At 46.0% G+C, this 144,179-nt stretch overlaps 1 long non-coding RNA gene across 2 annotated transcripts; it reads right to left on the bottom strand.

Moving 5' to 3' along the window:
- Window positions 1-39,720: 39,720 nt before the first annotated feature.
- On the bottom strand, window positions 39,721-103,011 carry LOC144893641 (uncharacterized). 2 transcript variants are annotated; one of them, XR_013624563.1, is made up of 3 exons: window positions 102,964-103,011; window positions 56,731-56,983; window positions 39,721-41,519 (listed from the first exon to the last, which is right to left on the bottom strand). It is a non-coding gene; the product is annotated as an uncharacterized LOC144893641 (long non-coding RNA). The 2 variants fall into 2 exon arrangements; XR_013624565.1 differs by lacking the exon at window positions 102,964-103,011 and adding an exon at window positions 90,379-90,441.
- Window positions 103,012-144,179: the final 41,168 nt, after the last annotated feature.

Here is a 144,179-nt window from a genome sequence, read left to right as displayed (position 1 = left end):
TCGGACAAGTACTTACCGAGCTATGGCGATTTCTTTACCAAACACTGCAAGCCGTTCGCTTTGGACCAAACCATTGCATGTAAATAGAGGGGGGGGGGTTCTGTGGTCGTTGCGAATGGACCAAACCATTCATGTAAATAGAGGGGGGGGGGTTCTGTGGTCGTTACTGCCACGTGGTTTCAAAGTTTTTTTTTGTTGTTGTTGTTTGCACGCATGTTTTTTTGCACCCACGTACGGGCACGCCCTAGGATGTTTACACACACACACCCCTACACAAATTTTTTTTTTTTTTTTTTTTGGCAAGGAACGGGCACCCACGTACGGGCACGTCCTAGCTTATATATAGTACGGGCATGCCCTAGTATATACAATACTAGGAAACAAACATTTTAATTGATGCATTTGTATATTTGTAAAAATATATATATTTTTGCCTTCAATGGTATAATGCCCCCTTAAAGAAGCTTCCAACAGTGGTTAATACATGGAATGGTCACACCGGAAAGGTAGTGGCAGTGGAGGGGGTGGATAGGTTTAAATTGGAATTACATAGGTACCTGGATGAATTGGAAACAGATGGGTATGGCGACATTGGCAGGACTTTTAGGTAGCTTTTGTGTGGATGGGCGATGGATGCTGTGGTTGGTGCAGCGCAGGCACGATGGAGCGAATGTCCTCCTCCTGCGCCAAAGGTCCTTGTGTGTGTATCCTTGTGTGCAACTCTAAACATCCCAGCATGAAATAATACATTGTTATAGTTTACTTATTCCATTTTTTAAAATGCTCTTAAACATGAGAAAATAACAAATCTATAATCTCACCCAATATATGAAGGGTATTCAGAAAGGTTTCGGAACGAGACACGAACAAGAGTCCAAGCCATAACATCTTTATAAAATTAATTTTCAAAAGTCTCCCTGGACCTAATGCATTTGCTCCATTTGCAATTTTAAACTAAGAATCAAGTCAAATATAAGTTTCCTACTCTCTAAACCTTTCCTCTTATCCTGCATGTTCATTCCATCGATGCTTGTTCCACTGTCACTCATACCTTACTCTTTCATGAGCTTGGCCTCCTCAAAGAAAAAACAAGAAGTTTTCAGATTGTTCTTTGAGCTACACATTGGTTGCTTCAGTTAGTCCCTCATTGTTGGTGCATTGGCAGCCATGCAGGTGAAATTTGAAAACACCAAGCATATACTACTCACTGGGGACCACATCCGGAATATATGGATGGTGAGTAAGCTGATCGGAACCACAATCACAAATGGCGGTCTGTGCAACACAAGGCTTGTCTACAGGCAAGTTGCTGCAGAAGGAGTATAGTAAACCGTTGGTCAACATCCATCGGAATTTGTCCTTGATGGTCTGGCAAAATTTTCACAGGAAGCTGATGTAATATTGCTCTGTGGATGTAGCTTTTTGAGGCATTTTGTAAATGAGTAGTAGTGCATTGGCATTATTGAAAATAGACGCTGTAATTTTGTTGGCTGGGGTTTGAGTGTGAAACTTCCTGGCCAGCAGTGATCCATTATGCTTCCATCACTTTGATTCCATTTTGGTTTCAATAACCCCAGTGTTGAAGCCATGTTTCATCATCAGTTACTAGATGAATATTAAACTCAGCTGGATTTGTGATAGCATTTCAAGAAGGTCACGGCATGATGCCAGCAGTTGCTGATAACCATGAGTGCTGAAATTTTGGAAGAGCCATCTTTCTGAGACCTTGGACATCCACCAAGTGTTTTTTGTTTTGTTTGTTTTTTTGCATACAAGATCGAGGCTCGTGTAAGAGCTAACATTGATCAATAAAAAAGACAAACTGAAACAATAAAACATATGATAAAGGGAGCGGGAGACAAGATGGAGAGCAGGGACATCGGGAGATCTGTGGGAGGGAGAGGGCTTGGGGGGAAGAGGCATGGGAAGGGGGGAGGGGTATGAGAGGTAAAAAAAAAAAACACGTGGACACTACTAGGACTTCCAGGAAAGAAGTCAGTATTTCAAAAAAGTGGATCTGGGGTGAATTAACGGGGGTAGAAAAGATCAAGGTTTTGGATGGGGGAATATAAAAAATGGTGGTGGACAGCTGTTTTAAAGACCTGGAGGGAGGAGTGTGATTGAAGAGAGTGAGTGAGTTTGTTCCAGAGGTGGGAGAAAAGATGAATGAAAGAGTGAAGATGAATAGAGTCTTGATTTTGGCAGTTTAACCATAAGAGGGTTGCTGGCAGATCTTGTGCGACCTGCAGGAATAGTTCGGGGACAGAGCACAGAGAGAGCTGGGGGAGCAAGGCCAGAGAAGAGTCAGTAGAAGACAGAAAGACAACCAACCTGCCTGCGGTGAGCCTCAAAAAATTGGGGATAATGGTGTAAAGGATGCCTCAAAAAAAAATCCAACTTACGCAGACATTAACGTTGCACTCCTCCACGATTAATCCCTTTACCTCGGCAACAGTTTGTGGGTTGGTTACATCTGCCAATCGGCCTGATCTGGAGAAATCCATCGGCAACTCACATCTCCAAAAAAAAAAAAAAAACCCACCCCATTGCTAAAAAAAACAACATTGCAAAAAACCCCATTGTTCAATTTTCTATGAAGATCCTTAATTGTATGATGTAGCAAACTTCTGAATAACACGTTGAAACAACAATATCAAATTAATGAAAACAATGGCATCTAACAAGGATACAAGCAAGTTGGTTATGAAAAAAGAGACCGACTCTAGGATGCCAACAAATACATCTTTATCTTCACACTTTTGAACAACCTTCGTACCACAGGATGATAGCATGAATAATAATTGCACACTTTAAGGGTGAATACACCGGTATATGTTTTAGAGAAATAGCAGAAATTGGAGCTCAAGTCACATTCCTAAAACTGCTCAGGTACACAAATTAACAAAGTAAGATAACACAAATCACCCACAGAATATAATATCAGGAATGTGATACATTATCCACTGCAAGACCAAGATGGTTATTTTTTAATGGCTTCAGGCCTCGAAGCGAAAGAACCAACACCAATCACCCTCTTTTTGTTCTGAGTACTTTTGTTGAGAGACTTGAGCAATCTCATGCAAGAATTGTTGCTGCCAAATTGGCCATTCCTAAGCAAGCAGGGAACGTAAAGTCATGCGCGAGTGGAAACAACTTCACTTCTCTTTTGCTGTGAAATACAGGAAGACATTTTGTTGACAACTGAAAATCTACTTTCAAACTATTGTTATGTCGATGTGGTAGTGATATGTAGAGCAGATAGATCTGAGTAGGTAACATTCTTCGTCTGTCGCGGTAAGGAATCTGACCTTGTAATAAGTTCATGTGTAGGCGTTTTGTCGGTAAGATGTATACTTGTGAACCTACCAGGAACAACCTACCAGGTTCGTGTGTTAAGTAGAGTTAGGGATTAAAGAGTAGCGCCCCTGTGTGTCCTCACCTGGTTAGCTAAACCTTTGTCCCTTTTAGCACCGCAACCACATAGACATTCCGACAGGTCCTTAGCGCAACACTAAGTAACGCCCTTCCCTGACATGACTGTGAAAGAGAACCGGCAAAAGTAAACCAGGCAGGGACACCGCCGATAATGGCTGCCGCCACCTACACCTCCCGCGGGCCTATCCACCTCAAATAGCATGCGCTATGACCACGGAGTAGGGAGCGAGGTTGGGAGGCGCGGGGGGGGGGGGGGGGCAGGGGGGGGCGTGGGCCTGAGCGAAGCTGGAGGTTCGGTGGAAGGGACTGATTGGGTGGCAGCGCGCCAAGGCTGACGTCACCGGCCAGCAGAAATCAGCGAGTGCCGAACGCCAGTCTGGCGGTGGAGTGAGGAGTTGCGTGGCAGTTGGTTCAGAGCAGTTGCGCGGCAGTGGGTCTTGCGCCGAGTGAGTCTTGAGACGCAGTGGAGTGAGAGGAGTTGGCCAGCAGCGGAGTTCGGACAGGGAGAGAATTGTGAGAGTTGCTTCGTTGGCTTGGACTTGGCTCGAAGCGGCACTTGGCGTGCAGTGGACTTGCGCTCTCTTCCCCTTTTTGCCGTTCTTCGTCGTTCTGTGTTCGTGCTCGAGTTGAGGGTCGACCTTGTGTGAAGCTCGCGGGCCTGCGTTGGACGCGTGGTGCCTGGTGCACGGACCTCGTGGGCGGCGAGAGGATCGGAGCTTGGAACGGGGCCTACCACATGTGCAAACGATCGGAGCGTGGAGCAGGTCCTGGTGGCATTCGAGCGGGGCCGTATTACACGCAAGACTACAGACAGATAAGACTGCACACTACATTACCTTTCCCAATTACATGACGAACGTGTTCTTTTTATTAATTCATATTCCCTCGTCTCGTTTCTGAAATCTGTCATGTGGGGACGTCCCGATTAGGATATTTGTTACCGGCACGTGCTTTTTCCTGTCCTTGCCTTTTTCCTTTAATAAACCCTTGTATTATTTTGCATCCCCTGTTAAACCTGTGCCCGCTTGAGTTAATCCCCTTACAGGACCGGAGCTACGTCGGTGCGCTGGAGGTAAGCTTTTGCCGCAGCCTTCCATTTTCCTTCTTCCTCCCATGCGATACATAGCCGAATCCATGTTTGGGTAGTTGCCTCCGATTAAGACCGTTTAGGCCATCCGCGACTCTGATGTTAACCGGAGTTGCGCGACACTATTTATTAACATTATTGGAAGCGCAAATTAACTTGCATTGAAATATCTAAAACTATGACACTCAGTAGAGCACATATCTCCACCATGCTGAACAGTTTTTTTTTTTTTTTTTTTTTTTTTTGTATACAAGATCGAGGCTCGTGAAAGAGCTAAGACGTTTACGTTTTGTATCCACTGATAGGCCGTATATGGATCCGGAACTGAACCAAAATCGAAATGGCTTCTTCTTGTCACCTCACCAACTTATACACCTACTTTTGCCATAATCTGTCCACAACATTTTGAGATATCGTGCTATATATTGTTTTGGGCCCCCATCTCTCAATAAAGAAGAATCACTTCAACAAATTTATAAAAAAAACTCAAGTACAGTCGTGGCCAAAAATATTGGCACCCTTGCACTTTTTAAAAAATAATGCACCATTTCTTCCAGAAAATTGTTGAAATTAAATATATTTTGGTATCCACATATGTATTTCTTTGGTTTGCAGTAGAACAAAACAAAAAAACATGAAACAATTACTAAATCTTAGCTTATTCCACACAGATATCCCAAAATGGCCCGATCAATATTATTGGCATCTTTTAGAAGTTGTTAGAAATAATTAGATTTCAAGCAGGTGATTCTCATTTACTTTGGAATTGAACTCACATGTGATGAGTTGCAGGTGTATGCAATATAAAAATCACTCATTCAACCAGTTTGAATAGAGAAAAGGAATCATTCTGCTGTTTTATGTCACTGTGTGTACCGTAATGAGCACGGAGAAAAGAAAGAAAACCAGAGAATTGTCTGAGGAGGTCAGACACAAGATTGTAGCCAAGTATGGACAATCTCAAGGCTACAAGTTCATCTCGAGAGACCTTGATGTTCCTGTGTCCACCATACGCAATGTTATCAGGAAGTTTAAGGCCCATATCACTGTAGCCAACCTCCCTGGATGTGGCCGCAAGAGAAAACGTGATCGAAGATTGCAGCGAAGGATTGTTTGAATGGTGGAGAAAGCACTTCGATCAACTGCCAAACAGATTCAAGCTGACCTTCAGACACAAGGTACGACAGTTTCAACTCGAATCATCCTTCGCCAACTTAATGACAGGGGGTAATATTGTAGGAGACCAAGGAGGACCCTACTGTTGAGAGAGAGAGACATAATAAAGCCTGACTGGGGTTTTCCAAAACACACCTGAACAAGCCAAAATCCTTCTGGGAGAATGTCCTGTGGACAGATGAGACAAAATTAGAGCTTTTTGGTAAAGCACCTCATCTCTATGTTTACAGAACACAAAATGAAGCCTTCAAAAAAAAGAACACCTTCCCTTCAGTCAAACATGAAGGAGGTTCAATGATGTTTTGGGGTTGCTGTGCTGCCTTTGGCACTGGGTGCCTTGAATGTGTGCATGGCATCATGAAAATCAGGAGATTACCAAGGCATTTTGGAGTGCAATGTTCAACCCAGTGTCAGAAAGCTGGGTCTCCGTCGAAGGTCATGGGTCTTGCAGCAGGACAATGACCCCAAACACACTTCAAAAAGCACCCAGGAATGCTTCAAGACAAAACTCTGGACTGTTCTGAAGTGGCCAGCAATGAGTCCAGATCTAAATCCCATTGAACACCTGTGGGAAGATCTGAAAACAGCAGTTGGGAGAAGGCACCATTCAAATCTGGGAGAACTGGAGCAGTTTGCACAAGAAGAGTGGGCCAAACTGCCAGTAGAGAGGTGTAGGAAGCTCATTCATGGCTATAGGAAGCACTTGACTGCAATAATTTTGTCCAAAGGTTGTGCTACCAAATATTAAGTCCAGGGTGTCAGTAATTTTGTCAATGCCATATATTTTTATTTTCTGATTTGAAAGGATATATTAAGTTCCGAATCAAAAACAAAGGTTCTGTAATATTAACAGTGAAATAAAGAATTTAGACCAAATACTTTCGTCAATTCAAACTTTTTTTTTCGAGAAAATTGTGAGTTATTTGAAAAAAGTGCAAGGGTGCCAATATTTTTGGCCACGACTGTATCTGTATCCGAGTCTTCATTTCTCTAATCAAAATCGAATCATTTCTTCCTTGTCACATACCCAACCTCTCCACCAAATTTTGTTGGAATCCGTCCACAACTTTTCAAGACATCCTCCCCACAAACAAACATACAAACCTTTCTGTCATAGAGGTAATAAATATACGAGCCCTTTAAATGTCATAATTATCATAAAAATGCACGCAATCAAAATGTTTAAAACAATTAATCACTTTGAACACCCAAGGAAAATATTGTGGTAGCAGGTGAACATATTTGATTTGATGTCCCATACTCTTTATCGAGAGTCGGTGCTGCTAAAGCAGTTTCTTGGCAAGGGTTACACTGGCTGGTTTGCCTTTGCCATCCCATTGTTGTTCATCTGTGCTCTATCCTCTTAAACGCTGAATGTCAAGCATGGGAGCAGAACATACCATTTGTTAAGTCTTTGTATGACTCACTCGGTGAACTACTGACCTAGTTTGAACTAGTTTGAACCACTGACCCCCCCATACTCAGAGCAGACATTGTAACTATTACGCCCTCTGGTTAGGTGAACTTAAGTGAATTTAATTATGTTGGAGTTTGGTGAATATTGTAGCAGGCTTGGAAAAGAGTGGTAACCTCCCTTGTATGTTTGTGGTAATGTACATACTGCCACAATATGCACATACTTTGTGAATGGGCAAACGTGGGGCAAGTATAGACGAATATAGAGTAGCTGGCCTGTAACAGGGATACAGTCCATTTTCCCTCATGTCTCGTTGATAATCGACGTACACTACATGGCCAAAAGTATGTGGACACCCGAACATCACACCCGTATGTGCTCGTCGAGCATCTCATTCCAAAATCATGCGCATTAATATGGAGTTGATCACCCCTTTGCTGCTAGAAAAGCCTCCACTCTTGTGGGAAAGCTTTCCACGAGATGTTGGAACACTGCTGCGGGGATTTGCTTCCATTCAGCCACAAGAGCATTAATGAGGTTGGGCACTGATGTTGGGCGATTAGGCCTGATTCGCAGTCGTCGTTCCAATTCATCCCAAAGGTGTTCGATGGGGTTGAGGTTAGGGCTCTGTGTATGCCAGTCAAGTTCTTCCACACCGATCTCGACAAACCATTTCTCTATGGACTTCGCTTTGTGCATGGGGACATTGTCATGCTGAAACAGGAAAGGGCCTTTCCTAAACTGTTGCCACAAAGTTGGAAGCATACAATCATCTAGAATGTCATTGTATGCTACAGCATTAAAATTTCCCTTAATTAAAACTAAGGGGCCAAGCCCGAACCATGAAAAACAGCCCCAGACCATTATTCCTCCAACACCAAACTTTACAGTTGGCACCATGCATTCGGGCAGGTAGCGTTCTCCTGGCGTCCGCCAAACCCAGCTTCATCCGTCGGACTTCCAGATGGTGAAGCGTGATTCATCACTCCAGAGAAAGTGTTTCCACTGCTCCAGAGTCCAATGGCAGCGAGCTTTACACCACTATAGCTGACGCTTGGCATTGTGCATGGTGATCTTCGGCTTGTGTGCGGCTGCTCGGCCATGGAAACCCATTTCATGAAGCTCCCGACGAACAGTTTTTGTGCTGACGTTGCTTCCAGAGGCAGTTTGGAACTCGGTTGTGAGTGTTTCCCCCGAGGACAGACGATTTTTACGTGCTACGCGCTTCAGCACTCAGCGGCCCCGTTCTGTGAGCCTGTGTGACCTACCACTTCGTGACTGAGCTGTTGTTGCTACTCGACGTTTTGACTTCACAATAACAGCAGTTACAGTTGACTGGGGCAGCTCTAGCAGGGCAGAAATTTGACGAACTGACTTGTTGGAAAAGTGGCATCCTACACACACAAGCACACACACACACACACACACACACACACACACACACACACACACACACACACACACACACACACACACAAACACGCATACACACATACACACATACACACAAACACACATACACAAACACACACATTCCCATACACACACACACACACACACACACACACACATATCGGGGGTGGGAGAGGTACGTTCATCTCGGTGAGGCATGCTTCCGGCCTGCTCCATTAATAAGGTGAGTGTGGGGGCAAAGAACCCAGTTGGACTTGGGAAAACAGAGAAGGGCGAAGTGTGCATCAAGTCAACGCTGGAGTGCCAAATAGGTCAGAAGATGCAGCATCTTGAAGCGAGAAACTGACTGGGCACGAGTCATTAGCCCAGAGCGAGCGAGGATATGCCCGTGGAAATGACCATTTACCGGCCCTCAGTATCTGGAGACAATTTTCCCCATTGTTGCTGTGAAGGCACTTTCCCTTCCCTCCCATTATCTCCCTATAATTTGTTCTTGCTCTCAGTTCCTTTCTTCCTTTGCTTCCCCAACGTTCCAAGCCTTACTATGGTTGTGGGATCCAGGGCTGGGCTTGTGTAGGTTCTCTACACAATTGAGTGTGCATGCATCAATGCATCATCGTCATCATCATCAATGCACGAGATAGGAGGATGATGTCCTGTGGTGAATCCTGATCTACACTTCTGTATTGTTTTTTTTTTTTTGCGTTGGTTGTTACATGGTGGTTTCAAACCAAGAAGACACACCTGCTCATAGTCAATCAGGGTGAAGATTTTTACTGGCAGTATTTGTCCAAGTTATTTTGAATGTTGTTACAGATGTGGATTCCACCATGGAAGTTGGAGGCTGTTTAAATCCTCAATCACTCTTTGAGAGAAGAAACTGTTTCTGAGAAGTTGCCTGCACCTGAGTTTGAACACCTTCATGGGATTACCTCTGGTAGAATTGGTAAGTGCAGGAGTGAAGAAGTGGTGGAGGTTGATGCGGTCTCGTTCTTTGATGATCCAGAGAACCTGTATCATGTCATCTCGCCTGAATCTGTAACTTAGAGAGTACATGTTCAGGTGTCTCAGTCTCTCTTGGTAGGGAAGATGATATATGGTTTGGGCCGGATTTCCGCATAGGGCATAGGCCAATGAGGCCTTGCCCTAGGCCTGCAACTGACGAAAGTTTGGCAAAGACAGTGAATCGGCCGTATCTGTGATTTCATAACTTGTGAAAATTGCCTGTGTTCACACAAAATTGGATTTCTTCAAAAAGCATTTCCAAAACATGGTGGATAAAAGCCTTACTGTGTTTTTTCACATAACCAGCTTTAATTTTAAGAACCCATTTTGTGCCGTCCCACACGTATGCACAAACATGACAGGGGGTAATATTGTAGGAGACCCAGGAGGACCCTACTGTTGAGAGAGAGACATAATAAAGCCCGACTGGGGTTTTCCAAAACACACCTGAACAAGCCAAAATCCTTCTGGGAGAATGTCCTTTGGACAGATGAGACAAAATTAGAGCTTTTTGGTAAAGCACATCATCTCTAAGTTTACAGAACACAAAATGAAGCCTTCAAAGAAAAGAACACCTTCCCTTCAGTCAAACATGGAGGAGGTTCAGTGATGTTTTTGTGCTGACGTCACCATCTCACCGAACTTTAGCAGGCAGATTTAGCCTTGATAAATTAACGATTGCTGGAGGACAAAAATTCAAGTAATTGACATCTAAACTGAGCGCTACATTTAAGCGAAAGAAATTGAAGGCAGAGATTCAAAGGGTAGTTCTGACATGCAGATATAGCATAACAATGCATGACCTCATACAAGCAGGTGCAGAGGTGGCGTTAGAGGTGTGCATCCCGTGCAATTGCACGGGGCCCCCAGATAACAAGCGGCCCCACACGACCGATCATGATTCACAATCTTTCGAGATAAGACCGAGGGTGGGGTTTCACTTCGCTGACTAAGCATATCAACTTGTGAGTGGTGATAAACACAGTGCAAAGGGAAAGTTCCATCTCAATGAAAGAAAGTACTGTCACGTGATGAACGCTTAATAAATGTTTTCCTCCACTGAACTTTAACTTTTTTCGTTACACAAGCGACATATAAGAACCAGAAAAGGGTCCTCAGTCCAGCACATGTGCTGGGATATGGTCCATTATCAAGCAGCTTGGAGAGCGCTCACTACATGGCCTAAGCACTCAAACAAGCACTGCAACAAGATGGTTGATAAGGAACGACTGGCTTGGTAAGCGATAGCAAGCAGATCGGTAATGGAACACACCTGGATTAATTTTTTTGCGGGAAATTGTGTTTACAATTGGCGGCATCGAGTGAGATTAGGGGGTTACTGTTATTCTAATTTCAAAAAATAATTTATAATTTATCTCCGGGAATGGTCATGGGGATGAAATTGGAATTATGCTTTACTAGTGGGGTCACCCGTGGGAATCCCACGGGCATGGAGGTGTATCGTTGCGATTGGTGCAGCCGTTTGTGCTGTACCTGGGACAATAACATTAGGCGGAATCCAAACCTGAAAATGCTGGAGCCTATTTTACTCCAGGAGGTCCCAGGATTACCCACCCAAATTTTGTTGCGATCGGTTCAGCTGTTTTTGCGGTACCTGGGAACGGACGGACGGACAGACAGACGGACGGACATTTGGTGAATTATAGTAAGATTACTGACAATTATTGTACCATTATTATTGTTAATATTATTATTTATATTATTGCCAGTATTCGTGTATACTATTACTCGTACTTTTGACATTAGAAGTGCCTTGGAAAAACGCCATGATAAGGTGGAACAACGCTCAAGCTGTTATATATGCACCTTTCCAAGGGGGTTAAAAGAGCAATAAAACATGGGAATTCCTCCCGATTTTTGCAGGCAAGTGAAGTTCAAAGCAACGTAGACAAAGCGAGTGTAAAAATAATACGGATTCCTCTTGCTCCTGATACAATTGAGGGTTCTGATGCATTATTCGTAATACCCTTTCCCACCACCACCTGGAGTGGCGCGTTTACAAAGAAAATTTGCATCATCCCACCTTCCGAACTCCTTGTGAGGAGGAGAAATGAAGTCGCTACAACCATAGTTGCTATATGACCCGTGGTCCTCTTGGTAAGTTTAGTTGATTGAAATTGCATAAGTAACGGCCGAATACATCGACGACGTCAGACAGACAGTCCACACCAAATTGTGTATTTTAGTGTGATGAGAGATAAGCCAGGCTCACAGGAGCCCCACTGGGCCATTATTGCGTTTTGCATGATAGAAGAAAGAACCACCTTTCGAGGCCATTTTTCCCTACAGAGCAGGGGTTGGCCTTTTTTGGGCATCATGATCCCCTTTCTGAAGCAATGTTTTATGGCCAGATGTCCTTCCTGCCACCAACCCTGTTAGTCACCTCTTGTGACACACAGGGAATTAAATTACCTGTAAACTGGTACTCAATTTGCCGACCTCAGAACGATGACAGGCTGAGTCAACCCCCCTGGTGTTAATTCAGCGATCGACCGGGATTCGAACCCAGGATCGTTAGGATCCCAAGCCGGCACCCTAACCGCTAAGCCAACACAAGGCTTAAGGGGCTACCAAATGACTAATACCACCCCTGAGTGCACAAACAACTGAAGCAATTTGTTGCCTCAGTTTTACCGCCTTACAGGACCCACCTTACAGCCTGCCAGCCCTGACTTGGCTCTGTCAGATTTTCAACTCTTCTCCAAAGATGATGTCAAGGTCACTATGAAGCACCCACCAGTTCTGTCAGCTGAATGCACAGTTCTATAGTGATGGCATCACAAACTACTTGAAAATTGGCAGAAATGTATCTATTGCAGTGGTGATTTTGTTGAGAAGTAAATATGCCTTATAGTAGAATAAACATTGATGTAAGTATGTGTCTTTGTTTCATTCAAATATCTTTACCTGTTTTTCAGTTAAAAAGTACAAATAATTACTTTTCAGCATCGCCTCTTACGAATGAACCTGAATAGCTGGAAAAATAAACCCCACAGCATCAGCACACAAAACACTGGATCTGATTTCGTTTGTAAGGAAGAGTGCGGGTATGGGTGGGGTGGTTTTGAAAATTGGTCTATGGCAGCAGAGAAGGTAAATCAAGCACTGTGTTTGGTAGGGGTTAATTTTGTTGCCCTTCACTGTACCTTCTCCAATTTATTGCTGTCTGCGACGTTTCTGGGATACCATGCCAATTTCCCAAAAGATGTGGCGGACTAGAAGGTTGAACAGCAGTGGTAGGTAATGTCACCCAAGGTATGTCTGTCCTGTGTTGAAGTTCTGTCAGTTTATTACCTCCTCTGCTTTGGTAATAACGTATTAAGCGAGCTGAAGCAAGGTTTTCTTATTATAATAAACTAGAAAAAGCCCGTCAAAATTACAGGTTGGAATAGTTTATTACGGTACAGCCTCGTGAGCATGCCAAAGTCTGATGCCTCGGCCTTGTGTCAGGTGTGCTTATATCTTCATTTATTATACATGCTACATGTGCTTATATCTTTACTCTGCACGTGTTGCACATCACGTGCAGCTAATTTCACCCCCCTTAGCCTTGCCTTTATTGTTAGTTTTTAAAAAAAACGCTTCTGTACACCGCCCTTGAGGCTTGGTTTGCAAGCCACCGTGTACAATTCCAATAGAAGAGACATAATTACTCTTTTATGGAAAATGTTTTTCGAGTTTGTTTTATCCTCAAAATAGACCGTAGTGAACACACATTCGTGTTAAAAGATTGGTCTTTAAAACCTACCCTTATGAAGGGGGACAGACGTCTGTACAAATCTGTACAAACACACAAACTGACATTGTGTTTTATACGGTAGATTGTTTAGCATGCTCGTGAGTCTGCCCTCTTGTTCTGTCATCTTGGTGGGAAAAGATCCACCGATATTAAAGGTGGAGTGCTCCAGCAGTAAGGAAACAGCCCCCAGGCAATTTTAAGCACCTCCACGTTTCAGCCCGTTCACGATACAGCTCAGCTGAGGTGGGCCAGCAGCGTTGAAGCTGCTTCGTGGATATACACCCCATCTGCTCCGCTCCAGGCAACAGGTACATGTACATGCCTCAACATAACTTTTAACCACATTCACCAGTACTTGTGAATTACTGCACAGCTCTTAAACACCTGAAATAGAAGACCACTCATTCCTGGACCTGGTCCAGCCAATGCCTTCTTCAAAAACACCTCCATCTCAGACAACCTTGGCTTCGCTATACCAAACAGAATGCTTGGCTCTGTAGGCATCATCAACCCTTCAATTTCCTCCATCATTTCATCTTTCCTCGCATCTGAGTAACATCTATTTGAATGTCCGTCCCTGCCAAGACAAATTATCACGAAAAGCCAAGTGAGTAGGCCTATTTCATATAACGCGTACTGAAGGCTGGAATCATTTCATTTTCTCATACGCCTGTGATTACACCTTTTGTGGCTTGTACATAAAACGCACAAAGTACACTTTATATGGGGTGGAGTATTAGCTAAGTACCCAAAACGTGGAAAGCTTTTAGTGTTCTAAAGACAGACCGACATTAAGACGAGACTGTTGCAAACAAGTTCAGATAATAACACTTTAATATTGGTTTCATCCTTTGCGCCACACATTGCATTCAAAGAGCCCCATTTCATGGTTACAGCTGGGAGGGGGGAGGGGGGGGGGATTGAGGGATTGTAGATTTATAAGCAGCTACATTTCCACCCCACCAGATGAAAGGAAGACGCCTTGCCGTTGGCTATTCAATTTTTGAAGTCTCTCTCAGCCATGGAGAGGGATAAAACAGCAAGAGGATGCCTATTAAATAGGGCGGCATGTTATAATGTGCATGCGGAATCATCGCGGCCCATCAGAACACACCTTAAGCCCCGTGCCAGCCTATTCTGGCCATTTGTGGCCTGACAGTTTCAATGTGCAGAGGCTTGTGCAGCAGCCTTTGATGTGCCGAGAGATGTAGCTAAAATGGGATCCTTGCCAGCAAGACTGTTTATGATGCAGCGGCTGCAAACAGTGCTATTTGATTGTCAATTCGACTCCAGAAACTTTCTTGAGAGTCGCATTTCACAATGACGTGGGAACAACTTGCAATAATGAATCAAAAAGTTGGTTTGACACAGCCACTGTTTTCCATTTTCAAAATAATCGGCTGACACCATTCAATACTGCAATATATATGTGTATGTATATATATATATATATGATTACTGTACCATACTTTGTGTTACAAAGCATTCGTGGCAAGGATCATGCTGGGTGGTTCGCTATTCTTCTCTCAGTAGTAGTTAGTGCACGCTTTTTGAATTTAACCATGGTGTCCGCGACAGCTCGCCTACCCTTCACGAAGAACACCGTGGGAACTTTAACTTCCACCAACGAATGCCAGCAGACGGGACGCTCAGTTTGAAGTCTATTCGAGGGACAGCAGACACAATGATGAATCACGCTGCCTGTGAAACACCAGGATGACAGTTTCTAGCTGGGTCAGGATTCAAACAGAGGCTACACGGCTGAGTTTGCATATGGCCACCTTTACGGTTCATATATATATATATATATATATATATATATATATATATACTAGTGGGGTATGCTTAGATATTGTGTAAGCAATAACAAACCATGCTTCATACATAGGTACATAATAAATAGAGGGTTTATGATTATAGGCGTCACCAACCTGCTGCTAGATATCAATTTAGGTTTATTATTTATTTTACGGACGCATTTACTGTATTTATGTAAATGTTCATTAAGATTTTTATTTCACAGTTTACAGTTATTGAAATTACAGTTTTCAAATGCCCGATATTGATTGAGGTTTTTTTTCTTTGTATGCGTTTACAGTTTTTTTTAACGTAAATTTTCATTTACTGACGCTTCCAACGGTTCTATATAGGATTTTGCCCAGTGCACCGACTTCGATGTCCATTGGCATGCCAAATTTCAGCTTTTCATGACACCCGGAAGGTCCCAAACATTAATATCAGTCAGTGGTTAAAAAAAGCTATATATATATATATATATATATATATATATATATATATATATATATATATATATATATATATATATATATATATATATATATATATACATACATACATTACAACAGTCCATAATCAGTAAGTTCCTGACCTGATATAAAAGTTAATCAGTGCCATTCAATTGAACCCATTGCCTGTCTACAAAATGCTTTTACTAAACTTTAACCAAAAGCCTTAAAATAGCTTTTGAAAAACGATGTCAACGTTTTTACTAAATAAAGTCACATTATAATTATATTTGAAGCTACGCATCGAGTTGGGCCATGCACCTCCCAATCAATCCTATTATTTATTATTTAATTTATTTGACCGTGCATTAAAAAAGTATAACGTCACACTCACGTAAAGGTATGGCCATTTGATTCCACCAAAATTCGTGTTATATCATTTTAACCTCTTGTAAAACTTTTTGTGTTGAATGTCACATTCAGCATCACTTCTGCTACCATTGTTTCCATTTTGTCAAGGCACAGACTTACGGATCAATCAATCTCTTTCTCTTAATTCATAATCACAATTTACAATGTTTTTTAAGGGCGCGTAACTTTGTACAGAATCTATCTTGTTCTAACTCGTCATGATGTACAAGTATGTGTATTGAAGACAGAGAATACATCAAATATGAAGAACTATATGAACAAGTTTTGACTTAAATTCCATGCGATTTTACCCAAACTGTTACATCAGTTATACTAGAAATATTGTTTTTTAAAAGTCATCAGAGAAAAGATTAGTTATAAAGAAAGGTTTGAAAAAAAACATTTTTTTCAAAAAATTTAAAAAGCAAATGTCTTCATCATCTGGATTTGCAGAAGCACATCCACAGAAATGATTTTAAATTATTTTGTTCTGCAGAAAGGAAAATATATTGTTTTATTTCGTAACTGTTAATTACAGTAAATGATAAAAACTATTTTGGGACATTACAAAACTAAAGTTTAACTTATGTCCAAATATGTGCTATCAACATTACAAGGTTATTCCAAAGACATTTGAAACCGTGAGCGTCGTGGGGCGGCCATGTTAAAATTTGTTGCTTGGACGTTGTGAAATCATTTTGCACATCTGTTTCCCATTACATCCCCTTGAAGTACCTCTGTAGCCTAGTCACTAACCACATGCATGTTGGTGTCTTTCACAAGCTCCCGGGGTGAGAGGGACAGCTTTATTATGTTTTTGAACCTCAAAATAAGAATAACATGGGGTCTTGGTTCGACGTGTCAAGGGGTATCGTTGCGCCGACTCTCTCCCGGCAGCGTGTGCAACAACATGGGTTCGGGCCAAATAATGAACTCGGGTACAATGAACCATTATGTTGACCGTATTGAAACGTTTACTACAAATATTATTTTGTTGCATTCAGATGCAATAATGTTTGGACTGCTCAGACGGACCTTTACTTTGAGGTCAAAACCTGTGATCTCACAAAATCGGAACCAATATAGCTCAACGGTTCCTACTGTAGAACGCTCTGCCTGTCCACGTCTATTTGCCTCTCTCTGAAAAATTCCAAAATTATTCACACATTAAATGCTCAGTTATCATGGGCTTTTTCGAGTTAGAATTACTGCATGCCAGGTATAAAGTTGTCAGCAAGTTGTGAGATGCTGGATTGTATACCAAAGTGAAAGAAACTGCATTGCACAGTCTCATCGAATCAATACAAACAATATAAAGGAAACCGGTTGGGAAATCTAAACACAGACTAGATGTAAGAAAATTATACGAATGATATAATAATTGGAAAGCTGATTTTTGTTTAGAACAAGCAGACAAGACAAGTGCAAAGAGTTGCAGACAACCAGAAAAAAATAAAATAAACTTAGGCAAGTAAACTTAGGGAGCTCATCAAAAGGATATAGAAAAAGGGATGGATGTGTTTAGGAGACTCGAGGTTGGAATGCGGGTACAACAAAAAGGTTAATGTGTAGACAGCTGTCTGCACATTTGAAGCATCAAAACAAGCAGACTTATTATGGTATGCTTTGGAAAGTTAAAAACAGTCAAAATGACGCTAAATTATATAGAAGAGCGTACCTCAATCATTTTTCTATTTCTGAGTTTCAAAAGTTTTCCTGGTCTCACAGATGTTTATAAATGGAAAAAGAAAAATATTATCAATCTGTTTTGAAGTGCTTTCATGACATTAAACATTTTGAAACATTCCAATGAACGTCTTTTTCCGATATAAGCTTACATACGTTTCCTCCTAATGAGGGTAAAAAAAACTTAAACTTTGGAACCAACCAACCAGCTTGCTTAACTTTTGTGAACATAGAGTTATTTACTGTCAAATTATGGCCGAATGAAGAATAAACCTGAATTGATATTTTTCTAAAAGTTTAAAGCCTTTGTACAATCATAAACATTGGCATCATTGGATTTATTTCCAGGAAGTTGAGGCTCAGGACTTGGTCTTCTCTTCTAACAGATAGGTTAATGACCTTTCAATCCTCTTCCATCTACATTTGAGCCTTACACCATTTCCACCCATGTACCCAAACACATCCCAAGCAAGCTCCATGCATTGTTGCTCTAATCCATTGTTTGTTGACATCTCCAAGGCCAAATCTTCCGTTGAACTCTCTTCTTTTGTTTCTGTTTATAATGCTTTAGTGGCCATCTACACAGTTTAGGACAGCTTAGGGATTTAAAATGAGTGCGAGAGTAGGAGAGTTGGGGAGGATGGGATCAAATGAAAACAGGAATTGCTAGAGGAACGATTTTCGCAGTTAGAACTGGATGCATGTCGACCTACAAAGCACTTGTCTGACCACCACTGCGTTGGCTGTGTACATGTCCAGGCATCTGCTTGCTTTTTTGCACCTGCATGCTTTTTAAAATTTAATAATACAAGCTCTTCCATTTGTCTTGGAAGTTTAAATCTACTTTGGGTTATCATCAGATTCATATTTTTGATGTAAACTTCTGTAAAAAGAGAAGAATATTGATTTGATTAAAAAATATTGTTACGTTTGTAGGGGTAGATGGTGGTGGGTGGTTCGTGTGCAGCTGCTGGTTGCGTCATTTTTCTGTGGGCGCGTCTGCCGCTGATGAAATGCCTCTCTATAACCAGTTATCTGGTACTCATTTGTTCCGACCTCGGAAGGATGACAGGCTGAGTCAACCCCACCTGGCGTTAGTTCCACGGGATTCGAACTCAGGACCTTAGGATCCCAAGCCCGCCACACTAACCATGAGGCCAACACCAGGTGATTGGGGGTATATGATGAAATACCATAGTACAGATAGGATCGTATAGGTATAGCATGGACCTTGGACGAGTAGGAGACATCTCGATGTATTAAGTATGGAAATTGGAGCTTAAGTTGTTTATGTATCTTCACAGGGGGGTGGGGTGGGGGGGGGTGGAGGGGTCTTATCTAGATAGGGGTTAAGTTAGTTCTCCCCAGTATGTGATTGACTCCTGTGGTTTTCCCCTATGCTTTTACAATTACAACAAGGCCGGCAATGCAAAACGTCCATTAAATCACCACCACTGCCGACAGTGCCGATTGGAGAGTAAGCCACACCTTAATGACACTCACGCCAAGCAAAGCCAGCAGGCTACCCCCCAAAGTCTGTCATTGGTCGTGGAGATGGGGTAATCCAATAGCGCTCGGTGATTGGTCGGTGTGACGTCATGCTGAAGGTGCTGTTTAAAAACGACTGTTGGAAAAATAATCTCTCTCTCGGTCTGGCTTTCGTCTGGGGCGGTTGCTTTTGTCTCGGGTGCACTCGTGAGGAGAACTTTTCGGTGCTTTGTGAACTTTTGTAACGTTGGAGGAGGGGGTGTTGTTGGACTGTGTTGCTTTTCGGGGCAGGTGGAGCCATGCTGCGTTTGGCGGTGGAACTGAGGAAGGGCCTTTGACTGTTTGCTTCGTGGCTGGGCATTTTCGACGTGGGGTTTCCACACCATTGTCGGAGCACTTCCCGCGCGAGTGGCTACACCGGCTGCAACGACTACCAAGCCCCCAAAATCATTTTGGATCAGAGCTGAGTACCGGCCGACTAAAAGAAAACCTTTTATTTTTATTATCTTTCCCCCGTGTGTTGTGTTTGTGACTGAGTGGAGACGTATCAAATTAGAATTTTAATTTTTACTTCATCCTTCATTTCACCATTTTCATTTTGCATTTATTTTTAGTTAAATCATTATTGTGTTGCATTTTATTTGTCGTGTGTGTTTATTTGTCTGTGGGTCCGATAATAAACCCATGTGGCTTCCATCCAGGTAAGCGCTTTGGTTCTTTCACCCGCACACGATGGACCAACCGCCAATTTCGGCTACACGGCTCGGAATTAAGGACCGTTACGGCCTCCGTCATCCAGCGGTGTTAATCGCTGGGAGACGCGACAATATTATTGAAAGGTTTTCTTTTGAGATTGATCAGTCATGTTTTCACTTAGGTTTTTGTCAATCAATCAATCAACATCAGAGTTAGAGATATTGGTGAGATTTATTTATTATACTTACTTTATAAACTTCAATCGACATATTCCAATAAAGGAATATCTTTTTTTTAAATCACAGATATCTTACTATAATTCACCAAATGTCCGTCTGTCCATTCGAAGGTACCGAAAAACGGCTCAACCAATCGCAACGATATTTTGGGTGGGTATTCCTGGGACCGCTGGGAGTAAAATAGGCTATATTGTTTTTCCAATTTTTTCAAGTTTTCCAATTTTCCAGTTTTTCCAAACATGATGGAATAATATTTACCGATATGAACAGTGATGTGGCTTTTATTGAAATTCTACAAATACTGTTTAGATTTTGATGACAATTATGAACCTGCCGTGAATGTGGAAGTGGACAGATGACGGCAATGCGTGGGTTTGATAATATCCAAATACAACCGTCATTCAATTGTAATGTTAAATCGTTAAACGTTAATCGTGTTAATCGTTTTGTTAAAGTATCAATTGATGATTGGAATTGAGTGAATACAATTATGATTTTGAATTCGTAATTGTATTCACCCAACCGTACGGAACTTCACACCAGGATTTAAATATTTGTTTATGTCACGAATGTTGTTAAAAATTTAGTTTTTATATTAATGTCATTTCATTTGTGACTGGAGTTATGCTGTTTGGAATGAAAAAAGAGATATCGAGTTCAAGTGAATGACGAAATGCCATGACGGTTTCTACTTTATAAACGTGAATTCGTGGATCGTCATATGCAGATTCGCTATTGACTGGGTATGGAACAAACGTACCCGTTTGTATGCCAACAGGTACGTTTTTCGTGGAAGTCCTTCACGAACTTGCTGTCCATGTCTGACATGCGACTAAATGTGCTACAGGAATGTGGAATTTATTGGTTTCATGCTTTAGCATTCGCCATATCTGCATTGCCTGTTTGCTTCTGGCCTCCCACCCATGCGTAGCATGGGTACCTCACTAGTCGTATAAAATGTGACATTTATACAAACTAGCACACCCACTCCATACAGGAGTGGCAGGAAGAAGGGTCATGTTATCATCTTCTCTGGGGTATATAGATTACAGTAGATCTAGACTCTGGTTCACTAGTCTGTGGAGGACGCAATAGGCATACAACGCCTGATTTTGTCACTTGTTTTAAATACTAAATGCGCTTGTTTGTTTTTAAAAAGTACCATAGGCAGCAATGCGTTGAGTGCCATGGAGGAATTAACATCTCTATTGTCCTGACAGAATGTAAGTCGTGCTAACTCTTGTCGTTGATATAGTTTAATCTTATATTCCAAATCAACTTGTCTATGAATGGAGGAAAAATAGGAAAATTAGTCAATTCGACTTGTACTCCACATCGACTTATCGGCCGAGAAATATGACAAGTATAACGTACAGTGCCTTCCATAAGTATTGGAACAGTGAAGTCAAATTTGTTATTATAGCTATATACTCAAGAAATTTGCATTTGAGATCAAAATATGAATATGAGGCAAGAGTACAGAAGGTTAGCTTTTATATTTTAGGTATTTCTTCAGATTCATGTTTTATCATTGCAGAATAATAGCATTTTATATGTTCATTCCCCCCCATTTTAGGTAAGCATACTTGACTACTCTCCACGAAGGGTAGCATTGGAACTTTAACATCCATCGACTAATACTAGAAGATGGTATGCCCAGTTAATATCCATCTGAGAAACAGCACACACATAGATGCCTCGTAATACCTGTGAAACATAAGGATGATAGTTCATAGCTGAGTTGAGAACCTAGGCTAGACTGCTCAGAAGCAAGGTTGCAAACCTCTAGGTCTCGGCTATTCTTCCAGCAATACTACCAGCATTAATATCATCTAAAAAGTGTTGTTGAAATTTTATTATTAGTAATGTTATTATTGTAATAAGTAAAAAGTATTCAGTTGAACAGGATATTTTAGCACTAGAAACAAAATCAAAATTATATTTGCAGAAAACATTTTGAGAAAAGTCAGTACCAGTATATCCTTTCAAAATTTGCATTTATCAATGTTAGATTAATATAAAAGTTACAATACATTCAACAAAAGAGGCAGAATGTAAGAACTGTTGATACATATACTTTCACTTTATTATGTTCACTTTACTTCCACTAAGACATCTCTCAAAGACATCTGTAAGATATTCCCAACAGACAACTCTCAAACCCCTCCAATAATCTTCAATTTGAAGCATTCCATTGTGTGATGTTATGAGATCATGAATGAACATTTCAGTCGTCCTCTGTTTTCAGAATGAGTAGATTTGTATAATATTATGCAGAATGAAGGAAATGGATTTCAAGGTTTTATCAATTGCAGAGTGTAGGAAAGAGTTGACTCCCTAATGCTACCTACATTTGAAACATGGAGGAAGAGGATAGGGGTGATATCCAAGTTTTACCATGTAGGATTGATGCTTTTGAAGATGTATGAGGGGCCAAGAATGAGCATTCAAATCTTTACAATATTGAATTAAAGAAAATTTATGGATATCCGTATTTGAATTTCAGAAAGACAGGAAATCAGATTTGCACAAGACAGCAGCTCATCAGGTTCAAGGGGCAGGTTTATTACAAAACCCTAATGTTCTTCACTCAATCAATATCCAAACCAGCAGGTGAGTGAACTCCAAACTTGAATTGATTTCAGCATAAAGGCAAAAGCAGTAAACTTCAGCACTCCAATTTCACTGCATGGTATGCAACCAAAAAAAGGAAATGATAGCTGGCTCTTCTTCTTCTCACCCAATTCCCTCTAATCTGCCTTCCCATTTAGTCACTCTTATAAAGAGGGCATTCATGAAAGAGGCTCCTTCTATAAAGGGTTGAGATTTCCTGGACGAGCTTATATCCGGAAGTAATCAGAAATCTCTTACATCCTTTTGATATTTTACTGTACTTGTGGAATCAATATCATGCCTCAAATAACATTACACAATCATGTAAAACAAACAATATGTTTGTATTGAATCTTAGGCATACAGCCGTGACATTGCACTGTACCGATACACCACCTAACAAGCATTCAGGGGTTAAAGCAATTGTAACATGACCTAGGCATCAGTGTAACAGTGAAAGGTTGATATTTAAATCATGTAAAATTGTTTTAATTTGATGCAGATAAGGAGAGAACAAGAGTGGGCTTGGAATAGATGCCTGGGGACACCAACAGATAGATGAAGTATATCTGATCAATAGGCAGGAATGTTGATGTACAGTCACGTGAAAAAGTAAGTACACCCCATGTAAAGTTTTGACTTTTTCAACATATTTCAACATACAGCTATTTGATCTTCATTTCAACAATATTGATAGATAAAGGTGATATAATATAACAAATATCATGAAACATTTACATGTTGTAGTCCATTGTATAATTTAAATAAACATAAATGCTAATTTCACATTTGGAAAAAGTAAGTATACCCTTGGCTCTAATAGGTGGTATTGCCCCCTTTGGCTGAAACAACCTCAAGTAGGCATTCCTTATAACTGTCTACCAGTCTCTGACATCGACTGGGAGAAATTTTTGCCCATTCCTCCACTCAGAATTCTTTCAGCTGTGCGATGTTTGAGGGGTTTCTTGCATGCACAGCTCATTCCAAATCCCCCCCCCCCCCCCACAACATCTCGATGGGATTTAGATCCGGGCTTTGACTTGGCCATTCCAGAACCCTCCATTTCTTTCTTTTCAGCCATTTCTTGGTGGATTTACTGGTATGTTTAGGGTCATTGTCATGTTGCAAGGTCTACCTTCGGTTGAGCTTCAACTTTCCGACAGATGGCATCACATTATCCTCAAGCACCCTCTGGTACAATGAAGAATTCATAGTGGATTATATGATGGTGAGCTGCCCAGGCCCTGATGCAGCAAAGCTGCACCAAACCATAATATTTCCACCACCATGCTTTACAGTTGGTATCAGGTTCTTGATCAAATTTGTGCAGCCTCTTTCTGATGGTAGACTCGTGCACTTTGACATCAACAGTGGCAAAAACTACCTGTAGGTCCCGTGATGACATTCTGGGGTTCTTAGAGACTTCTTTCAGCATCTTGCGGTCTGCTCTTTGGCTGAAATTGCTGGGGCGGCCTGGCCTGAACAAGTTGGCAGTTGTTTGGAATCTTCTCCACTTGTCGATGATCTTCCGGACAGTCGAATGATTGATTTCAAATTGTTTGGAGATCTTTTTAAATCCCTTCCCAGACTCGTAGGCATCTATAACCTTCTTGCTGAAGGCCTCAGAGAGCTCTTTTGATCTCTGCATGGTGACACCGCACACTTCAACAACAAAGAGCAAACCAAACTAAATGTCTGAGGTTTAAATAAGACAGATTCCTCCAAGATCCTCTCTGACGATGTTCTAATCATTTGCACCTGAACTGGTGCACCTGATTCTAATTTTAGGTATTTGAAGTGGTGATAAATTTAGGGGTGTGCTTACTTTTTCCACATGCGAAATTTGCATTTATGTTCATATAAATTATACAATGGACTACAAAATGTAAATGTTTCATGATATTTGTTATATTATATCACCTTTATCTATCAATATTGTTGAAATGAAGATCAAATAGCTGTATGTTGAAATATGTTGAAAAAGTCAATACTTTACATGGAGTGTACTTACTTTTTCACGTGACTGTACAGTGTACATGGTCTATGTACGATCCATAAGATAATATCAAAACTATTGAAGAGAAAGACTAGATATATACCAAAGCAGGATTGACGATAGTTAAGTCACATAATCCCCTCAACTGTGTCAAAAAGAGCTGATAGGTCCAGGATTCTTAAACCACTTGGTGCAAAATATCATTTACGACCCTTAAGAAGACAGTCTCATGATGTCCATTTTAAATCAGACTGAAAGGGTTTTCAAATGGATTACTTTTGTCGGTAATCGAGAAGCTGATAGGCAATAACATGTTTTAGATTCTTGGAAACAAACAGGTTTGTAATTTTGAAGATCACTTGTGTCCAGTGAAGGTTTCTTCAAGATGGGAATTGCTATGGCTTATTTGAATGGGGATGCAATTCTCGAGGATGTATTGGACAAATTGATTATGAAGTGAAAAGAGAACTGAAAGTAAGCAAATGATCAGAGGATGGAACTGGACCAAGTATAGATGTCGTTTTCTTCGAATTATCCATGATTGCCTGGAATGCATCTTGACCGATAGGTAATAAGTAGTGTTCCATACAGAAGAAAGTATTAGTTGGTGAGGAAGAAAGCATAGGATCCAGATCAATTTGGCAAAGTGCACTACGAATACATGACATCCTATTCTGAAAGGCAAGAGTGAAATGCTCGGCTAGTGATAGAGACTGAGTCAGTGCAAAGGGAGTTTTAACCATATTTACATTTTTATCAACGACAGATAACAAACCCTTGCTGTTGGACGAGTTGCTTTAAATCAAAGTATGGCAATAAAAGGCTTTTGCTTTAGCAAGTAATTTATTGGAATGGAGCATGGCTCTTTTTGAAGTCTGGAAGTTAATCAAATTTGTTTATTGAGATTTATAGACTGAGATTTATTGTATTTACTTTTGAATTTGCGACACGATATTTTGAGAGAATGCAAATCAGCAGTATACCAGGGAGAGCACTTGCCAGCTTTAGGGAATCAAGTGATGAGTGGAGAAAATTGATTGAGGGTATTTGAAAGTCTCTGCTTATTAAATGAGACCCATTCTTCAGGATAATCAGGGAGATGAGAGATGAGGATTGAATGAGAAAAATTATTGCCGAAGTGTGGAATATCAAAGGAGTCAATGATATGGTGGATGGATGTCATCTGCTTCAATATATGCGACATTTTCAGCAAAGGAAAGCAAAATGTGATAAATGAATGGTCGGAAAATGCCAGTCACAGGATCAACATCATGGGAAAATAAAAAACAAAATCCAGAATGTGACAATGAACATGGATGTGACAGAGAAAGTGTGTTCTCGCAGATTAAAAATATCCACCAGTTGGATAAGTTTTTTAAATTAATGTGGATCATGGAGGTCACCAATATGGGACTTACATGCAGGTTGTTTCGGGGCCAGATAAATAATTGCTAATTTTATAGGTAAACCGCCAATTATAAAAAATGGCCTGAGAGATGAGTGGCAACCAAGAGATTGAATATGAGTTGAAAGCATCCACTTGGATATTGCAGAACTGCAGTTACAACCATCTGTTACTAAAAGGAGAGGTGTCTTCTAAACTAAAGGGTTCCTGCTGTCGTGGAATAATAAAAATAGTACCGTTGGAAAGCTAATTAATCGATCTACTTGGAACAAAATTAGTGTCCATTTAATCATAAAGATGCATGTTATTAAAGCCTGTCTTTTTAGCATGGGAAATGCACGATTGGGAGCTTATATACAAAATCAATGCAACATGAAAGACATCTTCGATTATATACCAGTTACTATGCGATTTCATACCATCAGTGGTGAACTGCCATCAAGGTATCCCATCCAGCTATGCTGTACCTTAATGGGAGCGATAAGTACCGTCTGCCACATGGCACATTATCTCTGGTATCCACTCATTATATGGAATTGCCTGGATGCAGCCGGGAGCAACCAATCCAAATATAATTTGTTCTCCAGCTTTTAATGAGCGCACGTAATGACGTCACTGCCATGTACGTACGCTCTGCCTATCAAGCTCTCAAGAGAACCCTCCGACAGAGCATAATTTTTGATCTTAGTTCAGATACTGTCATAAGTTTATGAAAAACTCACAGTTACCGACCTGGTTTCGCCATTTTGGGGCTCATCAGGGCAACGCAGTGAATAACAAGGAATAAAACCCTTGTATTATTTTGCATCCCCTGTTAAAACTGTGCCCGCTTGAGTTGATTGCCCCATACAGGACCGGAGCTATGCCGGCGCGCTGCAGTTAAGTGCTTTTGCCGCAGCCTCCATTTTCCTTCTTCCTCCCGCGTGCCCATAGCCGAACCCGTGTTTGGGTAGTTGCCTCCGAATAAGACCGTTTCGGCCATCCGCGACTCTGGTGTTAACTGGAGTTGCGCGACAATATATATATTGACGTACATGTCGAAAGATTTGCAGCTCAGGATTCATAATGTGAAGGATAGCACACCAAGCAGTAAAATAATTTAAAATTCTTTATTAATAGCCTGACGTTTCGAGAACAAACTAGTTCTCTTCCTCAAAGGTGTTGAGTGTTGTATTAACCATTAAGTTCCGTTGGGGACGGTTCACGTCATGGATTGGTCCAAGTCCTTGCCAATCACAGGGCTTCCCTGCATTCAAATGACTGCCGTTTTTGACGTTGTAATTGATTGTCTCGTGCTTTGTATGTGGGATGTAAGTTGATGTGTCGGTATGTATGGTTTCTGGGTATGTATGGTTTTGCATTAAGGTGGAAAAGCCACTTAGCCAGATTGTAGGTGGGTGTGCCACGGAGGGCCATGATGGGTCGTAGTGGGACATCGATCTTGTGAATCTTTGGTAACCCGTAGAAGCGTGGAATGACGGAGTCGTTTGGTCTCATCGCGTCCCATTCTTGTTTTGTGAGGAGGCTTACATCTCGTAGTTTCTGTAAGGTGGTAGTTATCTGCTTGTCAATGGTCTTTGTAGGGTCACAAGGCTTTGTGTGGTAGATGTTGTTGTCACCCAATCGAGCTTTGGCTTTGTGGTTGTAGTTCATGCGGTTCATCAATGACCGTGGCACGGCCTTTGTTGGCGGGGACTATGATGATCGATTTGTCCTGGCGGAGACTTTGTAACGTTTTTGACTCGTCGGCTGTTATGGACAACTTGTGTTTCGGGTTGACGAATGTTGTGGTGAGTTGTCCACGTAGTTGTTCTTTGTCTCCTTGTTCGAGGGTAGATTGTAGATCACTGGTCAACAAAATTTTAAAAGTGTTATGGTTCTAGTATATTTTGAGGTGATTCTAACCAACATGAACCTGTAGATTTCGATTATGATAACCAATTTTCACTAGCACATCCAGTTTTTGAGAACCAGTATACCATAGGAATATCAGCCACAGCCGAAATTCGTCTAGTACTCACTAATCAGGACTTTGTAACGAGACTATCTGAGCTGGAAAGCGTTGCTTGGGATAGCTTTGTGGCTCTTGCTAACAATTACCTTGGAAACTTTCGAGCACCAAATTATGAAGAGCTTGTGGACAAGCTGTTGAAGAGTTACCAGGCGCTCGGTGCTCGAATGTCACTCAAGATATATTTCTTCCATTCTCATCTGGACTTCTTTCCACAAAATCTTGGCGATGTCAGTGATGAACATGGAGAAAGGTTTCACCAGGAAATTGCCATCATGGAGACTTGATATCAAGGCCGATTCAATCCAAACATGATGGGCGACGACTGTTGGACTTTACAGCGTGAAAGTGATTGCTCCTACAAACGCAAAAGTAAAGTTCAGAAGCACTTTTAATGTGATGTAAATAAAAACTTAAAGTTCATATTATTTTTGGAGATTTACATTTTTTATGTGATGTAAATAAAAACTTAAAGTTCATATTATTTTTTGTGATATTTTATAAAGTTCATATTATTTTTGGAGATTTACATTTTTTTATGTGATGTAAATAAAAAGTTAAAGTTCATATTATTTTTTGTGATATTTTATAAAGTTCATATTATTTCTGGAGATTTACATTTTTTTATGATGTAAATAAAAACTTGAAGTTCATATTATTTTTTGTGACAATAAATAGACTTATTGAGTATTAATCAAGAAATTCGCATGCTCTAAATATTTTTTCCACACTTATGATGTACTACGTCAAGGTTACGTGATAGCGAAATTTTAAGGTCAGATTCGGATTCGTGGGCACCAAATTAGTTAGAAACAGTTGAAAATAAGTCAGAACCAATTTGGCTGTTGACCAGTGTTATAGGTTCGAGAGCAGCGATGAAGTCAACAACAGCAGCATCGCTTGCATTAAAGTTGAGGCCGCGTTCGAGTAGATGGACTTCTGTTGTCGTTAAATGTTTGTCAGAAAGGTTGTGTAGCCAGCGTTTTTCTGTTGTTGTTGTTGTTGATCTTGTGTGCAATTTTTAAAATGACTCAAACACTTAACATCACATTCAGCACACAATGTAAAGAATGCTAAAGAATTTATCAGCCGAATCAGAAATGTCCGCATCGAGAGTGATGAAATAATGATTTCATTTGACGTGGTTTCATTATTTACATCCATACTCGTCGAATTAGCAACGCACACCTTAGAACAATACATCAACAACTACCAAGAACTAGCGAGCAACAGCCGCCTAAGCTCTGGTCATCTCATGACACTCATTCAACTCTTCCTCAAATCAACATACTTTGTATTCGACAGCACCATTTATAATTATGTTGATTATAATCATGTTGATTATAATCATGATTATAATCAACATGAAGGAACCCCGATGGGCTCACCCATCTCAGGGCTCATCGCCGAATTGGTGATGCAACGCTTTGAAGATCTAACACTACATGGTGAGCCTTCTCTGAGGTTGTGGCTGAGGTACGTTGACGACACATTCGTGATCATAAAGAAGGCAGATGTTGACCATTTCCACACAAATATAAATTCAACTTGGCCAACAACACAATTCACATGTGAAGTAGAACAAGCTGGGTCTCTCCCATTCCTGGGTGTACATCTTTACAGGGACGGAAACGGCAAGCTACACACGCTGGTGAACCGTAAACCTACTAACACAGACAAAGTATTGGATTACCGTAGTGGCCATCCCACCTGCCACAAAAAAGTTGTGTTTGCAGCTTAGTAGATCGTGCAAAAACACACGGCAGTGACCATGAACAATGCCGGATGGAAATGCTGCACGTCACTCAACTACTGCGAGAAAACCACTACCCAAATACATTTATCAAATCTTGTCGCCGGAAATCCAACTACAGCAACAACAATCCAACCACACCTCCACACACAGTGGCACTTCCATGCATACAACAGGCTCCTGAAACCACAAGCCACATTCTACGTGAGTACAACATCAACATCACCCACAAACCACAAACATCCTTATGAGCACAGCTGTCTAAGCCAAAATACCAGGTGAACAAATATGACAGAAAGAATGTCATTTACAACATACAATGTGAAGATTGTGAAGCCAATTATGTGGGCCAAACATCCAAATGCTTAACCACAAGGCTAACTGAACACCAACGTGCTGTAAGTCGACAAGACAGGTTGTCATTGGTTGCGACACACATACACACACACCAACACACATTCTCATGGAATCAGACCACGATCATTGGCACAGGATCTTTTAGAGTGAACCACGAGATTATCGAGACCTGGTACTCTGATGAAAACTCCATCAACCGACACATCAACTAACATCCCACATGCAAATCACTACGCAATCAATTACAACGTCAAAAACGGCAGAGCCATTTGAATGCAGGGAAGCCCTGTGATTGGCGAGGACTTGGACCGATCCCCAACGGAACTTCACGGTTAACACAACACTCAACGCCTCTGAGGAAGAGAACTAGTTTGTTCTCGAAACGTCAGGCTATTAATGAAGAATTTAATATTCTTTTACTGCTCAGTGTGCTATCCTTTAAAATATATATATATATATATATATATATATATATATATATATATATAAAACACAGTTTGTGTGTGTGTGTGTGTGTGTGTGTGTGTGTGTGTGTGTGTAATATTACCGATAGACTCCGAAACGGAGAGGCTCACGTGCTTGATATTTGGCATAGACATGGCCATTGAGCCTGGGACGAACATGGCTGAGACCATATTTGACGAGATCCATATTTTTTATTCATATTTACCTCAGCGCATTTCAGCGAAGTACCCGCTAATCTCAGCCAGTGACAGAGCAGCTCGCTGATTCGCTCAGAGCGATCACGTGATGTTCCATCCCGTCACACGTCACACGTTTGCACGTAATTCAGAGCGAAAAGCGATTGCGTTTTTTCACCTTTATGCGATCGTGTTTTGTGTCGATTTTGTGCGATATGAATTAAATTTTAATTCATATTTCGTGTTTACGAATTCGAATACGAAGGATTTCCTCTTTCCCCTTTTCGATTTCGAATACGAATCGAATACGAGCTTGAGTCGAGAGGGCGAATGTACGGGTTGGGAATGTACGGGTATCCCTTCCCCCGCCCGGCAACGCCGGTACTGGAGGGCGTGGGTCACAGGATCGGTGAGTCTCCAAAATCCACTTCGTGCTCTTGCGAAGATGCAGGACGATGTCGCGATTGTTGTGCTGCTCTCCGACCATGAGAACTGCAACGTCATTGTTGACTGGCCCTCCCCTTCCCTCCCCCATCCCCCTCCCCCGTCCCTCCCCCCTCCACCCTACCCCTTCTCCCCTCCCCCTCCCTTTTCCTTCCCCCGCCCCGCGGGATGGATGCTGCCCAACGAGGTCGATTTGGAGGGTGGAGGCAAAATGAACGGGGCCTACTCTTATTTCTTTTACACAACGCAGGTATCACTAATGGAAATGACCTTATCCTACACACATACTATGACATAACTAATGTTCTAAGGTGGCCTACGTGTTGCATGTGGACTAACTATGGGGGCAAACCTTTAACCTTTAATGATCAATATTTACATTCTCAGAACCGCAACACTGCAACCCTCCTTCGCCAGGCTCGTCCCCGAGCCGAAACCACACACGTGAGCCCGACCGGTTCTGATGCAAGGGTCAGGACTACTTTTTAATTAGTATGACACTTAGGTGTAGTTTCCCTCTGCATTTACTCTAACACCCTGTGTGCGACAGTTTTAAACACTAGATATGTCCCACCTACTGCGTTGTGTACTAACTATCAGACTCACGCCCACAATTAACCGAATTACGGAAAGAATTCGCAAACTATACATAAAGCCGGTGGGGACCATGTTATTTACAAGACTACTAATTATTTACAATACTACAACCCAGGACCTGTTCTTTTGTAGGAAAGAAGAGAAATTTTGAAAAGGAGAAACACAGAATGCACTGCACCAATACACCATACACCAATATGCACAGTCATCACAATCATCAAAAACAAATGCACAATCATCACATTTCAATAATTAATCAATGATGTCTTGTGCTTGGCTGCTGGGCTGCGGCGTCTTCTTGCTTCGTCTTCGGTGTGCCATCGTTAACTTACAGTCTTCTTTCCTGACACACCAAAGGAAATTAATAAAAAGGCACAAACCGTGTCCGTTTTTATTTTTATTTTGGCCAGCAGGCCCAACTTAGGTGGTCCGACTGCATGGCATCGATGACACTTAAAAACAGTGGTCCACAGGAGCAAGATAACCCTCGCAGCAATTGTCTGCCCCAGCAAAGGTGCCAGGCGACATAACGTGTGGCCCATCAGGTGTACCGGTGCAGGCAACAGGTAGCAGGGTGCAGTGCAAAGGTGCAGCCGCACAGCTCAGGGTACCTGCACACTCCCCTCAACAAAAGATAATGGGTCCATGGGTGGGGAAGAAAGACAAAGCAGAGAGTTTTAGCGGGGGCAAGGGCGCAAGGGTACACGTCAATACAAGGCAATGCAACATGAGGGGCGCGGGTGAGCGAGCGGAGAAAGCTCGTCCCTCGCCGTACGTAACCCCCCATGTCAGCCTACTCTACCCTTGCCCTTCCCCATATTTACACTTTACAAATTCCGTCTCTACCATCTTGTCTCCCATATCTCCCTAATTCCAAATTCGTTTCCAATCCCTCCCAAGAAGGAAGGGATGGAAAACACACAATGTGTCACCCACGTCATGATGCGTCTTTCATTCCAAACATTTGCAAAACCCGGTGTGGAGTCCTGTCACCTCGGTGAGTGGATGTGGATGGTGCGAAGAGATTTTGATCCTCGCTATCCTCTAATTGACATTAACTCACTTACACTACCCAGGGTCTTGCCCTGCCAATACAATTGGCCTCTTTACACTATGTGCTTCTAAAAACCAATTCCCATTGACCATCCTGTGGTGCCTCCCAAATTTGGGGTCTCACTCCCCCAATTTTTCAATACTGTGCCCTCGCACAATTTCGGGGCTGGGTCGTGTGGCTCTACCAGCAGGTCCAACTACCTGCGCACCTCCGCCACTGAAGTCGCCACCCGAGCTTGCCTAGCTCCTGCGACTACCCTAACTCGGGGAAGGCCCCCCTGGCTCTCTCACCCCTCTGATGCCCTCTCTGGCATTGGGCTACCCGGGTAATCTCTTAGGATCCTCGGGCCCCACTGAACTCTACACTGAACTCTAACTGGCTCCCAGAGCCTACCTGCGGCCTCACCTGGCCGACAGACTACCAGTGGCGGAGTGCTCATTTAACCATACACACCAACAGGCTCACACGCCCAGCCATTCCACTCACTCATGCACCTCAAAGCAACAACTTGCTACTCCCTGCACCACAGATGTCAATATCTAAACAATTTACCTACTCCCTCTACCTAACTTTAAACTACCCTCCCCGGGTATTCGTGAAGGGGTCCATCTTCCCCCATCCACTCCTTCGCACCATGCACTCCACACCACTCATTCCACACACCATTTACTCCACACCATTTATTCCACACAACTCAGTATTCTCACTTGCATGCCATGCAAGTCAATCACTCAACACACTTACACACATCCTCAATACTCCACTCGTACACTTTCTCCGGTCATCCCCGACCAATGCCTCATTTCACCAAGTTCATCCACAAACCAGATCCTCACACACATCCATTCACGACCAATGCCTCATTTCACCAAGTTCCTCCACAAACAATCTCATTCAATTCCTTATTTGTGCCTAAAGCGCATCCTCATACTCACACACACAGCATCATCTAACTATCTCCTTCCCTCTAATACTTGTGCTTCCCATCTTCCCTTACACTACGCACTTCCCTCGTCATTATCATCCACCTAATCTGGCTACGTCCCCTCTACTTGTATCAATGTCTCTACTTAAATCTTGGTCTCCTATGGTCATCTCTAAATCCCTAACAATTATCCTAGCCCGCCCTCGGCTAGTTCACACTGCCAAACCCCATAAATCTACTGCTCCTTTGCCCCAATAGAATGTGAGGTGAATGGTAAAGCTACCATTCGCCATCACTACTGCCATTATTAATCGTCCACTACTCTCGAGCCTCTTCGGGTGGGAATACATTCTCGCAGCTCGGCTTCGCAAAGCCGAGCAATGTATGCGGGTGGTCAGTCTCCTGTTGGTTGGGTCCGTCCGGCATTTTCGATTCTGGGGAGGAGGCATGCTCGGGCCGAGGTTCCAGGCACCATCCCTGTGCGGAGCCTTCCGATCTCCGGCACGATGACCCAACCTCCCCCGGCCGGAGCACCACGCCTGCCAGGGGGCGAAGGTCCGACATGGCCTTCCTCCCCCGGAATCGTGCCGTTTTCCCCTTGTGCCACGGCACAGCACCGACCATACAGGGCGGGGCCCGGCACGAATCGTGCACGGCGCTCCTTGCGAGACCGCTGCGGCAACGATCCCCGCCGGCCCCCGCAGCACACAAAGACCACCACGCCCCGAGAGCTCGCGTCGGCTATCCGTCGGCCTAAGTGCTGCCCCGGTCTGCGTCGATGCTCGAATCGCATTCTCACACCACGCGACCCGTTCTCCACTCGCAAAACGCGGCGCTGCAGCGCCTCCCATACATTCCACACATTTCATCACTGCACTCGCTCGTGCATACTCTTCCGTTCCAAAACTCAGGTGCACACCACTCAGGCGCACTCACGCCGCTCGCACACTCCATTACACACTTCTCTCGCGCACATCCTGGCGCACTCTCTTTTGTTACGTACTCCGTAACACTCACGGGTGTGCAGCCTGTTGCACACCCAATCACCCGCTCCGGTGTGCACTCCCGCACACTCTCCACAACCATTGCACACTCTGTATCACACTCTTCACACATACACTCCATTGTGCACTCACTCTCACTCTCATACTCGCGCTCCAGCGCCGTTCGCACACGCGCGCCATTCACCTTCACACAGCGCACCACGGACCTTCCACGAGCGCCCGGGTGACGTTCCACGCCCGGTTCCACGGTGCCAAACACTTTCGCGCCAAACCTTTTCACGCCATATACAGCCCTACTCACCTTCGGGATTATCTTCTCCTTCCGCAGCAGCGCCTGCAAATTCTCATTGGGGTTAGACAGCACGACATCACAATGCGAATGCAGACTTTGAGTACATTCCATTTCTTTCTTCAATTAATGTACTAACTCTGCTGTCTCCTCAACCCCAATTTCAACTATAATTTCTTTTTCCTTATTAAGCTCGACGACCGCTGGCGCACATAAAATAAAATTTTCCAATTCGGCGGCCGTCGGCTTTTCTATACCCCGTGTCGCGATTTCTACCCCAGTCCACCCGGCTGTGCTTGGCTCAACCTCGTTTTCCCCGCGTTCCACAAGTCGCGCTACCCCGTCGCGTACCAATGCAACCTTGCCGCCTGACCTGTGATCCATGTCTTTCCCCATCTTTTTTATTTGGCCACCTATTCTGTTACCACACCCTTTTAACCCATCCTTCATTCCTACCATTTGATTCTCTTGGGTGGCCATCCTGTTTTCCAACCCCACTAACCCCTCGTTCATTTCCTTCATTTTGCCACCCACGTCCTTCAATTGGCCCCCCATTTTTTCCATTTGGCCCCCCATTTTGCTTTCTAATCCCTCAATTTGATTTCCCAATTGCTCTCCAATTTTGTTTTCCAATTCTTTCATTTCTGCCCTTGATTTGTCCCCCTATACTTTCAATTGGTTACTTTGCGCATCCATCTTTTCTCTTGGACGTCCATCCTCCCATTAATTTTATTGATGTTATCACTTAGTCCCCAAATTTCGTTCTTCTGGGCACCCATCATTTCTTTCGTTTCCCAGGTTTTGTTTTTTATTTCCCTTCTTTCTTTGGTGGTTTTGTCACCCATGTTTTTTTTAGTTCTGCCATGAATTGCACAATGAAGGCTTGCATGTCTACCACCCCCACTTGCGCAGCAGGCGCAGCCCTCGTCGCCATGTGAGAGGCGCCGCCATTTTCTTCCCCTGCTACCTCTACTGCTTCCTCCTCTACTTCTCCCAATTCTTCCCGGGGGTCCTGGGTTATTACCTCTTCTCCCTCTACCTCATCATTTACCCCCACCGGCATCCGACCGTCTTGGCTATCCATGGCACGATCTTAATTTGGATGATAATACAATTTCGGCCACTCGTAATTTTGAGTGCGTTAAGCGCACTTCGGGTCCAATCCCACTTCCCTGACACCAAATGTTGCGGATCTCAACGTCGGCCTTTCCCCTTACCAAGGGGTGATTAATCCCCTTGTCTTTTTCTAGCCGACGTGATCCGGGGCTATGACGTTCCTTCCGGTCAGCGATGGGTAGGGTCATAGGCCGAGTTCCTAATACCTAATTACCAACGCCTCCCAGGAAGCAAGGAAATAACCCCGCCCGAACCACGGTTGTAGTGGAAACGCCGAGCGATAGCGAGCCGTGATCCGAGCTGTTAACAGAACTAAACCCGATTTGAGCGGTGCCGAATCGTGCCACGCTTACCCAATGGAGGAAAAGACTGATACGGTCGAATTAGGAAGAAACAAGGAAGAACAATTGGTTTATTAATAATTTGTACAGGAAGGAGGAGAAGAACACACAGTGAAGCGTATACAGTCTTAACTTATCCCTGGACAAACGAGCCCGTCACACACAGACACACTCACACGGGGATGTAGGTGGTCGGGTTGATGGTCCCGGGATGATGGCGTCTAGGCAGCTCACTCTGGTCCCCGACTCGTACCGTGAAGCAGATGGTCAGGCGGCAGCGGCCAGGAACTCTCCTCGTGTCGTGTGGTGCGCACGGGATTATTAGAGGGCAATGGTAGGATGGCTCGGCGGTTACACTCGCGACTCAGCCGCGTACGTAATAATCGACAGCTCGAACGCGCTTCTTAATGCGTTTCTCCTCACGAGTCCTTTGCAAGCTCTCATACAACGATTCCTTCAGGCCCGTCCTGTTTATACAGTTCTCTCATAAGGGCAGTCCTCTGCTCATAAGGGCAGTCCTCTGCTCATAAGTCCTCTCACATGCGCGAATCGTGCCAGTCCTGTTGCTTCGACCAGTCCTTCAAACAACGATTCAGTCCTGTGGAAGGGCTCTGTACGCGCGTTTATATAGCGCCGCCCAGCGAACCCTCTGGAACTTGCCAGCCACGCCCTTACCACGCCCTTTCACCCGAGCCCTGGTTGGTTGTTGGCCCTTACCGGCTCCGCCTTTGACGTGCTGCTTGACGTGGCCACACCCCGACCTCGCGCTCCTCCCCCTTTCCAGGCCTACCTTGTGGCATTTGGCTGGTTTCAAGCGAACGCTGCTGGCAAAGGAGGTGGATTAGCCGAATCAGGGCGCGGGATGGATGCTGCCCAACGAGGTCGATTTGGAGGGTGGAGGCAAAATGAACGGGGCCTACTCTTATTTATTTTACACAACGCAGGTATCACTAATGGAAATGACCTTATCCTACACACATACTATGACATAACTAATGTTCTAAGGTGGCCTACGTGTTGCATGTGGACTAACTATGGGGGCAAACCCTTAACCTTTAATGATCAATATTTACATTCTCAGAACCGCAACAATATCTATATATTTATATATATATATATATATATATATATATATATATATATATATATATGCAGTATATCGGTGCATGTAAGCAGCAAATAAATAACAACAGCAGCCACAACAGTGGCAAGAAAGAACAAGAACTATGTGTTATAAAAGACCCTTTTTTCTTTTTCCATTTAATTTTACATCCGAATTGAAATTCACAGATTGACATGTAATGTGTTTGTGACGTACAACATGCTGTCTTCGATTCAACCTGTCAGCAAAGTGGTGGGTAGGCACACCTAGTAATGATAATAACAAACAATTGTCTATTCTTCAAAATCAAACAACTGTTTGGTACTTCTTAGTACATTTTGTTCATTTTGTTTTTAAAACGTGCAACAAACAGAAATAAATATGGAAATAATTTTCAGAGTTATGAGATGGGTGTGGGCAATGGTTACGTGGAGAGGGAAACTATGATAAAATTTTGAACAAAAAATGGTCTAAATAATTATATTCTTATCCTGGGTTACAACATTATAATCAGTGCTGTTACATAAGGTAGGTATGTGAAGCCATTTTCTCAGCAATCTATTCATTATGTTGTCTCATTTGAGTCACAAATAATACATCATAAAATGCAGGCCAAGTTGAGAGAGTTTGAAGCAGGTCGGCAGGAGTGGTTGGGTGGTGATGGAAGGTGTAACAGGGGGCTAGGTTGGAGTATTCTTTTGTTTTCCATTACCTTACGCGAAAATAAATTTCCGAGGGGGTCTTAAAAGACAGTTGTCTAATAATTGCAAACGCAGAAAATAGCCATAATGAATGTATCAAGGCATGATGGATACAGAATAAACCATGGAATAGCATGGTGGGTTATTTAAACAATAGTTCCAATGTGAGATATTTTGGAACTTTGCCATGAAAGCAAATACCACTTCAAAGATGCAGTCACAAAATTACAAACAGGACTCTTTTGTTGTTGTTGCTGGTTATATGTCGGTGAGGAAGTCAGGAGTGGAGCTCAGTGGTGAGACAAAAGAGGGGAGGAAGTTAAAAAAAAAGAGTTTGAACTTGAAGTTCTGTAAAAGATTCCTTAGAAAACTTTCTGACAAACTGAAACTTGAAGATACTTTGTATAATTATTCAATTAACACATGCAATGTACGTAAAAGTAAAATTGACACTTTTTATATCTTGACTGCCCAGAATTCTTGTCATTTAAGTAATTTCTGCTGCAAAAACATTTCAGTAATAATAAAAACACCACCAACTAGTTAGCTGCTCAGGATAAGATTATTTTTCTTACTCGTGATATATACCGTCACATGCTCGGGGGGGGGGGGGGGGTCGTGCCACAGCCCCCAGGGAACTGACGTTTTGGTCATTTACCCTTCATCAGAGCAATAGAGTTAACCCCTTGATGAAGTTATAATGGCTGAAAAGTCAACTTCTCCTTGCTTTCCACCTTATGTCATCATTAAAGGGAGGGTAACATGTGGGATGGGACCATGGGGGCAGGAGAATGAGTTATGATATTAATGTGATGCCGGTGGCACTGATTTTTCTGCTGATTCGTTTTAGGGTGACGGGCAGCACTCTCCAGAGGGAGAAAAATATAACTGTGGTGTTTTTTATTTTACAATTGTGCAAAGCCATGTTAAGATCTTCTGTCCTTCACATAGCACATGTGTGGTCTACTTCAAAAATGGATGCGGATAACTTATGTGTAATGTAGATACAAAATCTGGGGAGGGCAATCAATCAACACTCAAGTCTTATTTGCAAGAGTTCACTGCTGATCTGGTTCATGATGATTGGAGTCTCTATCTTGTCATTTAGACTTCACTTTGCTGGTCTCGACATGTGAGTGGGTGAGGAGAGCCTGCATGACCTGCAGCAACTCCTAGAAAAAAAAAAACCTCAAGATTTTGTCTCTCGAGATACTTCGACTCATGACTGTGGCCCCATGTGCTCGTCATCCCATAATCCTGAAAATAAGTCACAAACAAAGCTCTGAAAATAAATCACAAACAAAGCTTGATCAACTGGCTTGAATTTAAGACAATTTTATTATTTCAAAGCACCTTTTCATGCGAATTACCTTTGTCGAATTCATTTTGTTATGATATATGTGACGTATTGAACTTTCGACTTGAGCAATGAACTGAGCACTGGACATTTGTGCCATTAGATAAGTTTATCTCAATGCTGCAGCAAAACTGGAAACTGTACATTGGAAAATATTCCAGGTGCCTGGAAGATAAAAGCTGGCAACTTAGCTTGACACAGCTTTATTCAATAATCAAGAATCTCTTATAACTACAACTTGCCTTTGGCTCGAATGCGTATCATAAATAAAGGCAATGAATTTCCTCGACCAAACTTTCAGAGAAGTATGGTAACTGCCGTGGGAAAGACGGTGCAGAAGTGGTTAGCGTATCCATCTCAACATTCAGCTGTGGAGATTCATCGTCTCCATTTTCCATCGATGCTGACCGACTCGAGTCTTATAAAGACTCGCTTTCCATTGCGTCGTAAATAAAGTTTCATAATGAGTCTTTCTTTTCACATGCGATACTCACATCATGCTTCACTGCTGAACCTTTCCCTACGAAGTAAGCATCCTGCATTTTCTACGGTAGCCTCTTGGGCACACTCAGCTGACAACTCGAGGCAATTCAAATGTAGAAGTATCCTAATGAGGCTGGGTGGTCAAACCTGTGCTTGACACACATACAGGAATTTTGCCATAAATTGCATAAAAACGCATGTTAAAACAAGTGCGACTGCTTGGCTTTCAGAGCACTTGCCTCATGGTGCAGAAAGCAAAGTTTAGAATCTGATATGCCACCACATAAGGTAATTCATTCATGCCTCCTTCATGTAATTCATTCCGCATGTGCTATAGCACACGTACAAGTTCTTCCATGGATAATAAACTGTATAAAAGCCACACAATGTTTAATATCCACAAGAACGCGCAGGATATGGGGAAAGCGAGCTGAAGTGGGGAAAAAAAATCATTTTCCATCATGCAATTTCCTGTTTGAAAAGCACCAAGATGACAGCTTGTAATCAGATCACATTTCCTCAGGAATGAAAGCCAGACTAGACAACCCATGTCTCGTCTTCACCATCACGTCTTACCATGGTCTTATACTTATGGCGACAGAAGAATGGAGATCGACAACCGACACTACATTTCCACATGCTTGTATTTTGAAATAAAGATGTTTTATGAAAGAATTCTTCCAATATCTCCTTCCATGTTCTGTTACAAGTTCCTTAAATAATTTAAGTTGCTGTAAGATGTTGCTGTAAGATGAATGCAAGAGTGAATGGAGGACTTGCAGTCTGGTTGAATAGGCATGCCAATGACACACCACTGTTTTTTAATACGTGGACAACATAACGTGACGTCAAACTACTGAATAGTTCTCATATTCACTTGTTAATGAAGACAGATATGATACAACCAAGGTTACATCCAATGTATATTAACTAGCAACGGCACCCACCCTACGGGCGGTGCTTCAATTGGGAGGCCCAAATGAAAAGGCAAAATATCAGAAATTGAAGGCTTTTTTTAATTTTAAACGATTTAGATAAACATGCGTTAAATCATATCACACACAAATCATCAAAATCTAAACAGTATTTGTAGAATTTCAATAAAAGCCACATCGCTGTTCATATCGGTAAATATTATTCCATCGTGTTTGGAAAAACTGGAAAATTGGAAAAAAAATTGGAAAAACAATATAGCCTATTTTACTCCAGGGGTGTCCCAGGATTACCCACCCACAATTTCATTGCGATCGGTTCAGCCATTTTTGCGGTACCTGGGAACAGACAGACAGACATTTGGTGAATTATAGTAAGATTTTTATATGTATTATCAACATCAGATATATTAATGGGAAATGTCATTTTATTTCAGATTTTAATTTTCATTGTCCGAAGCAGTGATACGACGCCAAACTACATTTCAGGTAATTTTTAGTTCTTAAGTGCGATTCAAATTGTTGGCCACTATAACTACCTTGACATGGATGGGATAAGAAAACGGTTAAATTGAAGCTTTAATGTTTTTTCCTCTATTCATTTTTTTGAGTTTGAGTTGCTGCACACCCATTTTCATGTAAGAAGTTCATGTGGGATGAAATATTATCTCAAGGTTTGTTTGATTGCATAATGAGCAAAAATCTATCTACAAGCATCTTCTTTCAGACATGAGCCCTCAACTTCATCCAAAACAGTATGGTGCATGGCCTGGACAATCCCACCACTCATTGCCCTGTCGACGTCATTCATGGATTAGACGAGCAGAAATGCAGAAAATGAGGCCAACATTACAACGATCATGTCTACTGATTTTAATAGAGCTTTTGATAGAGTCGATCACATGATGATCATAAAAAAAGTGTTGATTTTGAAGTAAAACCATCTATTTATCCATTGGATTTTTCTTACCCAGAGGAAGAACAACATCTGGGCAACCATCGGGGATGCCTCTTCGCATTGGTTGTACCATATAACACAGGTCTGGAGCCAAATCTTTCCCATTCTTCCCTGCTGCCCCGATTCATCAGGGCAGCGCGGTCAAGGTCAGCATGCTGGATCGGTCCACATGGACCGGCCCTTTCCCTCGTCTTTGTCTCACACACACACACACACACACACACTCTCTCTCTCTCAAACACACACACACACACTCTCACACACACACACACACACACACACACACACACACACACACACACACACACACACACACACACACACACACACACACACACACACACACTCTCTCTCTCTCTCTCTCTCTCTCTCTCTCTCTCTCGGCCCTGACCTAGTGAAGGTGTGGTACACCATCCTCGATGTGGGGAATCTCTGGGTCGTTCTTGGGATATTGATCGACTGTCTCTGTGCAGCCGGATTGTTCGAGAGAACTGTCCAGGGCTATACAACAACAACAACAACAACAACAACACCCACAGCATCCGTTATGAAAAAGTGCTGTTTCCATGGAAATCAATGCAAGCAGGTGTACCACAAGACATGTTGTTAGGGCCTTTGTGTTTCTTGCTCTGGTAAATTAAGTTGCGAGGCCGGTAAAACATTGGAAATATGTAAATGACATGTCATTTGCTCTTTCTTAGGACTGGAACAGTATCAGACATGGCTGGATACAGAATACATTGTCATCACTTGATGTTTGGTGTGAAGACAACCATGTTTGGTTAAATCCCGATAAATACAGTGATGATGTCTTTCGGTAAACGACCCCAACCCCATGTCCATCGTACAATGGGAAACAAGGGTATGAATGAAGTTACCTCTGTAGAAGTTCTGAGGTGTTCAGATTCAAAACAATCTGAAAAAATGGGAAGTGCACATTCACAATATTATTACCTCCGACACCGAAAGTGCATGGAGGTTATGTTTTCACTCCTGTCTGTTTGTTCGTCTGTTTGTTTGTGAACAGGATATCTTAAAAAGTTGTGGACAGATTCGGATCAAATTTAGTGAAGAGGTTCGGTATGTGACAAGAACGAATTTATTAGATTTTGGTGAATCCGGATCTCGATCCGATAATTAATTACCCTGAGCTCGCGAAGCGTAAAGCGGGGTTAAGGGATCGCAGTTGTGAATGTACGTGTCTGCATTTTAAAATTCATATTCTCGGCAACCGTTGGTCTGATTGACACGAAATTTTCACCATAGTATACGTCTGCCCATGTAGAAATGTTTTACTAATTATGACGTCATAGGTCATGTGGTGCGGGCACCACCTTGGAAAATCCGAAAAACTTTGGACCTCCTTATCTCCAAAGCCACTCTATGGAAAAAATTGAAATGTGGCTCATTGTAAAGAACTCTGCATGGGGAACTAGAACGGCACTCAGTAGAGAGCATACCTCCACCTGGTGAACAGTTTACGTTTTGTATCCCACTGATAGGCTGGATCTGGATTTGGACCTGAACCAAAATCTAATCAGCTTGCTCTTTTCACTAAACCAACTCATCCACCAAGTTGCGTCCACCAAGTTGCGTCCGTCCACCAACTCATCCACCAAGTCCAATCTTGTGTCCCAAACCCATCCATCGTCAGTCACATGGTATGGTGGCCATCTTGGATTCAAGGAAAAATAATTGAAAATCTATATCTCTAGAACCACTTAACCGATCCAAACCAAAATTTACAGATATGATCAACTACCCATGATCAAATATTATTGAAAATGATGATGTCATCAGTCATGTGGTATAGCTGCCATTTTGCCTGGAAGCCTATCATCACTGCTCGCAGTTCGAGTTGTCCTTATTAGTATTACTGTGAATTATTATTACTATTGTTATTATTTTGTAATAACGATAATATTATTATGGAATAATTAATGTTGTTATTACTTTTGTTTTTGGAAGGAGCCTTGTATAAAATGCCATGATTATGTTTGTAGTTTACAATAAGTTTTACTTCCGGCAGGTGTTCCCTCGGAAATACCACGATAAACAATTTGTACATGTTAACACGGCGTTTATCCAAGGAGGAAAAAGCCCTTTGGGAGGGGGGATATTATTAGTATTAAATTGTTTTGAAATAACATTGATATTTTGCTATTATCAGTGGCGTTGTTATTACTTTTATCAGAAGCGGCCTTGGAAAAACACTACGAAAAGCTATCTTAACATGGATATACACCTTAACACGGATTTTGCCCAAGGTGGAATTGGGGCGGGGAGCAAATAAAATCGCTGCAAACCCCGTTGTGTGATCCTTAGTCTTCCTGTCAAGTGTGGTTGAGATTGGATAGGTAACAACCTGATGTATCGTGGTCAGACAGACACCAAATTACATATTTTAGTTAGACTGGAAGCACCACTCTCTACGGGAGCGGTGCGTGTGTATGAAGCCTTTTCTTTGAATTCTAAACAATTCCATATCCCTTGGCGAATCTCCACCAAATTTAGCATACATGCTGGGTGTACTCAAGGTCAGGTCATGGGCACAACTCCCCCACTCCTCCCTCGGCAAGACAATAATTGTCTATGTATGCGAATGTGTACGTCTGAAAGTCACAGGGGAAAAAACGACAACATGAGACTGCTTGACAACATTAGGCTGAGGATAAAGTGACCTCAACCAAGGAAATTAGGTCGTTTGGCCCAACATTGCCATGGTGCACTCCTGGATTAATTCTTGCTTCAGCTTTAAACATCATTCTTCTTGATGATTTACTAAGTTCTACACAACCAATCTTGATCGGGTGACCCAACGTGTATGTATGTATGTATGTATGTATGTATGTATGTATGTATGTATGTATGTATGTATGTATGTATGTATATATATATATATATATATATATATATATATATATATATATAGTTGCGGTTTTGAGTTTGTACAGTGAGTATAATAAAGGTTAAAATTTCCCCCTCATAGCTAGTCACACAAGCAACATGTAGCCTCGCGATAGTGTAGTTATGTCTTAGTATTTGTGAGCTTAGTCCTTTTCCATTGTTAGTTCTGCATTGCGTAGAGTCAGGAGAATAGGCCCTACTTCTACCGACTTTCCAGCTTCCCTAGCCTCATGCCCTTTTGCGCTAACTTTGGTTCATTTTGGGCGAATTAACACGAGGCAGGCTAGGAGGGTCGGGGCAGAGCCGAAGGGGCGGAGCGGCAGAAGCGCTGACGGTAAGCACGAGCCGCCAATCAGTAATCTGAGGTGGTGGCGGCGGCATTGCGTCACAGGGTGTGGTAAGAAGGTTCGAGAGGGTTCCAGAAGGTTCAGGGGCATACCTATATAACCCATCACGCAAAGCTCTCGAAGGACTAGCGCGGAAAGGACTGATGAGAAAGGGACGTGCACCAAGGGACTCGTTGAACAGGACTGCTGCCTGAAAGGACCCTCGCTGATGGGCAAAGGACGTGCCCAGGGGAGAACTCGCGTGCACTAACCAACTTAGAGGATCGAGGAAGAGGAGTTGTGAGCGTCAGAGAACTGTGCAAGATACGCGGGTGAAGCCAGACGGGCATGAACCGAAAGATGCGCTATTAATAAGTGATGCTCGGTTGAGTTTGTGGCCGATCTATATACGGTGCATTAAGCCGCGCGAGTAAGAATGGCTGTGTACTCACCAGCCGCGCTGAGAGTCCTGCATTTGCCGTTCCACCTTATCATCTGCTTTGTTCGGGAGACGCGCTACGAGGTTCCTGCCATCGCCTGCTGCCATCTTCGCGGGATGTGCGGGGACCGTGGAGAGCCGGACGGGGCCGTCCCTGGACGACCACGTCGACGCGTTGGCTGAACATCAACCGATCTGCAATTCCCTGTGTGAGTGAGACGGGCCCGAGTCTGGGGAATAAGACAAGATTGATTAAGTGCTGCCCTGTGTCTCTGCGTCCCCGATCATTGTACATACGTGTGGGAATAATTAAACCTGTGTTCTTCCTTTCTTCCATTCAATCGTTCCTGTGGTTTCTTCATTGGCTAAGCGTGGTACGAATAGAACCGCTCCAATTGGGTTCCACTAACTAAGACTGCACGGTCCACGTGGTACTCAATCCGCTCGACGTACTCAAACCACACGTGGCCCATGCGAGGCTTGCTTCCTCGCTTCCGTGGCGACGCAGGGAATTAGGTACGAGCGAGAATTGGTCCTGAGACCCTACTCTGCGTTTGCCCAGAAGGGACGTGTCAAGCCTCGGTTCCGCCAAGCCCAGAAAGAACAAGGGGATTAATTCCCCTCCTTGGTAAGGGGAAGAAGGGCGGCAAAGAACCGTAACATTTGGTGTCAGGAGTGGGATTGGACCTGGAGTGCGCTTCACGCACTTGAAATTGCGAGTGGACGAAATTTAGTTTTTAAAATCAAAATTTTAAATTAGTGCCATGGCTAGCCAAGATGGTCGAATGCCGGTGGGGGTAGAAGATGAGGTAGATGAGGAGGAATTAATGACCCAGGACCCACGGGAAGAATTGGGAGAAGAGGAGGACATTGATGAGGGGCCGGCAGTAGGGGTAGAAAATGGCGGCGCCTCACACGTGGCGGCGGAAGCCGAGCCCGCGGTGCCAGCAAGTTTGGACATGCCGCTACTCGTGGTGCAAATGATGGCATACATGGACAAAATGGGTGGGCAAATGGCTAATCAAATGAAAGTAGAGGGGGACAAATCAAGAAGGGAAATTAAAGAAATGAGGGACGAAGCAAGGTGTAACATGGAGGCCTTGGAGGGGTTGGAAAACAATATGGGTGGTCAATTGAAAGAAATGGGGGACAAATACATCCGGGGAATAAAATAAAAGGGGGAGGACATTGGGCGCAGGTCGAGCGAGGAGGTCGCATTGGGACGCAACGAGGTAACGCGGTGTGAGGAACATGTGGAGAGCGGGGTAGAGCAGAGCGCGGCTAAATTGACCGAGGGAATAGAAATCGCGACTCGGGGTGTAAAAGAGCTGACGGCCGTCAAATTGGAAAAATAAATTTTATGCGTGCCGGCGGTCGTCGAAGAAATAGAAGAAATGATTATAGTTGAAATTGTGGCCGAAGAGACGGCAGAGAAAGTAAATAAATCGCGGGAGGAAGAGATGGGATTTGCACAAAGTCTGCATTTGCACCGTGATGACGTGCTTGCTAACCCCAATAAAAGTTTGCAGGTGCTGGTGCCGGAGAAGAAGGTCCCTAAGGTGAGTGGGAGTGTGTTTGGCGGGAAAAGGGGTTTTGGCGCGCTTGGGATCGAGACGAAACCCGGGCGGTAGTGGAAGGTCCATGGTGTGGTGTGCGAGGGCGAATGGCGCGTGTGTAAGAGAAAAGTGTGCACCGGGGCGCGAGTATGAGCGAGAGTGCACACCCGAGAGTGTGGGAAAAGAGTGTGCGATGGCCGAGGAGAGTGAGAGAGAAGAAGGGCGGCGAAGAACCGTAACTATATATGTATATATATATGTATGTATATATATATATATATATATATATATATATATATATATATATATATATATATATATATATATATATTGTAACGATTTTGAGAAATGTAACGGGTTTTGAGGAGTGTAACAATTTTGGAGGAAGGGTAACGGATGTGAAGAGTATGGTTTTGGTATGGTAACATCCTGGTAATGTAAATAATGGTCGCAGCCGTCCTCCTAATTAATTTCATAGAACATACACGCAGGTCACGATATATCTTTTAAATAGTGTATTTCCTTATTCCATGTAGGCTAAGTATGTGTTTTCCACTAGATTGACTTTGCATTGTATCAAACAAAATAAGCATAGGCCCTTCCAATTTCCCCAAAACCTCCCTTCCATTTGCCTTCCGCATTTTGGTCGGTTTTTCTCTTCAACCACCATTGGCCATGAAACAGGGTCGGAGAAGAAAGGCGTGTCTCCACCTCGTCAGAAGAGGGCAGGAGTGAACCGGCCCTAACAGCCAATCAACACCGCGGTGAGTGACCCGGTAGGCGTGCCCTCGGAGCCGGCGGCTTAATTCCGCCGGAGGTGATAAAAGCGAATGTAAGGAACTGCTTGAAAGAGATGACTGGAGATGAGCTGGAGAGGAGCAACGAGGCTGCACCAAGGAGAGGCCTTGAGAGATACGCTGGGGGATGACCTGGAAGAGGAGCGCAATCCACCGCAAGCCCTACATGCCTGCAATATCCCCTGTCGTTGGAGAGACGCGCTGAACGGAGGGAGACGGCTCCACCCCAGGAAGAGGAGCAGGTGTGCCGAGCCAGCGCGTGACGGCCGCGGATACGCGACGGAGGTTTTCCCGCCAAAACCGCGAGGGGTTGAAAGCTGCTGCCTCCGACCTTGCCTTCCTCTCAAGCAATCAACCTCGAGCCATTACCTGCCTGCAATATCCACCGTGTGAGTGTGAACGTCCTGTCCTACTCGTTTGTCTTGGGGATTAAGTAAATGAAATAGAATAAGTTAACAATGCACTGTGTGACTGCTCTTTTCCATCTATTGCTGTAAATAATATTGGTCGCTCTAAAATATTGCTTGTGTGTGTATAATAAATCTGTTCTTCCTCCAAACTCTGTCTTTCTTCTCTCTTCTTCTCTTTCGGTCGCTTTAGAGGTTTCCCAATTGAATATCTGTAGCGCGATTAGTCAACGTTCGGGTGGAATCGGGTTCTAATCGGGGAGTAACTGTTCGGACGCGGTTAAATACACCACCGCTCGGTAAAATAACATCCAAAAACCGTGTCCGTAACAATTGGTAGTCAGGAGGTGGGATTCGAACCTGGGACTAAATTTATTTAGCCCAAATTTTGGACACCAATTGTGTTAGTACCGTAACAATTGGTGTCGAGGAGTTGGATTCGAACCTGGGACTAAATTTGTTAGGCCCAAATTTTGGAACACCAATTGTACTATTAGAGTAACAATTGGTGTCGGGGAGTGAGATCGACCCGGAGCGCGCTGCACGCGCTCAAAATTATAAAGCGGACGAAATTGTGTTGTTTTATAAAACCCGAATTTTTAGATCGCGCCATGGACAATCAAGGCGATCGGATGTCGGTGGGGGAGATAGACGGGTTAGGGGTAACCCAGGAACCAGGGGAAATGTATGTGGAAGAAAGGGAGGAGGAAAATGGCAATGTGGTTGCGGGAATTTCAGGTGCACAAAATGGCGCTCTAGCGCACGTGATTACAGCGGCGCCACATTTAGCCACGCCCATGGTCGCGGTAGTCGAACCGGAGATGCCAATGGATTTGAACCTTTTTTTTATACAAATGAAGGCCCTTATGGCCCAGAATAGTGAGCGATTGGAGGGCCGGATGGATGCTCAGAGTGAGCAATTGGGGGTAATGGGGAACCAAATGGGGGTAATGGGAAACGAAATGGGGGTAATGAGGGACGAAGCGAGGGGTACCGGTGAGGGATTAGAAAAGAAATTTGAGGGATTAGACAAGAAATTTGAGGGGTTAGACAATGGGATAGAAGGGGTGAAACATGGGTTAACGGGGGTGGAAAACAGAATGGCTGCCCAGGAGAATCAGTTAGAGGGGGTGAAAAATGGGTTAATGGGGTTAGAAAATAGGATGGAGGACAAATTGCGGGAAATAGGGGAACAATCCGCCCGGGAAATCGAACAGATGGGGAACCAGATGGAGGAAATACGACGAGGGGTGAGTGAGGAGGTCTCGGGGCTGCGCGAGGAGGTAAAGCGAGGCGAAAAGCGTATAGAGAAAGAGGTGAGAAATAATACGGCAAAGTTACAGGGGGGAATAGAAGATCTGACGAAAGGAGTAGAACAGCTGACAGTGGGACAAAAGGAACTAACGGACCAAGTGGAAAAGAACACAGCAATCATCGGGGGTTTAAAAGCAACACAAAAGGACATAAAAAATGAATTAATAGCAACACAAAAGGAATGTCAAATGGTACATGAGGGATTGACGAAGAGGTTGGAAGAGGTGACAGAAGCAATGGAGACGAAGGACCGGGAGGTAAGGACGCACGTAGAAACGGTTAAGGTGGCGTTAGAGGAAGAAATAGAGGGGGCGCACCGGGAGATGAAGGAGGTAAAGGAAAAATTAGAGGAGGTGGAAGAAGGGGTGAGTGAAATTAAAAAGAGACGGAGGGAAACTAAGAGGGAGATAAAGGAGGAAGTCATGGAATATGTACAAGGTCTGTGTTCAAATCATGATGCGGTGCTCACTAACCAAATAAAAAGTTTGCAGGTGGCGGAGGAGGTGCGACGAGGTACGGAGGTGAGTGGCAATGTACATGATGTGAGGGGAGATTCAGTCGGCTTGGGGATTGGTTTGGATCCGGGTGTTCGTGAAAGGCCGTTGGTGAAGTGTGTGACAGGTCAGGTGTGCGAAAAAAGAGGTGTGCGAGAATGTCCGACCATGGGGTGTGTGAGGAAAAAGTGCACGCCGAGGAGTGAGTGTGCCGTCAGGAGTGAGCCGGTCGGAGCGCGTGTACGAGGGGGTACATGGAAGCGCGGTGTGGTGAGTGTTACGGAGGAAGTAACGAAAGAGTGTACACCTGTGGTGAGTGTTACGGAGGAAGTAACGAGAGAGTGTACACCTGTGGTGAGTGTTACAGAGGATGTAACGAGAAAGTGTACGTCTGTGGTGAGTGTTACAGAGGATGTAACGGGAGGGTGTGCGCGAGAAAGGTGTGTAACGGACGGGTGCATGAGGAAAGAGTGTGCCGTCGAAAGTAAGGGTGAGTGCGCTGTCAAGAATGGAGGTGAGAGTATTGAGAGTGACAAGGAGAGTGAGTTGGTTGTGACAGGTGAGCAAGGATGTACACCTGGGATGGAAGGATGCACACCTGGAATGGTAGAGCGTGAGTGGGAATGCACGCTGGAGTTGGTGGTGAGGCACGTGGTTAGGTGTGCGAATGAGGGCACACCTGTGATTGTCACAGAGGAGGTGACCGAGGAGGGGGCGCGAAGCGGTGTATTGGTGAGGTGTGCGAGCAACGAATGTGTGCCAAAGTGTTCAGTGGTCAGGTGTGTGACCAAGGCTGTGAGTGGAATGGGTGTACCGAGGTGTGTCAGGAAAGGTACGAGGAGAATGGGAACAGCTGCATGTATGAGCAAGAAAGGGGTAGCGTATGCTTGTAGGAATCCAGGTGAAGCGTCGACGATAACTGGGTTAAAGGTTAGAACGACTTATAGCCGACTCGGGCCCTCGGTGCGTGCCGGGCTTCGCGTGCCGCGAGAACCAGCGGGGATCCGAACCACGGCGGTTTCGAAAGAACCGCCGTGCGCGATCCACGCTGGGCCTCGCTTTGAACGGCCGCGGCCGGGCTCCACTAGGCGGAGCGGGCGGCTGGATAGGAAGGGTCGCTATGGCGACCACGTTTTGTTGAGACGTGCCGGCAGGTCGAGATCGGGACATTGGATGGCTCCACGCCGAGGTGATGCGTGGGATCTCGGCCCGGGTAAGCCCCCGCCCCGGCCCCGAATGCGGGACGCATCCAGCCGCCAGCACAAAAGAATCCGCGTTCAGTGCTCGGCTGTACGAAGCCGGGCTGTAGATGTGAATTGGCGCACCGAGAGGATGTAATAAGTAGACGGGTGATGGTGATAGTGATAGTGATTTAAAACGAAATTTAGAAAAGTGAATAGAATTGGCGGTAAATGGAAAATTTTTGAATTGTTGGATTTGGACGAGCGAAATTGGTAGTGAGAGACCCCCGATGTGGTGGGATGGCAAATCCACCATCCCTCACAGGTGGGGGCAAATGCGCAATAGTTTATGGGGTGGCTATGACAACCGAGCCAGGGAGGGCTTGGATAATTGTAGGGATCTAGCGAAGATGACATTAGGTAACGTTAAGGTTAGTTAGTGACTGATACCTGTAGTGGGGACGCAGGTAGATTAGTGTGGATTATAATGACGTGGGAGCGCAATAGTTTAAAGGGACGACTGGGAAGCGCAAGTTTCAGAGGGGAGTAGTTAGCTGAGATGATGCCGTGTGTGTGAGGATTGAACAGGTGAGAATGGAACAGGTGTGATTGCACAGGTGTGCAACTGACAGGTGAATGGAGCAGTGTATGAGGGAGTAGTGGTGATTGCGTGTTGTGTTGACCAAATGGTCCAGGAAGAAAGGAGGGTGCAGGTGGCACCAGGTATGATTGCACAGGTGTGCAACGACAGGTGAATGAAGAACAGGTGTATGTGGCAGTGTGGAATAAATGGTAGTGTGGGATATCTGGAGTATTGGAATGGATGGTCGTGGAGTGAGAATGGTGGAAATTGTGGAGTGGAGTGGATGGTGCGAAGGTGTGAATGGGGGAAGAGTGGACCCCCATCACGGATACCCGGGGCGGGTAGTGTAAGTATTAGGTAGAGGGTACAGGTAAATTGTGGTTGGATATTGGCATCTGTGGTGCGGGTGACAGAATGGTATGTGGATGGGTGCATTGGTGTTGTGGAAATGGCTGGGCGTGTAGCCTGTTAGTGTGTGTAGTTGGTTTGGGCACTCCACCACTGTGAGGATGTCGGCCAGGTGAGGCCGCAGGTGGGCTCTGGGAGCCAGTAGTAGTTGTTGTGAATGGGGCCCGAGGATCCGGAGGACGGACCCGGGTAGCCCAGTGCCAGAGGGCACCATGGGGTGACAGAGCCAGGAGAGGGGCTGTCCCCAGGTAGTTAGGTTAGGGTGAGGAGCTAGGTAAGCTCGGGTGGCAACTACAGTGGTGGAGGTGTGCAGGTGGGTAGACCTGTTGGGAGAGGTACACGTCGCAGCCCAGAAATTGTGCTAGAGCACCGGGAGATGAATCGGGGGAGTGAGACCCCAAATTGAGAAGCACCACAGTTAGTCAATGGGAATTGGTTATTAGAACCACATAGAGTAAGATTGCCAATGGATTGGCAGGGAAAGACCCCGGGTAGTGTAAAGTGTGTTAAAATCATTTAGAGGATAGTTAGGATGAAGGATCTCCTCACACCATCTGCATCCACTCACCTGAGGTGACAGGTACTCCACACCATGCCATGTTTGATTATTTTTTACTGTGCAAATGTTTGGGTTGTGAGACGCATCATGACGTGGGTGTGACATTGTGCGTAATTCCATCTCTCCCTCCTTTTGAGGATTGATGATGAATTGATGATGGCAAATTTTGAAGTAGAGGGATTGTGGTGACGAATTTGGTATAAGGGAAACATGGGGAAGACGTGACAGTAGTGACGAATTTGTAAATGGGTAGATTTTGTAAATATGGGGTAAGAGCAAGGGTAGTGTAGGTGACAGGGGGGTGACGTACGGTAGGGACGAGCTTTCTCACTTCGCCCTCCGTACGCATTTCACCTTGCATTGCCTTGTTTGACGTGTACCCTTGTGACCTTACCCCTCGCTCAATTGTCTTTCTTTTGTCTCCCACATGACCTGTGCGCCATTGGGTGCCGAGGGGAGCGTGCGTGAGGTGGCCATTGTGCGCCCGAGATTCCCAGAACCAGCACGCATTGCGTTGATGTACCACTTTATGGACCGCTGTTCTGCGGCCAAGTACCACTTGATGGACCCCAGGTTCTGGGGCAGGGCACCTCTGTTGGAAACCGGCCATAGTGGCCAGGGAATCTTGCTTGCGGACCTCGGTAAGGTGGCACCTATGCCAAACAGGTGGACCACCCTTAGTTGGCCCCTGAGGCCCTAAATAAAAATGGACACAAGTTGTGCCTTTTATTATGTCCAAATAGGCCGCATGAAGCCAGAAGACGTCGGGAAGAACATCGGCCCAGCAGACAAGGAGAAGACCACCACCAGTTGTTTTGTTGTGTTTATTATGAACCATGGTGACTGCGCACCGAGTGGTGCTTTGTGGTGCTTTTGGGTGCTTTTGGGTGCTTTGGTGGTATTGGTACTGGTGCATCGATGCAATGCGTGCTGTCTCCTCCCTCCCAACAGGAATTTCTTTCTCTTGTTCCCTAAAAAGAAAAGAAAAAAACACACAGGTCCTGGGTTGCGTTGTAAATAAGAAATCACGTCATTGTAAATAATGCTCCCCACCGTAAATGTATAGTTTCAGAATAATTCCGTAATTCGGTTAGCTGTGGGCTTGAGTCTGTTAGACAGGATGCAATGCAATAGGGGGACATACTTATTTGTGTTTTAAAATTGTCACACTCAGGGTCAGGTTAATTGTAGAGGGAATTACACCTACATGTCACACTCAGTTAAGTCTAGTAGGCCCGAGGACGTGCCTGAAGAAAGGAGGGTGCAGTGTAACGATTTTGAGAAATGTAACGGGTTTTGAGGAGTGTAACAATTTTGGAGGAAGGGTAACGGATGTGAAGAGTATGGTTTTGGTATGGTAACATCCTGGTAATGTAAATAATGGTCGCAGCCGTCCTCCTAATTAATTTCATAGAACATACACGCAGGTCACGATATATCTTTTAAATAGTGTATTTCCTTATTCCATGTAGGCTAAGTATGTGTTTTCCACTAGATTGACTTTGCATTGTATCAAACAAAATAAGCATAGGCCCTTCCAATTTCCCCAAAACCTCCCTTCCATTTGCCTTCCGCATTTTGGTCGGTTTTTCTCTTCAACCACCATTGGCCATGAAACAGGGTCGGAGAAGAAAGGCGTGTCTCCACCTCGTCAGAAGAGGGCAGGAGTGAACCGGCCCTAACAGCCAATCAACACCGCGGTGAGTGACCCGGTAGGCGTGCCCTCGGAGCCGGCGGCTTAATTCCGCCGGAGGTGATAAAAGCGAATGTAAGGAACTGCTTGAAAGAGATGACTGGAGATGAGCTGGAGAGGAGCAACGAGGCTGCACCAAGGAGAGGCCTTGAGAGATACGCTGGGGGATGACCTGGAAGAGGAGCGCAATCCACCGCAAGCCCTACATGCCTGCAATATCCCCTGTCGTTGGAGAGACGCGCTGAACGGAGGGAGACGGCTCCACCCCAGGAAGAGGAGCAGGTGTGCCGAGCCAGCGCGTGACGGCCGCGGATACGCGACGGAGGTTTTCCCGCCAAAACCGCGAGGGGTTGAAAGCTGCTGCCTCCGACCTTGCCTTCCTCTCAAGCAATCAACCTCGAGCCATTACCTGCCTGCAATATCCACCGTGTGAGTGTGAACGTCCTGTCCTACTCGTTTGTCTTGGGGATTAAGTAAATGAAATAGAATAAGTTAACAATGCACTGTGTGACTGCTCTTTTCCATCTATTGCTGTAAATAATATTGGTCGCTCTAAAATATTGCTTGTGTGTGTATAATAAATCTGTTCTTCCTCCAAACTCTGTCTTTCTTCTCTCTTCTTCTCTTTCGGTCGCTTTAGAGGTTTCCCAATTGAATATCTGTAGCGCGATTAGTCAACGTTCGGGTGGAATCGGGTTCTAATCGGGGAGTAACTGTTCGGACGCGGTTAAATACACCACCGCTCAGTAAAATAACATCCAAAAACCGTGTCCGTAACAATATATTATATATATATATTATTATATATATATATATATATATATATTATAATATATATATATATATATATATATTATTTTATATATATATATATATATATATATATATATTATTATATTATTATATATTATTATATATTATTATATATATATATATATTATATTATATATATATCACATTATATGTGTTGCTATTTTGGGAGATGACTCCATAGCTTGAGCAGCTTGGTGGAAGAGTGGGTAAAGCCTTGTTTCATCATCCTCAATGGTGTGGGTTCCATTTTCACAATTATTCAGCAGAAAAATTTCCAAACCTACGGTGGAGTGGCAACTTGACAAGAATTCGTTTTTAGCCACAAAAAACTTTCAGAACTTGTCATGTGTGCTCTGATGCTCACTTAAGGGTGTGGGCCTCCAACACCACAGGTTGTTGAGAATATTCCTCTTTATATAAATCAAGTACAAAGAGCAGATGGAAATTTGCTGTTCTGATATAAAATGGTCAATTAACTAATTTAAGATTTATATAACTCTCTTCCACAATAATTTCAAATGTGTTTTTCCTACTATGTCAGGCCGGAAACTTTCCACAAGACCCTCATCGAGCTTTCATTGTACGGCTTTACTTCCCCAGTGCTTGGGAAAATGATTGACACTGGCAAAAGTGAAAACCTTCTCCAATCAGTCATTTTGCCAAATTTATAATTCACTGAATGCATCGTCAATATATTTCTTATAAAAACATAGATTGTAAAGTATATGAAGTTCTGCACAATTATACATCCCTAAACTAAGTTTCTGTCAGTCACATCTACTATATTCTCTTATAATACACAAGTTTGTAACTCCACATATGAGCTTTGCACATCAAAGTTAAGCCCAAATGTATTTGATGAGTTCCTGAAATGTTTTAATGTCATTCTATATATATACTCTCACACACTTTTTCTGATCAAAGCACTACAATCTGAAAAAGAAACGTTTTCAATTTTTTGAATGCTTTAGGTTTGACATAGATGACAAAATTGTGAGGCTTGCAACAGTCTCTGACATATCTGGTTACATAGAGAAACCAAACTATGTTGTACTATGACATACAAAGCAATTTGATGAAATGTGATTAAAGTCATACAGCTTTACAACATGTACCTTGTCAAAGTATCTTGCATGGCCCCGAGTGACATGCTGCCTTCAAAACAATCGCCTTTTTGAGAATAATGGCCGAATTTGATGATCTTGATGTCCATCTGTGTTGGTTGCCCTGGTTGGGGAGTTACTGAAGAAGAGAAGGGTGAAGAGGAAGGTGGGATTGGTGTAGGCCCACTCCAAAAGAGCCCTTGATCCAAGTTTGCTTGTTGCAGGACACCCAAATGGAAGACCCCAGGGATTGTCGCAATTTCCTCTGGATGGAAGAGAGAGAGTTTTTGAAAAGTTGGTTACCCAAGTGAAACCCTTCATCTGACCAGAAGGCATCACCATGTGGCAATCCACTCCTTTGGAGAAATTTGCAATTGCCCTGAGGTTCTTTGTTATTGGCAAGCACAAAATGTTTTTTCTTTTGTGTCATGGCTGTGAAATGTGAATTTGTACTTTGATACTGGATTTTTGTTCCTTTGTAACTGCAGGAACACCTACCGGAGTCTCAAGACCAGTCTTGCTTGTGTGGTGTGGCATGATCAAGACATCACATAGGCTAAGAGGTTGCCGCCAAAATGAATGCACCCAATTATTGTGTGACAGACGTGCCCAAAATACATTTTCCATTGCTCGATTTAATAGTCAGTACTTTTGCAAGCAAGAATGCATTGCGCACTTCAAAAATCATCGATGTAAGCCTATGGTATTTGACTGAAAGTGGGAAGTTTGCATGGAGGGGGAAGGGGCTATAATCTCACAATATTAGATATGTCTTGTCATAAAGTTTGTGCTTATTGTAGAAAGATCAGCCCTTATTTTTTTTAAATCTCCGCCACCGGAAGTGACGGAGGTTATGTTTTCACCCCTGTCTGTTTGTTTGTGTGCAGAATATCTCAAAATGTTTTGGACCGATTTGGATGAAATCTGGACAAATTGGGTGTGTGACACTGACTAATTGATTGGCTTATGGTGAAGATCCGGATCGGGATCTCGCTGCTATAATTTTTAAAATGATTTCTCACCAATGGCCAAAAACGATATATACAACAATATCTCAAAAAGTTGTGGACGAATTATGACAAAACGATGTGGTTGAGTTGTTTAGGTGACAAGAACAAGCCGATTAGATTTTGGTTCATGTCCAAATCCAAATCCGGTCTATCAGTGGGATACAAAACATAAACTGTTCAGCCTGGCGGAGGTATGCGCTCTATTGAGTGCCGTTCTAGTTTGAGCTGTGAATATGATTTCAGTATAAGAAAGCTCTATATTGTGTTTAATGAGTCATGGGATGCACTTGCATCATGTACAGACAAAACTTTCCAAATGAAACACCTTTTTTTTTCCTCCTTCTGTATTGTCCACGATGAAGAATATTGGCGGGTAAGATGAAATGGTAGGCATGCAACCCAATATCATTGGCATAGTATTCAGCTGCTCACGGGTCATGAATGCTTCCATGGATGAGAAGAACTCTGGACGGTGAACCACTCAATCACAGAATGCTGTAGGTTTTTGTAGGAATTTCAAAAATTTGGCCAAAGTGCCGGCACATCATGTCCTTCTCTTATGAAACACACCGTGGGGTCCTCAACATTCACCAGCAAATGCTCATGGATGGGATATCCAGCTTAACGTCACTCCGAAGGACAGCACAGCTCTCTACATGTGAAACATCAGGGTGACAGCCTGGAGTGGAAATCAAACCAGGCTTCACAGCTCAAAGGTGAGTACGCTACCTAGGAGATATTCTGCATGCCAAACCCAAGACCTAATGCGTAATAAAAATTGCAAAACAAAGCATAACGCGCAAAGAAAATTGAGTAAAATTTATTATCCCTTCAGAGCTCCACGCACAAGCCAAAACATCTCAAAGAGAGAGCGCGCTACACCACCAGGGAATTACAGTGCAGCAAAGGCGAGTTCGATAACTATCACAGCATATTAATACCACATGGCTTCTGGAATGCGAGCACTTAACTCCTTAAGTTTTTGCAAATAAACTGGCCTTTTTCAAACGCTCCACGATTTGTGAGACCCACGTAATGGATCCCCGCGGGTCCATTCATATCTTTTCAAGGCTGTTTTTCAGGGGCATCGTATTTAGCTGGTCATAAAAAGGTACCTCTCGCTTCCTTTTTGACCAAGGTCTAAGGTATCCAACAAAGTTAATCTCTTCTTTCAAGTGTAGTTCCATTGGGGAAAGTGAAGGCAATGGTGACGTATCACCTTTCGGAATATGAATAGAAATATATAATCATGGTTGCTATTTGTAGCTGAAGACGACCGTACACATATGACATGCAAATAACCTGGGTTTGTGAATTTGCTGCCTAGATAACAAACACATTCTAGGATAACAAGCAGTGTTATCTGCCATCAAGGGATAACCTATACAATACCAGGTCAATATCTAGTGGGGTCGATATTTGTATGCAGGTGAGACAACTCAAAGGCAAGTGCACAAACCTTTATGCTATTCTTTAAGTGTACACACACACATATATGTGTATATATACATATATATTTAGATTTAAGATGTATTTTCATGTTTTCTTCCAATTGAATTCATATTATTTAGTGGCATACCCAAACACAATAGCGCACAGAATACATCACGTTTTCACCAAACTTCAAGATTAATTCATGGTGTGCTGTATATTCTGTGCGAGTGATTAAAGGATGTGGTGTTTCGCATATAAACTTTCAAGTAGAAAAGGTTATCACATCTGTTAAACGTTGGTGAGAGCACCGAGCCGCGAATTCTCCACTCGGCGCCTGACCGCAGGTAACACGAGAAAGTAAGACAACCTAGGTCGCTGCTACAACAGACGCCCGTTCGCCCTTTGTCTGCTTGAGACGGATGAGTTGTACACAAGACAGAGGACTTGCAAAGGCATATTGTCGTGAGTACAAGTTGTCACGACGAGCAGAACATGCGCGTGTCCGGAGGTGATTAATGAAATGAGACGTTGCAGGACATCCTCGTATCGCGCAGGGGACAATCACTTGAACTCCTGACGACATGCCATGCGGTGTGATCACATTTCGGGCTGAAATTGTGACAACGGGAGCTGGAGAGGCACACAATAGGCATCAATATTTTATGGTAAGGCTATAGCCATGCCGCAATAGACAGGAGAACACGAGATATCCGAGACAACCGCTGAAAATGCCATGCGGCTGGCGCTCCTGCAGTCAGACTAATGTGCACAGGGCGTCTCCGATTGAGCGACACTTGTTCTTTGGTACCGAACGCACTTTGACAGATGTTTATCGCACGACTCGTCCTACTGCGCGCTCCGGTCCTGTCATGGAACAAAATGAGCCTTTAGCAAGAAGTTCAATGAATGTAGAGAGTTCAGTCTTCAAATTCTATCAAACTATAATTACACCTTTTTATTTTATTTTTTAGTTTATTCAAAGGAGAGTTGTTTTGCTTTTCATGCTTTGCTTTAAATGTCGGTGTGTTTTTTGTGCTAACGTATTGTCGCGTGACTACCCTTGGTGAACACCGCAGGGTATTACAGATGACCAAAACGAGATTACGGGGGGGGGGGGGGGGGTGGGGGGGGGAGGATGCCAAAGAGCTTACCTTCACAGATCCCCCCCGGTAGGCTTCACCCTGTAATAATTAATGCGAGCCGACTCAAGATTTACTGTACAAAAATAAATACCGGCTTTATTGAAAGAAATGCCAGGAATACAAAATAACGCACGGTAAATAAAACTAAAATCCTAAACTGAGGGACCCTTCACACAGACAAAGGGAAATATAAAAGAACGAAAATAAATGTGTGTAATTTTAGTGGGGGACTTAGCTCAGAGCGTCTCCGAAATCACGTCAGGGATCGTCCAAGGCTTTGGCGGGCAAATGCACATTCGTTGGGGCACAGCATGCGGGTGGGAAGCCAGGCCTCGCTGTGCGTCTTTTTACTCCGGGCCTCGTCACGCTGCAGCAAGCAAGCAGCGCTCGTCCACCCGTCGTTCTTGCTTGGAAAGCCGCGGCTCTTCCTCCTCATGACCACCAGCAAGATCTCTCAACATGGCCGCTCACGATGGGGTCCAAAGTCAGAAAGGGTGAGACGATGTCGGCACACAATCGTCCGCTGTGGCATCCAGTACGAGAAAGCCCAAGAGGAGCCGAAAATGTCTGCCAGAGCGTTCTTTTATGGACAGGCTCTGATGTCATCTGTCCTGCTTCGCCAATCAGCGTATTCCTTCTTACCAGTCCTTCCCGTCAATCAAAACCCTGACCAATGACTGCTTCTCGGGGCGTGGCTCTCATACTGCCTGTCCAGTGTCCTCTTACCAAGTCGGGGTAATCAGGGGTAGTGCTTCATGCCTGGTTTCCGGTGGTTTTTATGAACTACTGTGTTTAAATGCGGGATTCTGGCTAGGTGTCTAGTGCGGTGTCATAAGGAATGAAGGAATAGATTACAGAGGTAACGACACACAGGGGATGAATTACCCATAATCCCTCGCTAATTAACACAAGAGCCACCTCCGTATGGCCACACGTAACACTTAATCCGAACACCCGGAGCTGAGTTATTTACATCAAGATGGCTACACGACATTCGGAGCATATTACCGACACATTCTACCTGTACTAAAGTAATCACTGCCTACCTCCTACAAACGTAACAGTATTATTTTCATTGTATAGCATTGTTGCCAAAATATAATACGAACAAGTGTTTAACAGGTTCGGCAAATTGCTGGACTTCTAACCACCCGTTGTTACTCTGAATAATGCAGTTTGTAGCTATTATATGATTATTGCTGATCACTGCTATACAATTTTTGACCTGGATTAGCTATAAATTTACGCCCTGCACGAGGACTTGAGGATTTAAGTGGGAAATAAAATTGACCTATGTTTAAAATTGCCTTTAGAATTCAAAAAAGAAGAACACATTTTGTTCATGTGGTCATTGTAGATTTTCCTGTCATACTGTGAGACACCTCTCCTATATAATATATGCATAGCATAGATGTGTCATGGCATTCTATCCCCTACACTCTCTCGGAACAAGAGATTCATATCAGTGCAAGACACAATTGGAAGTGTATTAATGAATTAACAAGCAGAAAACCGGTTGCACCGGGCTGTCTGCAAGTAATTAGTTCCCATTGGAGTGTGGAATATTTAGGGAGTTTGCTGGGAATGTCCTTTGACAGCATAATAGTCAATAACTGTTAAAACTGCTCGGGTTTCTTGGTGAAGTAAATTGACAAAAAGGTAATTATAATTGACTGAATAGTTTGTGGATAAATATTTTTTTCACTTCTGTTAGGTGTGCGAACCAGCGACTCTGATCCTATACACCACCCTTATGCGCAACCTAGGCAGAAATGCCCATAACTCGACCCCTATATGCAATGTCTGAACCCAATAACTCTTAAATGAGGTATAATTTAGCATTACACATGCTGTGGTTACGTTTACCGCCGTTCAGACACAATCGTACGACTTGCATTTATATAGGTATATAGATATAGATAATAATCTTCCTACAATGGAGCAAACGTGAATGTCACCAAAACTCCAAAATTGACATGTGGCAGAAATAGCACCACCTTTGGTGGTAACCGGTTTTACAAATAAACTTCCTTTATCTCATGATATGGAGTATGATATGTTGTCATTAATAAAAAATTATTCTTTCAAAGATAACAAAAATTACAAAGTGCATTTCCAAGACTGTGCCAAAGGTGGGCCGAGAATGGTACCCCCGCCTGTTGGATACTGCAAAACTCCTTGGTATTATGCATGTTGTATTGTGTAACAATTTCAATGTCCGGAAAGGTGGTGTCAGTGTGCGCGGGGTTAGCCTAGTGCCCATATGTTTGGTCATCGTGCTGTTTGAATAAACGTATACGTTTATTTCTCACTTCCTGGACCTTTAACACCACCCAGAAGGAAATAACAACAACTAGCAGGGACACGTGGAAATACCACGTAATCTATATCTATCTATAAATTCCAGTAATCTCTGTGTGTGTGTGTGTGTGTGTGTGTGTGTGTGTGTGTGTGTGTGTGTATGCGACCGCTGTTTCTCGACAACTACCGGTCCGATATACTTGAAACTTGCCAGGTATATTGCTGGGGACCCGAGGATGTGCCTTTTCAAGGTTTCATATTAATCGGACAAGTAGTTACCGAGCTATGGCGATTTCTTTACCAAACTCCGCAAGCCGTTCGCTTTGGACCAAACCATTGCATGTAAATAGAGGGGGGGGATTGTCACCGTACTCGCAAGCCGTTCGCTTTGGACCAAACCATTTCATGTAAATAGAGGGGGGGGGGGGGGGATTGTCACCGTACTCGCAAGCTGTTCGCTTTGGACCAAACCATTTCATGTAAATAGAGGGGGGGGGGGGGGGGGATTGTCACCGTACTCGCAAGCCGTCCGCTTTGGCTTTGCGAATGGACCAAACCATTTCATGTAAATAGAGGGGGGGGGGATATAATTTTGTACGGGCATGCCCTAGTATATAAAACAGTGTGTGTGTGTGTGTGTGTGTGTGTGTGTAATGTTACCGATAGACTCCGAAACGGAGAGGCTCACGTGCTTGATATTTGGCATAGACATGGCCATTGAGCCTGGGACGAACATGGCCGAGACCATATTTGACGAGATCCATATTTTTTATTCATATTTACCTCAGCGCATTTCAGCGAAGTACCCGCTAATCTCAGCCAGTGCCAGAACAGCTCGCTGATTCGCTCAGAGCGATCACGTGATGTTCCATCCCGTCACACGTCACACGTTTGCACGTAATTCAGGGCGAAAAGCAATTGCGCTTTTTCACCTTTATGCGATCGTGTTTTGTGTCGATTTTGTGCGATATGGATTAAATTTTAATTCATATTTCGTGTTTACGAATTCGAATACGAAGGATTTCCCCTTTCCCCTTTCGATTTAGAATATGAATCGAACACGAGCTTGAGTCGAGAGGGCGAATGTACGGGTTGGGAATGTACGGGTCTCCCTTCCCCCGCCCGGCAACGCCGGTACTGGAGGGCGTGGGTCACAGGATCGGTGAGTCTCCAAAATCTGCTTCGTGCTCTTGCGAAGATGCAGGACGATGTCGCGATTGTTGTGTTGCTCTCCGACCATGAGAACTGCAACGTCATTGTTAATTGGCCCTCCCCTTCCCTCCCCCTTCACCCCTCCCCACCCCCTCCCTCGCCCTCCCCTCCTCTCCCCCTCCCCTCCCCTCTCCCCTCCTCCCCTCCCCCCCTCCCCTCCCCCGCCCGGCAATGCCGGGTACTTCTGCTAGTATACAATACAAGTCCAAACCTCAACTCTCCTAAACCTATCTCCATCCACCCTCCCCCCCCCACCCCCCACTCTCCCACCATAACCTCTCAGAAACCCTAAGTCCTCAACCTCTGCCTCCCAAATCCAAGTCGTCACCCTCCCAACCCAAAGGCATCAATCCTCTCCATAATCCAAGGCTTCAAACCCCCTCCCCACCGGGGGGAAATATATATACACAAAGAATTAAGTTAAGCACCCCCCCCGTTTTTTTACAACCTCGCACATTACAAGTTTGTTGTCGTCAAAACAGTGTAATATACCCATGATATTGCTATATTTTCTGGAGAAGTGATATTATGGTCACATAAAAACATAACAATCATGCCGTTTTCAATATTTTATTCTGAATAATTTAAGGTGAAATTTTTTGGGAATTTTAGGCATATTTTCACCTCAATTTAAGTATGGAGCTATAGGTCCATCACGGACAGTGTGGATGACGTTTATGTTTTCGAACGTACAGTCATTGTTCTGAGAAGACGTCTAGCGATCTTTGCGTCAATAACGTGTGTAGGACCCACGTGATCGGATCACTGACTCAACCAATCACTTTTTTTCACTTTGATCACTCAATTTCATCAATGGATAATTGCTAATGTCATACCAATCATTATTTGATCTCACATACCTTAGAATATATGCCAATGTATACATATACACAAAGAATATATATTAGGGGGTGCTTACCTTAATTCGTTGTGTAGGGGTGCTTAACTTAATTCTTTGTGTATATATATATATATATATATATATATATATATATATATAGTCGTGCGATCCCTTCGGTTAACACCAGGGCTCGCGGATGACCAAACGGCTTTAATGGAGGCAACGATCAAATACGGATTCGGCTATAAGAGCACGGGAGGAAGAATGAAAGGGGAGGAAGCGGGAGCGCGTACCTGTAGAGAGAATGAACTCAAATGGGAATCCGGGTTTAAAAGGAAATGGAAAATAATACAAGGATTTATTTACAAGGAATTACGGGACAGGAAAATACGCGCCGGTAATAACATGTCCCAATCGGGACGTCCCCACACCTCACTTCGGATACAAGACAAAGGAAAATGAATTAATAAAATAACTGTCCCGTCGTGTACTTATGAAATGTGGTGCGTCTTATCTTTGTCTGTAGTCGTGTCCACCGTCCAACGCGGCTCCGAGCTCCGGCGTGAAGAAACCCTCCGCCCGCTTCGCCCACGCGCTCCACCAGGCCCTGAGCGACCCGCCCCACTCCTGGCTCTTCGTCGACCGCCCACGAGGTACCGCCCGCTCACAGCACCGAGCCCCGCTCCCGCACCACAAACACCATGAAGGACCGAGCACCGCTCCAAGCTCCGAGCACCTAAAGATTCAGGGACGACGCCAACGACCACCAGGACCTCTCAATACGAAGAGCCAAGAACGAAGAACGAAAGGACCAGCAAGACTGACTAGCACAAACTGACCAGAACGAAGACAGAATACCCAGAGCGAAGAGGGAGAATGCCCGCGAACGAGACGTTTTGTCACTCGCCCTCTGACGTCAGTTCTGGCGCGTTACCAATCAGAGCCTCGATTCTTTGTGGTCTCTCGAACCTTCTGCCACCACCGGCCCTTCTCCCTCCAATGAACAACCTCCTTCTGAGTCGTGGTTTGGCGCCTTCCGTGCTGATTGGCTGAAGGTTCGCGCCTTCCGCGCCAACCAATCACACGTTCCCTGGGCGTGGTTATTGCTTGCCACGATGCTCGTCGCCCACGAGGTCATCGTACGCGGCTGCTGCCTGCTTGTCTTTCCGGTTAGTCATTGTAAGGGGAGGGAATTATTTAATGTGTGCACTAAGGGATCTATCTAAGTGTCTTTCTGAATGCTTTGCCATAAGGGACACAGGTGTGGCGAAAGGGGGAACGACAAACAAAGGAATATTACCCATAATCCCTGTACTAATTAGCATGCCCCACCCCCCTCGCGGCGGGGACACCAATCCAGCTTATACCGACAAACCGGCTAAACATAGAACTTATTACAGGTAGATTCCCTTTCATGACAGTCGGATACCTACCTATACAGATCTACCTGGCTCTATATATTCCTTTACCCCCCGACATAACAATATGTATATATGTATAGGTATATATATGTATATATATATATATATATATATATATATATATATATATATATATATATATATATATATATATATATATATACATATATATACATATATATACATATATATATATATATATATATATATATATATATATATATATATATATATATATATATATATATGTATTGTTACAGACGCGGTTTAGATGTTATGATGGGCCGAGCGGTTGGTATTACCGCGTCCGAACAGTTACTCCCCGATTAGAACCCGATTCCACCCGACGTTGACCAGATCGCACCGCAGATATTCAATCGGGAAACCTCTAAAGCGACCGAAAGAGAAGGAAAAGAGAAGAAGACAGAGTACGGAGGAAGAACAGATTTATTATACACACACAAGCAAAAAGAAAGAGCGACCAAAATTATTTACAAGCAATGGATGGAAAAAAGCAGTCACACAGTGCATCGTTAGCTTATACTATTCAATTTACTTAACCCCAAGACAACGAGTAGGACAGACGCCGTTCACACTTACACGGGGGATATTGCAGGCAGGTAGGGCTTGAGGTGGATTGCTGGAGAGGGAGGCAGGGTCGGAGGCAGCAGCTCTCAATTCCTCGCGGTTTTTGGCGGGAAAACCCTCCGTCACGTATCCGCTGCCGATGCTCTAGACGTCACACGCTGGCTCGGGCACACCTGCTCCTCTCCTTCTGGTGGAGCCGTCTCCCGCCTTTCAGCGCGTCTCTCCTTAGCTGGTTTCCTTTCCGAGTACCTCTCCTCTTTGGCTTGGAGCGTTTCGCATCTCACCGCTCCTCTTGGTGTCGCCTCTTCGCTCATCTCCCAGGTCATCTGTTGAAGCAGTCCCTTCCCGTCGCTTTTATTACCCCGGGCGGAATCAAGCCGCCGGCTGCGAGGGCACGCCTACCGGGTTGCTCACCGCGGTGCTGATTGGCCAAGTGGGGTTGGCTCACTCCTCCCCTCTATGACGAGGTGGAGACACGCCTTTCTTCTCCGAGATTAGCACATGGGCAATGGCGGCTTGCGGGATTTAACACAACTCGCACCCCTTTTGAAAGGAACTTTGGAGAGCGGAGATGTTTGGGGAAATTGAAAAGGGCCTACACTTATTTTGTTTGATACAATGCAAAGTCAATCTAGTGGGAAACACATATTTAGCCTACATAGAATAAGGAAATACACTATTTAAAAAGATATATCGTGGCCTGCGTGTAAGTGTCATGGAATTAACTAGGAGGACGGCTGCGACCATTATTTACATTACGAGGGTGTTACACATAACAAAACCATACTTTTTTACATTCGTTACACTTCCTCCAAAATTGTTACACTTCTCAAAAACCGTTACACTTCTCAAATTCGTTACACTTCTCAAAACCGTTACACTGCACCCTCCTTTCTTCAGGCCCGTCTCGGGCCTACAAAACTTTAACTTAGTGTGACACGTAGGTGTAATTCCCTCTACAATTAACCTGACCCTGAGTGTGACAATCTTAAAACACAAATAAGTATGTCCCCCTATTGCATTGCACCCTGTCTAACAGACTCAAGCCCACAGCTAACCGAATTACGGATTTATTCTGAAACTATACATTTACGGTGGGGAGCATTATTTACAGTAACGTTATTTCTTATTTACAACGCAACCCAGGACCTGTGTTTTTTTTTCTTTTTAGGGAACAAGAAAAAGAAATTCCTGTTGGGAGGGAGGAGACAGCACGCATTGCATCGATGCACCAGTAGCAATACCACCAAAGCACCCAAAAGCACCAAAAGCACCAAAAGCACCACAACGCACCAAAAGCACCACTCGGTGCACAGTCACCATGGTTCATAATAAACACAACAAAACAACTGGTGGTGGTCTTCTCTTTCTCTGCTGGGCCGATGTTCTTCCCGACGTCTTCTGGCTTCATGCGGCCTACTTGGAAATATAAAAAGCACAACTTGTGTCCATTTTTATTTAGGGCCTCAGGGGCCAACTAAGGGTGGTCCACCTGTTTGGCATAGGTGCCACCTTACCGAGGTCCGCAAGCAAGATTCCCTGGCCACTATGGCCGGTCTCCAACAGAGGTGCCCTGCCCCAGAACCTGGGGTCCATCAAGTGGTACTTGGCCGCAGAACAGCGGTCCATAAAGTGGTACATCAACGCAATGCATGCTGGTTCTGGGAATCTCGTGCGCACAATGGCCACCTCACGCACGCTCCCCTCGGCACCCAATGGCGCACAGGACCTCAAGTGGGAGACAAAAGGGGGGAAGACAATTGAGCGAGGGGTAAGGTCACAAGGGTACACGTCAATAAGGCAATGCAAGGCGAAATGCGTACGGAGGGCGAAGTGAGAAAGCTCGTCCCTACCGTACCTCACCCCCCTGTCACCTACACTACCCTTGCCCTTACCCCATATTTACAAAATCTACCCATTTACAAATTCGTCACTACTGTCACGTCTTCCCCATATTTCTCCTATACCAAATTCGTCTCCACAATCCCTCGACTTCAAAATTTGCCATCACCCAATTCGTCATCAATCCTCATAAGGAGGGAGAGATGGAATTACGCACAATGTCACACCCACGTCATGATGCGTCTCACAATCCAAAACATTTGCATCAAAAATAATTAAACATGGCATGGTGCGGAGTTCCTGTCACCTCAGGTGAGTGGATGCAGATGGTGCGAGGAGACTTCATCCTAACTACTTTCTAAATGACATTAACACACTTTACACTACCCGGGGTGTCTCCCTGCCAATCCATTGGCCAACTTACACTATGGGTTCTAAAAACCAATTCCCATTGACCAAAATGTGGTGCTTCTCAATTTGGGGTCTCATTCCCCCGATTCATCTCCCGGTGCCCTCGCACAATTTCTGGGCTGCGACGTGTAGCTCTCCCAGCAGGTCTACCCACCTGCACACCTCCACCACTGCAATTGCCACCCGAGCTTACCTAGCTCCTCACCCTAACCTAACTAACTGGGGAAGGCCCTCTCCTGGCTCTGTCACCCCTTGGTGCCCTCTGGCACTGGGCTACCCGGGTCCGTCCTCCGGATCCTCGGGCCCCATCCACAACTACCGGCTCCCAGAGCCCACCTGCGGCCTCACCTGGCCGACATCCTCACAGTGGTGGAGTGCCCAAACCAACTACACACACTAACAGGCTACACGCCCAGCCATTTCCACAACACTAATGCACCCATCCAAAGACCATTCTTTCACCCGCACCACAGATGCCAATATCCAACCACAATTTACCTGTACCCTCTACCTAACACTTACACTACCCGCCCCGGGTATCCGTGATGGGGGTCCACTCTTCCCCCATTCACACCTTCGCACCATCCACTCCACTCCACAATTTCCACCATACTCACTCCACGACCATCCATTCCAATACTCCATACCTACTGTTGCACACCTGTGCCCTCACACCTGGTGCCACCTGCACCCTCCTTTCTTCCTGGACCATTTGGTCATCACAATACACATCATCATCACTCACTCATACACTGCTCCATTCACCTGTTCAGTTGCACACCTGTGCAATCACACCTGTTCAATCCTCAAACACACGGCATCATCTCAGCTAACTACTCCCCTCTGAAACTTGCGCTTCCCAGTCATCCCTTTAAACTATTGCGCTCCCACGTCATTATCATCCACGCTAATCTACCTGCGTCCCCACTACAGGTATCCTTGTCACTAACTAACCTTAACGTTACCTAATGTCATCTTCGCTAGATCCCTACACACGATATAACCTAACCCACCCGGGCTAGTTTTCACTGCCATACACCCCATAAACTATTGCGCATTTGCCCCACCCCTTCTGTGAGGGATGGTGGATTTGCCATCCCACCACATCGGGAAGGTCCTACTATCAATTTCGCTCGTCCAAATCCAACAAATCAACAATTTGCCATTTACTGCTAATCACCATACCATCATCAAATTTTGTTTTTTTCTAATTTCGGGGCCAAAACACTATCCTCATCACCCGTCTACTTATTACATCCTCTCGGTGCGCCAATTCCCTTCCAAAGCTCGGCTTCGTACAGCCGAGCAATGAACGTGGGTTCTTTGGTGCCGGCGGCTGGATGCGTCCGGCACTCGGTGCAGGGACAGGGGCTTACCCGTGCCGAGATCCCACGCACCACCTCGGTGTGGAGCCATCCAATGTCCCGATCTCGACCTGCCGGCACGTCTCAATAGAAAGTGGTCGCCATGACGACCCTTCCTATCGGGCTGCCCGCTCCGCCTAGTGGAGCCCGGACGCGGCCGTTCCAAGCGAGGCACAGCGTGGATCGCGTACGGCGGTTCTTTCGAAACCGCCGTGGTTCGGATCCCCGCTGGTTCTCGCGGCACGCGAAGCTGCCCGACGCGCACCGAGGGCCCGATTCGGCTATAAGTCGTTCTAACCTCTAACCCGGTTACCGTCGATGCTTCACCTGCATGCTTACATGCATACGCTACCCCTTTCTTGCTCATACCTCCAGCTGTTCCCATGCTCCTCGTACCTTTCCTTACACACCTCGGTACACTCATTCCGCTCCCAGACTTGGTCACACACCTGACCACCGAACACCTTGGCACACATTCGTCGCTCGCACACCTCACCAACACACCTCTTCGCGCCCCCTCCTCGGTCACCTCCTCTGTGACAACCACAGGTGTGCTCTCACCCGCACACCCAACCACGTGCCTCACGACCAACTCAAGTGTGCATTCCCATGCACGCTCTACCATTCCAGGTGTGCATCCTTCCATTCCAGGTGTACATCCTCGCTCACCTGTCACAACCAACTCACGCTCCGTGCCACTCTCACCACTCTCACCACCATTCTTGACAACGCACTCACTCTTACTCTCGACAGCGCACTCTTTCCTCATGCACCTGTCCGTTACACACCTTTCTCGCGCATCCTCTCGCGCACACTCTTTCGTTACATCCTCTGTAACACTTACCACACCGCGCTTCCATGTGCTCCCTCGCACACGCGCTACGACCGACTCACTCTTGACAGCACACTCACTCCTCGGCGTGCACTTTTTCCTCACACACCCCATGGTCGGACATTCTCGAACACCTCTTTTTTCGCACACCTGACCTGTCACACACTTCACCAACGGCCTCTCACGAATACCCGGATCCAAACCAATCCCCAAGCCGACTGAAGCTTTCCTCACATCATATACATTGCCACTCACCTCCGTACCTCGTCTCCGCACCTCCTTTGCCACCTGCAAACTCTTTATTTGGTTAGTGAGCATCACATTATGAGTTGAGCACCGACCTTGCACATATTCCATCACCTCCTCTTGGATTTCTCTTTTAGTTTCTGTCCGTCCCTTCTTAATTTCACTCACCTCTTCTTCCACTTCCTCTAATTTTCGCTTCACCTCTTTTATTCCCCGGTGCGTCTCCTCAAGTTCGTCCTCTAAGGCTACCGTGACCGTCTCTATGTGCATCCTCACCTGCCGGTCCTTCATCTCCATTATCTCTGTCACCTCGTCCACCCTCATTGTCAGTTCCTCACGTACCATCTGACATTGCCTCTGTGTCGCTATTAATTCGTTTTTAATTTCTTTTTGTGTTGCCTTTAACCCTCCTAGTACCGCAGTGTTCTTTTGAACCTGCTCCACTAGTTCTTTTTGTCCCTCCGTCAGCTGTTCCACCTCCTCCGTCAGATCTTCTATTCCCCCCTGTAACCTAGCCGTATTATTTCTCACCTCTTTCTCCATACGCTTCTCACCTCGCTTTACCTCCTCGCGTAGCCCCGAAACCTCCTCACTCACACCTTGTCGTATCTCCTCTTTCATCTCCTCCCTTTCTTTTGTAGATGCCGCCCTCATCTGTCCCAATTCATCCCTCTGAGCATCCAATTTGGTTTCTACCCCTATTTTTACCTCCTCTATCTGCTCTCCCATTTGTTTAATTTCTCGGGCGGATTGCTCCCCTATCTCCCGCAATTTGTCCTCCATCCTATTTTCTAACCCCATTAACCCATTTTTTACCCCCTCTAACTGATTCTCCTGGGCAGCCATTCTATTTTCCACCCCCGTTAACCCATTCTTTACCTCTTTTATCCCGTTGTCTAACCCCTCAAAATTATTGTCTAACTTCCCAAATTTCTTGTCTAACTCCTCAAAATTATTGTCTAACTTCCCAAATTTCTTGTCTAACTCCTCAAAATTATTGTCTAACTTCCCAAATTTCTTGTCTAACCCCTCAAATTTAGCTTCTAGCCGTTCCCCCATTTCTCCCATTCTGCCCCCCATTTCGCCCCCCACTTGCTCACTCTGAGCCTTCATTTGCTCACTCTGAGCATCCATAAGGGCCTTCATTTGGATCATAAAAAGGCCCCAATCCATCGGCGGCGCTGCTACGGTCACGGGCGTGGCTAAATTTGGCGCCACAATAACCATGTGCGCGAGGCCGCCATTTTGTGCACCTGATACACCCTCAACCACCTCATTGCTCTCCTCTTCCCTTTCTTCCCCGAAGTCCTGGGTTACCCTTAACCCGTCTATCTCCCCCACGGACATCCGATCGCCTTGATTGTCCATGGCGCGATCTCAAAATTCGGGTTTTATAAAACAACAAAATTTCGGCAGCTCGTAATTTTGACCAAATTTTTTCTAGACGTTTAAAAAAAATTTGGTTCGGGCCTCGAATCCCACTCCCAGACACCAATTGTTACAGCCAATAGTACAATTGGTGTCCAAAATTTGGGCTAAATAAATTTAGTCCCAGGTTCGAATCCAACTCTTGACAACCAATTGTTACAGACGCAGTTTAGATGTTATGATGGGCCGAGCGGTTGGTATTACCGCGTCCGAACAGTTACTCCCCGATCAGAACCCGATTCCACCCGACGTTGACCAGATCGCACCGCAGATATTCAATCGGGAAACCTCTAAAGCGACCGAAAGAGAAGGAAAAGAGAAGAAGACAGAGTACGGAGGAAGAACAGATTTATTATACACACACAAGCAAAAAGAAAGAGCGACCAAAATTATTTACAAGCAATGGATGGAAAAAAGCAGTCACACAGTGCATCGTTAGCTTATTCTATTCAATTTACTTAACCCCAAGACAACGAGTAGGACAGACGACGTTCACACTTACACGGGGGATATTGCAGGCAGGTAGGGCTTGAGGTGGATTGCTGGAGAGGGAGGCAGGGTCGGAGGCAGCAGCTCTCAATTCCTCGCGGTTTTTGGCGGGAAAACCCTCCGTCGCGTATCCGCTGCCGATGCTCTAGACGTCACACGCTGGCTCGGGCACACCTGCTCCTCTCCTTCTGGTGGAGCCGTCTCCCGCCTTTCAGCGCGTCTCTCCTTAGCTGGTTTCCTTTCCGAGTACCTCTCCTCTTTGGCTTGGAGCGTTTCGCATCTCACCGCTCACCGCTCCTCTTGGTGTCGCCTCTTCGCTCATCTTCCAGGTCATCTGTTGAAGCAGTCCCTTCCCGTCGCTTTTATTACCCCGGGCGGAATCAAGCCGCCGGCTGCGAGGGCACGCCTACCGGGTCGCTCACCGCGGTGCTGATTGGCCAAGTGGGGTTGGCTCACTCCTCCCCTCTATGACGAGGTGGATACACGCCTTTCTTCTCCGAGATTAGCACATGGGCAATGGCGGCTTGCGGGATTGAACACCACTCGCACCCCTTTTGAAAGGAACTTTGGAGAGTGGAGATGTTTGGGGAAATTGAAAAGGGCCTACGCTTATTTTGTTTGATACAATGCAAAGTCAATCTAGTGGGAAACACATATTTAGCCTACATAGAATAAGGAAATACACTATTTAAAAAGATATATCGTGGCCTGCGTGTAAGTGTCATGGAATTAACTAGGAGGACGGCTGCGACCATTATTTACATTACGAGGGTGTTACACATAACAAAACCATACTTTTTTACATTCGTTACACTTCCTCCAAAATTGTTACACTTCTCAAAAACCGTTACACTTCTCAAATTCGTTACACTTCTCAAAACCGTTACAATATATATATATATATATATATATAGATATATATACATATATACATATATATATATATATACATATACATATATACATATATATATATATATATACATATATATATATATATATACATATATATATACATATATACATGTATATATATATATATATATATATATATATATATATACATATATATACATATATATATATACATATATATATATACATATATATACATATATATATATACATATATATATATACATATATATATATATACATATATATACATATATATATATACATATATATATATATACATATATATACATATATATATATATATATATATATATATATATATATATATATATATATATATATATATATATATATATATATATATATATATATATATATATATATATTGTTGCGGATATGAGATTGGCCTCCATCCATATCCGCTTGTAAATATTCCCCTATTTCCCCAATACTTCCCAACTATCCCCAATCCCCCATTCCCTAGTCCCATTTTCTGTAAACAACACTCTGTAGACCCGACCTCCCCCTATTTCCCCCATTAAATGTCGCATCCAGGTCCACCGCATCTCACGTAGACAACTATAGGACATCTTGCTAGTTATTCTTAGTCTATGTCAGTTAAGGACTCGTTTCCATTAATTCTGACTCTTCGTTGCACCAGAATGTGATTGTATGCACCGTTAGGAAGTTTAGGACCTCCCAATACCTCCCCGCAGCTCTTCCTCATGGTACAACAACAACAACAACAACAACAGCGGCGGCGGCGCGGGGAGTGTGCGTCCTCACTCCGGCTTGGTTGGTAGGGGGTGTTGAAAGGGCACCAAGCCTTTCCAACGAGCCGCCATCGAGCATGTGCTCGACGGGGTTACCACGTAGGGGCTCGCTGTCAGCTCCTCGTCAAGGGCGGAGCCCGGTAACCCCCCGCACCCAATAGAAGCGGCGGACCGATTCCATCTGGGGCGGAGCCAACGAGCCGAGGGCGTGTCACTCCCCGCTGAGCATGCGCAGGAAGAGGGAGGTGACGTCAGATGCGCCCTCAGCTTGGACAGAGAAGGACGCCACCTCCGAGCGCTGTGACACCGCCCCGCATCTCTGGACTGGACTGAGCTGTATCCTGTCCCTGAGCCAAGGTGCACCTTGCGCTATCGACTGCCTGTCCTTCCCTGCCATCAATCCCTGTGTAAGTCAGTCTTGTTCCGTTTGTCTGTGGTCTGTCTGGGGTAGATAAGATTGTGTCTAAGTGCCTATCTCTTCTGTGGTTTACCTCATACCTTGTAATCTACCCCTTTTGTCCCCCACCAATTATATCCTCCTCCGGAGGTCTTGAGAACTGTACCCCTTGCGTCGTTTCATTTATCCCAGTCGTTGTGTCCTTTCCTTCATTGATTTAGCATAGCGCGATTTGGTCAACGTCGGGTGGAATCGGGTAAACTGTGCGAACACGGCGGCCATTCCGCTCAGCCCATCACAACATCTTAAGCCGTGTCCATAACAATTGGTGTCGGGAAGTGGGATTGGACCCGAAGCGCGCTTAACGCGCTCAAAATTACAAGCAGTGTGAAATTTGTTTTGTTTTAAAATAAAAACCCGAATTTTGAAAGTCGCGCTATGGCAGATCAAGACGGCTGGGTTCCGGTAGAGGAGAGTGAGGCAGGGTCGATCCAGGACCAAATTGAGGGACAAGAGGAGAGCGAAGCAGTGAGGGTGGCAGGTTCGCAAAATGGCGTCCTCGCGCACGAGGTTACGGGCGCGCAAATGGTGCCTCGCACATGGCCACGGCGACCGCGACCGTAGTAGCGCCACCGGTGGATTTGAACCTTTTTTTTATACAAATGAAGGCCCTTATGGACAAGAATAATGAAGAAATGGAAAACAGAATGATGGGGGCCCTTTTGGGACAAATGGGAGACCAAATTGGAGGTTAGAAAAACAGTATGGGGGCAATGAGGGACGAATTGGGGGGCAAAATGGGGGTAATGAGGGACGAAGCGAGGGGTACCGGTGAGGGATTAGACAAGAAATTAGAGGGGTTAGACAATGGGATAGAAGGGGTGAAACATGGGTTAATGGGGGTAGAAAACAGAATGGCCGCTCAAGAGAATCAAATGGAAGGGATGAAAAAGGGGTTAGAGGGGTTAGAAAACAGTATGGAAGGCAAATTGAGGGACATAAGGGACCAAGCGGAAAGGGAAGTTTAAAAAATGGGGCAGCAGATAGAGGGGGTCAGAATGGGGGTAGAAACTAAATTGGATGCTCACAGGGAGGAAATGGAGCAGATGAGGGTGGCATCTGGGCAGGAGATGCAAGTGATGGGAGAAGAGATCAGAAGAGGGGTGAGTGAGGAGGTCGGAGGAGTGCGCGAGGAGGTGAGGCACTGTAAGGAGCGCATGGAGAAGGAGGTGAGAAAGGGGACTGTAAAATTGCAAGGTGGTATAGAGGAGTTGACGCTGGGAGTAGAACAGCTGACGGAGGGACAAAAAGAACTAACGGACCAGGTAAAGAAGAACACAGCGGTAATAGGAGGGTTAAAAGCGACACAAAATGACCTAAAAAATGACTTGATAGCGACACAGAGGCAATGTCAGATGGTACGTGAGGGACTGACAATGAGGTTGGACGAGGTGACAGAGGTAATGGAGACGAAGGACCGGCAGGTGAGGACGCACATGGAAACGGTCAAGGTGGCCTTAGAGGACGAACTTGAGGAGACGTACCGGGAAATAAAAGAGGTAAAGCAGAAATTAGAAGAAGTGGAAGCAGGGGTGAGCGAAATTAAGAAGCGACGGAGAGGGGATAAGAAAGAGATAAAAGAGGAAGTAAAAGAATTGGTCCAAAGTCTGTGTTCGGATCGTGATGATGTGCTCATTAACCGGATGAGGGATTCGCAGGTGATGGAGGAGAAACGAAGAGAAAGAGGACCCGGTGTAAGTGGTGACCAATATGGTCGTGCGTATGATGCGCCAGGTGATTTAAGAAGCTTGGGGGTCGAGATGGACCCGGGTGTTCGTGAGAGGCCGTTGGTGAAGTGTGCGACAGGGCTGGTGTGCGAAAAAGGAGGTGTGCGAGAAAGTCCGACTCTGGGGTGTGTGAGGAAAAAGTGCGTGCCAAGGAGTGAGGGTGCTGTCGAGAGTGAGTCGGTCGTAGCGCGTGTGCGAGGGAGCACATGGAAGCGCGTAATGAGGAGTGTTACGGAGGGTGTAAAGGGAGAATGCACGCCTGTGGTGAGTGTTACAGAGGATGTAACGGGAGAGGGTGTGCGAGAAAGATGTGTGACGGACAGGTGCATGAGGAAAGAGTGCGCTGTCAAAAGTAAGGAAGAGTGTACACCTGTGGTGAGTGTTCCAGAGGGTGTAACGGGAGAGTGTGCGCGAGAAAGGTGTGTAACGGACGGGTGCATGAGGAAAGAGTGCGCTGTCGAGAGTAAGGGTGAGTGCGCTGTCAAGAGTGGAGGTGAGAGTAGTAAGAGTGACACGGAGCGTGAGTTGGTTGTGACAGGTGAGAAAGGAAGCACACCTGGAATGGTAGAGCGTGTGTGGGAATGCACACTTGAGTTGGTCGTGAGGCACGTGGTTGGGTGTGCGAGTGAAAGCACACCTGTGATTGTCACAGAGGAGGTGACCGAGGAAGGGGCGTGAAGAGGTGTGTTGGTGAGGTGTGCGACCAACGAATGTGTGCCAAAGTGTTCGGTGGTCAGGTGTGTGACCAAGTCTGTGAGTGGAATGAGTGTACCTGGGTGTGTAAGGAAAGGTACGAGGAGCATGGGAACGGCTGGAGGTATGAGCAAGCAAGGGGTAGCGTATGCATGTGAGCATGCAGGTGAGGCATCGACAGTAACCGGGTTAGCGGTTAGAGCGACTTATAGCCGAATCGGGCCCTCGGTGCGTGCCGGGCTTCGCGTGCCGCGAGAACCAGCGGGGATCCGAGCCACGGCGGGTTCGAAAGGACCGCCGTACGCGATCCACGCTGGGCCTCGCTTTGAACGGCCGCGTCCGTGCTCCACTAGGCGGAGCGGGCAGCCTGAAAGGAAGGGTCGTCATGGCGACCACTGTTTGTTGAGGCATTCCGGCAGGTCGAGATCGGGCCATGGGATGGCTCCGTGCCGAGATGGTGCGTGGGATCTCGGCCCGGGTAAACCTCCTTCCCTGCACCGAATGCGGGACGTATCCAGCCGCTGGCACCAAACAACCCGCATTCATGGCTTGGCTGTACGAAGCCGAGCTTTAGAAGTGAATTGGCGCACCGAGAGGATCTATTAACTAGACTGTAATGACGAGGATAGTGTTTTGGCCCCGAAATTAGAAAAACAAAATTTGATGATTGGCAAAGGATTGGCAGTGATGATTGGCAGATGATGAGTAGTGATTGGCAAATTTTTGATTTGTTGAAATTTGATGTGCAAAATTGGTAGTGGGAGATGCCCGAGGTGGTGGGATGGCAACTCTGTCATCCCTCACAAAAGTGGGGCAAATGCGCTATAGCTTATGGGGTGTATGGCAGTGAAAACTAGCCCGGGTGGGTTAGGATATTGTGTGTAGGGATCTAGCGAAGATGACATTAGGTAACGTTAAGGTTAGTTAGTGACAAGGATACCTGTAGGGGGGACGCAGGTAGATTAGAGTGGATGATAATGACGAGGGAGCGCAATAGTTTAAAGGGACGACTGGGAAGCGCAAGTTTCAGAGGGGAGTAGTTAGATGAGATGATGCCGTGTGTTTGAGGATTGAACAGGTGTGATTGCACAGGTGTGCAACTGAACAGGTGTGTGGAGCAGTGTATGAGTAGTGAGTGTTGTGGATCAGCGCAAATGCGCTTGGGGGAGAGAAGGGTGCAGGCGGCACCAAGTATGAGTGCACAGGTGTGCAACAACAGGTATGGAGAATGGTTGTGTGAAATACATGGAGTGTGGAGTACATGGAGTAAGTGGTACGGAGTGGTGTGCATGGTGCGAAGGTGTGGATGGGGGAAGAGTGGACCCCTTTCACGAGTACCCGGGGCGGGTAGTGTAAGTGTTAGGTAGAGGGTATAGGTAAATTGTGGTTGGATATTGGCATCTGTGGTGCGGGTGGAAGAATGGTATTGTGGATGGGTGCATTAGTGTTGTGGAAATGGCTGGGCGTGTAGCCTGTTAGTGTGTGTAGTTGGTTTGGGCACTCCACCACTGTGAGGATGTCGGCCAGGTGAGGCCGCAGGTGGGCTCTGGGAGCCGTTAGTGTCAGTGGGTGCCTGAGGATCCCGGGTGTGGATCGGGCAGCCCGTGCCAGAGAGGGCACTGAGGGGGTGAGAGTGCGAGAGGGCCTTCCCCAGTTAGTTAGGTTAGGGTGAGGAGCAGGTAAGCTCGGGTGGCAACTACAGTGGTGGAGGTGTGCAGGTGGGTAGACCTGCTGGGAGAGCTACACGTCACAGCCCAGAAATTGTGCGAGGGCACCGGGAGATGAATCGGGGGGGGGGGGGGGGGGGGTGAGACCCCAAATTGAGAAGCACCACAGTTTGGTCAATGGGAATTGGATTTTAGAACCCATAGTGTAAGTTGGCCAATGGATTGGCAGGGAAAGACCCCGGGTAATGTAAAGTTGTTAAAGTCATTTAGGAGATAGTTAGGATTGATGACCCTGTCGCACCATACGCAGCCACTTACCTGAGGTGATGATGATGACTCCACACCTGTGTTCCTTTGTTCTGTGTTGCAGGAAATGAGAATTGCTGTGTGGATTTGTGAGACGCATCACGACGTGGATGAGACATTGGGGTGATTCCATCTCTCCCTCCTTAGGAGGGACTGATGATGAATTGGTGATGGCAAATTTTGATGTTGAGTTGGAGATGGCAAATTTTGATGAGAGTTGGAAATGGCAAATTTGATTGGTTAGGAGGGAGAGAAGACGAATTTGGTTTATGGGAGGAACAGGGAAGACAGTAGGGACGTTTGTTGATGTGTAAAGTAGATGTTTATGGGTAGTGTTGTGTTTTGTGGATACCGTAAGGGGTAAGGGAGGGGCAATGTAGGTTACCTGGTGGGGTGGGGGGGGCGTACGGTAGGAACGTACCTGTCTCACCTGGTTCCCATGTGCCCCCAGTGTGCATTACCTTATACTGCATGCACTTTTGCGCCCTTACCACCTTACTCACTTGTCTTCTTTTTGTCTCCCACCTCCGAGGATCTGGCTTTGGGGCAGAGAGAGAGGAGAGAGAGGTGCTGGCTCCGCAGTTGTGGGCCTGCACTTCCGCTGCTTGCTGCCTGGATCGATACACCATATGGACCGCAATTTTGGTGGCCGCCCACAATGTACCGCAGTTCTTTTGCGGGCAAGCACCACCCGTTGATGGACCTCTGGGTCAACGTGGCACCTATGCCATACAGGTGAACCACTTGTAGTTGGCCCCCTGACGGCCACAATTTAGAAATGGACGCGGTTGGCGCCTTTCTTTATTCCTAAAGAAGCCAGAAGGCCAAGTGCACTCCAAGAAGGCAAGACCAGCGGCAGAACATCGGCCGGCTGCGACACCACCGGTGATTAATGAACACTTTATTGGTGCACCGGATGGTGCTGACTGTACATAATGGGGTGGTGCTTTTGGTGCTTGGATGGGGTGCTCTGCACATTATTAAAGGCCGTAGGGCCACAGGGCACTCGTGGGTTGGTGTATCGATGCTGGCATGCGTGCTCTCTCTATGCATAACATCTGCATGTGTTCCTCAAAGAACAGATCCTGGATCGTAGTGTAAATATCAGTGTAGTCTTGTATCAATGATGCTCCCTACCGGCTGTATGTTTAGTTTGAGGATTCTTTCCGCGATTTGGTTATCCTGTGGGTGTGTTTCTGTGAGGAGAAGGGTGCAACGTCGCAGGGGGACATATTTACTCATTTGTGAACATCTGTAAAACTGTCGCACTCAGGGTTGAGTTAATAGTAGAGGGAACTACATCTGAGTGCCACACTAAAGTAAGTAAAAATTTATCAGGTCGGGACGCCCCGAGGTAGAGAAGGGTGCAATGTTGCGGATATGAGATTGGCCTCCATCCATATCCGCTTGTAAATATTCCCCTATTTCCCCAATACTTCCCAACTATCCCCAATCCCCCATTCCCTAGTCCCATTTTCTGTAAACAACACTCTGTAGACCCGACCTCCCCCTATTTCCCCCATTAAATGTCGCATCCAGGTCCACCGCATCTCACGTAGACAACTATAGGACATCTTGCTAGTTATTCTTAGTCTATGTCAGTTAAGGACTCGTTTCCATTAATTCTGACTCTTCGTTGCACCAGAATGTGATTGTATGGCACCGTTAGGAAGTTTAGGACCTCCCAATACCTCCCCGCAGCTCTTCCTCATGGTACAACAACAACAACAACAACAACAGCGGCGGCGGCGCGGGGAGTGTGCATCCTCACTCCGGCTTGGTTGGTAGGGGGTGTTGAAAGGGCACCAAGCCTTTCCAACGAGCCGCCATCGAGCATGTGCTCGACGGGGTTACCACGTAGGGGCTCGCTGTCAGCTCGTCAAGGGCGGAGCCCGGTAACCCCCCGCACCCAATAGAAGCGGCGGACCGATTCCATCTGGGGCGGAGCCAACGAGCCGAGGGCGTGTCACTCCCCGCTGAGCATGCGCAGGAAGAGGGAGGTGACGTCAGATGCGCCCTCAGCTTGGACAGAGAAGGACGCCACCTCCGAGCGTTGTGACACCGCCCCGCATCTCTGGACTGGACTGAGCTGTATCCTGTCCCTGAGCCAAGGTGCACCTTGCGCTATCGACTGCCTGTCCTTCCCTGCCATCAATCCCTGTGTAAGTCAGTCTTGTTCCGTTTGTCTGTGGTCTGTCTGGGATAGATAAGATTGTGTCTAAGTGCCTATCTCTTCTGTGCTTTACCTCATACCTTGTAATCTACCCCTTTTCTCCCCCACCAATTATATCCTCCTCCGGAGGTCTTGAGAACTGTACCCCTTGCGTCGTTTCATTTATCCCAGTCGTTGTGTCCTTTCCTTCATTGATTTAGCATAGCGCGATTTGGTCAACGTCGGGTGGAATCGGGTAAACTGTGCGAACACGGCGGCCATTCCGCTCGGCCCATCACAACATCTTAAGTCGTGTCCGTAACAATATATATATATATATATATATATATATATATATATATATATTTATATATATATATCTATCTATCTATATATATATATATATCTATCTATATCTATATATATATTATATATATATATATATATATATATATATATATATATATATATATATATATATATATATATATATATATATATACAGTCACGTGAAAAAGTAAGTACACCCCATGTAAAGTTTTGACTTTTTCAATATATTTCAACATACAGCTATTTGATCTTCATTTCAACAATATTGATAGATAAAGGTGATATAATATCACAAATATCATGAAACATTTGCATTTTGTTGTCCATTGTATAATTTAAATAAACATAAATGCAAATTTCGCATGTGGAAAAACTAAGTACACCTTTGGCTCTAATAGGTGGTATTGCGCCCTTTGGCAGAAACAACCTCAAGTAGGCGTTTCTTATAACTGTCTACCAGTCTCTGACATCGACTGGGAGAAATTTTTGCCCACTCCTCCATATAGAATTCTTTCAGCTGTGCGATGTTTGAAGGGTTTCTTGCATGCACAGCTCGTTTTAAATCCCCCCACAACATCTTGATGGGATTTAGATCCGGGCTTTGACTTGGCCATTCCAGAACCCTCCATTTCTTTCTTTTCAGCCATTCCTTGGTGGATTTACTGGTATGTTTAGGGTCATTGTCATGTTGCAAGGTCCACCTTCGGTTGAGCTTCAACTTTCTGACAGATGGCCTCACATTATCCTCAAGCACCCTCTGGTACAATGAAGAATTCATAGTGGATTCTATGATGGTGAGCTGCCCAGGCCCTGATGCAGCAAAGCTGCCCCAAACGATAATATTTCCACCACCATGCTTTACAGTTGGTATCAGGTTCTTGTGGTCATATGCTGTCTTTGGTTTTCGCCAAACATGTCTTCTGGTACTGTGGCCAAATAGCTCTATAGTTAGCGAATTTTAGCAAATTGTATTGACCATCTGTGAAAAAATTGCTTACCAAAAAATTTCTTCACTAACGTATTCATCTAGGTGTCTACTAACACCTATCAATTAGTGCAAACCCAAATCCTTGTGGAAAATTCTGGGGAGCCAATCAAAGTTCGGGTGCTGTTCGGGTGCGCGAAAAAATCGGAAAATTAACTTTTGCCAATATTGACTTGTGGGATGTCTAACTAGGGGTTTTTTGGGGTGCTGAATTGATTCCAACCATTAGATTTGAGGAATAATGAATCCCTGGCCTTAAAATATTGATATGATACAATTTTTAGATATCTCAGACTGTGTTTTGCGGTAATTTGGCTCAATTGATTCAGATTGTTCAAATTGTGCTGAAACCAGCATACAACGCTGCCCCACTCCCCCCACATGCTGCCCTCACCCGTCCCCCACTCCCCCACATGCTGCCCTCCCCCGTCCCCCGCTGTACCACTCCCCCACATGCGCCCAGTTCACTTGCAGTGTGTGTCTAGACGCGGTGGCGGGAAGGTGTGTGTGTGTTGCTGCCGCTATGGGTTGCTGCCAACGCGGGGTAGTGTTGTGGTGCTGCGACATACCTTGATAAATGAACAAATAGTGAAGACACAAGTTTTGCACATGATTTGTGACTTACCTTATTAGTTTTAACTGATAATAATGTGTATTGTTTAGTCAAAATTTCATGTCCTGTCTGTTGTTTACAAAAAAATGTCTTATTTTTTAGGACAGTATGGACAAGGATGTGACTGAACCTGGCTCGAGGTGTTTCATCTGTGGTGGTTCCGTGACAGGGGAGTCCCATGTTCCAGGAAACTCTATCCAAGTTCACTTTGTACGGCAACCATGTAGTCAGGTTCTCAGACCATGAATGGTCAGGCACATGGACCGACATCACGATAGAAACCACACTCATGCGTGAGGCCACACTCATGCGTGAGGCAAAATCCTCCGGTGGTCTAAACAGAGGCCGCTTTCGGAATGAGTCTTCTCATAGTCTTGGGTTCAGACTCTGAACCACTCTCGTTCATTCACCAAGAGCTAGAAAGAAGCATGGTCAAATGTGGGGTACCTGTCCACACCGACGTTAAAAGAGCCCAAATGAAGAGGGATAACGATGCTGTCAACACCATAGTTGGGTGGTTGGAGGAAGTCAACCCTTTCGATGCCACACGGACAAGAAGACTCTGGTGTCCTTCTCAACTGGGTTCAGCAGCACTCCCGAAGACCAAGTCAACGCTGATCAAGCAGAAGAAGTTGGCAGAGCATACAGGCTAAGATGGATGGGAAAACTGTTGTGGATGCAATGGTAACAACACAAGGTCAAATCACTTGCAAGCTTCAGATCTGACCCAAAGTCAATGGCGAGAACTGGTCATTGACTCACTGAAGCTATTCAACCGCCTCATTGTCATCAGTGAGCGTGAAGTCAAGACCAAAGAAGCTCTGCGCTTTGAGTTGACGCCAAAACCGATGTCTCTGTTTGATAAAAAATCAAAAGTTGCGGAAAGCCAGACAAGGCTGCCCTAGCAAGGTCCCTGAAGGCATGTGTGGCACCTGTCGAACAACCCCCCTGCACAAGCCTTGTGGTTGATGGTGGGTGGCTCCTGCACAATGTCAAGTGGGAGGCTCACCTTACTTGGAAGGATTGTTGCCGAGAGCTACCTCCAGGTTTGTGAAGTCCATGGGGAGCCATCGCCTCCGGATAACGGTGGTCTTTGACGGATATGGCAGCTCCACCAAGGACCATGACCACTTGAGACGAACAAAGAATGCATGCTGTGACATTCAGATTCGTCTGGATCTCAAAATCATCATTGCAAGAGAAAGTTCCTCGATAACAAGAAAACAAAGCCCAGCTCGTTCTGCTCCTTGCTGAGACATTTAGTAGGAATGGAATCAGTGTACAGCAATGCTCCGATGATGCCGACACCTCCATCGTCCGCGCAGCTCTAGATGAGGCAAGAGAGTCCTCTGTCGAGGTGAGGCTGAGGACACAGACGTCCTGGTTATGCTGATTCATCATGTTGCAGACCATCGATCTTCCTCACGACAGCCAAAGAAACATCTTACGATGTCGGAAAGATCCGGGAGGCCCTCCCAGAGATATACGAGGTATCTCATCTCTTGCACAGCTTCTCTGGCTGCGATACAGTGTCTGCAATTTTTGGGTTTAGCAAACCAACTTTGCTAAGCAAGCTCTGCAAGACTGATGAAGCAGAGAGGGCAATGGACGTGTTTATGGACATCCGAGCTGAGAAAGGTGATATCATTAAAGCAGGCTGTGATCTTTTCAAGCTCATGTTCCATGGGAAATCTCCAAAGACTTGGAAGACTTGAGATTCGACATCTTCAGCAAGCGAGCTGCTACTGGGAGCATAAAACCTGAGAAACTCCCCCGACAACAGGAGCTGCAGCACAGCACTCTCTCCGAGCTTACTCCAGACTAGAGACTGGCTGATGCTGCAAAGTCCATCGTTGGATGCCCGGGACTATGGATGGCAACTCACTGAGCAAGGATATGCACCAGTCCCTTCTACAGACCCCATTGCACCAGACTACCTCCTGACGTTTGCCAGCTGCAACTGTGCGGGGGGACTGCAGCTCACTCAGGTGCTGCTGTAAAAGCAAGGAGTCAAGTGTATTTCTGCTTGCGGCATCTGTCATGGTAACTCTTGCCTGAACATAAACCAGCTGGATGACAAGAGGAGTGAGGAAGATACTGGGGAGTTTGATGAATAAGGTTGTAAAGCTGATGAAGCAACATTTCCATTGAGCACAGTTCTGTTAAAATGTCAATAAACACATTTTATATGATCATGGAGTGTTTTTTTCTCAAAAATAATGGTTGGGATCAATTCAGCACCCCAAAAAACCCCTAGTTAGACATCCCACAAGTCAATATTGGCAAACGTTAATTTTCCGATTTTTTCGCGCAGGCCCTCTGAGCACCCGAACTTTGAATGGCTCCCCAGAATTTTCCACAAGGATTTGGGTTTGCACTAATTGATAGGTGTTAGTAGACACCTAGATGAATACGTTAGTGAAGACATTTTTTGGTAAGCAATTTTTTCACAGATGGTCAATACAATTTGCTAAAATTCCCTAACTACTACCTTTGACTCATCTGTCCAGAGCACATTGTTCCAGAAGTGCTGGTCTTTGCCGAGGTGTTCATTGGCAAACTTTAGTCTTGTCCTGATGTTCTTTCTGGACAGCAAAGGTTTCCTCCTGGCACACCTCCCATGTAGATGAAATTTGTGCAGCCTCTTTCTCATGGTAGACTCGTGCACTTTGACATCAACAGTGGCAAGAGCTACCTGTAGGTCCCGTGACGACATTCTGGGGTTCTTTGACTTCTTTCAGCATCTTGCGGGCTGCTATCGGGCTGATCTTGCTGGGGCGCCCTGGCCTGAACAAGTTGGCAGTTGTTTGGAATCTTCTCCACTTGTAGATGATCTTCCGGACAGTCGATTGATTGAATTCAAATTGTTTGGAGATCTTTTTAAATCCCTTCCCAGACTCATAGGCATCTATAAACTTATTTATGAAGGCCTCAGAGAGCTCTTTTGATCTAGGCATGTTGACGCCACACACTTCAACAACAAAGAGCAAACCAAACTAAATGTCTGAGGTTTAAATAAGACAGGTTCCTCCAAGATCCTCTCTAACGATGTTCTTGTGGTGCTGTGCACCCACGACTCGATTGTCAGAGAGGTAGGCCACAACGCGTGGATACAAACAAGAGTCTTTATTAAGAGCTCGCATCTCAGCACTGGGCGGGCTCGAGCTTAGAGCCCGCATATATGTCCCGAGGCCACGCCTTGCCCCCGGGCGTGGCCGATCGGCCGAAAGGCGGGGCATGCATTTCAGTTCCCCGCCTGGACGCTCGCGCCACCCACTGGTGTGCGGAATTATTACCCCTTGTGCCTGCCACATTCTAATCATTTGTACCTGAGCTGGTGCACCTGATTCTAATTTTAGGTATTTGAAGTGGTGATAAATGTAGGGGTGTACTTACTTTTTCCACATGCAAAATTTGCATTTATGTTTATTTAAATTATACAATGGACTACAAAATGTAAATGTTTCATGATATTTGTTATATTATATCACCTTTATCTTTCAATATTGTTGAAATGAAGATCAAATAGCTGTATGTTGAAATATGTTGAAAAGGTCAAAACTTTACATGGGGTGTACTTATTTTTTCACGTGACTGTATATATATATATATATATATATATATATATATATATATATACTGAAACGCAAAAGAAACTTACCACCTTTGAAACCTTTAAATATCAACAATAACACTGCGTGTAGTAAATGTGTGAACTTATTTGTGGACAATAGTGTCATCACTGTCAGACAAAACGGTCACGGATGGTCACTTGAACCTTCAATGGTCACTTCATAGCACAGCTGTTGAACAGCCGTTTTGACTGTCAGTGATTAGCCAAGGGGTATGGGATGATTTTAATGAGCTGCACGTGATGTCTTGATATTGGCTTTAAAAAGGCCAGTGCAAAATGGGCATTTTGACCGAAAAATTTGACCATTTTGACCAACTTCAAAAAGACCGAAAACGCAAAAGAAACTTACCACCTTTGAAACCTTAAATATCAACAATAACACTGCGTGTAGTAAATGTGTGAACTTATTTGTGGACAAGTGTCCTCACTGTCAGACAAAACGGTCACGGATGGTCACTTGAACCTTCAATGGTCACTTCATAGCACAGCTGTTGAACAGCCGTTTTGACTCTCAGTGATTAGCCAAGGGGTACGGGATGATTTTAATGAGCTGCACGTGATGTCTTGATATTGGCTTTAAAAAGGCCAGTGCAAAATGGGCATTTCAATCAACATGCCACGATTGTCAAGGGATGAACGGCAGCATGCCCTGGGCATGCTGCAAGGCGGACTGAGCTACCGTGAGGTGGCACGTCGCCTTGGCTGTTCACACCAGAAGATATCGGCCCTGGTGGTCAGAGACACCCTCCACAACTCTGCAGATGACAGACCTCGATCAGGGAGGCCAAGAGTCACCACTGCAAGGCAGGACAGGCAGATGGTCCGAAGTCACCTGTGGGATCGATTCCGTCCAGCATCCCGCACTGCGGCAGAAACTCCGGGGCGTGCAAACCCACGGATCTCCAATGATACTGCACGAAGACGACTGCATGACTATGGTCTGACTGCCAGAAGACCATACAGAGGCCCCGTGATGACGGCTGCCCATCGCCGCAACCGACAGAGATGGTGCCAGCAGCATCAGCGGTGGACCTTGGCGCAGTGGAATGAGGTCGTTTTCAGCGATGAGTCAAGGTTCTGTGTGGACAGTTCTGATGGGCGTGAGCGTGTCTGGAGAAGAACTGGCGAGCGATATGCCGATTGTTGCGTGCGTCAAGCCAACAGGTGGGGTGGCCCAAGTGTGATGGTGTGGGCCGCCATATCAGGCCGGTACAGGACGCCACTGGTGGTTGTGGATGGGAATCTTAACGCCCAGCGGTATGTGGATAACATCCTGCGACCTCATCTGCTGCCATTCCTGCTAGACCACCCAGAACTGAGAACCTTTCAGCATGACACTGCTCGTCCCCATGCTGCTCGCTTTACCACTGCATTTCTCCAAGGCGAGAACATCAACACCATGCAGTGGCCTGCGCTCTCCCCTGACCTGAATCCCATAGAGCACCTGTGGGATGAGCTTGGGAGACACGTAGTTGGCAGGGCCAGGACACGGGCAGAGCTGCTTCAGACATTGAGGACTGAGTGGGACAGAATCCAGCAGCAATCCATCCAAAGACTGGTAGGCAGTATATGCCGACGATCCACTGCCTGTATCCAAAACAATGGTGGCCACACACGCTATTGAAAGGGGACTGACATTGCACCCTGTGCTGTTCTGTACTGTAGAACAAACTGATGAGATGGTGTATCTTGGTCAAAAACTTGACATGTCATCAATAAAATGCCAATGTTTCAATTAGCAATTGTTGGTTTGTTTTATTTTGAACTGTTACAATTTTATTACATTTCAAACAAGTGATAAGTTTCTTTTGCGTTTTTGGTCTTTTTGAAGTTGGTCAAAATGGTCAAATTTTTCGGTCAAAATGCCCATTTTGCACTGGCCTTTTTAAAGCCAATATCAAGACATCACGTGCAGCCCATTTAAATCATCCCGTACCCCTTGGCTAATCACTGACAGTCAAAACGGCTGTTCAACAGCTGTGCTATGAAGTGACCATTGAAGGTTCAAGTGACCATCCGTGACCGTTTTGTCTGACAGTGAGGACACTATTGTCCACAAATAAGTTCACACATTTACTACACGCAGTGTTATTGTTGATATTTAAAGGTTTCAAAGGTGGTAAGTTTCTTTTGCATTTCGGTCTTTTTGAAGTTGGTCAAAATGGCCAAATTTTTCGGTCAAAATGCCCATTTTGCACTGGCCTTTTTAAAGCCAATATGAAGACATCACGTGCAGCTCATTAAAATCATCCCGTACCCCTTGGCTAATCACTGACAGTCAAAACGGCTGTTCAACAGCTGTGCTATGAAGTGACCATTGAAGGTTCAAGTGACCATCCGTGACCGTTTTGTCTGACAGTGAGGACACTATTGTCCACAAATAAGTTCACACATTTACTACACGCAGTGTTATTGTTGATATTTAAAGGTTTCAAAGGTGGTAAGTTTCTTTTGCGTTTCAGTATATATATATATATATATATATATATATATATATATATATATATATATATATATATATATATATATATATATATATATATATATATTTATATTTATATATATTTATATTTATATATATATATATATATACATATACATATACATATACATACACACACACACACACACACACACACACACACACACACACACACACACACACACACACACACACACACACACACACACACACACACACACACACACACACAGTTAAAAGTAAATAATGACCTCGGACAAAAAGACCTTTAATAATGACATGGGTTTAAGCCCTGCTTGAGAGAATGCCAATCCCATCCCAACTTCAAGCCTTCAAACCCCCTTCCTACTCGTTACATTCACCTGTGCAACTCACAATCCCGTGAGATATGCGGAAAATATATGTGGCCATGAACAGGCATGGCCTGTCATCATGGATGCCTGTACAACTCAAAACCCCGTGAGATATGAGGAAAAGATATTGTTACGTGTTCCTCCCCGACCTCCTGGTCTTGGTATACCTCCGAACCCTGAGAGGAGCCACGGCAGAAACATATGTTATTCCGTGTCAAAATCAATATGGAAACCACACCAATGGTTATCAACCAACAAATAATATATTAAAAATCACACAGGAATAACGATACAACAATGATAGCGATCAACAATACAATCAATATATCTTAAGATGGTACCATCTGCTAAAGTAACATAACTCACTGCGCTCCCAGTGAATGGAAAAGGACACTCCTCAATGTCTCTATAACTCAAAGGTGATCCCGGCGAAGTGATCCCGGCGAAGTGATCCCGGCAAAGTGATCCCGGCAAAGTGATCCCGGCAAAGTGATCCCGGCAAAGTGATCCCGGCAAAGTGATCCCGGCAAAGTGATCCCGGCAAAGAGGCGATGAGGCAAAGAGGTGATGAGGCGAGTAATGAGGTGTAGGCAGAGCAAACCCACAGCAAACTGGCGGCGAAAAGGGAAATCCCAAAGGCGCGAACCAGACGTGCACATTCACAGTTCAATCAGCGAACCGCAGCGTAATCTTCGAACGCCACTTTGTGCACACACATCCCCGGCAGACGACCGGATGGTGAGAAAAGTTGACGCGTAACAAACCTTTCAGTGAATGACGCGCGAGGTTCAAAATGGCCGACGGCTCTTACACGAGTCAAAGCGACCTGGCAGGGGATTCTTCGAAACCTCAACACCTATACCTGACTATGCAGGTTTCTCAATCCGACAGCGATAACACCGATCGCAGGAAATTCCTTTCAAGGACTCAAAGTTCACTCGCGACGTTCGGTCGACACGGAGCTTCGAGACACGCGTCTTCTCCGACTTTTTCCCTCACGCCTTCTTCTTCTTCTCTATCTCCTCGTCTTCCGGTTCTCGATCCGGCTTCCTGTCTCTTTTTTACCATGAGTGCTTTTAGCCTTTTGACCACAATAACCATTACCTAGAATCAGAAATGTCTCAAGTGGATGAAAAACACAACCACGGAAGTGCCGAATCCGTAACAATATATGTCTGTGGCAGAAGGATCGTCTTTGTACCGACTTACCTGCACAATGCTATTTGGATGACATCCTCATTACGGGCGCCACGGCTGAACAACGTCTTGAGAACATTGACAAGGTGATGTCGAAGTTATCTGCTCATGGCCTTCGCTTGAACAGGGACAAATGCTTATTCTTTCAGAAGCGAGTGGAGTACCTGGGGCATGTCAACACCCCAGGGCTGTCAAAAGCCCCTCAGAAAGTCGACGCTGTAGCCGACATGCCCAGCCCAAGGGACGATGTTCAGCTTCGTTCCTTTATTGGGCTTGCTCAGTATTACCAGAGGTTTGTCAGCAAGATAAGCACTGAGCTTGCTCCGCTGACCCGCATGCTGCGTCAACATGTTCGTTGGAGATGGAATTCGACGGAACAAGCAGCAGTTGAACGAGTCAAAGCTCGTCTTACTGCAGACACCGTACTCGCACATTATGAACCTTCACGTCCTCTCATTCTGGAGTGTGACAACTCGTCGTACGGAATTGGTGCCGTCTTCGTCTCAGGTAATGAGTGACGGTGCTGAGCGTCCGGTGTGTTTTGCATCACATGCACTGACAGCCGTAGAGCAGAACTTCGCTCAGATTGAGCGTGAAGCGCTGAGTTTGGTATGGGGCGTGTTGAAATTTCGTCAGTACTTGATAGATCGACATTTTCTCCTACAAACTGATAATCAGCCGCTTCACTACTTGTTTAATCCTCAGAAATGCATTCCAGTCACTACCGCTGCTCGGCTAAAGAGATGGTGTCTTGTCCTCAGTGTGTACGACTATGAAATCAAATTTTGTGCCTCCAAACGCACGCTAACTGAACTGTAATGGCCTGCCCCGATTGCCGTCTACAAAGGCCGGTGCTGAACCTGCGGATGAGGTCGAGGTGTTCATGTTGGAACAGATTGAATCTGGCCCGGCAATCGCTGCGGAAGTGGCCGCTGTCATTCGTGTGATCCTGTGCTGTCAGGTGTTGCCCACGTTGTTTTGTCAGGTTCTTGGCGCGAGTTGCCCTCGACGTCAGAATATTCTCCATATGTATCACGGGCGTCTGAGTTGTCTTTAGCTCAAGGTTGTGTAATGTGGGGCATGAGGGTGGTCATTCCTGCTGCTTTCCATCAGCGCTGTCTCAATGAGTTGAATGAAGGTCAATTGGGTATGGTCAAAACAAAGAGTTTAGCCTGGAGTTTGTTGTGGTGGCTCGGGCTTGATACAGACATCGAGTGAACAGTAAAAGCATGTGATACATGTCAAACTGATGCTGATAATCCCTCATGTGTGTCGTCATTATGGCCGCCTGCTGATAGAACGTGGCAGCGCGTTCATGTAGATTTTGCAGGGCCAGTCATGGGCTGCATGTTTCTGGTGGTGATCGACGCGTACTCAAAGTGTCCAGAAGTAGCTATAATGCAGTCCACCTCGGCAGAGAACATTGTGGAGCATCTGCGGAGTATTTTTGCGAACAAGGGGGTTCTGGAGATTTTAGTTTCGGATAATGGTTCGCAGTTTGTATCTGAGGTGTTTGCTGTGTTCATGCGTGATAATGGTAACAAACACCTGAGGTCGGCGCCTTACCACCTTGTGTCTGAGGTGTTTGCTGTGTTCATGGATGATAATGGTATCAAACACGTGAGGTTGGCACCTTACCACCCAACTACAAATGGCCAGGCTGAGTCATTTGTCAAAGCGTTGAATCATGCCTTGTGTAGAGGCCAAGCGGTTCCATCTGTGTAGAGTAGGGTTGATGTGTTTTTGCATGCCTATCGTAATTCAGTGCATTCTACTACACAGGTAACGCCTGCATTCCGTATGTATGGCTGACAGTTGTGGTCGCGCCTGGATTCGCTTTGACCTGGTGCACCTGAAGTTGTTATGGCAACCAATGTTCGTTCATTCACGGTGGACCAGGCAGTTATGGCATGGGACTATGTACACCAACAGAAATGGGTGCTGGCTGTTGTGGTCTGGGTTTTCAGTCCGGCGAACGACCTTGTTCGTAATTTGGCCGGGCTTACCTGGAAACGTCATGTGACTCAGTTGTTGGCTCGTGGGTCCGGTCATTCACATGCAACCAATTCTGTTCCGCTGTGTGACGTGTCCTCATCCATTGAGGTGCCCATGACCATGTTTCGGCCAGCTGCCCATCCATCTGTGGAGCCAGATGTTCATGGCAGTGAGAGTAGTGTGGATGTTCCTCTGGTTTCGGTTGAGCCTAGTTTGGTGTCTGGTGGAGAGCCGTCATCTGTGTCCAATGCCTCACAGTCGCCGGTCGTGTCCACGGCTCAATGCCTGCGTGTTTCTTCTAGACGCATTGTGCGACCAGCATATTTGAAAGACAGTGTGACTTAAGGGGGGAGGAGTGCAGTGCTATGGGCGGGGCCAAGAGAGGCTGCTCTGGGTGGGGTCGAGTTTTGCCTGCCTTGCTGTTGCCTGGAATAAAGATGGTGCTTGATGCTCTCTGTGTGTCCACATTTTTTTTTTTTAAAGACATTACAATAACCAACAAATTTTAATTATTATATCGAAATAATTGCTTTTCAGAACAAAAAATATACATTCAATGATGCATAAGATATCCCACAATGCATTGCATTTCTAAAGTGGAGGAATCCATTGATGAAGGTAGTTTTGTGTCAGTGTGAAACAAAAACATTGAACGTCATTCTTTGTTAAAGAAAGTACAACACTTTCTCATATCAACAAACGGACTGACAATGGAGACGAGATTTGCAGTGTTGCAGCAGATTCAAGTTCAACATGGAGCACACACACAGTGTGGCACTGAAATTGGGGTTTATACAGTAACAGGTGTGACTGTGAATTCCTGTACGGATGAGTGGATAGAGGAAACGTGGAAAAGGAAAAAGGAGACATATCCTTGGATAGACTGCAAAGATGGAAAACTCGGGCGTAAAGTGTGTGAAAATCGATTATATCATTGGCGATGCTAAACACTAAATTCCTTGTATCTATCTATAATTCCAGTAATCTCTGTGTGTATGTTTGTATGTTTGTATGTCTGTGACCGCTGTTTCTCGACAACCACGGGTCCGATATACTTTAAACTTGCCAGGTATATTGCTGGGGACCCGAGGATGTGCCTTTTCAAGGTTTCATATTAATCGGACAAGTAGTTAGCGAGCTATGTCCAAAAAACGATTCAACCAATCAGAGAGCAGCGAGCTATCACGTGTGCCGAACGTGCCGAACAGACTCTGCCTCGGACGGCACATTTGAGAGCGTATTCATTTATTTCACGTTGGCAAACTATGTTGGCGTTAAACTATGTTTTAAAACTAATTAAAACTACTTTGCGATTCTTTCGCTTTCCTGCGCGTTTGTGCACGCTATGGCGATTTCTTTACCAAACTCCGCAAGCCGTTCGCTTTGGACCAAACCATTTCATGTAAATAGAGGGGGGGGATTGTCACCGTACTCGCAAGCCGTTCGCTTTGGACCAAACCATTTCATGTAAATAGAGGGGGGGGATTGTCACCGTACTCGCAAGCCGTTCGCTTTGGACCAAACCATTTCATGTAAATAGAGGGGGGGGATATAATTTTAGATATCTATCTATAATTCCAGTAATCTCTGTGTGTATGTATGTATGTATGTATGTATGTATGTCTGTGACCGCTGTTTCTCGACAACCACGGGTCCGATATACTTTAAACTTGCCAGGTATATTGCTGGGGACCCGAGGATGTGCCTTTTCAAGGTTTCATATTAATCGGACAAGTAGTTACCGAGCTATGTCCAAAAAACGATTCAACCAATCAGAGAGCAGCGAGCTATCACGTGTGCCGAACGTGCCGAACAGACTCTGCCTCGGACGGCACATTTGAGAGCGTATTCATTTATTTCACGTTGGCAAACTATGTTGGCGTTAAACTATGTTTTAAAACTAATTAAAACTAATTTGCGATTCATCGTAACTGCGATTTGCGACCTTCCGGACAGTGAAGACTTCACTTCCGGCAGCCAATCACAGAACACGTTGCGTTTTTCACGTTGTTGCGTTGTTGTTGCGTGTTTTTCCTTTTCATTTTTTTCATTGAATTGATTGATTCCTTGCGCTTAAATTGCAAACAGCCAAAATACGTTGGCGCTAATTGAATAATTGGGCATTAACACTAAATGGCGAATAATCGTAACTGCGACATGCGAACTTCCGGACAGTGAGGACTTCACTTCCGGCCTTACGAAAGTGCCGACTTACTGTCTCGATTGTATCTTCCCACTGTCTTATTGTTAGATCTATCTATTATATCTTATCTATAAGATTATACTTACCGTCTATATACTTACTGTCTATCTTATAGATAGATTGTAGATAAAGACAATGCCCCAATCGAGTCGTCGTTTACGAGAACGAAGGAACGAAGCTGCACGGCGTGCACGCGCAATGGAATCTGACGAAGAACGAGCTGCTCGCCTGACACGCGACGTTACGCGCGTGACAAGTCGTCGTGCAGCTGAAACGGATGAAGAACGGACTGCTCGCTTGGCAGACAACACTCGACGCATAACAAGTCGTCGTGCAGAAGAAACGGATGAAGAACGGACTGCTCGCTTGGCAGACAACACTCGACGCATAACAAGTCGTCGTGCAGAAGAAACGGATGAAGAACAGACTGCTCGCTTGGCAGACAACACTCGACGCATAACAAGTCGTCGTGCAGAAGAAACGGATGAAGAACAGACTGCTCGCTTGGCAGACAACACTCGACGCATAACAAGTCGTCGTGCAGAAGAAACGGATGAAGAACGGACTGCTCGCTTGGCAGACAACACTCGACGCATAACAAGTCGTCGTGCAGAAGAAACGGATGAAGAACGGACTGCTCGCTTGGCAGACAACACTCGACGCATAACAAGTCGTCGTGCAGAAGAAACGGATGAGGAATGGACTGCTCGCTTGGCAGACAACACTGGACGCGAGACAAGGCGTCGTGCAGAAGAAATCCCTCACCAGCGAGAAGACCGGCAAGTAAGGGATGCCCTGCGCCATCAGGATGTACACCGTATGAGACTAGAGCAGGCTCGCCATGACAATCGCAACCTTGCTCGATACGATGATACCGATTTCTTCCGAGAGGTACTTCATGGTGAGTACAGGCACGCGCTGAGCAGGACCTCAATATTTCAATGCACTAAATGCTCGCATTGTGCTGCTTTGGTGTGGAATGAGGAGAGAAGAGGATTTTGCTGCAACCACGGCAAGGTCGATCTTATGCATGATCCTACGAATCCAAAACCCGGTTCAATTCCATCACAACCTCCAGATGCTATTAAAAACCTTTTCCTTAACCAGGCCTTTGTGAAGCACGCGAAACAGTACAACAACGCGCTGGCAATGGCAAGTATCGGTGTCCGAGAGATACGTATGCCTGGCTTCAATCCTGGAGTGCGCATACAAGGTAAGGTTTACCATTACATTGGTGCTCCTCTTGCCGATCTGGGTTGTACCCCACGCTTTGCTCAGATCTACTTTCACGATCCAGCCCATGAGCTGGATTATCGTCGTGCCCACACCTCGAACAGTGGCCTGAATGAGCAGTTTTTGCTAAGAGCACAACAGGCCATTCATGAGTGCAACCCATACGTCCAGCAATTCAAATCAGCCATTGAGTATGTGGTTCATAATGATAGCGCCAATGAACTGAATATTGTGTTAACAGGTCGCACGCGGCGCCGAGACCTTCATCATGGTACCGTCAACCTTCCCTCACCAGACAGCGATGTGGCTGTCATTGCTCCAGGGGCAATGACAACAGAGCAGTTTGGAAGGCTGGCAGTCGCTGTTCACCTCAGAGGAGGAGGTTTACAGACAATAGACGCCATGCATCCAGCGTATGACCCACTATCATACATACTTCTGCTACCCTGCGGCTCTCAGGGGTACCACACTGAGTTGGCAGGGACAACGCCAACAACTTTCTACCGCTACCATCTACAAGTACATGATCCTACTCATCACTTCAATCTACTGCTTCGTGGTGGAAGGTTGACACAGCAGTACGTATGCGACATGATGGCAAAAATTGAGTCACACCGTCTCAATTGGATTCGCTGCAACCAGAAGTCAATTAAGGCAGAAAAGTATAAGATCATCGTTGATGCGTTGAACAGTGATGCTGAGGTGCTACCTGGACGCCTCACCATTCTGCCACCGTCAATTTATGGGTCGCCACGTTGGTATGCCAAAGAGTTTCAGGATGCAATGGCTTTAGTCCGAGTCAAGGGAAAACCAGACTTTTTCCTAACATTCACCTGCAACCCAAAGTGGCCAGAAATTAAAGAATCGGTTTTTGAGGGTCAGCCACCCAATGCAAGACCTGATATCATCGCCCGGGTGTTTCATATGAAGGTGGAAGCACTCCTCGCAGACATCCTCAAGCATGACATCTTGGGGCATGTGGACGCTTACGTGATGGTGAAGGAAACGCAAAAGCGTCACCTTCCCCATATACACATGCTCCTGACCGTGGTACCTCGCGACAAGCCCAGAACACCAGCAGATGTCGATCGCGTGGTCTCTGCTGAGATTCCTGACAGACTCACAAATCCGGAACTACACCGTATCGTGACATCACACATGATTCACGGCCCATGTGGGGAATGGAACATCTTGAGCCCTTGCATGGCAGACCGGAAGTGCACAAAGGACTATCCCAAAGCCCTACGACAAACGACAAGCTTCTCTGATGACTCCTATCCCCTGTACAGAAGACGGGCAGAAGCAGCACCTGGTGATCCCATCATGAAGACAATACGAGGCGGTGCTAACGTATTAGTTAACAATGCATGGGTTGTGCCTTACAATCCATATATTGTCCTCAGGTACGATGCTCACATCAACCTTGAGATCGTCTGTGCTGTCACCTGTGTCAAGTACCTGTACAAATACCTTGAAAAGGGCCCGGACCAGTGCCTGGTCAGACTAGAGCCTCATGAGAGGATGCGAGAGGCATTACGACATGATGAAGTGGCACGCTACGAACTAGGGCGTTACATCACCGCATCTGAGGGATACTGGCGCATATACGATTTCCCCATTCAACGCAAGTACCCACCAGTCGAGATGCTGGCACTCCATCTACAGGATGAGCAGGTGATCACGTTCAATGACGAAGGTGCCGTACAGAACGTGGCAGAGTCAGGACCCCCTGCAACAACCCTTACCGCCTTTTTCGAAGCCATGAATCTCCATCCACACATGCGTCATGTTCTATATCCCGATGTATTCCAACACTTCACCTACTTGAGGAAAAGGTTTCAATTGCGGAAGAGAAGGCTGAGTTTCCAGGATAACCGTAAGGCTGATACGGTTGGGCGGCTCCCCATTATTCCCGTCAACTCACATACTGCCGAGTTGTACTATCTCCGCATGCTACTGTACCGCGTGCCTGGCCCCACATGCTTTCAGGATCTCCGTCGTGTTGGTGGTAGGGTCATGGAGACCTATCTGGCAGCCTGCATTGCATATGGCATCGTTGACAATGACCAGGAGGTGGATTCTGTTATGGAAGAGGCTGCAAATATTGCATTTGGCCCTGCAGTCCGCGAAGTATTTGCCAACATGCTCATATTCGTTCTCAGAGGCAACCACGTGCAGTTCTGGGAAAGGCACAAGTATGTGCTGTGCGAGGACTTCATGCGTGCAGCAGGTGTGAATGAACCAAATGGACGCATTGTGAGTGCAGTGCTACTAGAGCTGAGGAACAAAGTTGAGTGCCACGGCTTTTCGCTCAGTAAGACCTTTGGCCTTCCTGAGCCTGAACCAGTTCATTTCCAGTCTCGCATTCCGCGCGTCATCGAGCACGAAACAGTGCACAATATAGGAGAACTTGAGGCTCACATCGCTCAAACAGAGTGCCTTCTTAATGACGAGCAGCGCGTTGTTGTCGATAAAGTGATGCGGAGTGTGGAACACGGACATGGCTGCATGCTTGCAGTTGATGCAAGTGGTGGGACTGGGAAAACATTCACATTGTCTCATATACTCAACAAAGTGCGAGCAATGGGCAAAGTGGCTCTTGCAACTGCTGCAAGTGGTATTGCAGCTACGCTGCTGCCTAAAGGGGCCACCTTCCATAGTAGGACCAAGTGTCCTCTCATTCTCACTGATGAGTCCACTTGCAACATCAGTGAAAATGACACCACTGCAGCACTCATACGCATGACTAATCTAATGGTGGTGGATGAGGTTTCAATGATGGATCGTCGCGCATTGGAGGCAGCAGATCGAACATTCCAGTGGCTTCGGGGCTCAGAGGAACCATTTGGCGGCATCGCAATGGTTTTCAGTGGTGACTGGAGGCAGATCCTTACTGTTGTGCCACACGGTAGCCGTATTGACATAGTTGGAAGGTGCTTCAAGAGCTCATACCTGTGGAGAAAAGTGCAGATACTTCGTCTCAGAGTAAACATGAGGATCATGCAGGGTGCTGGAGAACAACAGGACGAATCTGATTTTGCAAAATTCCTGCTGGATCTGGGTGAAGGGAAGATTCCTGTCAATCCAGAAGAGGGTGAATTTGCTATTGAGCTCAGGGAACCGCTCATTCTTCCAGGTGAAAAACTTCAGGATATTGTCACTTGGGTGTACGAAGACTTGCATAACAACATTAGCAACCCCAAGTGGCTATGCGAGCGTGTTATACTATGTCCGACCAATTCCGAAGTCGATCAGGTAAATGCCTACATGACGACCATATTTCCAGGGGAGGAACATGTTTGCTGTAGCGTCGATACAGCGGAATCTGAGGGTGATCATTTGTATCCGCCTGAGTTCCTGAACACCCTCTGTCCATCTGGTATGCCGCCACATCGAATCTCTCTCAAGGTGGGTATGGTAATCATGCTGCTGCGAAACTTCGACCAGCAAAGCGGGCACTGCAATGGCTCAAGGTACATCATACTTCAGATCCTTCCAAATCTGTTGGTTGCACAATCTGTGATGGGTGTCAATTCTGGACGCACATTGCTCATTCCACGCATAACCTTGAGTCCATCTGACAACATGTTCCCGTTCACTCTGCGGCGTCGGCAGTTTCCGGTACGACCCTGCTTTGCCATGACTGTGAATAAATCCCAAGGACAGTCGCTACACCATGTTGGGATCTTCTGCACACGAGACTTCTTCAGCCATGGTCAGTTCTACGTGGCGGCCAGTAGGGTTGGCAGATCCAGCAGCCTCCGCATTCTTGCCCTGGACGAGGAAACAAAGAAGAAGCGCCGTTTCCTCAGCAACGTTGTTTATGAAGAGGTGCTAACGAGATAAAGGTGTGTACAATGTACATGTAGACAATTTTTATTATTATTTATTTATTGAAGAACAATTGTTTCGAAAAGAATTCATCAAAAAAAATGCACAACTTTTTTTGGCAGTCGTACACCATGTTAGGATCTCCTGGAGAAGTGCCGTTTCCTCAGCAATGTTGTTTATGAAGAGCTGCTAACGACATACAGGTGTGTACATGTGGACAATTCTTATTATTTATTTATTGATTGAAGAAACATTGTTTCGAAAAGAATTCATCAAAATAAGTGCACAACTTCTTTTGGCAGTCGCTACACCATGTTGGGATCTTCTGCCCAAGAGACTTCTTCAGCCATTGTCAGTTCTACGTGGCGGCCTGTAGGGTTGGCAGATCCAGCAGCCTCCGCATTCTTGCCCAGGACGAGGAAACAAAGAAGAAGCGCCGTTTCCTCTGCAATGCTGTTTATGAAGAGGTGCTAACGAGATAAAGGTGTGTACAATGTACATGTAGACAATTTTTATTATTATTTATTTATTGAAGAAAAATTGTTTCGAAACGAATTCATCAAAAAAAGTGCACAACTTCTTTTGCCAGTCGTACACCATGTTAGGATCTCCTGGAGAAGTGCCGTTTCCTCAGCAATGTTGTTTATGAAGAGCTGCTAACGACATACAGGTGTGTACATGTGGACAATTCTTATTATTTATTTATTGATTGACGAAAAATTGTTACGAAAAGAATTCATCAAAATAAGTGCACAACTTCTTTTGGCAGTCGCTACACCATGTTGGGATCTTCTGCCCAAGAGACTTCTTCAGCCATTGCCAGTTCTACGTGGCGGCCTGTAGGGTTGGCAGATCCAGCAGCCTCCGCATTCTTGCCCAGGACGAGGAAACAAAGAAGAAGCGCCGTTTCCTCTGCAATGTTGTTTATGAAGAGGTGCTAACGACATAAAGGTGTGTACAATGTACATGTAGACAATTTTTATTATTCTTTGTTTGGGAGGGAGATGGGAGGGTGATGGGGCAGGGTGATGGGGCAGGGTGATGGGGCAGGGTGATGGCAGGGTGATGGGAGGGTGATGGCAGGGTGATGGCAGAGGGTGATGGCAGAGGGTGATGGCAGAGGGTGATGGCAGAGGGTGATGGCAGGGTGATGGGAGGGTGATGGCAGAGGGTGATGGCAGAGGGTGATGGCAGAGGGTGGTGGGAGGGAGATGGCAGGGTGATGGGAGGGTGATGGGAGGGTGATGGGGGGGAGATGGGAGGGTGATGGGGCAGGGTGATGGGGCAGGGTGATGGCAGGGTGATGGCAGGGTGATGGGAGGGTGATGGCAGAGGGTGATGGCAGAGGGTGATGGCAGGGTGATGGGAGGGTGATGGCAGAGGGTTATGGCAGAGGGTGATGGCAGAGGGTGGTGGGAGGGAGATGGCAGGGTGATGGGAGGGTGATGGGAGGGTGATGGGGGGGAGATGGGAGGGTGATGGGGCAGGGTGATGGGGCAGGGTGATGGGAGGGTGATGGCAGGGTGATGGCAGAGGGTGATGGCAGGGAATTAACATTAACGAATAAAATTTGTAATGTAATAATTTGTAATAATTTGTAGTAATATAATAATAATAACGAATTCTGCTCTGTTTCAATTCTGTTTCAATTTGGTGATATGCTTTGCAAACCTTTTTTTTTTTAAACTATTTTAAAACTACAACAATTCGAACATGGAATACATACTGACACTGCACTTTCAGGTCTCCTACAAATCCTACCCTGTCGCCTCACCGTGGCGTAGGAGTGGCAATGGTCAATGGCATCGAATGTCATGGCTAGCAAAGACAGGGAGTTAAACTTGATTTAAATTTGGAAAAAATTTTTTTTATTTTTTTTTGGCAAGGAACGGGCACCCACGTACGGGCACGTCCTAGTATATCCAATTTGCGTTTTCAGATTTTCCTTCACCACGCTGTATTTTTAATTTAATAATGTCATTGCACCGATCAGTGTGATTGGTGAATGCACCGATCAGTGTGATTGGTGAAGCACTCCGGATCTCTTCGCAATCATTATGCACGACGCGGGGTACAACAGCTAATCACCACAGCTCGGTTTATAAAGGAATATGCTATTTAAAATACGTACGTACCGTCCCGCCCTACACAATGGGCGCTCTCGTTCAAGCAGGCGTGAAGAGATTCTGCACATGCGCAGTGGAGTGAAAGCGCGTCTGTTACTCAGCCTCTGATAAAAGACGGAAGCTTTCCTGAAGATAACATTGTGCAAAAATCGAATAATTTGATTTGCAAATCTAAAAATGTAACTCGTGACCTCGTACAAATTTCAAACGACATAGGTTTAATTTCTGCTGGAGAAAATACCACATAGTTATTTGGGCGGTGCATAAGTTGACAGACCTGTCTCGATCGTCGAGGCAGATCGTCACATGGTCCGTGACACCTATCAGCTCAAAATCTTTTTAGCTATCGCTTTGGTAGTATAACAATGAAGAGGAAATGTATAGGAGTGATTGTGAATATGACAGCTCTGAGGCGTCTTTGGATGTGAGCCGCCATTACCAAAGAGGGCAAATCAGCGCTGTTTACGTCAGCCGGCCGCGACATGCAAAACACCGCAACGGTTCAGTTTTGTTGATGTTTTACCGCATGTGATGTACTAAAGCTGCAAGAATATTGCTGCCAAAATGCCACATTCCTGTGCCGTTTGGCGTTGCTACAACAGAAGAAAAGTGGGGATAAATGTTTCTTACCACAAGTGAGTATTTGGAATATTTTTTCGTGAAAATTGACTTCGTTTCGAGACTTTTAAGCACATAGTCGGTAGCGCAATGTAAGTCAAATGCACATCATGATGCAGAAGCTAAGGTTAGGCCTATTTCAGTCACGTCAGTCCGACACTCGGCAGGTAGTTTGACTGTTTCATGACATAAATAAACCTTTCACAATGTTTTTGTCAAAGTTATTTCCTCGAAAAGTGACAGACTTTACTCTGAGCAAGCTTAAAATCATAAATTTCTAGTTAGCTTAGCAAGAACATGAAGAACGGCAATGATTATGAATATGATTGAATGCATGATTGAATGCAGGGATGAATGCGGGAATGAATGAATTAATTAAATAATGCAGGAATGAATGAGGGAATGAATATGATTGAATGCAGGAATGAATGCAGGGATGAATGCGGGAATGAATGAATTAATGAAATACAGTAATGCAGGAATGAATGTGGGAATGAATGCAGGAATGAATGTGGGAATGAATGCAGGAATGAATGTGAGAATGAATGCGGGAATGAATGCGGGAATGAATGCCCGTCATGAATGCACGTCATGACACAACTGAATTCATGTTAGTTTCGCTAGGATTTTAACTAAACTTACTTTTATGTCCCCAACTTCCCGACCCGGATCTCAGTCAACGGAGCATCTTCTCTTCTGGATTTGGTTATGACAAACTTCCCTGAAAATGTCTGGTGCTCTTCTTCTGCTCCAATCGGCTCATCTGATCATGTGCTTGTCAAAGTGGACATCTCTCTGACCATTCTCAGAGAGCCTCCTCAGCGTCGACAAGTCTGGCATTTCACTCAGGCCAACTGGCACGGTCTTCAAGCAGCCATCAATCATCTGGACTGGTCTCCCATCTCTACCGCCTCTGACATCAACTCATCCTGGGAATTCTTTCAAAGTAAATTGCTCTCTCTCATGCACAGATTTATCCCATCTCGTCTTCAGTTGTCATACCCTTCCTCCCGTCCATGGTACACGGAATCTTGTGGTGAGGCTGTTGCCCTGAAACAACTTGCTTTCGTCTCCTGGAAAGCAAATCCAACAGAAGGAAATCTCATTTCCTTTCACAAAGCCCGAAACAAGTGTGTGTCCACCCTCAGGAGAGCCAGGAAACAATATCTCACCGTTCTCAAGACCGAACTCTCTTATCTGTCTCCCTCTTCCAAATCCTGGTGCCATCTGGTCAAATCTGTTTCTGGTGTTTGTTCCCCCTCCATCCCCTCCCTCACCTCAAACGGCTTAACGGCTGACTCCGCACGTGAAAAAGCTGAATGCCTCAACTCTGTGTTTGCCTCTAAATCTTGTGTCCCAAACCCATCCCTCTCTGTACCCACCGTACCCAGTCGTACCCAGCTGCTCCTGGACTCTGTGTCCTTTCCTCCTGACAAGGTGGAAAAGTTTCTGTCAACCCTCGACTCTGATTCTGCAACTGGTCCTGACGGCATCAGCCCACGGGTCCTAAAATCATGTTCTTCCGCTCTTTCACTCCCTCTCTCTGTTCTCTTCACCCTCTCTTTTGCTCAAGGTCATCTGCCATCTGCTTGGAAATCAGCCAACATCACCGCTTTGCACAAAAAAGGTGCAAAAACAGATCCCAGCAACTACAGACCAATCAGCCTTCTCCCAATTATCAGCAAAGTCATGGAATCCATCATTGCTTCAGATATGAAATCTTTCCTCTTCTCCAATGGCTTGATCTCTGATCATCAATTTGGTTTCAGACCTGGTCACTCTACTCTGGACATGCTGCTTCTGCTTTCTCAACAATGGATGGAGGTCCTCAACGCCAAACAGGAAATTAGAGCTGTCTCCCTTGACATTTCACGTGCCTTCGATACGGTCTGGCACCCTGCTCTGCTCACCAAACTCTCCTCCTTTGGTATCCATGGAAATCTCCACGCATGGCTGGTGGACTTCCTCTCTGGTCGTAGTCAACGTGTGGCCCTGAATGGGTTTCTCTCATCTCCTCTTCCTGTACAGGCTGGAGTTCCCCATGGTAGTGTTCTGGGCCCTGTGCTTTTTCTGGTCTTCATCAATGATCTCTCTGACTCTCTTGAAAATCCTCTCTATCTCTTTGCTGATGACTCTAATCTCTGTCGCTCCATTCCTCATCCCTCAGATCGGCAGTCTGCAGCCTCCTCACTCTCTGCAGACCTGGACAAAATCACAGACTGGGCAAACAAATGGAACATGTCTTTCAATCCTGATAAATCTCACACTCTTACGATATCGCTCCGAAAAGACCGACTGGAAAACCCTCCCATCCACTTTCTGAATAATCCTCTCCAAGAAGTTCTGTCACTCAAGCTTTTGGGTCTCACTATTTGCCATGATCTTTCCTGGGAAAACCACATTTCAAATCTGACCTCCAAAGCCAGTCGCCGACTGGGCATCCTCCGTCGTGCGAAGTCCTTCCTTGGCACACCTGAGCTCCTCACCACATACAAGGTTTTCATCCGCAGCTCTATGGAATACTGCTCTCCCCTCTGGTCTGGTGCTCCTGCCTCACACCTAGCCCGTCTTCACGCTGTTGAAACCAAAGCGTTCAGATTCATTGGAATCTCCCGCGATGAAGCTAACTCCAAGGGCCTTTCACTCACTCACCGCAGGCAGGTTGGTGGTCTTTCCGTCTTCTACCGTCTCCTCTCTGGCCTTGCCCCCCCAGCCCTCTCTGGGCTCTGTCCCCCAAATATTCCTACAGGTCGCACAAGATCTGCCTGCAACCCTCTTATGGTTAAACTGCCAAAATCAAGACTTTCTGCTCACCTTCACTCCTTAATTCCTCTTTTCTCCCGCCTCTGGAACAAACTCCCTCACTCTCTTCAATCCCACTCCACCCTCCAGGTCTTTAAAACAGCTGTTCACCACCATGTCTTATCCTCCCCCATCCAAAACCTTGATCTTTTCTACCCCCGCTAATTTCGGTCCCCTTGTGTTTTATACCTCTCCCCCCCCCCCCCTCCCCCTCCCACGCCTCCTGCCCCCAAGCCCTCTCCCTCCCACACTTCTCCCTGCTCTCAAATGTTGTGGTTGTGTGCTTCCCCTTCTCTCCCCATCTTGTCTTCCGCTCCCTCTTTTTGTATATTTTGTTTGTCTGGTTTGTTTTGTCTGTTTGTTTGTGAAATAAATGTTAGCTCTTTCACGAGCCTCGATTCAGTATACAAAAAAAAAAAAAAAAAACTTCAGTCCATAAACCACCTTTAGAGGCCATTTTCCCCCGCAAGCGGGGGTTGGCCTTTTTCGGGAACCGTGGTTGTTGTTGTTTTTTGGTCCCCTTTTTGAAGCAATGTTTTACGGCTGGATGCCCTTCCTGACGCCAACCCTTTTTGCCGACTTTAGCGACAAACAGGGAATTACCAGTGAACTGGTACTCAATTAGCCGACCTCGGAAGGATGACAGGCTGAGTCAACCCCCCTGGCGTTAATTCAGGGATCGACCGGGATTCAAACCCAGGATCCTGGGATCCTAAGCCGGCACCCTAGCCGCTAGCCCAACACCAGTTAGCAAATAATGCAAGTATTAATTTGTTTTGACTTCAGGCATGGATGGCGGGTTCGTGAATGACTTGGTTAAAATAAAATAAAAACGGGAAATGGCAAACGATGAACCAATAAATTCCACATTCTTGTGCTAGCTACATTCAGTCGAACCTTGATGGCACGTTCTCTATATTTTCATTCCTAAAAGCGTTATACATCATTCCAATGACAAATTAATACTACAAGCAATGGTACCCGCCCTATGGGCGGGGCTTCAATTGGGAGGCCCAAATGAAAAGGCAAAAATATCAGAAATTGAAGGCTTTTTATATTTCAAACGATTCATATCAACATCCGTTGAATCATATCACACACAAATCATCAAAATCTAAACAGTGCATGGCGCCCATTTTGAAAAAAGATTGAATTCTGCAAAACGGAAGCGGACACTACACATCTTTCTCAGTCGCACGTTTATGTGTAAAGAGTGCGCGCCGAATCTGTAACACGGAAGCGGCCACTACATCTGTTTCTCAGTCGCTTTGCACACGCTGCCATGTTACCTCGGAGCCGCACATTTATATTGAAAGTTCATCAGGAGTTGATTTACTCTCTCCTGGGACGTAGAATTTCAACAAAAGCCACATCACTGTTCATATCGGTAAATATTGTTATGAATTTGGTAATGCAACATCTAGAGCTAGGTAGATCTGAATAGGTAGGTATTCGGCTGTCGTGACAGGGACTCTACATGTAATAAGTTATTGATGTTCAGGCGGTTGTCGGGGTAAGATGTATGAGTGTGGATCTACCTGGAGATTCGAGTGTTAAATAGTGAGGGATTAAAGGTAACGCCCCTGTGAGTATCACCTAGTAATCAAACCTTTGTCCTTTATGGCACTGCAAACCACATAAACATTAGTTAGGTCCTTAGTGCAACATTAAATAATTCCCTTTCCCTGACATTGACTTCGTAATAAATGGGCACCACCAGGCCAAGAACACCGCCACAATACACCGCCACCGTTTACACCTCCAAGGCCTACAAACCTCGCCTGCGCACCTCAAAGGCCTACCAACCTCGCTGGCACGTGTTACACCAGGACCGCGGGGTCACGGACGGGAGATGTCAGGAGTCGCATGCCGCAGAGGGCGTGACCTGGGCGAGTTGGGAGGCTATGATTGGCTGAGGAGCGCGCCAATGTGACGTCATCGGCCACCAATATAGGCGACGGTCGGACGCCATTTCGGCAGTTCGAGTGGAGTCCAGAGTTGAGAGAGTTCGAGTGGAGTCCAGAGTTGAGAGAGTTCGAGTGGAGTCCAGAGTTGAGAGAGTTGAGTCGCAGAGTTCGTTGTTACAGTTCCGTACCAGAGTTCGTGGCAGTTGGCACAGGACACGGTTCGTTGCACAGTTCGTCGGAGTTGGCACAGGACACGGTTCGTTGAACATTCGTGACCACAGCTCGTTGCAGTTGGCAGTTGGCACTTGGTTTTGGTTGCTTCGTGCAGCCCTGCGGTGGACCGTTGGAGCAAAGGAGCTCGTGGTGTGTGTGGGCCGTTGGACCGACGAGGCCTGGTGGCGCTTGGAGGCGGACGCAGAGGGCCGTGGAACTTGGAGCGAGGTGTGCGATCGGGCCGAAAGGAGCGGTGTTGGACGGCAGCCACAAAGACGACGAAAGACCAGATAAGCCCGAATCCGCGTACATTTTGAACGACGTGACGTGTTCTTTTCGTAATTAATCTCCCTCGTTTTGTGTTTGATATCAGTCGTGTGGGGACGTCCCGATTTAGTTATTAGTATTACCGGCGCGTGTTTTTTTTCACTGTTATTACTTTTCAATAATAAATCCTTATATTATTTTCTGTACATATTTGAACGCAGTTTCCTGGGTGTTTCATTTTAATAGATAAGGCTGTGGAGCTCGTTGCGTCTGGCCTCCCGCGCGTTTAACTTTGTGTTGAGCTTGAATCCGCCATTGAGTTTTCGCCTCGGGAGTGTAAAGTCTCGCAATCGGTCATCCGTGTTACCCTACGGTGTTCACCAAGGGTAGTCACGCGACAAGTGGTGTCAGGAGTGGGATTTGAACCCGTCGGACAAATTTTTTTGTCCGCGGCGAGACATCGACACGGTCGGACAAATTTTTTTGTCCGCGGGGAGACATCGACACGGTCGGGCGTACATTGCGCCCGACGTTCGAACGCAAAATTTTTATAGTCGAGGCGGAGAAATTTAATAATCAATCGGGCAAACGGAGCGCGATATCGTGTCTTCGTCAAATTTAAATTGTTTCAGGAATTATTAAAATAAATACGCGCGCGGGAAACAATCTTCCGGAAAGCGGATGTCGGAAATTGATGAGATGGAAGTACGCAGCGAGGCCTCCGTCAGCGTCGGGAGTGAGCCGGAAATAGGGGAATTAGATGCAGAGGTGAGCCTTGGAACCTCCCTCGTCCCGAGCACCAACTTATCCCCCTCCCCCACCGGGGAGTCGGGAGCAGTAGGAACGGCCCCGACAACCGACCAGATGTTGGGTCAATTGCTTCGAAAAATTGACGGGCTGGAAAATAAAATGAGTAAGGAATGTAGGGAAGGAATGAAGGGAATGAGTGAGCGATTGGAGGAACAAATGGGACAAATGAAAAGTGGGATGGAAAATAAAATGGAGTCCCAGGGGAAGGAATGTCGGGAAGGAATGAAGGGAATGAGTGATCGATTGGAGGAACAAATGGGACAAATGAAAAGTGGGTTGGAAAATAAAATGGAGTCCCAGGGGAAGGAATGGAGGAATGAAATAAAGGAAAGGAATGAACAATTGGAAGGAAAAATTGGGGAAATGGCACAGCAGCTGGGGGAACGAATTGATGGCATAGAAGGGAGAGTGCAAAACCAAATTACGGACAGACTGGGGAAATTTGAGGGTAAAGTAGAAACTCAAATGGGGGCACAGGAGAAGCCAAAGGTGGCAAAAATTGAATCGGAACGGGGGGAAGCTAGATTGGGAACAGGAGAGAGTACGGCCCATGCAGATGTGCACGGGGCTCAGGAGCCGGGAATGGCAAAATTGGGAATTGCACAGGGAATGGCAATTGAAGTAAATGGGGAGACCGCAGGTCCACAGGTGGATGGGGAATGTCCACAGGTGGATGGGGAATGTCCACAGGTGGACGGGGAATGTCCACAGGTGGATGGGGAATGTGTACAGGTAGATGGGGAAGGCCTGCAGGTAAACGTGGAGTGTCCACAGGTGAGCGGGGAAGGAAATTTGGAATGTGAGAGTTGTAATGGGGAATGTTTCCCACATTCTGGCCTGGTTGTTTATCGGGACCGTGTGGATGTCACAACACCCCAACCGGGGGATGAATTGGAATTGTGCAGCACCAGGGCGGTGGTGCGGAGCAAGAGGGGGTAGAGTTTTTGGGGGTCCGTGCAATGGAGCCGGACCAGGTATTTATTGGGGATATTGATCAAAGCCTGGCGGGGCCAGGAATGATTTGTAATGATGAGGATGATTTGATCCAGCGGCTGGAGACCTGTGACAGTCCCATGGAGGTAGAGCTTGTTCAGGCCCAAAGGAGTCTGGGGGAAGAGGTGAGTTGGTCCAAGGAGGTGGTTGGAATGACCGAGGGGACGCTCACTGTACACTGCTATTTGGAAACAGAGGCTCCAAAATTGGACAACCAGTTGGGGGAGTGTGTTGGCTCCGGGCTGGATTTGGATCTTGGAGGATCGGGAGATAGAGCTTCTGGAGATTTGGTCCCTGTAGGGAATTTGGATCAACTGCAGGGAGGGGCAGAACAACCGGTGGTAGAGGTTGTTCCCTGCAGCTGCGGAATGGCAGTGGGAATGAAAATTTGTAAAATAAAATTACAATGGGAAATTGATTTGGAGCAGCCATGGTTTGGATTGGTCCCCGGGCTGCGGGATCTGGATATGGAGAGGTCATGGGTGATGGCCTCGGGCAAAAGTTGCCCCTTTCAAAATTTGGGTATGCCAGCCAGCTGGGGGGCTGTGATGGCGAGATTTGGACGTGGGGTCCAGCCTTGGGTGTCGAGGTACGACCTGGGTCCCACGGGGGGTCTGGTGGAGTGTGGCGTCCCTTGTCCGTCGGGGCGCCGTCCGAGCTGGTGGCTCGGGCCGGCAGGGTCACCGGACCCTGGTGGGGGTTAAGACCTCCAGAGGGGTCCGAGGTGGTTTCTCAAGTCTGGGTTGGCATTTATTGAGGACCACTAGGGGGAGGTGTTGTGGGTCGCGCTTTGGTGGTGGCACTGCGGACGGCCAACTTGGGACTGATGTGGTGACCACCCGGGCATGCGGCCTGGCACTCTCCTCCAGGGACTCTGGGACAACCAGCATGTGGTGACCTGGCATGGTGGTTGGTCTATGGACGCGGGTCAAACCGAATGGACAGGGATGGAGATAGCCTGCCGGACAACCATTGGGGCATCTGTGGAACGTGATGGTGTGAGTGACCTTCCACAGATGCTCCGTTGTGATTTATGGACTCTCGGGTTGGGAAGAGAGCCATGGGGATGTGAATCGGGAGATGTGTAACGAGCCGAGCATATGGGCCATGCTCGGCTGGCATGTGTATGGCAAAGCATCCTTCTTTGGTGAGGTTAGTAAAATGTGACAAATGTTTGGCATGGGTAATCTGTGGGTTAGATGGAAATTTAAGGGTGGATTTTGAAATGCCATGGTGGACACTGTACAGTGACGCCATTATTGATCCAGGTGTGTAGACCAAAGTGTTGGAGGCTGTGATGAAATTAATAGGGTAGCAAGACACAGCTTTCAACTGGTGGCGGGGGCAACTGTGCTGATATTTGGGACGCGGGATGATGGGGATGTAGTTGTGTAGCCTGAGGGTCAACGTGGTGCTGTGCGTGTCCGAGGTGTGTGGACCATGTCTTCTGGGTGGGTCTCCTGGTGGAGCATGGCTGTTGACTGGACCTTGGTGTGGTCAAGTGTGGGTGAGCACTGGGGGGCTGCAGTTCTGTAGTCGGACTGGGGGATGATGGGGAGGTGCAGGGGACGTGGCTGTAGGGATGCCACGCACTGCGACCGTGCCCCCCAGGGCCGAGGTTGTGTGTGCGGTAGTGTGTGTTGTGGCAGCAAGTGCTCACCACATTGGCCAGCTGGGGCTGCTGCAGCTGTGTTCCTCGCAGGGGGGCCGAAGGATGGATGGTGGGTCGCACCCTTATGGACACTCATGGGCCATGTTGGCGTTTTGACTGCTCACCTTGTCCCGGTGACCCTTGCACGGTAGAGGTGCAGAGCTGTCGTGGCCACAGGTAGTTGTGTAGTGATGATCACCGTTGGATGCGGATCCACATACCTGCCAGTGTAGTGGGGACAAAAGAGAAATTTGGAAGTATTTGGTAGGCCCAATGTGAAATTTTGGGATTGTGAAGGGTGGATGACACTCTTGGACCTGACCAACCTGCAACTACCTGCACTTGAGGTGAGTGTTTTGAGGAGTACTGTCCCAGGCTTCAGGATTTGCTTTGGGAAATTGGGGACATGTAATTTGGAGTTGGGAGGCGGGTGAGAGTGATGACATGGCCGGTGAGGGGATGGAATGGGAGCCACAGTGTCTTGTGGGTGGCGTATGTTTTTGTGTTGTGGTTAGGTGTTTTGATGTGGTCGTGAGAGTGGAACCTGGAGAGTGAGTGATGATTATTGGAGATAATGAGGGGCGATAAATTGTGCTTTTTGGAAATGTGCTAATGGAAATGTGTAAGGATTCAATGATTCGAACTGTGAATGGGATTTCACATTGGCAGGCCATGGCAAGCCTTGTAACACCTTTTACACCATCTATGAATTGTACTGAATTGTGCTGAGTTGTGTGGAGAATTGAATGGCAGCGGGGGAGGAAGTGTGTTTTGGGGACCATGGGTGGGGAAGGTGTGTGTGTCCGCAGGTACAGAGCAAGCTCTGAGGAGCGATGCCTGCGGGCCCCCCTCTGCGGCAATTACCCCTGGCAGCCGGTGGTAACTGGAAATTGGAGCTCGTCGGTGGAGGGTCTGGTTGGGCGCCGCGGGGTGAGGAAGTCCCCCGGTGACCCGTGTTGCTGCGCGAAAGCAGGAGGCAAAGGAGCCTGGTGTGTGTGGAGACCCTCACCGGCGAGGTAACGGCGGAAAGGGGCTGTTGGGCTGTCACGGGGCCAAGAGGTAAAGGGGGGGGGGGGCAATGAATTTGTAAGTCGGTTGACTTGTTTTTGGGACTGCGGGCACCACAGCCTGATGCGCCCCCACCATCTTTTTGTGCGGTACCTCCCCGCTGCCTAGTTGAGGAATGCACACACACGTGAATGACATCAATGCCATGGTCCTGCAGGGGGTGTATTGGGAATAAGTGCTTTGTTGATTTTTGCAATGCCTTGATGACCTATGGAATGAGAATGAGTGGTTAAGGGGTCTGTGTAGCATGAATGTGGGCGAAATCCACCGAGCCGTGTCACTCACCTGTAACATCTGGACAGGGCCCGAGGAAATTTAGGGGGATGCATTGGGGATGGCCCCGCAGGTAAGGTTGAGTCTTGTGGCATCCACCGGGGGACGCGGTCTGTAGACCGGGGTATGTACAAAGGTTAGAGTTTTGAGTTTTGGAAAGATGGTTAAGTTTTGTGGTTAAGTTAGTGTTGTGTGTTGTTGTTTCCTCCCTCCACAGGAACAACGAAGAAGATGTACATACTTGCATGATGGTTAAGGGGTTCAGCATGTTAAGGAAGTGTAGGTAGGTAGTCCGACTCACTTCCCACAGCCCTTCCTGATTTATTTCATAGGTTAATTAAGTGTGTGACAGTAAGTGTTAAGGCTGGAATGGTAGCCCTGCGGTGAACCTTGCAGGAGCTACGGTTCCAGGGGGGGGGCTGTGTTATGAATTTGGTAATGCAACATCTAGAGCTAGGTAGATCTGAATAGGTAGGTATTCGGCTGTCGTGACAGGGACTCTACATGTAATAAGTTATTGATGTTCAGGCGGTTGTCGGGGTAAGATGTATGAGTGTGGATCTACCTGGAGATTCGAGTGTTAAATAGTGAGGGATTAAAGGTAACGCCCCTGTGAGTATCACCTAGTAATCAAACCTTTGTCCTTTATGGCACTGCAAACCACATAAACATTAGTTAGGTCCTTAGTGCAACATTAAATAATTCCCTTTCCCTGACATTGACTTCGTAATAAATGGGCACCACCAGGCCAAGAACACCGCCACAATACACCGCCACCGTTTACACCTCCAAGGCCTACAAACCTCGCCTGCGCACCTCAAAGGCCTACCAACCTCGCTGGCACGTGTTACACCAGGACCGCGGGGTCACGGACGGGAGATGTCAGGAGTCGCATGCCGCAGAGGGCGTGACCTGGGCGAGTTGGGAGGCTATGATTGGCTGAGGAGCGCGCCAATGTGACGTCATCGGCCACCAATATAGGCGACGGTCGGACGCCATTTCGGCAGTTCGAGTGGAGTCCAGAGTTGAGAGAGTTCGAGTGGAGTCCAGAGTTGAGAGAGTTCGAGTGGAGTCCAGAGTTGAGAGAGTTGAGTCGCAGAGTTCGTTGTTACAGTTCCGTACCAGAGTTCGTGGCAGTTGGCACAGGACACGGTTCGTTGCACAGTTCGTCGGAGTTGGCACAGGACACGGTTCATTGAACATTCGTGACCACAGCTCGTTGCAGTTGGCAGTTGGCACTTGGTTTTGGTTGCTTCGTGCAGCCCTGCGGTGGACCGTTGGAGCAAAGGAGCTCGTGGTGTGTGTGGGCCGTTGGACCGACGAGGCCTGGTGGCGCTTGGAGGCGGACGCAGAGGGCCGTGGAACTTGGAGCGAGGTGTGCGATCGGGCCGAAAGGAGCGGTGTTGGACGGCAGCCACAAAGACGACGAAAGACCAGATAAGCCCGAATCCGCGTACATTTTGAACGACGTGACGTGTTCTTTTCGTAATTAATCTCCCTCGTTTTGTGTTTGATATCAGTCGTGTGGGGACGTCCCGATTTAGTTATTAGTATTACCGGCGCGTGTTTTTTTTCACTGTTATTACTTTTCAATAATAAATCCTTATATTATTTTCTGTACATATTTGAACGCAGTTTCCTGGGTGTTTCATTTTAATAGATAAGGCTGTGGAGCTCGTTGCGTCTGGCCTCCCGCGCGTTTAACTTTGTGTTGAGCTTGAATCCGCCATTGAGTTTTCGCCTCGGGAGTGTAAAGTCTCGCAATCGGTCATCCGTGTTACCCTACGGTGTTCACCAAGGGTAGTCACGCGACAATATTATTCCATCGTGTTTGAAAAAACTGGAAAATTGAAAAAATAATATAGCCTATTTTACTCCCAGGAGTCCCAGGAATAAAACCACCTTTAGAGGCCATTTTTCCCCGCAAGCGGGGGTTGGCCTTTTTCGGGAACTGTTGTTGTTGTTGTTTTTCGGTCCCCTTTTTGAAGCAATGTTTTACGGCCGGATGCCCTTCCTGACGCCAACCCTTTTTGCCGCCTTTAACGACAAGCAGGGAATTACCAGTGAACTGGTACTCAACAGTGAAACAGTGAAACACAGTGAAACTCAACAGTGAAAGTGAACAGGAGTCCCAGGAATACCCACCCAAAATAGCGTTGCGATCGGTTGAGCCGTTTTTGCAGTACCTGGGAACAGATGGACATTTGTTGAATTATTGTAAGACTAGCAACGGTACCCGCCCTATGGGCGGTGCTTCAATTGGGAAGCCCAAAAGAAAAGGAAAATTATCAGAAATCGAAGGCTTTATTTATTTATTTTAAACGAGCTGAATTCACCCAGCATTGCCCGGGTTCTTTTTGAATGAATTTACTACTATAATTCAGCTTTTACTCGCGGCCGTAGAAGATTGACTACTATAATTCAGCTCAGCTTTTAATTTGGAAATGGGCCCAGCCCGGCCGAGGCGGCCTCGACCGGCCTCGCCACCTTGCCTAAAACCTTCCCGGGGTCCGTCCCGATATTTTTTGTTTCAGAGGTTTCCTCCTATCATTCACCGTTCAGGAGATTAGCGCGTGCAGACAGACAGACAAACAAACAAACAAACAAAAACTTTTTTATATACAGGCAGTCCCCGGGTTACAAACGCCCGTACTTACGTACCGACCTCCGTAAAGCCGATTATTTAAAAAATAGTTGTTGTTTTTTACTATTATTATTATTTTATTTTTTTGTTGTTGTTGAATACAGAATCGAGGCTCGGGAAAGAGCTAACATTTATCACACAGAGAAAAAATCAAACAGGCACACAACAAAGTATATAATAAGGGGAGCGGTAGACAAGAGAAATATGAGAAAAGCTCTGTTCAAGCCACCCTTGATGTTTACTTTAAGAAAATTGACCAGCACGAGGTCCATCCTCTCCAACACCAGGTCATTCCTCTCCAACACCAGGCCCATCATCTTGGAGAGATATATCAAGGTATGATCGTTTCAAGGTTTGCAAGACATCAATTGGAACGAGAGTAAGTGTTAACCTTTAATCATTATCTTTTCTTTTCAATCTAAACAGTTTAAGAAATGTTTCTTTCATGTTTTTTATACCTATAGATGTTTTAGGTAAAATATATACTATATACTAAGACAAACATTTGACTAATTGACGCTAGATGTGAACCGTATGCAACTGTTCCGACTGACATACAATTTCGACTTACAGACAGACTTAAAAACAGAACTCATTCGTAACCTGGGGACTGCCTGTATATATAATAGATAGATAGATAGATGGAAGATAGATAACAAGACGATTCATATAAACATCCGTTGAATCATATCACACGCAAATCATCAAAATCTAAACAGTACATGACGCCAATTTTGAAAAAAGATTAAAAATTGATTCTGCAAAAAAAAAGAAGAAGAAGATTCGGCAAAACGGAAGCGGCCGCTGCACATCTTTCTCAGTCGCACACTTACGTGTGAAGAGTGCGCGCCGAATCTGTAACACAGAAGCGGCCGCTACACCTGTTTCTCAGTCGCTTTGCACACGCTGCCATGTTACTTCGGAGCCGCATGTTTATATAGGAAGAGTTCGTCAGGAATCGATCTACTCTCTCCTGGTACATAGAACAAAAAGTATTTGAAGAATTTCAACAAAAGCCACATCACTGTTCATATCGGTAAATATTATTCCATAGTGTTTCGAAAAACTGGAGAACTATAGCCTATTTTACTCCAAGGGGTCCCAGGAATACAACAACAACAACAACAACAGGCATTTTAAGACAATTTTGCCTGCAAGAGCGGGAGTTAGCCTTGCGGTCCCCATGACAATCTTCTCCATTTTGCCCTATTTTCGGCATCTCCCCTTGTTAACCCCCTTGCCCGCATTTCTTTCTTTCTTTCCCGCTTCAGTCCATGCATGCAAGAAATCTAATTTATCTATCATAGCACGCCTGGAGGTAGATTGGTAGAGATTACACAATATTATAGGCCTCGCCCTAGACCAAATATAAGGCTATTATTACATGATTAAGCCCTTACACTCTCACACTTGTGCCAAATGTACCACGGAAGCAAGGCCTACAGTGGAAGGAGAGGGAGGGGATCGTGTCGGCATAATTGTGAGGTTTGGGTGAAGTTTTTCAACAGCATGAAAATCTAGTGGGAAAAAATAAACTGAAATAGGGCCTAGGCCCTATGGCTATGCCGAGCCCCTAGCTAGGCCTGGTGATACTAGTACTAGTAAGTAGTGATAGTACTACTACCATGATATATCATGTGTTTTTAGGGCCAAGATTGATACGTAGGCCTTGGAACCGAGACTACACTACCGACAGCTTATTAAGCAAAATGTCTAAACTTTGATGCCTTCAATTGTGTTGTGATGCTCTCCTGGGTACGGTACATCTTGAAGTGCCTGAAAATTGTGTGTATCAGCAGAATGTGGCTGTGGATTTTACTAGATGCCTATTGCCTATGACGGATGTATTGCTACAATAAATGGAACTGAGGAACATTTGGAAATATGCATGAACTTGAATCATGTGAATTGAATAGGCCTACACTCATGACACTGAATCCTTCAGACTACACTAAAGTTACAGCATGACGGCAATCTCACGATGGACTTTTCACACTAACTCAAGTTCAGAATTGAGGGATCATTATGCTGTACTTTGTTGGATTGCATACTTCATTATACATTTGAACCAGCCCTTGAACTGATTTTGTTTCCATTTTAGAATGATTGTTATCGTGTTACCCCGGATTGTTTCATAGAATAGACTGTATTCGCTTCCCAAGTTAAAGCTTAACTCACTGCATTATAACTGTGTGTATCGCCGATACAAATGACTTCTGTTCAAAGCTGTACATTGGCATTCAGCACTAAATTGTCAATTTAAGGTAAGAAAATACACTCTTCTATCAAATGCATTTGTAGGAAATTCTTTTTTCTTATTTATTTCCATAATTTGACTAAGATAAAGCTAGGTACGGTTTCGTTCACGAGTGACAGTTTTACGTATTGTTTACATTCAAACTCGTACGCCAATGCATGTACATCCGGGTTATCCGAGCAATTTTTGCCCTCTTTGGTAATGGCGGACGTGCCCTCATGTGCGCACACGATCGTAACGTTAGCGGTATAGGAACTGCGCACTCTTGTTTATTTATAGAACTCTGTGGGCTTTACATACGGTGAGCACCAACCAAAATGGCGGCCGTAACATTTTTCATCAGAATGCATAGGTGGGTGGAGTCGGGCCAGCTATTCAACCAATCAGTGGGAAGGATTGTTACAGACAGTTGAATAAGCATATTATTAAGTTGGACATCCGTACTCTTGACATCTTCAGGGCATTCACGCCAAATCGAGAAACGTTTCAATGTTATAACCATTCCTGGACAGATCACGACAACTTGTGCTGATAGTCGATTCTGGCACAGGATACTCCACTGGGGGCCTTTGTAACTCGCTCAGGATGCCGGCGATTGTTCGCCTACTTCCAATGAATGACATTGTGGCATTTTCAACGTCCCCCTACCATTCATGCTGACAGTTAGATCCTCCAGTTTACATACTTCTACACAATCCTGCTTGAAGCTGACACAAAATTAGGAAGAAAAAATATATACTGTATTCTCATATATTGAACTATAACGACACTCTTCGACAGCAAGACGTCGACGAATATGCCTCCGCCCACATTATTACAGCATTATAATACTTGTACCAAGTTTACTTCAAATCCATGCAGCTGTTCTCAAGTTATCACATTTTTACCTGATATGACCTCTGACCTTTGACCCCAAAATTTAATCAGTTCCTGTTTCCATCATCATACATATCTGTACCAAGTTTGACAAAGATCCATTTAGCCATTCTCAAGTTATAGACCTATTACAGACTTTGACCTTTGACCTCTTGACCCCAAAATTTAATCAGTTAATCTTTACATCAGTATACATATGTGTACCAAGTTTGAATTCGATCACTTCAGCTGTTTTTTTTTGTATACAAGATCGAGGCTCATGTAGGAGCGAACATCAATCGCACAAAAAAAAACGTACACACAAAACATACAATAAAAGCGAGCGGGAGACAAGATGGGGAGAGAGAGGGAAGCACACAAGTACAACAGCAGAGAACAGGGACAACGGAAGATCTGTGGGAGGGAGAGGACTTGGGGGAGGGGGTCATGGGAAGGAGAGGGGGGGGGGGGGTGGGAAAGGTATAAAACAAATGGACACTGCTGGGACTTCCAGGAAAGAAGTCGCTAATTCAAAAAGGTGGATCTGGGGTTGGGGGGGTTCTCAAGTTATAGACCTATGAGGACTTTGACCTTTGCCCCCAAAATCGAATCAGTTAATCTTTACATCATTATACATATCCGTACCAAGTTTGAATTAGATCACCGACATAATTGTACCAAATTTGGTCAGAATCCCATTACTGGTTCACAAGTTATCGTGGTAACAGGATTTTTACCTAACATGACCTCTGACCTTTGACCGCATGACCCCAAAATCTCACCAGTTCATCTTTACCTCATTATAGTCACGTGAAAAAGTAAGTACACCCCATGTAAAGTTTTGACTTTTTCAACATATTTCAACATACAGCTATTTCATCTTCATTTCAACAATATTGATAGATAAAGGTGATATAATATAACAAATATCATGAAACATTTACATTTAGTAGTCCATTGTATAATTTAAATAAACATAAATGCAAATTTCGCATGTGGAAAAAGTAAGTACACCCCTACATTTATCACTACTTCAAATACCTAAAATTAGAATCAGGTGCACCAGCTCAGATGCAAATGATTAGAACATCATTAGAGAGGATCTTAGAGGAACCTGTCTTATTTAAACCTCAGACATTTAGTTTGGTTTACTCTTTGTTGTTGACGTGTGCGGCATCACCATGCCGAGATTAAAAGAGCTCTCTGAGGCCTTCAGAAAGAAGGTTATAGATGCCTACGAGTCTGGGAAGGGATTTAGAAAGATCTCCAAACAATTTGAAATCAATCATTCGACTGTCCGGAAGATCATCCACAAGTGGAGAAGATTCCAAACAACTGCCAACTTGTTCAGGCCAGGCCGCCCCAGCAATTTCAGCCCGAGAGCAGACTGCAAGATGCTGAAAGAAGTCTCTAAGAACCCCAGAATGTCATCACGGGACCTACAGGTAGCTCTTGCCACTGTTGATGTCAAAGTGCACAAGTCTACCATTAGAAAGAGGCTGCACAAATTTGATCTACATGGGAGGTGTGCCAGGAGGAAACCTTTGCTGTCCAGAAAGAACATCAGGGCAAGAATAAAGTTTGCCAATGAACACCTCGGCAAAGACCAGCACTTCTGGAACAATGTGCTCCGGACAGATGAGTCAAAGGTAGAGCTATTTGGCCACAGTACCAGAAGACATTTTTGGTGAAAACCAAAGACAGCATTTGACCACAAGAACCTGATACCAACTGTAAAGCATGGTGGTGGAAATATTTTGGTTTGGGGCAGCTTTGCTGCATCAGGGCCTGGGCAGCTCACCATCATAGAATCCACTATGAATTCTTCATTGTACCAGAGGGTGCTTGAGGATAATGTGAGGCCATCTGTCAGAAAGTTGAAGCTCAACCGAAGGTGGACCTTGCAACATGACAATGACCCTAAACATCTATCTATAATTCCAGTAATCTCTGTGTGTATGTATGTATGTATGTATGTATGTATGTTTGTCTGTGACCGCTGTTTCTCGACAACCACGGGTCCGATATACTTGAAACTTGCCAGGTATATTGCTGGGGACCCGAGGATGTGCCTTTTCAAGGTTTCATATTAATCGGACAAGTAGTTACCGAGCTATGTCCAAAAAACGATTCAACCAATCAGAGAGCAGCGAGTTATCACGTGTGCCGAACGTGGCGAACAGACTCTGCCTCGGACGGCACATTTGAGAGCGTATTCATTTATTTCACGTTGGCAAACTATGTTGGCGTTAAACTATGTTTTAAAACTAATTAAAACTAATTTGCGATCTTTCGCTTTCCTGCGCGTTTGTGCACGCTATGGCGATTTCTTTACCAAACTCCGCAAGCCGTTCGCTTTGGACCAAACCATTTCATGTAAATAGAGGGGGGGGATTGTCACCGTACTCGCAAGCCGTTCGCTTTGGACCAAACCATTTCATGTAAATAGAGGGGGGGGGGATATAATTTTAGATATAGATATAGTACGGGCATGCCCTAGTCTATCTATAATTCCAGTAATCTCTGTGTGTATGTTTGTATGTTTGTATGTTTGTATGTTTGTCTGTGACCGCTGTTTCTCGACAACCACGGGTCCGATATACTTGAAACTTGCCAGGTATATTGCTGGGGACCTGAGGATGTGCCTTTTCAAGGTTTCATATTAATCGGACAAGTAGTTACCGAGCTATGGCGATTTCTTTACCAAACTCCGCAAGCCGTTCGCTTTGGACCAAACCATTTCATGTAAATAGAGGGGGGGGATTGTCACCGTACTCGCAAGCCGTTCGCTTTGGACCAAACCATTTCATGTAAATAGAGGGGGGGGATTGTCACCGTACTCGCAAGCCGTTCGCTTTGGACCAAACCATTTCATGTAAATAGAGGGGGGGGATTGTCACCGTACTCGCAAGCTGTTCGCTTTGGACCAAACCATTTCATGTAAATAGAGGGGGGGGGGGATATAATTTTAGATATATATATAGTACGGGCATGCCCTAGTACCAGTAAATCCACCAAGGAATGGTTGAAAAGAAAGAAATGGAGGGTTATGGAATGGCCAAGTCAAAGCCCGGATCTAAATCCCATCGAGATGTTGTGTGGGGATTTGAAACGAGCTGTGCATGCAAGAAACCCGTCGAACATCGCACAGCTGAAAGAATTCTGCACGGAGGAGTGGGCAAAAATTTCTCCCAGTCGATGTCAGAGACTGGTAGACAGTTATAAGAAACGCCTCCTTGAGGTTGTTTCTGCCAAAGGGGACAATACCACCTAATAGAGCCAAGGGTGTACTTACTTTTTCCACATGCGAAATTTGCATTTATGTTTTTTTAAATTATACAATGGACTACAAAATGTAAATGTTTCATACTATTTGTTATATTGTATTGTGGCGGACACGAAAGCCCACTGGCGTGGTGACATCATTCCGCGCACCAAGTGGGCGGCCGCCACGCCCGAGGGGTAGGCGTGGCCTCAGGATATACACTGGGCGCGCAGCCCGGAGTGCGCCAGTGCTACAGTGACCTCTTGTGAATAAAGACACTTTTGTTTAACCGCGTTGTCCGCTTCCTCCTGGGTAGCAAGTCGCGCGCGTAGCACCGCGTTTCATTGGTGACTCCGACGTTTGGTCAGCCGTCACTGACCACCGGAAACCACCACAGCCATGGCAACCAACGCGGTAGCGATAAAGCTCCCCGAGTTCTGGGAAGCTCAGGCGGAGATCTGGTTCCTGCAGGCTGAAGCCCAGTTCAGGCTTCGACGCATCACGGCGGACGAGACACGCTACTGCTACGTGGTCGCCTCCCTCGGGGCCGGCGCGGCCGCCCGCGTCGTGTCGGTCCTGAGGAACCCACCGGCCCACGACAAGTACGAGGCGATCAAGCGCCTCCTCCTCACCACGTTCGGCCTCACAGTGGACGCACGGGCCGATCGCCTCTTGGACCTCCCCGAGCTCAGTGACACGCGACCGTCGGTCCGAATGGACCCTATGCTGTCACTCATGGGCGACGAAACCCCGAACGCTCTATTCCGGGCGTTATTTCGACGCCAGCTGCCAGCACGAGTCCGCCTCACGTTCGCCGGTTCCGCGACGATGGAACCCTGTGCGTTCGCGGCCGAGGCCGACAAGTTCTACGCGGCTTTGGACACGCAGGCGAGTTTCGGTGCGGCCGTAGCGGCTCCCGAGCCCGAACCTCCTGCGGGTGCCCACCCCTGCTCCGAGGGGCGGCTCGTGGTGGCCGCCACGCCCCGCCCACCACCACCGCGGAAACCGCGGCCTCCGGCTTCGCCGCAAACCTGGTGCCATTTCCACGCTAGGTTCGGCCATGAGGCTCGGCAATGTCGCCCGCCGTGCTCATTCGGCAGGTCGGGAAACGCCCGGGCCGGCCCTCAGTAGTGGCACTGAGCGTCGGCCGATGAAACAGCCTCCTATACATAACGGACACCTTATCCGGGCGCCGTTACCTGTGCGACACGGGAGCGCAGGTGAGTGTCGTTCCCGCCGGTACGTCCGACAAGCAGTCCGCGGGCCGGGGCCCCGCGCTGCTTGCTGCCAACGGTACACCCATTCGCACGTACGGAAAACGCTGCCTTTCTCTGCGGTTCGGAGGGCAGGTTTCCCGATGGTCGTTCGTCACTGCCGACGTGCCTATGGCACTGCTCGGCGCGGACTTCCTCTGTGCCAATGGCCTGTTGGTCGACGTCGAGCACAGAAGGCTTGTCCAGGCTGGGACGTTCAGCTCGCTCGCGTGCGCGCTGTCCGCCTCGTTGAGCAGCTCACTGAGCGGCTCATCGAGCGGCTCGCCGAGCGGCTTGCTGAGCGGCTCGGTTCCGGCCAGGTTCATCTGCACGCTTCCGGCAGCGGACAAATTCACCCGCCTCCTCGCCCATTTCCCGGCCCTCACGAGGCCCACCTTCTTGGCGGGAACTGACAAGCACGGGGTGGAACATCACATCCCCACCGCCAGGCCACCGGTCTACGCCCGGGCACGCCGCCTCGAGCCGACGAAGCTCGCGGTAGCTAAAGCGGAGTTTGCTACGCTGGAGCAACTCAGCATCGTGCGGCGCTCCGAGAGCGCTTGGGCATCGCCGCTCCACATCGTGCCCATGCCCGGCGGGGGATGGCGACTGTGCGGGGACTACCGCCGTCTCAACGACGCCACCACCCCCGACCGCTACCCCGTCCCCCATATTCAGGACTTTTCCGCCCGCTTGGCGAATATGTCCTTCTCGAAGGTGGACCTCATACGCGGTTACCACCACGTCCCCGTCAGGCCGGAGGACATCCCGAAGACGACTGTCATCACGCCGTTCGGTCTTTTCGAATTTCTTCGGATGCCCTTCGGTTTGAAGAATGCGGCTCAGGCGTTCCAGCGCCTCATGGACAGCGTCTTGCGCGACTTGGATTTTGTGTACGTATACCTGGACGACATCCTCGTCGCAAGCGCGTCCCGCGAAGAGCACCTACACCATCTCCGCACGCTCTTCAAACGTCTGGGCCAGCACGGCCTGATCGTGAACCCCGCCAAGTGCTGGTTTGGTGTCGCCGAAATCGACTTTTTGGGGGTCACCGCGTCACCAGGCACGGGGCCGTCCCCCTACCGGCCAAGGTGGAGGCGGTGAAAGGGTTTCCGCGCCCCCGCACGATCAGGGGGCTCCAGGAGTTCCTGGGCATGGTAAGCTTTTACCACCGTTTCCTGCCCCGCATCGCCCAGCTCCTGCGCCCCTTGCACGAGGCCCTCCGGGGGAAGCCAGGCAAAGGTGACGTCACCTGGACCGAGCAGATGGACGCGGCGTTCGTGGGCGCGAAGCTCGCCTTGGCTAACGCCACCATGCTCGCGCACCCGGCGCCCGATGCACCGATCGCTCTGACCACCGACGCCTCGGACTACGCGGTGGGCGCGGTGCACGAGCAATGGGTGCGTGGAGCTTGGCAACCGCTGGCGTTCTTCAGCCGGCAGCTTCGCCCGCCCGAACGCCGGTACAGTACCTTTGATCGCGAGTTGCTCGGGCTCCACCTGGCGGTCAGGCACTTCCGCCATCTGCTTGAGGGCCGTGCGTTTACGGCCTTCGTCGACCACAAGCCACTGGTGTTCGCGATGGGCAAGGTCGCCGAGCCGTGGTCGGCCCGGCAGCAGCGTCACCTCTCGGCCGTGTCCGAATACACGACGGACATCCGGCACGTCGCGGGGAAGGACAACCCGGTGGCGGATTGCCTTTTCCGGTCCGTTGCCCATGCGGTCCACCTCGGCATCGACTATGCCCGGATGGCGGCAGACCAGGCCGCCGACCCCGACGTCCAGGCCTTGCGGACCGCCGTTACGGGCCTCCGCGTCACCGAGGTGCCGTTCAACGGCGTGGGCACGGCCCTCTGGTGCGACGTCTCCCTCGGGCGGCCTCGCCCCATCGTGCCCGCAGGCTGGCAGCGCCGGATTTTCGACTCCATCCACGGCCTGTCCCACCCGGGCACGAGGGCCTCCCAGAGGTTGATCGCCGACAAGTTTGTCTGGCATGGCCTCCGGAAGGCCGTCCGCGGCTGGGCCAGGACGTGCCTCGCGTGCCAGCGCGCGAAGGTGCACCGACACACCCAGGCCCCATTGGCCCCGTTTGCGGTGCCGGAACATCGGTTTGACCACGTTCACGTGGACCTGGTGGGACCTCTGCCCCCCTCGCGGGGTTTCACCCACGTCCTGACCATGATGGACCACACCACCCGGTGGCCGGAGGCCGTGCCTTTGGCGTCAACGACGGCGGCGGACGTCGCGCAGGCGTTCATCGCCACCTGGGTCGCCCGGTTCGGCGCCCCCTCGGACATCTCGTCCGACCGCGGCCCCCAGTTCACCTCGGAGCTCTGGGTGGCAGTCGCGCGGGGGCTCGCGGTCCAGCTGCACCGCACCACGGCCTACCACCCCCAGGCTAACGGCCTGTGCGAGCGGTTCCACCGCTCATTGAAGGCCGCGCTCCGGGCCACCCTCCGCGACGGCGGCTGGGTCGACAGGCTCCCCTGGGTCCTGCTGGGCCTCCAGACGGCGCCCAAGGAGGACCTGCGCGCATCCGCGGCGGAGTTTGTCTTTGGACAACCGCTGCGGGTGCCGGGCGAGTTCCTCCCCGACCCCACGTCACCTTGGTCCGCGGCGCAGGAGTGCTCCGCGCTGCAGGAGACCGCCCGGAGGTTCACCCCGGTGCCGACGGCGCAGCACGGGCACCCACCCACACATGTCGCCCCGGAGCTTCGCACCGCGGAGTATGTCTTCGTCCGGCACGACGCCCACCGGACACCACTGCGGCCCCCGTACGACGGGCCTTTCCGCGTGCTGGAGACCGGGGTGAAATTCTTCACCTTGGGCATCGGCGGTACTCCCGACCGCGTCTCGGTGGATCGACTCAAGCCGGCCCACCTCGACGTGGACCACCCACCGCCGGTGGCTCGGCCCCCGCGTCGGGGCCGCCCCCCGGCGGGCGGACCCCCAGCACCGCCGGCACGCCGCCCCCCGGTCCGGCACCCATACCGGGTACAGCCGGGGGCATCCCAGCTGGCATCCCTGCACCCCGGACGCCGCCGGTCCCCAGAGGGCGCTTCGGCCGGGTCATCCGTTTGCCCCGCAAACTGGCCCTCCAGGTGCGCGGGAATTCTGGGGGGGGGTGCGTGTGGCGGACACGAAAGCCCATTGGCGTGGTGACATCATTCCGCGCACCAAGTGGGCGGCGGCCACGCCCTAGGGGTAGGCGTGGCCTCAGGATATACACTGGGCGCGCAGCCCGGAGCGCGCCAGTGCTACAGTGACCTCTTGTGAATAAAGACACTTTTGTTTAACTGCGTTGTCCGCTTCCTCCTTGGTAGCAAGTCACGCGCGTAGCACCGTGCTTCAGTATCACCTTTATCTGTCAATATTGTTGAAATGAAGATCAAATAGCTGCATGTTGAAATATGTTGAAAAAGTCAAAACGTTACATGGGGTGTACTTACTTTTTCACGTGACTGTACATACATGTGCCACGTTTAACAAAGATCCCTTCAGCCGTTCTCAAGTAACGAAAACCTATCATGGACGGATGGACGGACGGATGGACGGATGGATGGACGGACAACCTTAAAACATAATGACTAAGGCGACTTCGTTAACGGAGGCATAAAAACAATTATATTTGAATGTGAATGTTTTCTATTTTTCAAGGATATCTTGAAAACTAATCAAAATCTTGGGATTTTACACTCGTACCTTTGACTGTCAAAAAACTTTTGAACTCCCCACGCATTATAAACCCCTGAGAATGACTTTGAGATATGTGCTGTACTGCGATAGTTACCTGGTCATCTGCAGGTAGGCTACAACTATTTTTTTTCATACCCCAAAAAAGCCAGGGTGGTTTTGCCTGTAAAACTGGTGCCTAAAAATGTTTAAAAATAAAAACTATTGTTACGTGCCCCTCCCCGACCTTCTGGTCTCGGTATACCTCCGAACCCCGGGAATACCTCCGAACCCCGGGAGGAACCACGGCAGAAAATATATATTATTCCATGTCGAAATCAATAAGGAAACCACACCAATGGTTATAAACAAACCAATAATATATTAAAAATCACACAGGAATAACATCATCAATAACGATAGCAAATCCAGACAATCAAAATCTTAAGATGGTACCATTTTATCTAGTACTTATCTCAAACTCACGGCACTCCCCAATGTCTCTATAACTCTCCAAGGCGAAGTTGATTCGCTCCAGCGATCGTGGGAACAATGTCCGATCAAGATCAATCGAGGCGTAGGCGGTCGAAGCGGCACAGAAGTCACGTGGTCCAACACCCAGCAACTCGCGGTAGAATGGAAAATCCCCAAAGACGTGCGCCGACGTACGCGTTCGCCGTTCAGTCAGCGAACCGCCGTGTAACCTTCAAATGCCGCTTTCGCACACACGCATCCCCGGCAGACGGCCGGAGGATGAGAAAAGTTGCCGCGCACCAAAACCTTCTTTGCTGGACGCAGCGTGCGGGGCAGAATGGCGGACGGCTCTCACTCGAGCCGGAGCCTCTAGGCAAGGATTCTCCGGAACCTCAATGCCGATATCTGACTATGCAGGTTCCTCAATATTCCGGCGATAACACCTATCGCACGATCTTCCTTTCAAGGACTCAAAGTTCACTCGCGATGTACGCTCGACCACGCTAGGTACGGAGCTTCGACACGTGTCTTCCCCGACCTTTGCCTCACGACCTCTTCTTCCTCGCTCGACGTCTTCCGGTGCACGATCCGATTTCCTGTTTCATTTTTACCATGAGTGCTTTTAACCTTTTAATCACAATAACCATTTCCTTTAAACAACAATAATCGCCGTTTCCTTCCAACCCCGATAAGAATAATAATATCTAACCAGAAATGTTTCACGTGGATGAAAACCACCACCACGGAAGGGCCGAATCTGTAACACTCCCCCTCCCCTCAAGAAAGAAAGTTTGAACACCGCGAAAACTTTCTTTGCAGGCAAACTTTTGAAACCAACAAACGTAAACTCACAACCCAAATCATCAATTCCCGTGAACAACAATAATCAAGATTTCCCAAAAATAAAGCAACAAACTTCGAACAACACACAGAGATTTCCAAAGTTAATTGACTCTGGACAAAGCGTCAGCCATGACATTGTCCCTGCCCTTTACATGTTCAATTTCCCAGTTGGACTCCTGCAAAGCCAAACTCCATCTCATCCCCCTCTGATTTTACTTTTTGTTTCTTTTGAATGAAGGTTAAGGGGTAGTAATCAAAATCCAAAGTCAAGCAAAACTACAACACTTTTCCCGGGAGGCCGAGCTGAAAGCCAGGTTCCATGGTGGTTGGGGTGGTGAGGCCTGGAAGTATTCACTACATGGACGCCTTTAGGAACGTGGAGTTCACGGTTAGCCCATGCAGGAAAGTTCACTACATGGACGCCTTTAGGAACGTGGCGTTCACGGTTAATCTGTGTATGAATTTTTTTTGTTCGGCTGCTCCGCAGCATTCAGTGCTTCAACTCTTAAAAAAGAGTTGAAAGTCCAACTTTCGTAATAATCACGGGTGGACCGCTTGTCACTGTAGTCACGTAAATAGCGGTCTCCCTCTTGGCCCCTACCCTGATTATCATTCCTGCGGGAGCTGCTGTAACCCTGGGAGCCTCCGTAGTAATATCGACTGCGGCCACCACCAAAACTACCGCCACGTTTTCCTCTTCTGTAGCCCCCTCGACGCCTATGGCCTGCCTTCTCTACGGCTATGGTCCGACCCTCCAAATCCTTACCATTCCAATCCGTCTCTGCCTCTTTGGCGTCCTTTGTGTTTTCAAACGTGACAAAGCCAAACCCTCTTGACTTTTGCGTTTCCCTGTCTTTTACCAGCCGCATTTCCAGAAGCGGTCCATATTTGCTGAAAACAGAGGTCAGAACTTCTTTCTTTGTTTTGAAGTTCAGTCCACCTACAAATAACTTGTCAAATTTGTCGCCATCCCTAACTGGTGTGGTGTTATTTTCCCTGCTTGGCCTTTTACCAACCATCGGGTTACCATAAACTTGACCACCGGCCAAATCATTCCCGAGAACCAAAGACACTCCCTCTACAGGAAGAGTGGCTTGTAAACCTACGGTGACCTGTCCTGACACCAAATGGATGACATGAAGTGGAGCTCTAACACAGCCACCAATCCCCTGTAAATGCACACTATCATCCGTTGCGGTCTGCTCTGACAATGGCAAGATGCCTTCAAGCATTAAAGATTGATGTGCTCCTGTGTCCCTCAATACCCTAACAGGTCTCCGGGTAGTCGGGTCTCCATCCAGTGACACCAACCCCTCTGAAATAAATGGTTGGTAACCCTTTTGAGGGCGATTACTCACATTTGCCATTGCATTCGGAGTTGTACTAGTCGAACTTCGTTCCTGATTTTCCTTTCCCAGAGCATAACAGTGGGTCATCAAGTGTCCAGGTTTATGGCAAAAAGTGCAAGTAGGCCCGGAGGAGAACCTCGTGGTTTGTCTCGAGCCCCCCGGAGGATAAGTCTGCCTTGGAACTGCTGTCTTTGGATTTCTAGAAGTCGTGGTATCAGAGTGGTCCTCATATTCATCTTGAGGCCGCCCCCATGCCTTTTCGTTCTCCGCACCGGATGTACCATAGCTCCCCTGTTTAAGTCTAGGCGAGAAGTTAGGTTTGTGGAACCCCATCCTGTGGGTTAAGGCATAGTCATCTGCCATGGTTGTGGCCTCATACAACTTTGGTACTTTCCGTTCCTCCAAATGGACTTTAATGTCCTCGTGGACACACTGTTGGAATTCCTCCACCAGGATCAATTGTCGCAATAGTTCGAAGTCTTTCCCAACCCCTTTGGAATCACACCACCTATCAAACATGGTTTCCTTCATTCTGGCAAACTCCACATGGGTCTCACTCTCCCTCTTCCTGGCATTCCGGAATTTTTGCCGGTAAGCTTCCGGGACCAATTCATAGGCTTTGAGAATGTTTTTCTTCACTACCTCATAATCTGCACATTGGTCAATCGGTAAAGCCGAATAAATATCTTCAGCTTTACCCACCAGAACACTTTGTACTAATATGGTCCAGGACTCCTCAGGTCATTTTGGCAGTTGAGCCACTTTCTCAAAGTGTGAAAAAAAATTGGCTACCTCCTTTTCGTTGAAGGGTGGAACCAGCCTCACATGTCTGCCAACATCCCAGGTGTTCTGACTAGGTGTCGAACCCATCGGCATGGATGGTACCTCTCCCCGTTCTGTCATTACATCCAGCTCCTTGAGTCTAATTTCCTGCTGAAGCGCCATTTCACGATCCTTCAACTCACTTTCGGCTTTTCTCTCCTCTGCTTCGAGTTCCCTTGCAGCTTTCCTTTCCTCTGCTTTTTTCTCTTCTCTTCTTTCTGCGAGTTCCCTTGCAGCTCTCCTTTCCTCTGCTTGTTCCTTTTCTCTTCTCTCTTCGAGTTCTCGTTCCTGTGCGACTCTTCTTTCCTCGAGTTCTCTTTCAACTCTCCTTTCCTCTGCTCTTTCTTGTGCTTTTTTCTCTTCTAACCTTTCCTGGAGTTCTCGTTCAACTCTCCTTTCCTCTGCTTTTCTTTCTTCGAGTTCTCTTGCAGCTCTCCTTTCCTCTGCTTTTTCCTTTTCCTGGCTCTGTAATTGCATCTCCAGTTTCCGGAGCTCCACATTTTCTTGTTCCTCGGGTAACCAATCCAAGGCTCCCTCTTCCCATGTTCCTTGTCCCACCAGAGATTCTATCACCAATCTCTGCATCTCTGCTTTCCTCATATTCGTTCGAACCTCCAAGCTAAAATGTCTGGCCAATACCAAGAGGTCCGATTTTAATAACGCTCTGAACTGTGCCTCACTAGGGGTCACTGCAAACTTCTCTGCGTCAAACTCCATGGTGACTATTGTTAACACCTGTTAACCTTCACCCAAGAAATGTAAAAAAAAAAATGTTTGTTTTTGGAAAATTTGGGAATGTTGGAAAAAGATCCAAATTTGGGAATGTTAGGGAATTCTTTCCCGGACTAAATTTAGGGAATTTTATATCCCGGATGAGCCCCCCAATTTCTGTTACGTGCTCCTCCCCGACCTTCTGGTCTCGGTATACCTCCGAACCCCGGAAATACCTCTGAACCCCGGGAGGAGCCACGGCAGAAAATATATATTATTCCGTGTCGAAATCAATAAGGAAACCACGCCAATGGTTATAAACAAACCACTAATATATTAAAAATCACACAGGAATAACATCATCAATAACGATAGCAAATCCAGACAATCAAAATCTTAAGATGGTACCATCTCAAACTTATCTCAAACTCACGGCACTCCCCAATGTCTCTATAACTCTCCAAGGCGAAGTTGATTCCCTCCAGCGATCATGGGAATAATGTCCGATCAAGATCAATCGAGGCGTAGGCGGTCGAAGTGGCACAGAAGTCACGTGGTCCAACACCCATCAACTCGCGGTAGAATGGAAAATCCCCAAAGACGCGCACCGACGTACACGTTCGCCGTTCAATCAGCGAACCGCCGTGTAACCTTCAAACGCCGCTTTCGCACACACGCATCCCCGGCAGACGGCCGGAGGATGAGAAAAGTTACCGCGCACCAAAACCTTCTTCGGTGGACGCAGCGTGCGGGGCAGAATGGCGGACGGCTCCCACTCGAGCCGGAGCCTCTAGGCAAGGATTCTCCGGAACCTCAATGCCGATACCTGACTATGCAGGTTCCTCAATATTCCGGCGATAACACCTATCGCACGATATTCCTTTCAAGGACTCAAAGTTCACTCGCAATGTACGCTCGACCACGCTAGGTACGGAGCTTCGACGCGTGTCTTCCCCGACCTTTGCCTCACGACCTCTTCTTCCTCGCTCGACGTATTCCGGTGCACGATCCTATTTCCTGTTTCATTTTTACCATGAGCGCTTTTAACCTTTTAATCACAATAACCATTTCCTTTAAACAACAATAATCGCCGTTTCCTTCCAACCCCGATAAGAATAATAATACCTAACCAGAAATGTTTCACGTGGATGAAAACCACCACCACGGAAGCGCCGAATCCGTAACACTATAAATAACCTTTCCTTTTTACTTTGATCACATCCTCGATGGCATTTGCAGTGATTCGTGGTGCTTTCTTATTTCATGTTCTCGATGATAATTAACATGATGTACACCGTATCCTGTATGTACTCTGCACTTACACAATAACTGCGCATGTTCGTAACCTGTTTATAGGTTTATACAAAACAATACCAAAGTCAAGACTATGGAGGCTCTGATGAATATAACACGATGCACATGTAACCAACAAATCCATGTTGGTGTTTTATTCAAACAAATAAATGGACTCGCAGAGCTTTGCTTGCACATACATCACGTGAAAGACAGAACATTTGGATACGTCGGTGTACTTTCACATGAATTACAGTGACATTTGTAACAATGGACAAATCAACACAACATGTGCGATGGGATCCCAGCTGGTAACACCATGAAGCGTGCCAACGACAGACTATCAATGATATCGTTCTAATTATTCGATTGATTGAACCTTCATGGTATAAAAACCTATCGTGTTTATACATGAATAGTCTCCATGTCGCTTCATCTAACTTTCAGCTTTTTCAGCAACAAATGTTGTGCCGAATAACGTAGTGAGAGCGAGCGGTGCGGAGCGACGGGGCTTTCATGGATAAGTTAATTATTTAATGAAATGAATGAATAAATCGGACCTGCGGTACTTGGTACTTGTGGCAGCACGAAGCGTGCAGTTACAGCGCCATCACCGGTTCACTTTAGCATTTTGCGACAATTTGCGACATCGCATATTTTGACGGTTGCTCCGTGCTTCGATTCAGTGGACGCGCTGCGTGATATATGCTCAAAACTCAGAGAGAGAGAGAGAGAGAGAGAAAAAATAGACAGAGAGAAGACAGACAGAGAGAGAGCCAGAGAGAGAGACAGAGAGAGAGAGAAGATAGACAGAGAGAAGATAGACAGAGAGAAGACAGACAGAGAGAAGACAGACAGAGAGAAGACAGAGAGAGAGACAGAGACAGAGACAAGACAGAGAGAGAGAGAGACAGAGACAGACAGACAGAGAGAGAGAGCCAGAGAGAGAGAGAGAGAGAGAGAGAGAGAGACAGAGAGAGAAGATAGACAGACAGAGACAGACAGAGTGAAGATAGACAGAGAGAAGACATACAGAGAGAGATAGCGAGAGAGAGAAGACAGACAGACAGACAGAGATAGATAGATAGATAGATAGATAGAGAGAGAGATAGAGAGAGAGAGAGAGAGAGAGAGAGAGAGAGAGAGAGAGAGAGAGAGAGAGAGAGTGTGAATGAATGAATAGACAGAGAATGAATAGACAGAGAGAACTACAAAAAGAAGGTTGAAACTATTTGTATAACGTGGCTTGAAAAAATTTGGGCATTGCTGAAAACCTCAAAAGTGAGGAATTTGAGAAACTTTATGGGTAAAACGTGACTTTCAAAAGTACTTGTCCAAAAATCCCAAAAAGAAAATTAGTCTCGTGAACTAATCATTTTTAGCTCACCTGGAACGAAGTTCAGGGGAGCTGATGCGACGGCGCGTTGTCTGTCCGTCTGAAAACACTTGAACCTTCTTCTCCGAAACCGCTGATGGGATTGCGACCAAATTTGGCACAAATGATATTTGTTGTGTTGTGACTAAAGTTTGTTCACGGCATAAAAAAAAAATCGGGGTCGAAGGGGGTTTACCAGGGGTCAAAGTGGATCCAGGTTTGACCCTCCAAAATAGGAATTTGCTTTTTCCCCTGAAACTACACACACTATTTCAATGAAACTTGACCACAACCTTCATCACCCGTGATGTACCAAAGTTTGTTCACGGCATTTAAAAAATCTGCCCTTTTGGGGATCTACTGTTTATAGGTTTATACAAAACAATACCAAAGTCAGGACTATGGAGGCTCTGATGAATATAACACGATGCACATGTAACCAACAAATTCATTTTGGTGTTTTAGTCAAACAAATAAATGGACTCGCAGAGCTTTGCTTGCACATACATCACGTGAAAGACATAACATTTGGATACGTCGGTGTACTTTTACATGAATTACAGTGACATTTGTAACAATGGACAAATCAACACAACATGTGCGATGGGATCCCAGCTGGCAACACCATGAAGCGTGCCAACGACAGACTATCAATGATACCGTTCTAATTATTCGATTGATTGAACCTTATGGTATAAAAACCTATCGTGTTTATACATGAATAGTCTCCATGTCGCTTCATCTAACTTTCAGCTTTTTCAGCAACAAATGTTGTGCCGAATAACGTTTTGGGGGGAGGTTGCCCCCCAAAATAGGTATTTGCTTTTTTTCTTCTTTTTTATAGACAGAATCGAGGCTCGTGTAAGAGCTAACACATTCAACATGAAAACATGCACACACACAAAACATGCAATGATGGGAGCGGAAGACAAGAGGGGGAGAGAGGGAAGCACACAAGCACAACAACAGAAGAGAACAGGGACGCCGGTAGATCTGTGGAAGGGGGAGGGTTGGGGGAGGAGGGAGGGAGGGGTACACGGTACAAAGCAAATTAATACTTCCAGGAACCCCAGGAAAGAAGCTGGGGATCAAAAAAGTGGATCTGGGGTGAATTAATGGGGGTAGAAAACATCAAGGCTTTGGATGGGGGAAAATAAGAGATGGTGGTGAACAGCTGATTTAAAGACCTGGAGGGAGGAGTGGGATTGGATAGAGTGTGGGAGTTTGTTCCAGAGGTGGGAGAAAAGAGGAATGAAAGAGTGAAGGTGAATAGAGAGTCTTGATTTGGCAGTTTCACCATGAGAGGATTGCTGGCAGATCTTGTGCGATCTGTAGGAATATTTAGGGGACAGAACACAGACAGAGCTTGGGGAGCTAGGCCGGAGAGGATACGGTAGAAGACAGAAAGACCACCAACCTGCCTGTGGTGAGTGAGTGAGTGAAAGGCCCTCGGAGTTAGCTTCATCGCAGGAGATTCCAATGATTCTGAAAGCTTTGGTTTCAACAGCGTAAAGGTGAGCTAGGTATGAGGCAGGAGCACCAGCCCAGAGGGCGTTAACAGTATTCCATTGAGCTGCGGATGAAAGCCTTGTATGTGGTGAGCTGCAGATTAAAGCCTTGTATATGGTGAGGAGCTCAGGTGTGCCAAGGAAGGACTTCGCACGACGGAGGATGCCCAGTCGGCGACTGGCTTTGGAGGCCAGATTTGAAATGTGGTTTTCTCAGGAAAGATTATGGCACATAGTGAGACCCAAAAGCTTGAGTGACAGAACTTTGTGGAGAGGAGTGTTCAGAAAGTAGATGGGAGTGTTGTCCAGCTGGGCTTTTCGGAGAGACATAGTAAGAGTGTGAGATTTGTCAGGATTGAAAGACATGTTCCACTTGTTTGAGCAGTCTGTGATTTTGTCCAGGTCTGCAGAGAGTGAGGAGGCTGCAGACTGCCGATCTGAGGGATGAGGTGTGGAGCGGCAGAGAGTGGAGTCATCAGCAAAGAGATAGAGACGATTTTCCAGAGAGTCGGAGAGATCATTGATGAAGACCAGAAAAAGCACAGGGGCCACTGCCTTGCCTTGGGGAACTCCAGCCTCAACAGGAAGGGGAGATGAGAGAAATCCACACGATGAAAGGGCCACACGTTGACTACGACCAGTGAGGAAGTCCGCTAGCCATGCGTGGAGATTTCCATGGATACCATCGGAGGAGAGTTTGGTGAGCAGAGCAGGGTGCCAGACCGTATCGAAGGCACGTGATATGTCAAGGGAGACAGCTCTGATTTCCTGTTTGGCATTGAAGACCTCCATCCATTGTTGAGACAGCAGAAGCAGCATGTCCAGAGTAGAGTGACCTGGTCTGAATCCAAATTGATGATCCGAGATCAAGGCATTGGAGAAGAGGAAGGATTTGATGTCATAAGCGGTGATTGATTCCATGACCTTGCTGATTATTGGGAGCAGGCTGATTGGTCTTTAGTTGCAAGGATCTGTTTTTGCACCTTTTTTGTGTAAAGTGGAAATGTTGGCTGATTTCCAAGCAGATGGCAGATGACCTTGAGCAAAAGAGTGGGTGAAGAGAACAGAGAGAGGGTGAGATAGAGTGGCAGAGCAGGATTTTAGGACCCATGGGCTGATGCTGTCTGGTCCAGTTGCAGAATCAGAGTTGAGGTTTGACAAAAACTTCTCCACCTTGTCATGAGAGAAGGACACAGAGTCCAGGAGCAGCTGGGTTTTACTGGGAAAGGTGGGTACAGAGAGAGATGGGTTTGGGACACAAGATTTTGAGGCAAACACAGAGTTGAGGCATTCGGCTTTTTCACGTGCGGTGTCGGCCGTGCAGCCGTTTGAGGTAAGGGAGGGGATGGAAGGGGAACAAACACCAGAAACAGATTTGACCAGATGCCACCAGGATTTGGATGAGGGAGACAGGTTTGAGAGTTCAGTCTTGAGAGTAGAGAGATCGTGCTTCCTGGCTCTCCTGGGGGTGGACACATACTTGTTCCGAGCTTTGTGAATGGAACTGAGATTTCCTTCAATTGGATTAGCCTTCCAAGAGGCAAAGGCAAATTGTTTCAGGGCAACTACCTTGCCACAATATGAGGATGTACCTTGGGTGGGAGGAAAAGTATGACAACTGAAGATGAGATGGGATAAATCTGTGCATGAGAGAGAGCAATTTACTTTGGAAGAATTCCCAGGAAGAGTTTATGTCAAAGGCAGTAGAGATGGGAGACCAGTCCAGATGATTTATGGGGGCTTGAACACCATGCCAGTCGGCCTGAGTGAAATGCCAGACTCGTCAGCGCTACAGGAGGCTCTCTGAGAATGGCCAGAGAGATATCCACTTTAACAAGGAAATGATCTTAAGAACCGATTGGAGGAGAAGAAGAGCAGCATACATTTGCAGGGAAGTTTGTCATAACCACGTCTCGAAGAGAAAATACTCCATTGACTGAGATCCGGGTCAGGAAATTGACAGATTGTGTCAGTCTCAGTGAGTTGCAGAAGTCCTTTGCTGAGGTTCCATGGCTGGTGAGAGAGGAACCCACACCCAGCCAGCTGGCATGATGACAGGTGAAGTCGCCACATATGAGGAAGAGAGAGAGTTGGGATGAGTGGATAGAAGTTGGTCCATGTTGTCAGACAGGGAGATGTAAATGGAGTCATCACTGTTTGGAGGATGGTGCAGAACACATATGAACAAAAGGTGGGAGCGAAGGGGAAGCTGTAGCCAGAGGTACTCCTGGGGGTGGGGTGGAGAGAGGGCAGTGCAGGGAGAGTGAGGAAGAGAGTTTTTATAAAGATAGCAACCCCACCTCCAGGACGAGGCTCAGGTCTATCATACCGGAGGAGGGAGTAACCAGGAAGAGACATTAAAGAATCAGAGACATCTTGAAGGAGGAAAGTTTCTGTTAAGCAGATTACATCTGGTTTGTCAGAAGCAACCTGTATGGAGAGATCAATCAGGTTTGAGCGAAGGCCCCGGATGTTTGAGGTCCATACCGTTAAGTAAGAGGGAGGCGGAGCATCGGGTAGAGGACAAGGGAGGGGAGGGGTAGGGTCAGATGAGGGAGGAGAGGTGGGGTAGGGAGAGCTGTTCATAGTGTGTCGGAGATTGCAGAAGAGTTATAAGAAAGGGAAGGATGAGGAGGTGCTCTTGCCTCAGAGTCATATTTTATAATAATAATAATTCATTTATTTTGTATCGCGCTTTTCATGAAGCCCAAAGGCGCTTTGACAGAGTGCAAAACATAATGCATAACAAAACATGAAAACAACAATTGCAAAAAGACAAGAATCAATAGGGAAATATTTAAAGCAAAAGGAGGGAGAAGGAGAAGTGATAGTCAGGGGTTAAATGCTGTGGGTTGAATGTTGAATGCAGTGCTGAACAGGTGGGTCTTGAGTGATGTTTTGAATGTGGTGAGTGAGGAGGAGTCTCTGATGGTGTGAGGTAGTGAGTTCCAGAGGGTGGGAGCAGCGATGGAGAAGGCCCTGTCCCCCCAGGATCTGAATTTGGTCCGGATGGGGGGGGGGGGGGGGTCAGGAGGTTGGTACCAGCAGAGCGGAGGTTGTGGGTGGGAGTGTGTCTGGAGAGGAGGTCAGCCAGGTAGGATGGGGCCAGGTTATGGAGGGCTTTGTAGGTCAAGAGGAGGATTTTGTACTGGATTCTCTGGGAGATGGGGAGCCAGTGAAGTTTGTAAAGGACGGGGGTGATGTGGTCACGGGTCCGGGAATGGGTGAGGAGACGGGCAGTGGAGTTCTGAATGTATTGGAGTTTATTGGTGATTGTTGAGGGTGAACCATAGAGGAGGCTATTGCAGTAGTCCAGACGGGAGGTGATGAAGGCGTGGATGAGGGTTTCTGCAGCCGTGGAGGAGAGGGATGAGCGGAGACGGGCGATGTTTTTCAGGTGAAAGAAGGCTGTCTTTGTGATCTGTTTAGTGTATTTGTCGAAGGAGAGGGTTTGGTCAAAGATGACGCCAAGATTCCGGATGAGAGGGGAGGTGGATACTGGGATACCGTCGATGTTGAGGGCAAAGTTATGGGTGGATTTTGTGAGCGTTTTTGGGCCAATGATGATTATTTCAGATTTATCACAGTTAAGTTTGAGGAAGTTGATTTGAAGCCAGGATTTTATTTCAGAGATGCAGTTTGTCAGGATAGAGTGGGTGTCGGTGGAGACGGACTTGGTGGAGATGAAAAGCTGGATGTCATCGGCGAAGCAGTGGAATTGGAGACCATGACGGCGGATTAAGTGACCGAGGGGGGACAGGTAAAGGATGAAGAGGAGGGGGCCAAGAACTGAACCTTGGGGGACACCTTGGGGGAGGGGAGCAGTGGGGGATTTGCAGTTATTGATGGAGATGAACTGGCGTCTGTCAGAGAGGTATGATTTAATCCAAGAGAGGGCAGTGCCGGTAACGTTAAAGGTGGATTCAAGTCGGGTGAGGAGGATGGTGTGATCGATGGTGTCAAAGGCAGCGCTGAGGTCGAGGAGGACGAGAATGTTGAGGTTGCCAGCATCAGAGGAGAGGAGAAGGTCGTTCGTGATTTTGAGGAGAGCAGTTTCAGTACTGTGGTTGGAGCGGAATCCGGATTGGAATGTTTCATACAGGTTGGCAGAGATTTTTGGCAGATATTGGCAGAGAGGTGATGTTTGAGTTGCGCGGCTACAGCGCGTTCCAAAACTTTTGACAGAAAGGGTAGGTTGGAGATGGGTCTGAAGTTATTTAGGGTGTCAGGGTTTAGACCAGGTTTTTTTAGAATGGGGGGTAACAGCAGCAATTTTGAGGGATGGTGGGACGATGCCTGTATATTTTGATCCAAAATTCAAATTTATTCAGTATATAGCAATAATAACAAATTTGACTTCACTGTTCCAATACTTATGGAGGTTATTGTATCGATACACATGTTTCTTTTGAGACTTTCAGTTGGAAGCTGAAGCTTGCTTTATAATTTCGAGTTCACGCACTTTATGTATAAACACAACAGTAATCTCTTTTTATTAGGACTTCACAAATGTTATTGTTGTAGGCAACCTTTATGACATTGTTCCAACTGGTGGTGGTTCTCAATGATCATGCCTTTGCCTTATGCACCCCTACTCCCTACTTCTGACATGCCCCCACAAAGCCTGACTTTTGGAAGGGTCTTCCTCATGAATTGTTTTGGTGCTTTGGCCATTTTAGGGTGGCAAAAGCACGGTATCTAGATCGAAGCAGATTGTTAACACGCCGTGGTAACTTCATAACGCACAGACGTCATGCGGTCTGAGTATATTGAAATGTGTCAAGTATTTAATCATTCCTGATGGTGACAAATCGCTCGACTCAGGGCATAACTAATTAATAGAAGTTAAAACAAGATGGGCTCCGAAGCTTCTTTTTAAGAGGAGTCGATCAGCTTGTTTTATTACAACACATTAATAAAGGGCAAAGGGTTAACAATTTAATATAGATGTGTCAGAACAAGTGTATTTTATGTACCTGAGCATACATTATTCACCATCTACTCTTGTTGTCTGAATATCCTTGAACAGCTAGAGGCAGAACAAAACTCCTGATTCAGGGCCCGAAACCACACAGATTCAAAAATGAAACTCCTGATTCATAGAACAACACACACATGCAGGATTATATGCGGTTTATACACTGTATACTTTGCGAGTGATTCGGTCACGAATGATGTTTTGTGTGCGTTCAGGTGTGGATTTTTCTTCAGGGATGACTTCCCTTGCTCTGTAAAAACACACCACACATGCAGGAACATCAGAGCATGGAAAACTTAAAATGCATCTCAAATTCAATTAACCCGCAACTAAACAAAATGTCACAGTATTTGTAAAAAAAAATTTTTTAAAGCTTTCCCACAATTCAGGTATATTACATAACGGCCACGGACATACCTCTCCAAAAGATGTGCAATTTACCCATAATATGTAATAAATTTGTATCTCAATCATTCATTGTTTTTCTCCTCTTTCCTACAGAGTCCGTATTCTTTCCAGAACAACAGGTGTGGCCGAAGCAGGTTTGTGGCAAGGAATAGAGTGGGCGCTCTCCCTTGCCTTTCCCCAGCAGTTGGCAGGGCAGGTATTTGTCCAGGATGCCAGCACAATGGCTTACTCTTGCAAAATACACTGTGGGATCTTTAACGTCCTTGACCAGAAAATGCTTGCAGAAAGTCACCCAGCTCAATGCTCTCTTCTGAATGATGGCAGATTTGTTGATGCAACGCTCCACCTGCAAAGCACCAGGATGATAGTTTATAGACCGGCCAGGTACTAAGACTAGACATCATTCCTAAAGAAAACTATATTTTTTGTTTAATTTCACGTCTTTTCTTGACTGCAGTTTCGTCCCTACCTGCCTAGTTGACTGTTCTCTGTACACCCCAGTGTTCTCTACCCCTGCACTATTAGTGCTTCAACTTGTCATCCTCAATCATCCACACCTTCCATGTGTCTTGAAAGTTTTTGATGAAAGTCACATTAATGACATGTTAATCCTCCATACATACTGTATATGTTCGACTATAATTGTAGGTTTGTAGCAAATTGTACAACAGTGCTGTATCTATGTCACTATATTCGAGGTATTTTAAAAACTAGCAACGGTACCCGCCCTATGGGTGGGACTTCAATTAGGAGGCCCAAATGAAAAGGCAAAATATCAGAAATTGAAGGCTTTTATTTTATTTTAAACGATTTATATAAACATCCGTTGAATCATATCACACATAAATCATCAAAATCTAAACAGTATTTGTAGAATTTCAATAAAAGCCACATCACTGTTCATATCGGTAAATATTATTCCATCATGTTTGGGAAAATTGGGAAAACTGGAAATTGGAAAAAAAAATTGAAAAACAATATAGCCTATTTTACTCCAGTGGGTCCCAGGATTACCCACCCAAAATTTTGTTGCGATCGGTTCAGCCGTTTTTGCGGTACCTGGGAACAGACAGACAGACAGACAGACATTTGGTGAATTATAGTAATATTGTATATAAAATCTGGGCTCATCGAAGAGCGAGAGGACAGAAGTTAAAAAGGCAATGTTCTGACAGCAGGGCCAAATGCAAATGCAACATGCAATGGAAAGAATTTAATAGGAAAATAGGAGATAGGTAAGATGAAGAAATGCATTAACCTGCAAGAAGAGGATTCGGTTGGGGGAGGGGGCGTTAAGGGTATAAACTATCATGGCAAAATATGGTGATGCACCAGCAACTTAAAGCCCTGGAGGAAAGAGTGGGTTTGAACAGTCTCCGGAAGTTTGTTTCACAAATGGGAGAATAGAGGACCAAACGAGTTAAGGTGTGCACGAAGGCAGGATTTTGGGAGATTAACCCAGAGTGGATCACATGAATCCTGGATGAGTTGAGGATGGTCATATCCCTAAGAGAGCGGAGGAAGAAAGACTGGAGGAGAAGTGGTAAAAAAAACACAGAGACCAAGTTTAGAATGAAGATTTATAGAAGATGTTAATAAAAGAGATTCATACGTGTGACATACATAGACCAGAACATTCTAAGCTAAACAGTTACAAGTGCGGAACGCAAACACAAATATTAGGCTATACCACGTACAAGTACGAAGCTGTTTCAACAGGTACATTGACTTAAAGAGACATGGACTTGAAGGTTATGCAATTATTAAAAGTCTTTATAAGACAATCTCATAACAGGAATCAACGTTAATGTAGTGTGTTCATTTAGAATCACTTTCAATATGTTATCACTTTATATAAGTATTATTACCATGTACTATCTATCTTCTTATATCTATAATAAAATAAATGACACTGTCAGTGTTTCTAAGTGTGCGTGTCAGTGTGTCTATATGTCAGTGTGTCTCCACCATAACTCCAAAACCATGAAACCTAGCAACCCGAAACTCTGCATGGATACTAAGAGAACTCCAGGGGAGTGCAGGATTGAAAACTGGGTGGTTGCGTAAATTTAAACACCACCTTGGACGATAATTAAGGGGGTCCTCATCATCAAAAAACAAAAAAGCCTTACCAAGATGGCAACATGCCATGTTGTTCAGCCTATTGTCACGTTACAGGAGTCTTAAGCCACCATTTTATTTCAGCCTGCTCAAAAATGCCTTGACGTGGAGCAGGCTGCAATGGTTTCTGTGCGATAAAGCACTCAAAATGTTTCTTTTTCACTTTCCTCACTCATATCATCGAATGCCTGATCTTCATATGTACGAATTGCTGCATACATAACTTTTGTAGGTGCTAAAGTTTTCAAATCAGGTGCTTGGAGTGATTTTATGGACTCTCACATATATAATGCTTCGAACATTATATGATGCGATTTTCAACGATGGACTGTCACGGACTAATTAAATTATATAATCAAAATCTGTCTTCAGATTTGAGGATCGGAGCTTGTAGACTATATAACTGTCAAAATCTGGAGTGAAATCTGAAAATTTAAAGAAATCGATGATTGCTATAACTAATCATTTTACTTTAAGCAAGACTAAACTCCATCCTTTCCCAGAAAATACAAATATAAACATGTGTTCTGTTGTCTTAGTTAAATCTGACAAAAGTTTAAAATGTAAAATAAGACAAGTAACCTTAATAGCAAGAGTAATTACTGCCTTGGAGAGTTCCATTTCCATAATGGGTACACAGGGTGCCACCTGCAGTGCGAGACTCATCGCTCAAGGGAAGCCCATGTTATAATCTCTTTTAAAATTGTACGTGCTCTTTGAACCCTGGCTGTGTGAACCCATTTGAACGTGCTGTTTTCCCCTTAAGTCCGCCATCCAAATGCAAATCGAGAATTCC

The sequence above is a fragment of the Myxine glutinosa genome, chromosome 9 (genome assembly GCF_964187855.1).
Source record: "Myxine glutinosa chromosome 9, kmMyxGlut1.1, whole genome shotgun sequence".
NCBI lineage: Eukaryota > Metazoa > Chordata > Myxini > Myxiniformes > Myxinidae > Myxine > Myxine glutinosa.
This window is presented reverse-complemented; position numbering and strand designations above follow the sequence as displayed.